Below are 115,964 nucleotides of genomic sequence, written 5' to 3' on the forward strand. Positions count from 1 at the left end.
TTCTTATTTCTTCAGTGAAACTTAATAACAGGCTGTGGGATTAAATCTTAACTTTACATATTTACTGGGAAAAGTAGTATAGCAATTTATGAGTAAAAATGTACTTTGAATAAATTATCATTGCAAATTACAGTTTATGAAAGTTGTGACTATAACCGTAATTACAGCATTGGCTGTGCAGAATTTGAAATCTTGCTTGCTGAATAAGTTTGTTTTCATTCAGATTGCACTCCCAACATTTTCAGAAAAGAGTGAATCAAGCCTCACTTACAAAATTTCCTACAGAGTTTATTAAAAAGCTCACCTTTGTTTGCTAAATTTGCCTAAAACATAAACTTTTCTTGAATTAGTAAGCTGCTATTTTAGTCTGCTATGAGAGTTTCCTGCTCAGGTTTAATAAACCATAGACTCATATGGAGACTCGCAAGAGCTTCCATATTATGCCATCTATATATCCTAAAATTGTTAAAGTTAAAATTGATTGTGCAAGCTATTACGAGAAAAACAGCCATTAGCCAAAAATAGGTATATCTCCGTAAATTGGAGAGACAGGGGGAGAGGTTTAAAGCTCTATCTGGCAAGAGAAGGGTTAAGGACTTTTTTGCTATACCCGTTTCAAATTACAATGAGAAGCCTCTTCTTTCCCAGCAGGGTTGTGCTTACATTAGTCTTTAGATCTCTCTTGAAGAGAGCTGTTATATTTGTGCCTGCTACAGTTGGAAATAACAGTTCAGAAGCTGAAAAGGGTTGAATGGATTTACAGAAGGTTATTTTTTGCAAGTAAATTCACGGCAACACATTAATTTGATTAGTACATGCTTTAGAATTACTTTACACTCAAGAGATTCAAAAGATGTTAAAGTTATCTCCAGGCTGCTGGACAAATATGTGTTATACCACCAAGGTACAGATCAAGACAAATCTGTGACTCAGGATTTTATCTTGGGAAGAGCGCAAGGTGTACGAAGAACTCAGAATAACGAGGGAAGATAACTCTGGGAACTACAATGTGTCAGAAGAACATCTCTTGCTAATACAGCTCCCCACCAAAGACCTGGTTATCTAAGGTTTATATAGGAATGCCTAGGTCAGCTGACAAAATACTGGTCTTCTGCTCCATAAATGCAGAAAAAACGATAACAACAGTGGAAAATTGGAAGTCTGAATTTCAGCTTTCTTAGAAATAACTGCAACCTGACACATTCCATAATATTTAAACAGGGTGGGGGGAGAGGAATCACCAAAGATGTTACGATGTTACGTTTAGAGATGACATTGACATGAAGAATAGGTAAATTTTGTTTTTCAACTACTGGGAAAGCAGACCTCATAGGAACTCAGAACAAGTAGGAGAAAAGTTGTTGTTTTTTTTTTTTTTCCTTGTTCTTTTTCTTTTCAAAGATGAACCTAACTGCGCTCAAAGCTTTCGTGGGCTTGCTCTGGAATTGCTGGGTTCTGGTGGGTCACGCACAGGGAGGTTTAGGAGACAATCATGTCCATTCAAGTTTTATTTACAGGAGGCTGCGGAACCATGAGAGAAGGGAGATTCAGAGAGAGATTCTCTCTATCCTGGGTTTACCTCACAGACCCAGACCATTTTCACCAGGAAAGCAGGCTTCTTCTGCACCCCTCTTCATGCTGGACCTGTATAATGCCATGACAAATGAAGAGGATTCTGAGGAGCTGGAGTATTCACTAAAGGGATCAATGGCAGGGGAGAGCAGAGGGATACGAAAAGGATACCCTGCCTCTCCAAATGGATATTCACGGAGAATACAATTATCTCGCATGACCCCCCTGACCACACAGAATCCTCCCTTAGCCAGCCTGCACGACACCAACTTTCTGAATGATGCTGACATGGTCATGAGCTTTGTCAATTTAGGTACGTGGAAATATTTTTTTGTTTTTGCTCTCTCTGACAAACTGTTAGCCTGCTCTTGTGAAGGGCAGACCTCTCGGCCGAACTGTAACCTGTTCTAAAACAGCAGGATTGAGCCCAGGCTGCTGTGCCACTAGTAAAAGAAAAATAATATGGATAGTAAAGTAGCTACATTGTAGGTGGCCATGGAAAAAGATTTTTCTCACTGTTTATATAAAGTCAGTTTCTATAACTTCCCTCTGCTGGCTTCTGTTTTCTTTCTTTCATTGATGTAATGAAAATTCTAGCCTTAGGCCAACTAACTCCTTTTTTTTAAATCTCTAAAAATCAAACACTTATGCCTATTGCTCAGTTATTTCCCTCAGTGTTTTCCTTAAAGCTTACACATGAACAAACATCAGTTGTTAATATTTTAAAGCCTAGAAAGTTATGAAAAGAGAAAATTTAAACTATTAAAAAATTCTTAAGTTATTTAGTTGGGTTTTTTTTTCTGTTGTTAAGAGTCAGAATTTTATTATCTTTTTAGTTGAATGGCTGGATTTTAAATAATCTGTTGCTGTTCCTTTGTTATTTCTATTTAATAACAACAGGCTGTGTTTTATTATACTGCTATGGTGCTCAGAATCTACAATGGTTCTTATTTTCTCTGTCATAAATAAATTAAATGACAAGTAGAGTATTAAACACCAGAAACATGCAAGCAAAGAATGCTTTTGAAAATTATATAAATTCAGATACAAAACCTGATAAAACTAAATTATATTGGCTTCTGAGTGTAATAAACATGCTTGCCAGTTACATTGTAGGAGAAAAAAGCAGTTACAGATTTCTTTGCTAAAGCGCAACTTAAATCTCATCTAGAAAGCTGCAAATAATTCAAGAAATCCATTTAGTATATATATAAGTATTTGAAATGCTGCAGGACTCATAAATTTGGCTAAAAAAGCCACTTCTCATTGGACCGGAATAGCAAGATATTTAATTGAAAATTTGAAGTCTCACAATAAGCTGGTACAAATTCTGATGAATTCTTGTTTTCCAGGGTAGTACTTTCTGTAAAATTTTTTAACAGCGGCACATGTTCCAAAATACCTTCATTTTATCATACACGTTCTGTATTTTTTATGTCTACCAGGTTTTTAGTAAATACTAATACTTCAAATACTAAAATTCCAGGAAAGTAACACTCTAGAGTTTATTTGCCATAATAATAAAATCACTTTTCATTAATTATTTGGCTGACAAGGAGGTGTTCAAGTCTGAGATCTTTTTCCTTAAGAGTAACAGATGTCCACACCTCTAAATACATTTGCTTGTTGTTTTTGCTCTGGAAATAGCAGGTTTGGAAAGAAATGGAATCTGTTTTTTGAATATGTGTTCCTTATAATTAAAAACCACTTATATATTGCTCATGCATTACTTTTAAATTAATATTGTGTGCCTCGATTTACCCAGAGCATCTGGAGTCAGCTGAATTAAATAGTAAAGTTATACAGAAAAATTGGAAATGCTCTTATCCTTAGCATTAGTTAAGGCACTGATCCTGCAAAAATTTTCCTTGTGTGTCCTGAGAAGTACCCTCTGTAAATATATCAGGGACCATTCCATCAGCATCCCTGAGGACTATTTACATGGGACCTAGCCTTTGATTTCAGAAATGTCTTTGATTACAATAGGACTTCTTGCCGTGAATCAGTGGAAGTCTTTGAAGTTTCAGAGTCAGATATGTCCTGGGCTGATCCTACTGTGCTTTCCCAGACAAAAACCTTCTCTGGAAGAATTCAGGTTTCCACTGAGTGTCTTACCTTGGGTAGGACTTTTCTAATATTTGTCTTATTTTGTTGGGATGGCAGGGCTGTCTTAAGAAAGTAATTCTGAGAAGCTAAAGTTTATCTTGTGTTTCAAAACTGTGAAAACCGGGGCTGAGATACTGCATTTTTCTAGTGATTAATAATAATAGACACCATTAGCTTAAAATACTGTGTAAATATCAGGTTTGATTTAGCATCTGTAAAATTAAAATGTGTCTCGGCTCTAAGTTAGTTTGAATCCTAATTCACTTTAATTACCCTTCCATACAAGTTGGATATTGTGGTGTATCACACATTCCATGGTGTAAAATGCGTGTAAAATATTGATGACCAGTATAGATTAGCTTCAACATTTTTATTAAACAATCCTGTGTTTCAGTATAATTAACATAAAAATTAAATAAATCATGGAAGCAAATAACCATTTTATATGATTTATGCAGTATGAGATTGTGACAGATGAGGGCAAGCTCTTTTAATGGAGAATGGGGAAAAATATGCAGTGATAAGTGAATGCTAATGCTGTACCTTAAAATCAGTAAATGCTGATGCAGCACAGTAATAACTCAAATGGATTTAGAATTGAAGCCCCAGAAAACTTGCATCAAATAAATCTGCTCTGAAAATAGTATTCACCATGTTCATACTTGCACACCATTAATTACATAATGTGTAATTATAAAACTCTATTAATCATCATGAGATTTTAAATTGAAACTTTTGTATATAGTATATATACAAAAATATATAGTTGTACCAGTTATAACAATTTAAGATGTATATATTGAAAAAAGAAATATTTAGCTGAGAGGTTGAATAGAAATTATTAAGCGTAAGAATTGAAAAGACTGAATAAGATTAAAAAGTAAAGGAAAAATCGACAAAAGCAAATAATTTAATATTACAAAATAAAAATTTAAATTCATATGCTAACTTTGATTAAAACCCCAATCTGTTGGAGCTGCAAATACCTCACTTTCAAAAACAAATTTAGAAAATAATTATCAAGGGAACCGCAATCATAATTCTGTCAAGCAACCAGGGAGAAAAATAAGAACGCATTTACTTCTCCTCAAGTTAAAATTGTAAACACCTGCTCTTTCTACTGGAATTTATATCAGAATTTCCATCTCTTTCTTTCTTGAAAGATACAACAAGGCAGAGACTTTGTCTTGTCTTGTGTTTTGTATAAGACTGTGTGTGTTGGCAACTCGCCATAAATATTGATGAGTGTAACAGAGGAGTTAACTGGATTTGGTCCAGCAGTCAAAGAATAAATCCTCCACTAAACACACTGGGGTTTTCAAAGATCTGATTATATCACCTTCAAATTCAGAACTTTGTTTTCCTGATGGGGTGTTTTTTAATCCTATTATAATATTTTATTGTATTATTGCAAAATCCCAACTCTTTAGAGTTCTGGCATCTTCTTTTTTGGTTGGTCTCACAAAATGACATATATAGGATACACCATTCCCCAGAGAGCAGGCAAATAATACTTATGCAGTCCAACTCATTTTTTGCTCACTCAAAATTTAGTTAGGGAAGGACTTTTTAAAGATAAATGTTAGTGTTCCCACTCTTCACCTCTTACAAAAAGAGGGGGATTGAATAAAATAGATCTACAAGGATGAGGCTTGGAAAAACAGCAGCCCTTTTGTAAACTACATTTAAACATTTCAAATACTGATTTTTCCATTACCATAAAAGTGATCATGAAATCCACTATAATGTTCCTTCTCATGCCATTCAAATGGTCTGTATTTTCATTTTTTTTACAACATGCCTGTTAATTTTTCTCCTAACAGATTGTTTCATTTGCTAAGCAAGCCTGTTTACTTTCTTCATATTTTCCTGTTAAGTGATATGAACCTTCCATAAAATGGGAGATATATATCTGCTTTTGTGGTTTTCTGTTATGTTTTCTATTTTAGCATATAAAATTAATTTCAAAAACTTGAATGTGAAGATTGCAATAAAATTTGTGACCCCTGATATACATGTACTAAGAAGGATACAATAATTACTGAGATTTATAAAGTAACCAGTGCATCCCAGAAAGGTGTTTTTTCTTCTTCACAGACAATGTGAATGATTCCACAATCTTAGAATAATTTTGAAACCGCACGTGCTGTGTTCAGTCCTTAAACCAGACGCTGAAATCAATGGAAATTTTGTCTGAGGCACAGAGGACTGTTCATATTTCTCCAGCCTCTCTATCCCAACTTTTAACACTGTTTTACAGATTATATGCTTCTTTAAAACCTGAATCATTAAGTAAATACATAAATTCAAAAGATTTATAGCCCATTGTGTTCACTAGAGAATGCTAACATGGTATAGAGCAAATTTTACAGCTACTTTGAGAAACCTATAGTACATCAATCCACACCAAATACCTGTAAAAATATATTTTTGTTACACACGAAAAAGAAAGGATTCCTTACTGCAATTAGACCCTGAGCATACATAGTAGCTCGTTTCTTAAATTAAACTAATTCAGTTTCTACAACCTTCCACTCACAGCTAACATATCATCAGCGAGGAATATGGAGTGCTAAGCTATAAAATGCCAGAAGCTGAGGAAGGGGTTTGAAGGATACATACAAAAAGGCCTCAGGATCATTAACTTCTCTCCTAAAGCTCAGGAATGAGCACAGTTTCTTTCTTTTCCACAGGATTTCAGATGTTGCTGTCTTAATTTTAACCGTACATGAGTTTCTTTGGCAGTGGTACAGTTTTAGTGTATAAACCCAGGCTTGTAATGAAAATATTGACACAGCCTTAGCTGAAGTGATGGAAAGAGCACTATTATCTTGCCTTGAACAGAGGGATGCTATTGCAGTGATAAAACTTGTTAAATTACAAGTAGACCCCACGCTTTTAATTATGGAATTGGATCAATACTGAGAAAAAATGAGAAGACCTTTGTGAAGCTTTTATTCAATGGCAACCCCAAGTCAATAAGGTGTTTTTTACTCTTCTGTATAACATTTAGAACAAACTGGATCAAGGAGGTCTCACTTAATTTTCAGCCAAAGTAGACATCACTTGGCATCTTGAAATTCTAAGACTTTTTTCCCCTTTATTAAAGTTTTATCACCCAGTGAGTGAACTGAATGAATTTCATGTGACCTAGTACAGTCAGGCATTAGAAATAATGATGAATTATGAAATAATTTTCTATGATCAAATTAAATATTAAGAAATCTCTTTGCAAAATACTTTTTTTGTTTCTAGAATGAAGGGACTTTACTCACAGAATGACATGAGCTAAAAATCCTCATCCAATACCTACAATTCATTTGAGTTTTAACAATTTTTGTGCAATGGCAGAGCAGGTTTTTGGAGATTGCTTTTAATTTTTAGAAAGAAATATTCTCCATAACCCTTTTCTGAATTACACTACATTTGTTGTTTTATATTGAAATACTTTATATTTCCTTTGAAATCTCTCAAGTTACATGAATCTTAACCTCAAAATAGGTTTGTGAGATCCATAAATATCATCTAACAAAATAATGTTTTTATAACTGTCAATTAATTTTTTTGCCAAAGTTAACACTTTAAATCCAAGTAAATTATTGTATCGACCCAGCCAAAAAAATGTCAAGCTCTCCATTAACTGGGGTATAAAACTGTCTGACTCTCCTTGCCGACAGGTTTGAAAGAATTTGCAGATAACTGAAGAGAAACTGATTTAGCAGATGGTTAGACGTGCATGGTGAAAAGCTATATATATGGATGGATATATAAAAATATATATTATTATTAATATTTTTCCCATTGGGAAGAACGGCTGACCCAGTTCCGCTTCTTCTTTAGAAAGTGCTCCTTTCCAGACTAAACACAGACTTTGGGTGGGGTTTTGGGGATTGTATGTATTGTACAGTGCATATTTTCCCAGGAAAACACAATCTGGCAGTGACTCTGGCTAACCATGAAAGAGAAAGAGGCAGGCTTGTGGAGACATCTCTGTGTGGAGAGTATTAGGGCAGGAATCCTGACATGGATTGGATGGAGAGCCTCTTGGATCTCTCCCTAAACTCTGGGTTGTTTTCTAAGATAACTGGACAACTTTGGCATCTATGTCATCTCCCACACTTACTGCTCCTGTTGTTATTTTCTCTGAATGTTAAATTATGCAAAGAATTTTACTGTGGCTACCTGCCTACTTAGTGTCTGAGTTATGGGGGTAATTATGATGGGGCAGTCCCTTTCTCTTTTCTTTTTAGCCATGGCGGTTCCTTTCAGCTTGCTTTCATGGGTCCACAAACTAATAGAATTTGGAAAAAAATGATTGATTGCAGTCTGATCATTCTAGGTGTTGTCTGGTGTTACCACATAACTGAGAATGAACAGTTTATGAAGTGCCAATTGCAGCCTCCAGCTAAAGAAAGGCTCCCCAGGGCTTCAGGAGAGCTCTGGCTGCTACCAGACTTTATAATTATTTCCCACACTTTTCCCTATACTCTCCTCCTTGTCCTTTCCCTTGTCTCTAACCCCTGCTGCCTAGGCAGGGTCGCTGAACTTTAGTTTTATGTCAGTGGCATTTGGCTGTAGAAAGGATTAAAGGCTGAGAAGTGGTGAGTCCAGGCGACAGTGCAGGAGATGGAGAGGGAAGGAATGAGAGCAGGCACGGCAGAAAAGCGGCAAAGCACAGGCTGGGCTTTAGAAGGAGAACATCCCTCTTCCCAGTAGGCAGCAGCCAACATGCAGGGCTGGATACAGACCTGCTGGGCATGGGAATGGTTCACAACAGAGAAACAACCTCTGCAGAAATTGCTGGAAGATTTAGTCCTGCTCCTCTGTGCCTCATGTGGAGCATGATGCAGCAGCACTGAGAGCATTCCCATGCCAGTGGGAGAGTCATGTAGGGAGAAGGTGAATGCAGATGGAGAAAGAGCAAAGAGCATGATAAAGAGAGATAATGTACAAATGAAAGGCAAAATTAGCACAGGTATGGGTTTCTTCTCTGAGTAAGCCTTGAAGGCAAAGGGAACACTTTTCTTCTGAATCCCTTGTGGCAGAGCAGCTACCTCAGCCTCCCCAGGCACTTGGCTTCCCAGGCACAACTTTTCATCCTTGCAAAACAAAATGCAGCTCCCCCCACCCTTCGGTATGTGTGTGCCGGGAGTACACAGACGGGCTACTAATGTTTGCAGCCGTAAATAACTTAGAAGCTGCTTTTAAAAACCGCAGGTTAAAGGATGAGGGCTGCCATGACGCACACAGAGGTTGAGATCAGAGGAGCAGCTAAGAGGGGTCAGGAGAAACAATGAATCCCCTTGTTCTGAGTCATATTTATGAGTGCTCCATTGCACCTAAAGTTCATATTTATTGGCTAGGCCATGGGGTTTCCCTATTTGCTCATCTCTTAAAATAACACCCCTGGTTAAAATTTCCTATAAAACACAGAAATGCTACAGCAGGCAGAACTTGTCAGCCCTGACAACTACATTATTTAAGTTTGTGGGTGGGGTACACCAAGCAAGAGCTGGTTTGTGTTTTGTACTGAATTATGATTTTTTTTTTTTCTATACAAAACATGACTGTAATAAAAGTAGAAAAGGAAAGATTTTGTAGCTGGTCTTTCCACTCAGAAATTTCCCAGTTATTGAAAGATGCTCCAAGTGGTGAATTTTGGTGTTTAGTTCTCAGCTCTTTTTGAGCAATTATTCTGGTGCAATAGTTCAAGAACCTGGCTTTATTAACCACTACTATACCACTTAATACACGTGGTATATGAGACACATGTGGGACCTCACCAAAATGTGGTTCTACTTTTTTCCCACTGTAATTCAAGGCAAACTGAGGCAAAAATTATTAACGAGTCAGAGCCTAGAAAACTAACCAGGACATCTAGTGCTGGTTCATGATATGTATCTATAGCTGATAACCAGTGACTTTGCAGAAGCAAAATTCCATGTAATTCTCTTTTTCAAAGAGAGTCAGGATGAGGAAGAAATTTGTACAACTGAAATTTCTGTAAGGTTTATCTTTATTTGACTTAACAATATTACTTATTCAGACTCCATGAGAACCTTAAGGTCTTTTCCAACTTTGATGATTCTGTAATTATATCCCTTTGCTGACTGGGTCAATTAAATGAAATTGTTGTTGTTTTAATTTGCAGGTATTTGACTGTAGTCAAATTAATGTAGTTGAATTCATATGATCTGGTAAAACTGTACCCCTATTCCAGAGTAATTATTGTAAATTAAGAGCAATTTGTCTAGGCATACCAATTAAAAAAAAAAATGGAGGGGAAATACACATGGAGTATGCCCCTAGAAGATACTGCAAAATAAATTCAAAAATTCATTTTATTGGACTTTTTCAATTGTGAATGGCATAATTTTTGGACTTAGAGGTGTTAAATTCTCTTCTGACAAAAAATAAAATTCTGGAAAAAACCCAATTTCTGTTTTGTTCTAGGCCTTAGTAAAAGAAGGATCTTGACTGAATGAGCAGGGTCTCTGATTTTGGAGCAGTGGGCAGATGGTATCTGATGGTGTCTGGTGCCTAGAGCCATGGGATTCTGGTGGCACAGTTTTCAAAACACTAGCTGAGAAATTGAAAGAGTGGGACAACAGTAGTGAGGATGATATCGCTGTGGGAGTAAGTCCAAACCCGGTGTACAATACAATAACAGCTGTAGTCTTTGGGGTGATTTAGGATGCTGGAGGTCCAGCAGGAACATAGCTCTGGGAAGGTTGTTCCCAAGGTTAGCTCAGCTGGAATATTTGTCAAAAACTACAAGTCATAACGTGCCTGTGATCCCAAAGGTTCATCTGCTGCTCCTGACCTCTTGAGGTTACCTTGCTGCCTCATACATGAAAATTAAATGTATGCAAAGGTTTTGCAGTGAGTCAGTCCCACCCCCAGCTAAGTCAGAGAGTGAAATATCAGAGCAACCTAATAGGAAAATACTGAAGAGCCTCAGATAGAGAATGAAAGCAGTGTGCCTCTGTTTTCCAGTCCATACAATGGGGATGGGCACACACTCCTGCGTTCATTTTCTCTTCTGTGCATTGTCATTCTTTGAAGTTGCAGAGGACTGTTACAGCTTTCTTCTTGTGTTTTACTCTGGCTGTGTGCTCTGCAAAATACTTAGCTTCTAAAAGCCTCACAACACCTTGCATTTCGTCATGGTGATCTCAAATGTTATTTTAGAAAGGGCTAAAAAGGCTCTTCTATAAGGGCAGCAAGTTTGCTGTTCTTAAAACACAGTTTACAAAATAATGAAAATGAGGAAGAGGCACTGGAATTTAAGCACCAAAACTGAGATTTGTGTTCTGGTGTAATGAAGAGAGGAAGTGTGGCTAGCATAGCTCTTGTTCTCAGAATAGGTTTGTGTCTCTCTGAGTCATGTGTGCATGCACAACAGTCTGTGTGCATGGCTTTGTGTGTGTAATATAGAAAGCATGTAAATCTCTTCAGTTTTAGTCACTGGGATTTTTTCCCCCTTAAATCATAATATTCTTTCCCATCAATACTATGTGGCTTTAACAGCCCTGACCTTTCAAGCTGCCTGTTTGGACCAGTGTTTATCAGATGACCATTTGACCTCCTTGTTAATTGTACTTAATTACATCCTGTTGTAACATTTTGAAATAAGGAGGCGAGTTTATGGATCTGCTCCAAAGACCTGAAGACTAAAACGGCAGCAGAATTCAGTGGTATGAGTTGCTGAGTAATCTTGTAGTGAGGCTGATGAGAGCTGTGGCTTGTCCAGTCGATGGCAAAATTAGATCCTTAAACAAGTCCTTTCCTATTCAGGATTGCTGGTACTTCTGTGAATAAAATCACAATTTTTATTTTTTTTTGTTCAGAGAAGGATTTCTCCCCTCTGACTAACAGCTTCTGTGTTTCTCCAAAGAGATCAAGAAAGGAGTGAGATATCAACAGCACTGCAAGGGCTGAAGTTGACATCTGATGATATAAAAGACAGTAGCCTCTGTTTCCATGATATCTCTGATATCTATTTCAAAAGTTTCTTATGCTTCCATAGAATTGCCAGTTCCCACGAGTTTTTTGAGATTTACATAATATTTGCTAGGAGATTTTCTGTGCATTGATGATTTTTGAGCACATCTAATGTTTCATTAAAGATCAGCAATTATCCCCTGCAGCTGCAGAAAAACAAAAATGAAAACAAATCGACATCCAGAAAGAACTGCAGTTCTTGAAAATGGTCAGTCTAAAGGCTCAGAAAGCAACTTCAAGCACTTTTAATTTTACAATGCTTTTCATATAGTTGATGGCTTTTGAAACACATGGCATTGACCATATCACTTCTCACTAACGATAAGATATATATATATATATGTGTGTGTGTGTGTGTGTGTCCTTTTCTGTTGTTGTTCCATAGCTTACTTTCCACAAATTTGTAGTAAACTTGATTTCCTAAAATACATTAGGTAAAAAGGGAATAGAAGCTATAAAATTACCATTACCAGGTGAAAAATCTAGTCCCAAAATTTTAAGGAAAGGCAAATGAATACACCTTCAGTTTTGTTTTATTATAACAGTGATCAGTAGACTTATTGCAGAATGAAGTGCCATAAAAAATTAATTGTTTGTAGTGGTTAATTGCACATCATTATGGCATTATTGCAATAGTTTATCATCCAGCATGAGTCAAATCTAGATAAAAAAGATAAGTTACTTAGGGCTGTGCTGTGAGCTCTTTGGCTGATGCAGTACTGCCCATGGTTGTCACTGTGAACTGAACACTGTTGTGAAAGCTAAAACTCTGTACTGTCTTTCATGTAGCAAAGATTAAACCTATAGTTCAACTAGACACAATTGCTTTTGCAGAGTTAAATGTTTTTTGTGTACTGATTTAAATGACAAGCTTATGTGATTAAAAATAAAACACAGAATTTGCTGGATGTCAAGGTATTCAAAAGATCATAATTTTTAAATGCTCTGGGGGATTAAGCAGTAGAAAATATACCTGAAAACATACAGTTAAATATGATGACATTCAGGAAGGGTTGGTTTGTTTTTCAGAATTTTGAGAGTTAGTATAATGTGACACTATACAGTGTTGTATATCACAGTAATTTAAAATTACATATTATTTCAGAACAAAGTTTTTTCTTTTCTTTAATTATTTGGTTATCTCCTATAATGTATCCTATAGATATAAACTATGGTTCTTCAAGAGGTAATTTTTTTCATCACTTCTTAAAGTATTGAATTAATAATCATGTTTAATGAGGCTGTGTAAATAATGAGATCACATTTACAAGGAAAAACATTTTTAGATATATCAAATTTTAAATTTAAGTAAGTAGATCTTAAATATATTTATAAATATGTTATAAATATATTCATAATTTTACAAAATATGTGTGCATATATATTTTTCTATAGAGATATGTGGTAATGCAAAATCCAGAGGCAGTTGATGCTGTGGAGTAAATTCTAAGACACAGAATATTCTAAGATCACAGAATATTCAGAGCTGAAAGGGACTCACAAGAATCAAGTGCAACTCTTTTGTGAATGGCCCATATGAGGATTGAACCCCCAGCCTTGGTCATATTAGCACCGTGCTCTGGCCAGCTGAGCTAATCTTGAGGTTGATTAGTTCAAGTTCATGCTGCAATTCATTGGGTCAGAATGAAGACACTAATGTCACTAGGATTAACAGCATATTGCCACTGTTTTGCTTGCAAAGCAGTTGTCTTCTGATTCCTCCATATTTGTATGTATTCCTTATAAATGCAAAATACAAAATAATATTGGCATTATTAGTGCTTATTAGCATGGGAGACCTTGTCTAAAAGGTCTCCAAACATGTCTTGCTCATCACTCAGCTGGAATCAGTACAAAGGAGCACTCATGAACTGAAATCTTGGCTCCATGGGCACAAGTGCCAAACAAGTTATGACCTGTTCATGCTGTGTCTACATTACCATCTGCTGCTGTACAGCAATGAAGCTTCCTTTATTAACATATCACTATATCATTAATATTACATCATTATATCAATGAGATTTACCACAACCTCAATTAAATCATGCTGCTTCTCCTTGTCTGCAGGTAGGAAGCATGTTTTCATCAAAATGGGAATGAAAGCATGTCTCCAAAAGACAAGACTGTGATGCTTCCAGATTGACAAATGGAGTTTTTTACTTTTTAAGCCTATACCCAGAGATTAGAGCACTTGTCACTTCCAAACCTAGTGGAAACACAGGTTTAGCACAAGCGTGGGCAAAGGTTGATCAGCTGCTGCAAAATGTGGGTGAAATATTCTTAGTGGTGTGGTACCAACAAGATTGCAGGTCGGGTTCCCACTCCCTGCTCATTCTTACCTTCTGCTCAGAAAGAGACACGAGTTTTGTCTGGGCCACATCAGCTCAGCAGAGTACAAGCTCCAGGAGACCATCTTTGCTGTTCCAGAGAAGTGCTACACCTACAGCATGACTGTAGATGCCTCTACAATTGGCTTAGGTATTGTGTCTGTAAGTAACTGTGTGAGGAATATGAGACATGCAGTCCCAGATGGAATAACACTGAAATGCAGGAATATTACAAGTATGTCCACAGTCCTGGGCAACCAGCTCTAGGTAGCTGTGCCTCAGCCAGGAGCAGCTGACCTCCTCAAGTCCCCTCCACCTGCAGCCTCTCTGTGACTCTGTGACACAGTAGCTACAAAGAAGGGGGCCCTTACTCTTGTCTTATACATTGACATCAATCATTGGGTCTTTTTTGGAGAGGAGTGATGATCTTGCATCAGACAATTTTCGGATGAACAGATGTACTCCAAATGTCATACTTTCTACTTTGGAAATTTGTTTTTTGCCTATGTCATTTTGAGCCTCCTGTGTCTCTCTCCCCAAGTCTATCCAAAAGAACCTACTGTGAGGGATCATGACCTACTGCCATGTTACCTGGAGTTAATCTGAGCTCTTCACACTGTTTGTGAAGGTTATTTTTACTTTCCTTTGGCAGTGCAGGTGTCCTGCTGGATTGCCAATCCAGAGGAATTTTATTCACTGTCAGGGAGTTTCTGTCCAGAAAGAGGGCCAAACTGATCATTAACTTTGGTAAGTTTTAAACTTCTTTCTGGGGGAAAAAAACCCCAAATTTTTTTCCTTCTTTTTGAGGGGGGGAAATTATCTCTCTGAGAATAAATCATGGTCAGGTTAGACTGACAGAGCTACAGAGGAGAGGGTACATTTTGTATCCATATTAAAAAGCTGTAAAAACCACAGTCAGATCCCAAACTGGCTGTTAAAACCTGCCATCTGAAAGTGTCATTTCTCACCACCCCAGGCCAGTCTCCTACCTGCTCTTCCTCCTCATCTTCCTCCCGTTTTCTCCCAGTGTAATGTGTGTGAGGGCCTGCCCCTGCTGTGCTTCTGGCCCTGTTGCTCTGTTTCTCAGCACCACCACTTAGGCTCTCCTGGGTGGCTCCTTGGTGTTGGACAACAGCAAGAGTGTGCAGGACAAACCTGCAAAACAAGGGCCAACAGATTATAAAAGATGAAGCTTAGTCTCCTTACATTTTTAATTTTAAGGTGATGACTCAGTATAATGATTAGCCCAGTATACATTTGTGCAACCAAAGTATAAATCAGAGGATTTCTGATTTTCTTTGAGCCAAGCTGACTCAAAGTGCTTGCTAATAACTAAGTGCACGGCCTGTCAGCAGCTATTTTTTTGCAACTGTATTTAATATCCTGTCTATAATATAGTCTAGTAAAATTTTTTTATTTCTTATATGTAAAGAAGCCTTCTTCTACTTTCTAAATGAGATGTTCTTGAGGGCTTCCTTCCTTATCCTTGTTATAGCTGGACTGTTTTTATGGAATACTTGGTCAGTGTTAATGGGTATGGGTAATATTAAAATACTCAGATGTGAGCACAGAGTAAGCAGAAAATATTGCCTATCCAGTTTTTTCCATTTTACTGTTCAGACACAACTTCCATGGGAGCATTTCCAACAAATTCCACAGCAGAAAAGAGATGGAGTTTATCAGACAACATGCATGAATGGCAAACAGCAGTGTGACTTGCCACCTCTGGCTGGAAGTGAGCAGAGGGTTAACATGAGCAGAAACTAAGGAGATGTGAGAAGATAGAGTGCACTTTAATGTTTTGCTTTTCCTCCCCTGCCAGTTGCCCTATGATGATATATGCCCTTTCACCCTCCTCAGAAGTTATGTTCCATCTGTATACTTTTACAGTGTCAAAACAGTTATAACTTACACCTATTTTCTGACCATTGGATCCCAGAGGTATAACTTTTGTTTCTATTCAGTTGCAGCTGAACCCAAGAGGGATCTTTTTTTCTGTCATTTGTTAACCTTGAGGTTGTGTTGATCTGACATCCTGACTTTCACACACAGTCAGAAACCTGGCAATAATTGTTAGTTTTCTTTGTGATGATCTGTGATTATAGAAAAACAGAATTAAATGTGAGAAAAAATGGAAGTCTATTGACAGATGGTATCAAAATTTATTGGCTTTGCCAAAGGTGAGGCAAAATAGACATCATTGAAAACAGCAGGCGAAATTAGCAATCTGAAGTGGTGGTGGTGTAAGGGTTAGCTAATTTATCTGCGTTAGCTCAGAACTATGTAATAGAGGGATCTTTGTGGAGGTTTTTTTTTTTCCAAGTAAAGATTTATTTATCACAGATGAAACTGAACTCAATCAGAAATCTAGTAGATTTAGATTAACATATGTATTTGCAATTGGAGTGCCTTCATAATATGGTGTGTCCACAGGGTCCTTAGTTATTCAAGATTAAATAGCACATATGTGCAGTTGTATCTTTTGTTGTGCTTTGTGCTACGGCTGAGCAACTGGAGTGAAAGATTTGCATTTGTCAGGCTGAAAGATACAGTGCATGATACTGTCAAAAACAACAGAAAAAGGAGATTTTGAGGAATCACATTGCCTACTATCTTTTATTTAGGATTGTGATAGTACCCAAACTTATGCTCTCAAAGTTCGGTTCACTTCTAAAACTCAATCTGTTTGTCTGGTTACTTCTCCTCTTGTGTTTTCTGGGCTCAAGGCAGCATAAGAAAAGCAGGGTGTTGCTTTCCCACTTACTTTGTATCAACAATTGAAAGCCTTCCAGCATTTAATTATCATTGGACCAGCTGCAGTGCGGCACTTGTTTTGACTTGTTGAGCAAGTGCATTTGACTTGGAAGAAGAGTAAATTGAATGAATAACACATGTTTAGCAATGAAATTTTTAACAAAACATTGGCAATTGAATGAAGACCAGCAATTTGATTAAAACTTCTGCTTCACTCCATAATTTAATGTAAAGTAACAAGAAGGTATCATGGGTAATCTCACAGCGTCCAGATCACCTGGGAGATTCTGTGTGGGAAAGCCAAGCTCAGTTATGCCTCTTTGATTGAGGCATTTCTTTAGGTATCTGCTTATGAAAGTTGCTGGCAGGCACTGTTACATGGTTTCTGAGAACTCTTTCCTTCTCATGGTGAATGCTGGAAGCTTTTAACTATTAACTGAGTTCTAATTCTAAAAATAATTAATGAAAAAAAGGAGAAACTTATCCTTTTACATATTCACTTATATTCTAGCATGAGTGTATACCTTTCATTATTTGCCTGGGAACTGTCTCTCACTTACTAAAGTGAAAACATTGCATGCACATTTTGAGGGGATTAGAAAGGAGAAATCACATAATTTGAAAGTCCACCTTAATAATATTTTAGTCTTTACACTATTCGGAGTTTCTGAAATGTGTTTTTTGTTAATTGGCAAGGATCTATGAGATCTTATTGACTACAAATAAAAAAATGGAGAAATGAACACTTTAATAATAGAACAGCACTCTCAAAAGATGTAATACTAAGTGCTTGATTGAAATACAGTAATACAGTCTAACTTTTTCTTTTTTATAAAGTATGGGATTTTGAAATGCATTTCTTTGAGGATTAAAGAAAGAAAATCAGTAAGTGAAATATTTACTTTGAAAAAAGACAGGCAATTGTTTTTTGTTAGTTTGATTTTTTATTGTGCTTTCACTTTTCCTTCTTGCTTTATAATGCCATTATTGAAGGTTTTTTCATTGACTTTGTTTTGATTTGAATTACTATGAAATTTGTATAGTTCAGTAATTCTGTTCAATTATAGAAGGGATGTTCAACCACTAAAAATTTGGATTCAATAAGTATTTCATTTATTAAAACTGTCACTAACTGCACAGTATTTCATCAAACAATTTTCAAACTGCCTCTAATTTTGGTAAACAAAATAGGAAAATGTTGCTCACTGATGTCAGTAGCTGACCTGAAAACAAAGGATTTAGTGAAATAACTCTAAATTTACAGTGTATCTAGCTGCTGCACCTGACTGATCAAACTTTATTCTTTGTGTTTTGAAAAGAAAGTTTCATGTGAAAGTAATTTACATTATTATTTCAAAACCACATCTGTAAATATATAATTATTTTAAATACAACCAATATAATAATAATAAATGCAGAGAAACTCAAATAAAAAGAACTGAAATAAATCAGTTCTTAAGAAACAGAACTGTTGCAATGAAAAAAAAAAAAATCCTCCAGACTTGCCCTTTCTAATTAAGCAAAATCCCCACTGATAAAGGAAACAGCTTTGCTCCAGTTGGAAGGGAATCTGAATGTAGATTAAGTTTCTGACAATGACTTTCGTGCCTAAGATAGGGTATGTGTGGAATGTAATTTTGGGGACTCCTATTTTCAACCTCTGCCTATATTTTTTATATAGAATCACTTATATTGAGCAAAGCCTTTAAGATCCTTGACTGCAAGTATTAAACTTTCACTGACAAGTCTACCACTTTGAGGGCTTCATTCTGCTCCCTATACCTGTCTTCAGCCTCAGGGAGCTGACACCCAGAGAGCAACTGGCTCAGCTCTATTAAAGGGTGAGACAATGAAGGCATTAGGTACCTCAGCCTTTTCCTCATCCTTTGTCACTGTGTTTTCCCCCACATTCAACAGAACAGAGATTTTTCTTTGCACTCCATTTGTTGCTGATGTATTTACAATAACATTTTCATTGCGTTTTAAGGCAGTACCCAGATTACATGGGGACAGCCTGCTCCTGGTCTTTCAGATCCCTCTCAAGAAGGATGTCCATCCTTCCTGGACTCCTTTGTCCTTCAGGTCTGCCTCCCAAGGGACTCTGCCAACCAGCCTGCTAAACAGGCAAAAGTCTGCCCTCAGGAAGTCCAGGGGAGCAGTTCTGCTGACCACTACCTTACTTCTTCAAGAATTAAAAATTCCATTAAAACTCCATAATTCTGTGTTTGCTGTGCCTAAGAGGCCTCCACCTATCACATCACCCAGCAGTGATTCTCTGATCACTAGCAGCATGTCCATCTTCCCTAGTTGAATCCCTCACCAGCTGTGTGAGGGAGTTCTCTTCCACACATTCCAGACTGTTTTCTCTCTGCTGTGTTGTATTTCCAGCAGACATCTGGTAAGTTGAAGCTCCCCATGAGAACAAGGGCTGGTGACTGGGAGACTTCTCCCAGCTGCTTGCAGAAGATTTCATTTCCCCCTCCATCCTTGCTGGATGGTCTATCACAGACTCCTACCAGGATATCTGCCATTTGCCTTCCCTCTGATTCTTACCTATAAGCACTCAACCCAGCTATCACCATAAGTAAGTTCTAGGCAATCAAAACATTCCCTAATATAGAAGGCTACCTCACTGCCTCTCCTTCCTTGCCTATCCCTTCTCAAGAGTTTACAGCCACCTTTAGCAGCACTTCAGTTGTGCAAGACATCCCACCATGTTTCCGAGATGACAACTACTTCATCCTAAATGGAAGACATGCAGGGGGAAGTTTTGTAGTTAAAACACTCAGCTGAATGATTATGGTGATGTAAATGGTAAATGTCTAATGTCAAATATAAAAAGAAGTCAGGTGTGGAAACAAAAACCCATTTCATTCTCATTTTGGACCTCAACCCCTGCATTTCTTCTGTGGAATGGCCCAGGATGTTCCATTACTGGGTTACTGGCATCCTGGCAGTCAGGATACAGTCACTGAAATCAACTGATAAGGACTGAACTGTCCTTTGAGCAAGGACTATCCACTGGAGCTGCAGTGAACCAAAGGGGAAATGTAAATAAACTCTTTTGTTCTGTTTACTGGCTGGTACAAGGCAGTTGACCCTTAACAAACAGAATTGTCTCTCCACTGACCGTATCAGGCAGCCACCTCCGGTGTCCAAAGCAAGGACAGGTGACTGTGTTTTCAATTTCAACATCTACCTCAAAATAGATTCCCTGAGTTCAGATCAGGAAACTTACCATTGTGAAAAACAGATAAACCTGGTAAAGCAATAGTGCTTAGAGAAGTAGAATCATAGTCTGCTGCTTTTTTGTTTTTAAATCACCACTTTGGGAAGTTATTTTTCTTAATTTTTGGGCTTTAAAAGTCCATCTGATTTAAAATCCTTTCTAGAAGTCTGTAATCCTCATTCAAAGGCCAATGAACAGGATTAAATTCCTGCCACTTACTACAATATTAACTAGATTTTATATTTCTAGAACTTCTAGGGTAAAAAAATGAAAAGTATGCTTTCCCAGATAAAGTGATTTTCTGAAGTTGATATTCATTTTCTACAAGCCAGAAAAGTTACAAAGCTTAAAAATATAAAAAATATGTTTTAGAATCTGTAATCTGGTCTCTCTTCATCTGAGAATGACATTCTGATAAATGTCCTTTACTTCTCTCAGAAGCACTTCATTGAAATATTTGCACCTGGCATAGCTGTTTTATTTTGGGGTTTTTTTGAACCCTCTATGCTTCTCTAGAATCACTTTTCACCTTTCCACACACCCTACAAAACATTTGTTGCCTTAATTTATGAAAGATGAGTCACTCTAAACAGTCTCATCTGTGATACTGGAATTTGAATGAGAGAGAGAAGAGCAAGAGTGGGGTAAGCAGCTATTTGATGTCTGTCTTTTCACAGTAGCACAATAGCTAATTCCTAGGGCCTCTGACCTTTCAGTGTCCTGTAACAGAGTACTTGCATTAATCTGTTGCTTATCTGTCACCTACCACATTTGATATTTCCAGTCTCTGTTTTCAATTATCAGTCATTAGAGGCAGCGCTGAGTAATTTCAGGAGAAAATTCCTGGAACCTTTGACCTGTTTTGGTCAGATAACCACAAGTGTTCACTGTAGATAAACTATCATTTCATTATATTCAAAATGTAAATGAGTGTCGTTTGTAGTGTATCAGCTTACTGTAAACTTTATCACCTTGGAGTGATTAAAACTGACTGGTTTACTTAGTACTTATACAAAGAATTTAGAGTCAAACAGTGAAATTCATTGAGATTAGTGTAAATGGCCCTTTATACTTACACAGGTCCATTTTGCCTTAGAACATAGATTTAGTAGTTAAAAAGTGACATTAGTTTGATTGGTGAGGCTTCACTGTTTGTGAAGTCAGTTGAGATCCTGGGATGTTATGTTGTAAAACCAGTTTATTGTAACATGTCTTTCAGCATATCTTTGGTTTGTTACCCATTTGCCAAAGCAGCTTTCACTTTGTCTATGTGACACAGCCACACACCATCATCTTCAGGAAAAGTGAAGCACATATCAGTGTGGAGCTAATCACTAATGAAAGAGCAGATCTAATAGTCCCTCATACACTATGACCTAAACTCATTGCTAGCAGTTTTTAGATTTTTTTAAGCTCAGTCAACATGATCAGATATTTATAGCTGAATTTCTAAAATACTGATTACTTGTTATACATCTATATAAGTGCTTTCAGTGTTTTTTAGTTGTTATTTTTTCCCCTCATAAAAGAAATAGTTTTGTTAATAAAAATAGTGCATGATATTTTATTTTGGTGTAAAAGAAGACCTCTTTTCCAAAATTCCCTTTTTCCAGTAAATTTGACTTTTTTTCTTCTTAGAGTTGGATTTAGTGTTAATACAGTGTAAATGTTTCATCAGTTTGCCACATGGGTGGAAAATATCATTCTTTCCCATCTTACACACAGGTGTTTGTGATATTCCCCTGAGCCATGACTTGTCTGATGTAACTGTAGTGCTGCATATATTAATTTCAGGTGGTATAAAAATACCATTTTTAAATGTCAATGCTAAGAATCCTGACCAATGAGAGCCAAGGATTTTTTTTTTCTTTTTTGTAATCAGCATTGCCCGTAATAGTCTACTTATTTTTTACTTAGAAAAATTCTATTGCTCCGATGATTAAAAAATACTTACTGATTTTCTGGTCAACTGGTTTTTAGATGCTGTGATTTGTCTCACAGAAATGCATTTTGGCAGATGTACTGAGCAGGGCTGGAATGACATGAGAACATTCTGAAAGGACTGAATACTTAAAAATTTTAACCTATGTTTTTCAGGCTGCCAGTGTTGAAAAGCTCTTGCCTGTGAAATAAAAATATTTGAGAAATGGTGCCTCCCTGCACTTCATGCTATTTCAGCAGGACAAAGGACCTGACAGATGCCCTACTGAGCATTCACAGTCTTGCCTGACAAGGCATTTATTAGATTCAGAAGCGACCAAGATTTTTGTATTATTTTCAGTAATAAAATATTCGTTATAATTAAATAATATTTTACTTTTTTAACTTGGCTGCCATTCTAACCATTGGTCATTGTTGTAACATCACCATCACCTCGTTTTTGCAGTCTGCTATATAATGCAAGATTTTAAGTTTTCTAAATTTGTATGCAATTTTTTTTTTATTTTATTATTTATACATTGGCTGATATAAATTTGCAGTAGACATTAGACATACTGGATTCACTGCAGAGAATGGGATCTCCTTGGACTTGGGGTGTTTTTGCAGTGTTGTTCAGTGCGTGTTTCCTACAGCCCTTCCCTTCTGCAGACTCTAGCTACTCTGAACTCCTGGCCTGCCTGTAAACGCTGTCTCGAACCAGAGAAATTTTGAACTTCTGTTCCTTTCAGGTGGCAGTGCTGCATTTTCCTTGGGTATATACGTGGAAACACAGATAAGTACTATCTGTGTGAGTTGTAACAATTAATTTGAGGCCCACCAGAAAGTGGCTGTCAGTATTCTTTCAGCTTTCAGCAGTTGTGAGTGATACTGAGAGATCCCCACTGAAACAGTTAGGGGTATTGTGGAGGCTTCTGTCCAAACTATATAAACTTATATATAAACTACTGTTTCTAAACTGATGTTACTAATTAGAAACTACTTGGTAGAAACTAGACAAAAACCCAAATAAAAATCAATCAGTCCAGGAGCAGTGGCATTTAAACCTTTTATTCAATATTTACTCATAGTGAGTAGTGCTTAGTTACCCGTGCATGCTGGTAAATACTTGTTGAAAAAAGACTATCCAGAGACAGCAGAAAGGTTTGCACTATACTAAGTCTGTGTTGAATATAGTTCTCATTTGAAGGTTATTGACATATCTGTTCCATGACAGTTTTGAAATGCTCAGTTATAACCTCAGGAACTTGGAGCAGACTCTTTGTACTAGAAAAAACCCTCCCGGCTCAGTGCTTTTGCATATGCTAATCTCTGCCAAACTCCTCTGAAATGAAAGGCTTTACATGGGCATTTAAAAAAAAAAGCAAACAACTCCCAAACCTTAAGTCAGATCTCTGTATATATCTCACGGTTTAGAACTGGGCAGTGGAGCTGCTAAATAGACTGTATCCTGTTTCTCTTCAGTAGCAGCCCATCCATCTTCAGGTACAGAGCAGCCAGTTTACATGCTTCTGCTGCTTTTCGGCTTTACTTTTTCTACACAGCCTTCGATGGCAAACCCATGTAAGCTAAATATGCACTTGAGCCAAGTAAACCTCACAGTTAGCAGACAATTTTCCTTTTGTCAGCCAGGAGAAAGTTCATTTTCACTGAAGATAAAGTGTTCTTATAGCCTATATATTTTATTTTTCGTGGTTCTTAAGGCAATGCAGACTTGCATGTAAAAAAAAAATATAATAAAAGCTAATGAAAGCAAGGAAAGTTTGCATTTTTGAAAAGGTGGCAGGGAAGTACATTGTAAAGAACTAGGTACATGACCACAGGTGACTTAACTAGTAACTACTGCTCTGAAAACAGTGTTAAATACTTTTTGTTCAATAGCTCCCACTTTACTATGTCCATAACTATACCCTTATATAGCAAGCCTGAAATGATTTTTTTACCTTTTAGTACATTTCTATTTTGTAAGACAACATATACATTATAATAATACAGATACGTATGTTTATATATAAAATTATATAATTATATGTATATACATGCAAACGCACACATTATATGTGTAGAAAAAATTGTTTGGGAGCAATGTAAGTATAAGCATGTAAGTATAAATACTGTAATAGTTTACACATTATTTATACATGTAGCATTTAGTAATGCAAATGTGTGCTTTTTCAGAACATACATTGTTCCTCCCTCAGATCTGAGGACTAAAATGCAGTAAAAGAGCTGGGGTTACAGGGGAGAGTGTTTAAGGAAGCTGAGTGCAGCCATAAATGTTTAGTTGGTTATCTAAACCAAATCTCAACTCTGAATTTTAGACTTTGTCCACCATCAGTTAAACAAAGCACGTATGTCACGAGGCAGGTAGAACTTTCCAGAAGAGAGAAATTCTGTCTTCCCACGGAGCACAGCTTATTCATAGGTCAATGATATGTTGTACTCTATGGAAGTGGAAACCGTGGATCATTTTCCTTTCCACATCCTTAAAATCTGAAGTATTAATCCCAAAAGGAGATCATCAGCCAGTACTACGGCCTGTAGTTTCCGTTGTCACATCAAAACATATATTCCATTGCAAAAGTTGCTCCTAACTCAGAATCAGAACTGCAGCAGATAATGGAAATAGACCCAAACCAGTTATAAATTAAAATCCTCTGGTTTGTTCCTCTTAAAATCCTGTAGAAACTTCGATTAAGAAATCATGAGGTTTGCTTTTTTATTTTAAATTGTGGCAATGTCAGAAGCGGTGGGAGCTGCACCTGCCCACCAAGAACAGGTTTGAGGGGATTTCTCAAGCCAGAATTGTACATCTTATGCTGCTGGGGTGCCAGAAGCACTTGGCCCTGACCCACATTTCCTTCTTCTGACTACTGGAAAGATGATGTGCATGCCATTAGAGTACAACTTGTGTTAATTTATATGACTTAGCTGCTTCTTAACTATAACTAAGCTGCTTCTTGTTGCAGTGCACTTTAGTACCACTTTTATTATGTTAAACGGAAATGAGCTGCATTCCTCTCATCAGCCTGGTTATTAGAGGCAATTAGTGTTTTCCAAAGTAATCGATAGTTCTGACATTGCTATGGCTGTGCTTATGGCTACACTGAAGTCCTAAATCCTTTCACAGCTTTTAGTTTGTCCATATTTCTAGTTGCTTTACAACATGCCCCCTTTCAGCTTTTTTTGATATTCTTTCCACTCCAGCTTCTGGAATTTATATAAAAGCCACGGAGTTTTTTTTCTTTTGAACTGAAGATACTGGGCTGGTGGAATTTCCTTTAACTGGAAGTATGTCTGGGCTTGTGGTTTTATTATTTGCACAGTTTTATATTGTCATGTTTGTTAACCCCCAAGCAGAGGGAATGCTCCATTAATCATGGCAAATGGGCATTTGTTTCATGTCTTTAATTTACATTCAATTCTTTTTCTCACAGTTGAACGGGACAAGGACTTCTCCCACCACCGAAGGCACTACAAAGAATTCCGCTTTGACCTGACTCAGATCCCTCACGGAGAGGCAGTGACGGCCGCCGAGTTCCGGATATACAAAGATCGGAGCAACAGCCGGTTTGAGAATGAAACCATTCAGATTAGCATATATCAGATCATCAAGGAGTATCCCAACAGGTATCCCAATCCTGGCATGGACTCATCACCTGTTGAATTACACCCTATTTGCCTGTCTTATGTAGGGAGGCAATAATTGATCGTAAGCATACACCTGACAAGGCATTGTTGCTTGTGCAGTATTACTTCTTAGGCAACAATAGCAAGCACTGAACAAGAATAAAACTTACCTTAAATGTAATTTATTCCAGGTTTATGTCCAGGTGCACCAAATAATCTGTCCATACACAGAGCAGGTGAGGGTTCATGTTCTCAGCGAGCAAATGGTGGAGTCTCGTGCACAAAGTGTCGAGATTTGGGACTTGCACCGTTCGCTGACACTGAGGCACTGCAAGCCAAGATTCACTTAGCTCCTTAGAGGCAGAAAGATTGTCTAATTTTGATTACTTTTGAAGAAACATGGCTTTTTCGTTTGACAATTGTGCAGAAGGCAATTAAAAGATTAACTCTTGCACTAACTTTAAGATGATGTGCATACTTAACATATGCTGCTCACCGTAGCTGAAAACTAAAACAAATCATAGAGTCATCTAGGTTGGAAAATATCTTTGAGATCGAGTCCAACCATAAACCTAACACTGACAAATCCACCAAGGAACCATGTCCCTAAGTGCCGCATATGAATTTGCACAAACAAATCCCTGAATTTGAGTTTGCAGAGCTCCATATATGACATGTTTCCAAGACTCTACAGGACATCAGTATATTAGCAGATTTCACCAGGCAAAGTAGCTAAGTACCTGAAAATTATGATTGAAAACTAATATCAATTCTAAAATGCTTCTGAAAAAGCTACATAGACCCAAAATATAGGGACTGAAATTAAATTAGTTTATGTCTTTTCTCAGAAAAGGGGAGAAGTGCTATTTTAAGATAAACAAAAACTCTCCTTCATCTCAGAGCTGATTTCTATCCTAGGAAGGTTTGGCAGAAGCAAAGAAAATGTCAGCTTAAACTTGCAGAGTATTAGGGAGGAAATTAAAGCCCCATCACAAGTTAGCTTGAAGGCTGGGCCAGAATTCAAATCTCTTTTCTGCCCACAGAACCTTAAGCTTGTATCCTCCAGGTCATATCCCTGAACATCAAGTTGTAAAATATTTATGGGCATAAACAGGGATTCATTTTATACCAATGGAATCAACAGGAGGGAAAGCACTCATCTTTACAGACTACCTTTCGCTTTCTTGGTAAATTTGGGGATGAAGAAAACAGTGTGGTGGTTTTTTTTTTTGTTTTTTTTTTTTGCCTCTATCTTCAGCTTCCCAAAAATTCTTTTGACATTGGTTCTGAAAGGAACTTATTAGAGGAAGAAGTGAAGCAGGGAGGAACAAAACACATCTTTTTAAAGAGCACAGGTCAAGGCTAAGGTGATGAAAGATTTTCACCTGAGAATTCAGATTTTTTTTTAGGAACTAATGGGAAAAATTAGTTGTTCTAATATTTTTGATGTTTTCTTTTTAAGTTTTTGAGTATTTTCACAGTTGGTGGTGTGTATTCTATTTTAGAGAAAGCAAAACTGTTTACCACTCAGATGAAAATCAATTAATATTATCTGACTTGTTCAAATGGCAACTGCTTCTGTGGAGGCATTAAGCAATGTTTTTGATTTCTTTCGATGCATAAACAGAAATTTATAAATGCTTTATATTTACATTTACAATTATAAAAGCCCCATGTCCTCTAATGGAAGCATGATGCTGAAAGGAGGAACAGGCAATGACATGCCATGCATTTGATTTTGCCAGTGTAACTACAGAAGCTTCAGATCTAGACTAAGTGTTTCTCTCCTGTTGATTTTGACAGTTTTGCTCATATGTAGGAATATTATAGGCAACTGCCTCAGTGGAACAGAATAGGAGAAGACCACAAGCTCTTCACTGTTTAAATTAGAAACAAGAAAATTTTTCAACAAGCCCCTTGCTGTCTCCAGGCAGAACAGACCCCAAGACAAGCTCCTAGGAATGTATTTTTTTTCCAACAAAGCCACACCTTCTGCTTTTGGGCCCAGACTTCACTTGTGATTTTCTTGATTTTGTCACCTCAGGTTTATCATACATATGTACATTATGTTTCAGGTACAAAATCTTTAGAAGCTGCAACTACAGAATGGGAGAGGGAGTGAACTTTGAAGATGGGGAGGCACTGGAACATGTTGCCCACATAAGTTGTAAATGCCACATTCCTGGAAGCTTTCAAGGCCTGGCTGAACAGTGCTTTGAGCCACAGGTCCTTGTGTCCCTACCCATGGCATGGAGTTGGGACTTGATGATCTTTGAGGTCCCTTCCAACCCAAACCTCTCTCTGATCCTGTAATTCTGTAATATCCCACAGTCCTTACTAGTGACACTCCACAGCAAAACTGCTCCTCCCCGCTTTGCTTTGAGCAGGACACACGGGTGTCTGACAGGACTGCAATCCCAAACAAAGTCCTGCTGTGCTTTCAGGCAGGGAGTGCCCAGGGTGCAGGGCTTCCAAATTGCATACTAAGGATTGTGCTGTAGTCTCAGCTATTTTTCATTCTTCTGTCTCTATGGCATCATTGCTACTGAAGTGTGTGTGTTTGGAGTTTGCTGAAGTTCCAGTCTTTGGGATTGAAGGTTTTTATTTGGTCTAAGGAAATATACAACATGGCACATCGCAGGCTGACTTCCTATGGAGCCCTACCATCGACTCCTACCTACCCAGATCTTTTCTCAAGACCAAAGTAAATATCATCCAAAATGCCAAATCTTGGTTCATTATTTGGTGGTAGCATGCCACTGATTCAAGTAAACTCTGAGGGCTCTTCCCACATTAGGGAATGCTCAAGTGGCAGTAAGATACAAAAGCATGCTTCCAGAATGAGGCTAGAGGTAAAACAGCATTATTGGGATGGCCTATTACACCGTAATGATTATTTGATCTGATCAAGAACTGTTCTGGGTTTCAAGGAATATATAGATGGTTTGTTCCACCTTTACTTCCTTAAGGGTCCCAGGAGATGTGGAGCTTCTTAGATGTTCTGCCTTCAGCCTCTTTGCTGAAATACTTGACTGTGGTAGCATTTCTCCTTTAGAAAACTGATCACTGGGGACCAAAATGAAATCACTAAACTTAAACAGCCTCTGTAAAGGTAAAACCAATCAGCTGCATTCTGCCTGAATGTATTCACTGTTGCATTTTGGGCTGTTTACGACATAATGCCTTGGGTTTTTATTATGTGTTGTGGGCTATATTTTAAATAGAAATACTTTTTAAAATTCAGCCAAAATTTGCATCTGTTTTTCATTTTAAGTGTGATTGCATAGAATAAAGGAGAATTTTAAAATTAAAAATGTCACAAAATATGATGAAAAGTTTGAATGAATGACATGAGCTAATGGAGGGACCCTGATCCCAGAGCTCCTGCTGCCTTCTCAGGGGTCAGGTTTTTACCTTGCATCTGTATCAATTGTGGAAGAAGTTGTTATTTTCCCTGAATTTTTTCTCTGAGTTTTACAGACTTTGAATTTCTGTAGTAGCATGCTGTTATGCAGGCTAAATTACTAGTATTGGTCCAGATACATTTTCTCCATTCTTCTATGTGCTCTCAAGAATCAGTTCTGGTTTTCTGTATTTAACCCCAACTATTTTCATTGCATTTGCTGAGTTAATGAGTAAGAGCAATCTTTCTCTTTAAAGTTTATTACCTTAGCCAGATCACTGTACTTGCAGGGAGACACGTAATTGAAATATCAATACCAAAGACACTTTAGTTTGAATTTTTGCTGCAGCACAAAGTAATAAAGTCACATTGAGGAAAAATTTGTCCTTCATAGGAATTTCTGGTCTGGACCATTAGTAGCGCCTTATTCTGCTTTAGCATGAGAAACATTGTGATTTTGAGAACATTTAGTATCAGTCTTGGATTTGGAATTGAAAGACTCTGTATGAGATAACAATTATGTATTCTAGGAGGAAAAAAGACAAGTGTGGAATTATATCATTGTGGTATTGTAGTAACTTGTATTCCAAACACTTTTATAGTTTTCTATTAAATCTACTGAGTGATGCAAAAGTATTTCTAAATAAACATCAGAAAGACTATTACAGTTGGAAATTTTCAGGTTTAAAATTCTGATAAAACTGCTTATTAGGGAAAAAAAGTTGGCATTTAAGACTCCAGAGAGTGCTATTTATGAGCTTGTGGTACGTTGCTAATTTGTTCAGTGCTAGAATAGCAGGTCAGGCTCTTTTGAATTGTAAGATTTTCTTCATGTTAACTCCAGAGGGGGAATGTAGGTTTTCTCCTTGTGTGGTCATTAGCACAGCTCTACTAGAATGGAGGTGATAAGAGTCCAGCAAAAGATTATCCTTCAACAGAAGGAAAAAAAAAAGGTGACTTGAAAAAACAGCCCTTTCAATTCCCTGTTTCTTTTAAAATTACCTTCCTTTATAATTTCTGAGCTCTTTAGCCTGATTTTGCAGATATATCTCACATGTAAATAAACATATGCTTGTCATAGTTCACTTGGTCTTATTTTCTTCATTATTTAGCAACCACAGTTTCAAAAGGTACACTTGATGCTTTTTTCAGTATCAGACATTCTAGGTGCATTTACTCTGTTTACATAAGACAGCAACTTTCTAAGGTGTCATTAAGCACTGTAAGAATACAGTGACAAGACACCAGCAATTTTTAATCCACTTTTTCACACAAAGCCTGTTCTTTCTGTCTCATTCCTCTTTAAGCATGTATTAATTCTGTCTGTAAGGCGACAGTACAATTCCCAGATCTATGTGAACCAAGTCTGCTTTTAGCTGACTTGTACAGTAAAAAACTAGAATAAAACATTCTTTCTTGTATCTTACTGTTTTGACTACTATTTATGGCATTAAAAAATAGGTTTCTATAACTATAGATTTAGGTTTAGAAGGTTAAATGGTGGAAACAGTTTTTAATAATGCATGCTGCTTTGTAGAAGCGTGTAAAATGAAACTGATGAGAGTTAAATATCTTGGGTTTAGTCTGGTCATTGTAGTGAATTATTTGTAATACAGATGATGGTCTGGAACCAATTGTGTCACGAGATATGTGGAAACAGAAAAAATAAATGACCCATGCTAAAAATTTAGTAACACAATTATACTAACTCCCCTGAGCAGCCCTTCTGAATTACTGGAAGATTTCATGGGAACAAATTTGAAAACATACCAGGGAACTGAGGGTTAAAATATAGAATTATATTATTGAATAGATATGTAATTTCTGCTTTGATAGAGAGACTTATTTTCTAAACATCTGCAGTAATAGGAAATGGTCTGAACTGCCATCTATTCATGTTTTGTCACAGGATACAGCTGCTGTCATATGTTATTAACAACAGATCTTTTTAGCAATGCTATGCCTCTGAGTTTTAGTTGAAATTGGGAAGTGATTTTGACATTTTTTGTCTTTTATGCTGAAAAGTTTATAAAAATGAATATTACTAAGGCATTCTAATATTGAAAGATGAATTTTTTTATACACAGCCTCAATTATGGTTTTTGTGTAGTTATATCAGGAAGTTGTGTTTTTCAGATTTTCCAGAGCTATCATTTTTACATGCTGAAACTCATTTCAGAAAGGCCTCTTAGGGGAAATACCTGTATGATGCTTACTTACTACCTGTCAGCTACAGCACGTGCTGTACTGTGTTATAATGAGGATATGTCAAAGGATTATTCATTTGGACTCCAAGAAGTTATTCTCAGCAAGAAAATTAGGGACAAAGCTAATTATATTTGAATGCTTTAACTCTCTATTTTCTTTAACTTAGGGATGCTGACTTGTTCCTGTTAGACACAAGAAAGGCTCAAGCTTCTGATGTGGGCTGGTTTGTCTTTGACATTACTGCGACCAGCAATCACTGGGTGATTAATCCACAGAACAACCTGGGCTTGCAGCTCTGCGCTGAAACTGGGGATGGTAAGATCCAAACTACAGATCATAATGCCTTGTGTGCTCTTGTCCAGCCTTGCTAGGACTTTTGTCTGGATGGCTGTTTTTTAGCTTGACTGGGTGACAGTTCACGGAGAGTTTATCAGCAAATGACACCAATCTTATCCTGCTGTTGATGCGGTCTGCAAGTTTTCTATTATTTTCAATTCTGTAGAATATTGCAATTATAAAACTAACTGAATCAGGTAAAACTGCTTTCAGGATAAGAGCTCCTACATGCAAAATTAGGATCCGTTTTAATGTTCTACCACTGATGATTACATTCAGGAAAGTCAGACGGATTTGCAGAATTTCTTGGGCTGAAGAAAGAGAAAGTTATGAAATAAACCTCAGAGCCATTCAGAAGGTATAGCATCTGTTGATACTGATGTTGAAGAAAGATTAGTGATAGGATAATGTGGGAATTGGTTTTCTTTAATTTGAAAAAAAAAAAAGATTTTTTTAATCTTGAAATGGGTTAAAAATTTGAAATCTTGAAAATTTGGGTTAGCTGAAAATTAGAAAAACCACTATCAGAATTGAATTTTTGAGCTGTGGGGGTTTTAGTACAAATTTACTGGGCTACTGCATTATTCATAGTTATGTTCTTCATTAAATTTGAAAATGCATCTCAGTGCAAAACAATATTTTTAGAAGAAATGTTCTTTACTTAGACTTCTTTAGAAACTAATAAAAAGAGACTTATATACTGTTTTTTCTGTGATGGTTCACTTAATCCATACCACTTTACAAGCAAACTCAGATTTAACTCTTTTTGTCAAAAAGCTTTTTATGTCAGAGGTCAAGGGATCTATGATGCCCGTTAATGTAAACCTTAGCTGACATAATGTTAATGAGTAGCAGAAGAAACCCTGGTGTAAGGATTAATATTTTTTTCTTCTTTGTTCTGGCTACATTTTCTCATTGGTTTTGATCTAAATTCTCCCTCAGGCCCAGCTGGGCTGTGAACAAAGCATCTCATACTTTTTCAGCAAGTGCCCTGGCTGCTGGAGAGTTATGCAAAAGCCGTCCTTTAGGCACGACGCGCAAGAAGGGAGCTGGCAGGCTTGCACCAAGCTCATGGCCATTTCATCTGATGTTACCTTTTGGTCAGAGTACAGCCAGTGCACAACGGGGGCACCAGTGCAAAGCAGACCACGCTGCTGCCTTCACCCAGCCTTCAAAGGCACCACTCCTGAGCCTGGGCTGCATGGGGAGCAGATCTCTTAGGCAGCCTGGTTTAATGGGGCCATTTTAAAGCTCTTACAATTCTGGGGAGGTGACACCTCCGTCAGGAATCCAAATTAGGTGGGCTGGCTTCTGGCCAGCTTTCCTGCTCCAGAATAAACTCCATCCTTGACTTTTTTTTTTTTTTTTTTTTTTCCAGGCGATTTGAACACAGAAATTGTTGAAAATTAAATATCCATGAAAGGCATTCATTAAGAAACCCTGCAACCAGCAATTTGTTGGTTCTAGCCTCAAAATTACATCCGTTTGGTAAACTACAGGAAAGTTTGTAAAGGAAACCTTTAGGTTAATACACTGAAGAAATTGTAAAAGAATAGCTCATGTAAATATTTCCCCTGTCCTGCTCCAAAGATCAGAAAGGTGATAGATAATTTTCTATTTTAAATTCCAAAGCCACAAACAGCTTTACCTTTTGCACCTTACTTATTTGACTTATGAAGGAATTTGCCTTTTCCCTCACTTTCTATTCCCTTTTTCACTTTATTTGTACAAGGAGTTCACTTCTAGGAACCAAAGTTTTCAAAACTATAGGATAGGCCTATGCTACACCATTCAGCTTAGCGCAAGCAAAATCATCCTTTCATGCTCTTACAATTTTGCTCTTAAGGCTTTGATTATTTTTATTGGGTTGCTGTTACTTCTGGAAGCTATTAGAAACATCAGCAGTTGAATGACACGTTTGTGTACAGACGGAACATGAATTTTTATACGACTCGGTATGTAGCGGACTCGGTTCGTAACCCAGAGAACTCCACCCACCTTTCCTCCAACCAGGTCTCTGTGAGAGCTCAGGCACTGGCTCAAATCAACTGAAAAACTTTCCCTTGGCTCCAGTGAACCTCAGGCCATGCAGGTCTGAAGCACATTTCTTCGTGCCTCCAGCTGTCAGCCGAGTTTACAGGAGGCATAGTACTTCTGTCCCCATAACTGAAGAGATATTTATGATAAGACCTGATTCATTAACGTTTCAATTGCAACAGATCATTAAACTAAATGGGATTTTGTTAAATAAGAGGATCCTTGATTGAGTTATTCCAGTACTACACTGGGGTCCTGGATAATCGAGTCTGTAGATACATACTGATTTTTAGATTTATTCATACAGCCAATATGGGGCATCAGTAGTTGCTGAGACTCCAGGGTACTATTATATTGTTATCACTACCATTAAAAGTAATCTTTCTTACAGTTATCTATCAGAGATATTTTTGGCAATTACTTGTGTTTAGATATATTTCTTTGCGTCCCTGAAGATGGTGCACAAATAATAATAATATCTACATAAGGAATAAAAAAAATTTTGCAACTAATATAACAGTGTGAAGAAAAAATGTTTGGAAAAATGTCTGGTTGTTGTAATTCATATTTTTCCCCCTTTGAAAATCCTGAAAAAAGTACAAAAAGCCACATGACACTGGAATGTGTTTTATTTTTTCTTTAGGACAGTATTTGGTATCATACGTCTCATTTTAGCATGAAATGTAGACTTTTTCTCTTAATGGGACATTTTATTTTGAACAGTAAGAATAAAGGTTTGCATGACACATATGGAAGCTGTCAACATGTAATGCACTCTTTCCCTGGGGCTGTGGTAAATTAAGGATCAGGTTTTTTTGATTCTCTTTTTTAATGTATCCTCAACATTCTGCAGCATCCCTTTTTGGCTGATTCCCTAATTTTGACACCAAAACTCTCTGTTGTGATTCAGATGAGAGGTGATCTTTTTCACGCTGATGGATGCGCGGGTGTTGGACGAATTGCAGCATAAAATCAATACAGATGCACAAACAATTTGAAAACCTCCATGCAACCTCTTCCTGTATATATACCACATGTCTCCTAAGACTTAAAACTTGTTCTAGTGAATCAGCACCTTTTATTAACATTTAGCATTTTTATAAGTGGATGCTAGCAGTGATCTGAACATCTCTATTGCTGAAGTGGTACAAACAGCTAGAAGAGTAATCTTTTTTCTATTTTTGTCATTGCTGAGGAGAACCTAGAGTTGTTTACAGAGAATAGAAGAGGGACATAACATGCAATCTGATTGGTGGTGATCCCCAGAATAAAATGGATTCCAAATACACAGCTCTCAACACAATATCTTGAGTAGCCCCACTACTCAGTAGTCATATAGTTCTGTGCCTTTTTTAGATTACTGCAGCTCTCACTTATTTTCATCTACCAGCACACCAGAGGGGAAGTGTCTTCTTTGAAAAAACAAAGATTGAGATTTCTGTTACCACATAGTCCTGTGGAAGGTTTCTTTGGGCTTTATTGCTTTTTGAGGTGGCCAGGCAGCAGAAACCCTCAGCTCCCTGACTCTGACTCTTACTTCAAGTATTTTTTTTTCCCCAGAGCAAAAGCAAACTTGAAAACACATAGGTTACTCAATCCAAGTGAAACCTGTGGAAGGCTAATTTCCCCTTGAGCATGAATTTGGGCATCCTCTGATGTGTGTCCCCTGGAAGGGGGTTTGGTTCTTAACCCTACATGCTGCATGAAGGATTGGTGAAGTTTTTCTCCAGAGATGTTGGAGAAGAAACTAAAAAATGCAGTCTCTCTTTTTTACCCTATCTTCCTTTTAGCCTGGATCTTCTAAGGTCCCTTTCTCCAGCTAAGCCTTTAGAAAGGCAGCTCTCAGTGTGGCATGGAGTGGCTGGTTTGCTTTCAAGCCATGACAACCTGTGGCAGCACTCTGGCCTCTTCATATACTTGGCTGTATATTTGATGTAGTTTTGGCCTCATTACTACACTAAATGTTGTGAATTTGTCCTACAGCTGCCCCTAGACCACCTTGGCACCTTGCTTACATGACCATGGTAGCTATCAAGGACTCTGGAGGATGCTGCTGAGTTGTTACTTTTAAACCTCTTGATGGATTTGATATTTATAAGGCAAAGTATGAGGAGCAATGTCACCTTCATTGCCGTCCCTACAGTGGGAAACTTAGGAAATATGTATTTATATTAATATATATATATATGGACTTTGGCAGGCAATAGCTCTGACTAAATTCTGGGCCATCTGGAAGCCATATAGCCATGTTAGCACAGCACTGAACCCGAGCTAATACATCCTGCCCCTCAGCAGGTTTTATTAGCTTGGGCTCAAGCACTGCCTAAGTACAGCTACATTCATTTCTGGTTTAGAGCTGACTTTGGTCAAAATTGCACTGGTTTTGAATTAAACATGCTCAGCAGTACTGTGGTGCGAAACAAGCTGGAGGGTGAGTCTCCCAGTTTCCAAAACAGGATGATCCCATGACAGCTGTCCCCATGAGAAAGGTCCCAGTGCTGCAGTGCTGCCTCGAGGTTCAGCTGACTGTGGTGGAGCTGGCACAGGATGCAAATGCAGCAGGAGCACACTCCCACCCTGAGCAGAGCGGATGACCCAGTTCCAGCAGCCTTTAATTTGCTCAGATAGGTGGAACCACGGTTTCCAGCTGGGTCACAAGCACGGTCCGCGTTGTGTCGGCTTGTAGCAAGCAAGCACACCCTTTGTTAGGAAGGGCACACTCACTTTGAGCAGAAGGGCCAAGGAGGGGAGGGAAACAAGCTCCCACCCCTTATCCTACCACTACTGGTGTGCACTGGTCCTGGCTGTACAGCTGTGCAAATCACCCCACACCCTGCTCCCCAGACAGATGAAGGATACAGCTGCTTCTCAACACCATTAGTTTAGAGATAATGGCATTTGTGTTCCATTCCATTCAGAAGGCTTTTATCCATTTTATTCTTTGGTGGATGACCAATTAATCTAATCTCTCCTTGTTTTATTGTCTTCCTGAACACATTTTTTAATGGTGCAGAAAAGCCCCAGGACTCCCACAAGCCACTCACAGTTTAAGTGCATTAACTTGGAAGGATAAATCAAGTACTTACAGAGCATTTTTGTGTATAATTACAGCTGATTTTTTTTTGTGTAAGCATATATTGTACTGCCACATTATACAGCATATCAGAGTTCCTTATGTGTTCCCAAGTGCTTTCTTCAAAAGCTTTACGAACACCAAAATTAACACAAAAAGATACCCAAAATTCCTTTAAATTAACTGAGTAAAAACAACTAAATGTAAGATTTGAGAAAGAAAAGATGAATCTAGTCTTGACTAAAGCTGTGAAGCCTAGGAAAAGCAGAGCAGAGCATCCAAGACCACCCATTTTTCAGAATTCCTTAAAGCCTCGAGGGAGAAGAAGAGTTAATAAAACACATAAAGCATGTGTCAAAAGCATATTTTATGTTGTTATAGATAAATGTGTCCACCAAAGGAAAAGTTTGAGCAACAGTTTATATAGATAATACAATAGAGACAGTAAAAAATACTTTAGAGTTGGAGTGTTGAGGATGTGTTATATATATACCATCACATTGGTGTTATTAGCATTCCTCATGTATTTTTTAAAAATAAGCTTAAGTAGCCAAACTCCATCTCAATTCTTGTTTCAAGTCCCATTGCTCTCGAGAGTGGTGTTTGGGCATGAAAAACCATGAAAGTTTCTCTCCAATTTTGAAAACTACTGTGTGTCAGCTTTCATAGTCAGAGCCTATGGGCAGTTTTTTGCTCAAATATTAAATGTTATTGGACCCTGGATGCTCAGGATCTTTCTTCAAAAGGCCTTTTCTCATTTCAGATGTCACTCCCCAAAAGAAGGAAATCCTAGGTGTGGCATTGGAACATGAAATTTTTGTCAGCAAATTGCGTTGAAATTAATTCTCAGAATCACTAAATTTTTCATTTCTAAGTACAAATACATAAAATTATTACCAAAATAACTACTGTGACCTAGCAGTAGTGGTTAATCTATAAAATGTGTTTTGTGACTTCTTGAACACTTTTGAAAGTAAATAAGTTCTTGTTTTTCATAACAAAATTAGTGGTTTGGTGCCGGCCGATGACTCAGGACAAAATAATGGATTTTGGAATTGCTCACTGTGCTGTGTTGCCAGTGTAAATCTGGCTAGGATGCATAATGACTGAAAGCTCTTGCAAGATAAGTGTCTGATCAATATTTTACTTAAAATATATACAGTCTGAGGATATAAAGCCAAGGTACAGATCTTACTGTCATTGGCATCCACACTGGCAGTCTCAGAAAAAGTCTGCTTTCTGAATGTTATGAAACACAAGGATGTGTCTCCAGGTCAAGACTGCAAGACAGATTATTATTGAAAGCTTGAAGGGCTCTTGCATTTCCATTTGGAGCAGCTGGAGGGGAAATGAACTTTTAAGATGGAACTTGATCAGTTCACACAAAGAATTGTATAATATGACTGCATGTGACAGAACTGAAGCAGACAAAGTGACACAGCAAATAGCTCTGAGTTATCAACCTGAGTGCAATTCCTGTTTTGTGGCTGAAAAAACCAAAAAACACAAAATCATCGGGATTGTTGACAGGACCTTTTTTGTAAGCTGAACTTCACAGTTATTTTTGCAGCAGCGATTCCTTTATTATTAGGGGAGAGAATGTGAAAAGGCAAATAATATTCATTCAGTTCAGTCAGTCAAACCCAAACTTCCATGCAAGCTTTTATGCAAACTGCTAAGGGCACTTTACTATCAAATAGTATAAAAGCCAAAAAGAAGTTTAAATGCCAAGTCAAACAAATACATCTTGCCAAAGACTCAGAATCCTATGAATAAGGACTAAGCAGTTCAGCGAATTTGAAACATAATGCTTTAAATAAGTCTTAGTCTCCAAATATACCTGCCAGTATGTAGGGGAGATAATTAATAGTCAGAGCAGTATTGAGAAGTGCATGCCAGAATGTGAAGAATACAAGGGCTCTGGACTATCACTACATAGAGTAAATCCATCTCTTGTGTTTTTAGGGTTTTTCCTAGGTGCCGGGGCAATTGCAGTGGCTAAGTTCAGGGGATCAGGCACTAGCAGACTGCTGGTTACTTGCACTTTCTTCTTTTCATCTGAAATCTAAAAAAAATCTTTGAAATCGTCAGAATTAAAGATTTGATGGAAGGGCAGAATGCAGCCCATTTTTTGGAATGCTTGACAACGTTGTTCAGAGATGCTCAAGAGAAGCAGAAAGACAAACCTTGCTGTTTTGGTTTTACGAGTTTCATCTGGCTGAAGCTCTGAGTGTAGTTAAGCAGGTCAGCCTGAGTCATTCAGCCGACTTTAGAAAGTATTGCTTTAATGCCACAGTATGGAACAACTGCATGCCCCAGAGACCTGGATTTCCAGTTGCCATTGAAGCCAAGAATTTTCAAAATGTTTACAAGAAACGATAGATTAAAACCACTTACAAAAATGAATGCTACAAGGGGAAATTCAGGATAGAGCAAATATTTTTTTAAATGTATGTTGAAATTGACACCACAAACAAAAATAAGGACTACCTAATAAGACCATGGCACGCACAATGGAGCTACTGCTGTGGCAGAAAGCTTGATACTTTTCAGAGGCAGAATGCTTTGTAATACCTCCTGTTTAAGAAGGGACAATGCTTTTTATACTGAAGGCAAATATCCCCCATATATACAATTTTTAAATTTTTTTCATCCCTTTTTTAAAATAAAGGATAATATAAAAGTTCTGTAAATGCAAAATTTCTTTTGAAAAGAAGTAACCTAAAATGGAGACAACATATGTAGTTTGAATTTCCAAACCAAACAGTTCAGAGATCCTCCTCAGAAGAAATATAGCATCTCAAGGGCAGTGTATATTTTGATTGCTTCATCTTCTGAAAGTTGCAGTTAAGCTAAAGTATATGATAAACTGAGAGAGAAAAATTTAATAATGTACCCACAGAAGTCAATAAAAGTTTTCCTCTGTGCAAGATCCAGTGCATATGCCATTCATGAATTGAACAAATGAGTTCTAAAATCTTATGCTGCTTAGATCAAGCACATAAAGGAATATAGTCACATAAGCTGTTTCTCAGTGTAAAAAGGCTGTGGGTTACAGGATTAATTTTTTATAGTATATCTCTATACCCTGGATAACCAAGTAAGCCTTAACTTGTGGAATCTTAATAGCCATCTCATTGCTGAAGTCTAAAGGAAACCCAGAGGAAACTTAATAATATTAAAAGTTATTTTAAAGGGAGTTCACATTGGTTTGAAGGATATTTTCCTTCGCACACAATATCCACCATTGTAAATTCAGGGAACCTAAATTTAAATTCAGAAAAGCTTCACACACCTTTACAGTTCTCAATACATAAATTTAATAGTATTCTCAATATGTCCACCAGTAAAGCATTAATATTTTACAGATAAAATTAAAATTCTGAAAGTCATTGGAATGAAAAGTAAAGAAAAATAGTAAAAATATTCCCTCTAGAAATGAAGGGAAATGTGGAACTTTGTGGTGAGAAGCTAGCTTGTCCATGTTGTTATGAATAGAGAATAGCGTGTACAGTTTTTCATATCTGACTTGCAACAGAAGATTGGAACATATAGAAATTAATGTTACTGAATTATTTAATAGTAACTCAAACACATGAAAAGAAGAATTAAAGAAACACAAGACTAAAAAAGCATTTAAAATGAAATCAGAAGCTTCAACAAATATATTTTTCCATTGCAGTCAAAAAAGTAATTATCAAAATTGTTCAGAATATGTTGCCAATTACTCTGCTCCATAACTGCTAACTTTCTCAGTTCTTCTTTTGCCTTTGCTGGGCTCTCTGTCACTGGAAACATCTTAAACCAATTTAAAGTGCTACACCTGAATAAACATGTTGTAAAAGTGTTTATGTATTGAAGTGGGTCAGTTCAAGGTATGGTATTTGGCTGGAACTTCTAATTTCTCTTTTTACTGCAAAAGGGCTGCCAGAAGGAGGAAGTCTGAGCTGAATTAATACATTTGTTACAGTGGAAGTAGAATGGAAACTACTTTAACCACAAATCAAACTGCCTCTTTCATTTACGCCAGTGATAGAGTTTTTTTAAGAAATATAGACTCTGGCGTGCAGCCACTGTGAGTTTGTGTTTGAAAAGGAAACCTATATACTTATTTCTATAATGTTTACTCCTATGCTTGTTTTCAAGTTCTTTTTCGGGGTGGTTGAGTTAACAGCATTATACATTTGTGAGGCAGATGCTCTTTGTTGCCCACGTAACAAACTTTCCAGCGGGTTTAGAAGAACGGCGAGGCGCCCCGGTGCCGCCCGGCGCGCGGTGCCAGTGCGCGTACCCTCCCGTTTAAAGGAGCTCTAAGGAGTTCTGTGTCCCCACCCTGCACAGCTGCACAGCTTCACATGACACTGTCTCATTTTCTGACGGTTGAAGGGCTCTGCATAATACACGTACGCACAAAAGTGTTTATGCTGCCAAAATAAATTCTGTTAAGAGTGAGGGTTTATTTGCTAAAATGTCACTGATGCAGTTTCAGTGACTTGTTTTGCTTTCCTTTCTTTCAGTGAGGTTTAGACCACATAATATAGTGAGGTTACCACACAGTCCTGACTGAACAAATGTTTTAAAGTAATACGCACATCCCCTGGGAACACAACCAGAGTCAATAATACACGTATTTCAAACTCTCTTCTCTTGAACAACTGAATGGCTTCCTACCTTTACTGGTGAATGAACATCAGTTTGAGTAACACTGCACAATATTTATTTTTAAAGCAGAATTATATTTATTATCTACACTTCTATTTGCTACTGGTTTGCTTGGGGGATATAAAATTCCACGTCCCACTGAAATGATGCAAAATTAGAAGACCTCATTACATTATCCTTTCTATAGAAAACAGACTTCAATGGGGCTAATTTATTTTTTGGTTCTATAGATGTATGCCTAAGAATGAATTAAAACACCTCAGTAATGAATAAGATATATCGCACACAGAGACTGCAATTTTATTAAATAAAAATTGTATCTGTAAAGCTGTTGAAACTTTTGAAAATTATTTAGCTTTTTTGTCCTTTTAAGTTCTGTTCAACAAAATGTGGATTGATTCCTAATCATATAAATTCAGGATTGCAGCAAATTCCTGGCTATGATTCAGTCAGCAGTTGAACTCCTGCTATGGCTTTGGGAGGGGCAGAAGTTCACCTTTTAACTTGCAATTTCCATTGCTTTTAGGTCGAAGTATCAATGTTAAATCTGCTGGCCTGATTGGAAGACACGGGCCTCAGTCAAAGCAACCATTCATGGTTGCATTCTTCAAGGCAAGTGAAGTGCTTTTCCGTTCTGTCCGAGCAGCCAACAATAAAAGGAAAAATCAGAACCGCAACAAGTCCAGCAGTCAACAGGAGTCCTCTAGGATGCCAAATGCTGGAGGTAAGATGAAGCTATGATTTGCAGTCTTTTTATAGGAGATATGGGCACCTGCTGAAATGCAATGCAGTCACAACAGCTCAAAAAGATGCTGCTCACTGGCTGAACTGTCAGAAACAGTGTTCCCACTCCTCTTTCATTATGTTGGCCCTGGGTGTGATCTAGCTTCTGTAAGTCAGATCAATTACATGTATCTTGGACCCCAGGAGAGTGAAATGACCAAGCAATTTGAGAAAGTCTGTGTCTGAGCTTGAAACTAGGCCTACACAGTATGCAACTGGATGATATCTTTGCTATACATAAGTAAAAAATAGAGATAAAGAAAAGGATTGCACCCCTACTACGTGTCGAGGAAGCTTCAGCAAAACTGCCTCTCAGCTGAAGAAGGCAAGATGTAACACAAAAATCTCAATACTGGAAATGAGGAAACCTGAAAAATCATAAACTGTTTAGGAGTTCAGACTGGCTGACAAGTAATATAAAATATAAAATATATCCCTCTGTGGAGTGAATTTGGTCCCTTACCTGAAAGGTACTGACAATAATGCATAAGAAAATATTCTAAATTGCTTTAGGTCCTAGAATAAATTTTGCTTCAGTTTTCCTGAAACAATCCTTTCAGCTGAAGGCACAAAGTCACTTTCTCAATACTCTCACTTCTGAATAAACATTTCTATTTTTTGGGAAAAGGGTGTGAAAGAGTTTCTTTCTAGAAACATGGCAGATTTAATAACACCATATCAAAATCTTAATATTAGTGTTTTTCTTAAATCCCATGGAAGTATAAAAGTAAGCAAATCAATATTTTGTGGAAGGAATTTAGCCTTGGGGTGGGGCTCACCTATTTGAGGAGAAGTATTATAAGCAATATACATTACTTATATCTGTCTCAGAACCTTGACAGAGGCAGGCTAAGACTACTCTAATGCAATGAAAAAGCCTTTCTTAGATCATTTGAAGAAGGAAATTTTTACCATAACGACCCAAAAATTACTGCTGAGTTGCTAAAAAAAATCAAAGAAATTATTTAAATGATTTTTCATATTCTCTAGAAAGTCTGCCAATTTTGAGAATCACATTATTTTGGATGAAGGGATAATCACCTAAGTACATGGTACACACAAGATACCTAAATATAAATATCATTTATATTTTCAGATTGAATCGTCTGTATCTAGTGCATGAAAAAGTGAGAATTGAACAGATTTCTTAAGCCTCATTGATTGTAGCAGGAAAGCCAAACACAAGCTCCTTGCTGCTTTAACCTGGGAAAAACACAACCTTATCACATTGCACTGACATAAGAATTACCTCAGCAAGAGCTATCTGTAAATCTCAAAATGCTTTTCAACTTTGTCTGTGCATCCAGTTGTGCTCCAGACCTGTTGTAAAAGAAGAAAAATCAGAACATCTCTAGTGAAATTTCCATTATGAAACAAATGTTCTCCTAATCTTTTTAAGGTCTACATAAGCATAGAGTACATCACTACATATGTTGATCCATGGCAGATCTCTTTCAGAAGGGATTGCAGTTCAAGAAAACCATACTGTTAAAAGAGGATCAGATTAAGAAGCAATTGCACCAAATCAGAGGCATTGGCCATTGCTTGGAGAGGGAGGTAGTAAGATATAGGCAGGCTGGAAAATATGGCAAAGTTGAAGGGTAGATGTGTGACCACACAGCAACATCTGTGGCAAAACTGCTTGAAGGTATAGCAAACCACATTCCATGCTCTTGCCTTGCAGTTTGACTCAACAATCCCCATGTCACAAATAAACAAACTTGTTTGGGTGTCATTAATGATTGCTCACTGGACTTTTCCCACCATGGGTGATCCAGAATTCTTTTAATAACTACTGCAACAATACTCATGAAATACTGTGGATGAGCATGCTGAAGGCTACAACGGCAAAGTATGGATTCTGTCCAGAGTGCACGAAAAAGACATGGAGAAGAGAATATGTTCTTATTTCTCTGATCTCTGACTCTTTTCAGAATATAGTCCCTCTATATGGAGAGCCTGCTATCAGAGAAAAGCTATGCTCTTTTTCTTCTCTTTTCCAGCCCCAGGATCTGGGGGATATACTGAATCTGTTTGGGTTTGTGGAGAAGGCTAATAGTCCAAGTTCTCTACAGCTTCAGTAATGAGCAGAACTTCAAAAGTAAAATTCGTGTTTTCATATTCAAACACAAAAAACCAAAAGAATTTTGCCCCTCATCTTTCTCATGGAAGATAGTCAATAGACTATATTCATTTCTCATTCACTCCTTGATGCAAGACCCTTGACACAGTGACCAGCAAAGATAATTTTGTGATGTAGGTCTTTTGTTTCTAAGCTTCTTCCATTATCTTGTATCTATAGGAAGTAAGACAGACACTGACAGTGAAAAATGCTCACTTACATGGCTAGAGGTAATGTAGCCAGACCCAGATAGGTACATTGGCATTCATATAGGACAGACTTCTAATATTTCTTTCTCTATATATCAGCCTCAACTTTACCACAATCATGTCTTCACTTCCTCCTTGCTTCTTTCTTCTTCATTTTCTCTTCCTTTTTTCCCCCTTTTCTTTTTGCTTTCTCTTTTGTTTTCTCCTCTTTCCCCTTGCTCTAGCCTTTTTTCATCTTTCTTTTGCCTCTTGCATTTTGTATTTTGCCTTCTTATTTTTTCCTTTTTAAGTTCTTGGATTTCAGCAATTAGCTTTATCATGTTCTCAGCATGTCAAAAAGGAAAGCTCCACCGGATAACCCAGCTTTTCCCTTCCAAAGGACAAGAGATTTTTTAAATTATTCTTGAAGTTTCACGAAATCATAGAATGGTTTATGTTGGAAGAGACCTGGTCTAGTGGAAAATGAGGGGAGTCCCTGTCCCTCGTAGGGGAGTTGGAAGCATGTGATCTTTAAGGTCACTTCCAACTAACATTCTGTGATTCTTTCATATATACAATCTCAGTATAAGAGAATAAAATCTTATGTATGGATTATTGTAACACCTGGGAAATTGTTGACAGACTTGGGGTCACCATCCCTGTGTTGCTAAGAACTTCAAAAGGAGATAATGTCAATTACAATTCAGTGTAAAGACAGAATTAAGCTTAGCATTCAGGCTCTACCTGCCTGCTATGCACAGAGGATTAAACTCTTTTTTTATTTACCAAGTTTTATTTTTGTCAAACTATAGATAGAAGAAAAAAAATTAAAATCCTCAAACATACCAAAACCAGGCAGGTTGTTTACAAATTATGTCACATAACTCCCCTAAAAAAAAAAAAAAGCTGGCTAAATTTTAATTTTTTTAGCACTGTCTAAAAAGAGTTATTGTGTAACTAGGCCCTAAAGAATAGCCACATTTAAATACTGAATGGAAACTAAAAAACAAAGCTACATAATTTTTGTTCATATGGAGATAAAACCAAAAAACAATACTTAAGGCAACATTTTGTGTATACTATTGATTGGTGTTGCATGAACTGATTCAAAAGATAGTATTTGTAATAGTATGTATAAGCATGTTTTTATGTCTTTATTTCCCCTGGAAAAAAAACCTCATTAAATTTCTTATACATATATTTTAGTGATCTCCTTCCACAGCTCTTTCTGCTATGTAGGAGTTTAGATTCCACTGAGGAACAATGTTTTCTCAATCACAATAGCCTATGGTTTTGATTCTTGACAGAATAAGCATATGGGCTTTGAAGCTACAGTGTGTGAAATTGAATCCTTAGCACCAGATCTTATTATAAATGTCACATTTGATACTTACATGAAGTATTATATTACACTGAACATTTGTCCTACATGAAAGGTAGAATTCAGGGAAGGATTCAGACTTTCCTGAGTCTCACTTTCTTCATAGGTGAATGGGTTAGATGGCTTACAGTCTGTACATGCTGGCTATTTTATCAGGTGTTCTGGTGTGACCACACATCATTTGAACCATATTCAAATGGCTCAGAGTATCACAACAATGATGACATCTGTGCAATGACTTACATATGTATTATTCAGATTTTCGCCTTTAACTGTGGGATGTTCTGCTACATCGTGGCCCTAAAACTTCTGAACATTTTCATGAATACGAAAGTGTCACTGCAGAGGAAGCTGGCAAAACCACAATCTTCAGCTTTCCTTTGTTTGCCTGTCTGTGTGCTATTAAAAACCATATTATGGATTTCCTGACCTTCTCATGTGCATATTTTCCACATTTTTCAGTCACAGTTTTTTTTTGCAAAGTGACTTGCATTCTATATGTATGAGTTTTAGATTCTCTCTAATAGCTGGGACAGAAAAGCTCAATATTCACCTCCTATGAGCACCGATGTTAGTGAAAATGAATATATAGGTCTGTGTGAAGAGTGATCAGTGAACACAGCTCCATTTTTTTAAGTTCCTTTATCTTCAACTACCTTCACTGTACTTCTAGAGTGTGTGCAAAACCCCTTAGATTATTACATACAACTCAGCACAAGGTATAGCTCAGGGATTTTGGTTGTATTAAAGGCATATGGATTTTTGGAAAATTGTGATATCTGCCTTGCTTCCAGTTGCTACTCCAAAAAGACATAGATATCCCATGGGATGTGGGTGTATGTTTTGACTCTGCATGCCCTGGGACAACTGAAAGTATCTGAGATGGCAGCGCATAACCAGCTGTGTGTGGAGATCCTTTAATGACTGTCATTGAAGGGCTAGGAAAATAGCATAGGAAAGAACACAGTGTTTATCTTTAAAAACCATGAGGATTTGAGGTGTTATAGCTTACAAAGCCTAGCTTAACAACCCTGATGCTTATTTAGTATTGCAAATGGACATATATGTGACTTGTGGACAGCTTTTGACACCGTTATGGGAGTCATATTGGGCCCATGTGTATTCAATAGAAAGTAGGTACACAGCCTGTTTAAAAAATAAAGAAAAAGCCTATTCAAAGAGCATGTTACCGGTAAGAGAAAAACTTGTCTGTGTATTTTGAATGGTGTCTTGTTGAGTCTCTTCTGGATCTGGTTCAATCCAACCTTTTATTGGTAATTTGGATGATGGAGCACTCATCCCAGATCTCATATCCTCTGTGAACTTCCAGGAAACACTTTCTGTTCTACTGTCCAACCTACTAAAAAGGATGCTGATACTAGTACTGATCCTTTAGGGACCTCCCTAGTAACCACCTGCCAGGTGACTCTGTACCACTGATACCAACTGTTTGGGCCCAGCAGCCTAGACAAGTTTCCATCCATTGTATTCTTAACTATCAAAGTACTCTAACCTATCAAAGTTATTGATTGCTTTGACCAATTTGACTGAAGGAATATTATGGGAGACCATATCCAAAACCTTCCTGAAAGTAAAGGGATCAACACCCAGAGCTCTTCAAAAGCCCACAAAGCTAGTCAGATCATCACAGAAAACAGTCAGGTTGGTTAGTCACAGTTTGAACTAGTGAATTCATGCTTGCTCTTCCCAAAACACCTTCTTTGTTCTTTGTGTGCCTGGACAGTTTCCATGAGAATTTATTCCAAAGACTTCCCAGAAACTGAGGTTAAGCTGATTGGCCTTGCTGGGTGTGACGTTTTCCATTTTGAATCATTGGAAATGTCTTTTGGTGTATGAATGCTCAAAAATGGCAGGAAGTGACTTTGCAGTGTTGGTCAGCTCATTCCCCACCCTGAAATTCATCCTTTCTGCTCATATGGACTCATGTAACTTCAAGCTGCTTGACTGACTCCTAACTCTTTATCTTTTACTGTGGGTAGAGCCTCAGCTACTAGGGTCAGGGACTTGGGAGTCCTGAGGGTAAATCTTGCCAGTAAAAAACATGACAAAGAAGTCACTGGCTACATTAACCTGTTCTGAGTCCTTGCCACTAGGTCCTTTGCTCTACTGAACAACAAAGCTATATTTTTCTTATGTTTTCCCAGGCAACATTTTTATATTATTTCTGTGTGGATCATCCCAATTACACATTACTTTTGTTTCCTATTTGAATTTGAATTCAGTCAAGAATCTCCTAGACAACCACGGTGGATTTGTGCCATATTTTCTTGACTTGCAACAGGTTGCAATGCTGTTGTTGATGTTATCCCTCAGAACCTTAACTCTACCATGGTTGCTGCAGCCCCATCATGCTGCAGTTGTCATCAACCTCCTCATCCCCAGTCTGTTCTTTGTTAATCAATTTGTATAACTACAACAGTCTTCTGAGGCTGACAAGGCAGGAATATATTAAAAAAAAAAAAGTTTGGAAGCTGATTACTTGGCAGTGTGGTTTTACTGCAAAACTCCTATTCTGTGCAATACTATTAGAAAACAAACTTGAAATAACTAGTTTACTTTATTTTATACTGTGTTTGGTTGTGGCCATCACATCTTTGGAAACACACAGATAGCTGGAATGAACTTAGAGAAGCTACCCATGGTAGCAGAGGTCAGGATAGCTGACAAGAAAAACTCCTCTAGGTTTTTTTTTTGCAGACAAACTCCTCTAGGCTATCTGTTTGGAAGAGTTTACAGCAAGGATGGTGAAGAAGTACACAGATTAGTCCAGAGACTGTGAAAGTTCCTTTCATTTTATGTGAAAAAGGAGTTTCTCTCTGAATCTTAATTATCTTGAAATTTTCAGAGACTTCCTATTTCTGTCTCAAGTTTTATAATGTCAAAAGTCTTATAATGTTAAAAAAAATCTAAAAATTCTTTTTCTGAAATGGAAAGATTTGTTTTATTTTTCCATATCTTCATTTTCAGTGTTTTGTGAACTTTTATTTGTTTGCTTTTTCTTCTTGTTTTTGTTGTGAATTTTTTTTTTTTTGGTGAATTTTTGGTTATTTTGCTTCAAAAAAGTCACCTTAAACATTCTTGAATTGGAAACAGAGGAGACAGCCAGCACTCCCTGCTCTGTCACATGCCTCACTTATGGCATCTCATGAATAGCTGTACAAACCAGCTTTGGGGGCTAATGTGATGAAGGTGTGACCCTGATCCCTTCCTTTCCTGCTACTTAGCAGTGGTAGGTAACAACTACTAGAATTTCTCCAGGAGTAAGGTTGCCATGGAAAAGGATATATGGAAGGTTCTGGGTGTCCTTCTATCCTGACACATATCTGAGAGAGAACTTTCAGTCCTTTAAAATGCACCTGTTAGTCTACTTGTTTGCATCAGTATTAGCAACTAAAGATCACCAAGTGGTGAATATTTCCAGAATATATGGTAAAAATTAAGAAGTATCATATGTGCCACTATGTGTTTAATGAAGACACTGCTCAAAATTTCCTTGTTTCAGGATATTTTTATTGCTGTTAATTCATCTTTTGAACTGGGCTATTTTCTTTACTTGGCAATTAAAACCATGCCAACCTACAGATGATTTCTCTGATATTTTGGATCAGGCTCTCACATGTCATCTTTGATTACCTGTGTGGATATTATCAGAGATACTCAGTTGGCCAGCAAATAGACATCTTGTATACCTGTTTCCCCTACTACTGCATGCATTCTTTTGCCAGTGTACAGAAATTGTATCAGTCTGACTGTGCTATTTCCAGGTTTACATTGCCTTTACAACTAACCCAAGGAATATCAATGACAGTATGGTTTTCCTTTCCTTTTTACAGCTTGGTAACGATCTCAAAAATAGCTAAAGCTTGTCAGTTCTAGCAATGCTTCGAAATAATTTATTAATGTTATTTACTTCCTGTAGATTATAACACAAGTGAGCAAAAGCAAGCATGCAAGAAACATGAACTTTATGTGAGTTTCCGAGACTTAGGATGGCAGGTAAGATTATTATTGCTCTTTCCTAACAGTTCAAACTGGGATTATCTATATTAAAGTCCCCCATTATTTACACTATGTTTTCTTTATGGAAATTGGTATTAAAATGATGAGAGTCAGATTCTTTAAATGCATTTTATAACAAATCCTTGTCAGAATTGCTATCACTATAACTTTACCATTTTTAGCTCTTCTCTCAAAGATATCGCATACATTAGCAATTTTATGATATGGATTCATTCACATAAAGATAAATTTAAACTTCTGCTCAAGAGTTGAGTGAATCTGCACTAAATGAAACCAAAATCCCCACATCAAGTAACCTTTCAAGGTTTTAAATTTTCACTAGTTCAGATTTAAATCCCCCTTGTTCAGTGCTGTCTGCTGCAGGTCATAGAGATTTCACTGGGGTAGGGTCCTTAGGGAAATAAATCTTGGATTTATTTCCCTAAGGAAAATAGGTTCAGTGATCTTTATGATACCATAGCTAATTTTATATAATTTCTGAGGAAAACTCATCCTGCCATACAGTAACAAAAAAATAATATACTTACAGTAAAAGGTCATGAAGTCAGAGGCAGGGCATCATGGGAAAAGAAAATAGAGATCAATCTAGGGTTTTTTTCCAGAAAGCAAGGAACTCTCTATAAAGAAAGAACAAGAAGGCCTTCAGCAACCTCTAACTATTGCATATATAGGTAAGAACTCAGGGATGGTTGCGTGTGCACTTCGCATTTCTCTGAATTATTTTAAAACCACTCTCCAGAAGCAGAACAAGTCTATGAGGATCAAAAGTATGCTATCTCTTTAGTGACAGCTCAACCTTTATGTATCTAGCTGAGACTCTCATGGCCTCATTATCCTTTCTGATATTTTGTAGTATATTTATCCCCACAGCAGCCTGAAGAAGCAAGCAGAGGTTGTTTTCCCAAGTCTGCAAAGCATAATTACCCTGTCCAGGGCTGCAGAGCAGGCTTGTGGTATTGAACTCAGGCCACTGAACAAGAGAGCCATTGTCTCTTGATTACAGGGTTTTTTAGTTGGTTTTTTTTTTGGTTTTTTTTTTTTTTTTTTTTTTTCAGATTTCAACCCTTTTTTTTTTTTTTAAATTTTTTAGTTTGTTTTGTTTTGTTTTGTTTTAAACAGTAAATTCTGGTGTGCTCCAAGATGTGCTAGGCTCTCAGATCAGTGGCCATTGTGGCCTCAGTAGTTAAAGAAAAAAGAATGTAAGAATTAAAAGTTTCAGCTGGAAAGCCAGAGCTAAGCTGTACAATATTTAATCAGTGAAACACAGGGTGAAATAAGATACAAAAAAAAAAAGATACAAATCCCAAGTAGCTACTTGATCCTCTCTGCCCTTCCTGCAGCACCTCCATTACCTGGCAGAGGAGGAATTCAGCAAACTAAACACACAGCTTTCATTTACATTTTAAAATATTTTCCCTCTTGTGGTCTTTTGCCCATGCTGTGTTGCTTGAAATACTGAAAATGTATGATTCATTGACAAGCCAACAGGTAATCCCTAGCAACTCTCAGTCTCATGCAATAATACAGTTAACAGTATTGACTATGCTGAAGGAAGAGAATGCATTTTAATTACTTTTGTTGCACCAAGAAGGGCTCAAGACTTTTAGTCTGAAAGGAAAAGTATTCTGCAAATATATTTTAATTTTCATTCGCCCTTATAGCCTCATTAGTTGGTATTCAGTACAGATTTTTAGGTTTCATTAATATTCATCTCAATTTTGCATGAACAAAGCAAGTACTTTTTTTTTTGAAAAACCCCATTTATTTCACATGTGAAGCTCATTTTGCCATTGAGCAAGTCTTAGCTTGATATAGTTATAAATTCCCTGAGTGAGAAAATATAATGAGTGGATTTATTTGTTGTTGTTTTAGGATTGGATTATCGCACCGGAGGGCTACGCTGCGTTTTACTGTGATGGAGAGTGTTCTTTTCCCCTCAATGCCCACATGAACGCAACAAACCATGCCATTGTTCAGACTCTGGTATGCCTCTGACTGTGTTATAGTTGCCTATGCTGCAGTTTGTGTCTTTGCTCAGAATCTGACTCTTCTGTTTACCACCACTGAATTTTTATTATTTCTCGGTAAATCATAACTCATGTCAAAACCTGCTTTAGTGATTTTGTTGGAGAGAGGATGAACTGCTTGGAGTGGCCTGTGTGGTAGGTTTCACTTCCATTTCAAATGCAATAGCACATGAGAAGACTGTGTTATATTACTGGAGAATTGTGTAGACAGGAACCAAAGGGGCCCCCTGGTTTGACTTCCAAGAGTTTTTGCAGCTTATTGAAGCTCAGTGTTAACATCTACATGTTATACCTTCCAGAAATGATGACACTTGGCCACTCTGTGGACCTCTGTTGTCAACTGTTGGCACAGATTCTTACACTGTAATTTAATGTGAAGCTTTGCAAACAGATGCATTTACATGTACGAAATTGTGTTCAGTCATGCCTGGCTTACAAATGCAATTTAAAAATAAGTGTGTTTGGATCTGTTGCTCTGCCTGGTACATGTAAAAGGGGATTTGCAGCCAGCTTTCTGCCTCTGCTAATTCTTATGTTAGTCCTGTGCCTCAGCTGGAGCAGCCAAAAAGATGATCTTAGTTGAGGCAGCTGGCTAGGCCTCCTCTACCCCAGCAGTGCTCAGCTACAGGAATCATGACCTTTAGACTATGACTAAATGCAATGCTGTGAGCCCAAAGTCTGGTCAGTGTGGTCAAAAACTGATTTTTCACCTGTGCCAGCTGAAGAAGTGGCTCTGAAAAGCACTGGTATTAGCAGATTAAGAAGGAGAGGAATGAGAGATAATACACAAGGAGGGAGTCACAGCACGAAATGAGAACAGAAAAGGGTTGTCATCCCCAGTTAGTTTCTGGAACGTTCAAGACACTCAAGTGAGATTAGAGAAACATGGATTTAAGGTTCCATTTGATTTCAACTAATAATGGTAAGGTATTCTGACTATCGGATTATGCTGATGACTCTGTCCAAAGATAATGATCTTTTTTTTTGTATTTTCACATCAAAATCTGGGCCTGAAAAACCTTTCCCCCTTGAGAAATGAGTGGAGTACCTGGCATACTGGCCCAAACACCCCCCTCAAATTTAAACCCCACACCAAAAAAAAAAAAACCAAAAAACAAAAAACAAACAAACAAAAAAAAAAAACCCAAACCAAAATCAAGCAAGCAAACACACAGAAATAAAATGTTATTTATTTCTGATAGAAAACAAATTCTGTTTGTGAAAATTGCCAAGTATTTCTACATGAGAGGGACATTTTAAAAAACTCAGCATATGCTGAGAAATTTTCCCTTCCATTCAATTTTTCATTTACTCACCTTCTCCAAGTCCAGTCACCAATGCAGCATTATTCCTTTATACTAGAATTCCAGTCAGCAAGATTTACAAAAAGAAGGGAAAATGTCAGAGGCTGAAAATAAGTAGAAACATGTTAAGGAGTTCAGGTGAAAGGGAACAGAAAATGCCAGTTGGCAAGGAATACAACAATGTTCTTAGAAGACAATGAAGAACAGCATATCTGCAGTCCTGAGCAGAAAAGAAATAGGTCAGCAAAGCAATAGTTTAGTATTACACAAGCATTGTCCAGAAAAGTTGCCAATATCACTGAGATCCTCAGGTTAGAGTTCCCTCCTGCAATTATGGACTGTTAAATAAGAGTTGGCTCAGTGCTACTTTCTCTTGTGTGTTTTTCCTTTCCAAAAATGGTTATTTTCCCATTGTTAGGAAATGTGTGTAGTTTGTCCTATTTTTTAAATTTGATACTCAGTTTTTGTTCTTTTTATGGCCATTTTGGAATTGCATGTCTCCCTTTGCATGTACTGTACATGCATTCAGTGCAGCCAAAAAATCATGAGGCCAATTAAGTTTTAGCTGTACATAAATTAGATGAGATAACAGTAGTTTAATGCTTTCTGGTTTAGATTATACAAAATTCAGATTCACACAAGGTGTGCATATGGGGATGGCTTGGGAAGCAATTATTCATATGCTCCACCCTAATCCAAATGCAGTCACCTCCTGGCCATAATGATTACACCATTCTGAAAAAGCCTGCTCTTTGGTTTGGGAAGTGATTGTTCCTTGGTACCCCTCCAAACTTAACTGATTCTTTTTTATTTTCTTTTGTAACAAGAATAGGAGAAATATGGGCCCGTACCTCACTCTCTCCCTCTCTTGTTTCTCTGCAATTGAACTCAGGCAAACAGACAATACAGATGCATATAAATAAAAGACAGGGTGCATTTAATAAGCTCTATAAACTTTCTTCTCGTCTCCTGCATCACCCCCAGAACAGGCACAGGGGTAGCATTGACTTCCTGGTTATGCAAGGCAGTGGATTATCAGGTTGGCTTGCACTGAATTTGGGGTAAACACTTGAAAAGGCTGTGAACATCACTTCCAAGGGGCTATTGTGGGGCCACGGATCTTCCATCAGAGGTGGCAGGGGCTGGTGGGACCATGATTTATGGCTGGACAAACATCTGCCCAGGTCAGGCACAATCATTTTTTTCTCCAGTGCTTTGCTATTCATTTGTTAAATAGTTTTTAATTGTGTGTCTAAACTGTTACAAAACAGCTACTTTAGGATTTATTATTGCTCATTTCAAAAGACCTTCTCATGGTAACTGTTATGTAAAAATCGTTTCCTGATAGACTGTTCTCTGTTGTCTGGCAAAGGCTCTGGGTTTATATCACTGCAAGACAGATGGCTCAAACAGATTTACAAAGACGTAACATACAAACAAAATCTATTACTGCTGAAGTTTTCATCTATGCCTTAATAATCTGTTGCCCTCTCTGTTACAACTCCCTCTTCTCTGGCTCCCCAGGTTCCAAGTCTTCAGCGTGTGTAGAATATTACATCCAAACTTCTTTCAAGTAGAAAGAACTTGAATTTCCCCCATTTTATTTCCACAAGATCTTGTTTGTTCTGGGACACTTTTCAAAACTCTTTTCTTTCGCTTTAATCTTTCATTGATATATTTCAGCCTGGTGAACATAAAGATTTTTCTGCCTCAGCCCCTGCCCCAAATATTCTGTCCAGCTGGCACCCACCTTATGAACTGATTTTTATTTCAGTGGAAGTAGAATTGGATCCATAGATACCTAGATAAGACCTTAAAATGCACTCCTAGTGTCTGAGACCCCACATCTTACCATTTTATAGGCTGAAAATAGTTTCATTATGAGGCTTTGCCTACACAACCTTTGCTTTCTGCAATAGCTTTTCCTCCAACACAGGACAGCCTTTTAGCACATGCTGGGGTTCTGGTGAGACCTGGGGCTTGAGCCTTTGCTTCATGTTATGCCTTGCCCTCAGCAAAGATGGTATGGACAATATGTTTAAATGTTTTCTTGAGCAGCTGCCTAACTCCAATTCTCTAAATTTCATCTGAAAACCAACTTTCTGTCTTGGCCGCTTCTCATTTATCTCTCCATCTGCTTTTATTGTATAACCCTGCCCGTGCAACTGAAATCAGAAAAATGTGCTGGAGGTAAGCTGTACTTTAAAGTTGCTAACCGAGGAAAATTTGTGACCACAGCCCTTGCTGAATTGCAGACATGTTTTGCACTGACATTGTCCTTGCACCTCTCTGTTTGATATATGAGCTGTGTATTTATCTGTCTTTCAGGTTCACTTGATGTTCCCCGATCATGTACCAAAGCCATGCTGTGCACCAACAAAACTGAACGCAATCTCCGTGCTCTACTTTGATGACAGTTCCAATGTTATTTTAAAAAAATACAGGAATATGGTGGTGCGCTCATGTGGCTGCCACTAAAATAAAAAAAAATAATCTAAAGCAGAGGGTTTTATTCAAAATTGTAATAAAGTCAAGATATGAGAATTGCTGATGAAAAGGCAGGCCTAAATTTATTCCATTTCATGTTGTCTCTCATTTAATTGTACAGTATAATGTACATAGTAGCTTTTATTTATTTAAAAGTATATAGTTTCTTTTGTATGAGCAAAATTTCAGAACCATTTATTTAATGGGTCACCTCACCATGCAGCAGAAGTTCACAAATTAATTTTTCAATTGACCATACTGAAATTTGCTTTATCCCATTTCAATATTATAAAGTAAAGCCTTTTTATACAGAATTTTTTTTAAAATAGAAACTCCAGAAGTTCTGTAACTGCTTTGTATTGTTAGAGGAACTAAAATGCATTTGGTCATATTTTGCCAGTGAAAACTGTGGCAAGGTATTTATTTAGCAAAAGGCACAGGAAGAAAAAAACTAAACAAAACTGCTCAGCTAAACATATTTTTTCTTTTAGAACTTCTGCTCCATTAGAAAAAGTGAAATGTTGAACAGTGCTTAAGTAAATAAATAGCAGATAAAAAATAGAAGTGAAAAAAATTGCACATAATTGTTATAACTATTTTCTTTAACAAGATGAGTGTAACTGGAGGAGTAAGTTACTTTTTGGCTTGTGACCTGCAGAGTTTGCAAAAGGCTCCAGGCTTCAGAAATTCTGTGTAGACAGACTCTTGCCTCTACCTATGATTTTCCAAGTTAACACTAAAAATTGAACTACAACATTCTTACCTCAAATCATATCAGTCTATTATCTATGACACTGCTCTGGCAGGTATTTTTATATTAGTGTAAAACAAGCCAAAATCAAATCTTAAAAAACCACACAAGCCTTCCCATTGCATACACAAGCTACTATATGCACAAAGTATACAGAATACAGGGTATGGAAGGGCTTTGCTTTATTTAGCTCCCACTTCTGGATGTGTTTTAGGAGTGTGCAAGGGAAGGCACAGGGGGTGCAGCAGTTGTCACTTGTTTAATCAAAAATCTTATCCCTGGTGGTGGCTGTTTTCAGGTAAAGATAAAAAACACCTTTCACAAGATGATGCTGGGTAACATTCAGCCTACTTGCAGTCCCATCTGCTTTTCTATTGTGGGAATTGATTTAAATAATGGGACTCAATATGGGATACTTTTTTCTTTTATTTAGCACTTGCAGCTTCAATAGTTCTTAAATCCATATCAACAACTTTTTATTCCCACTAAATTTTGGCCTCAAGTTAAATCCTTTGGCTTTGAATTACACAACCAATTACAAATTACCATTCCCATCACCACTACACACAGTTTTATTTTGAATTAATTACACTTATTGTCTTGGGGCACCCCTTTGTTTTAGTGCTACAAAAATGGGAAAATGGAAATGTTTTTCTCTCTACTACATGGCTAATTATCACATACACTTTTATCATTAACTGCCTTCATTATAAATGCTTCCTTTAAACCATTCTCAAAGAGTTATTTAAAAAATGGATAGGATTGATAAGTTTCTTCTTAGACAGTCTAATCATGTAAACTCTGACTTCTCTGGTTATTTAAAACATATCTCAGAAAACTCAGATGATTACAGACTGATAAAATCAGCATGTGTGTGACTGTGTGTATGCATGTGAATAGGCAGCTGTTGTTTTTGCAGAAATTAATTTATTTTATCTTGCTATTGGAGTAATACATAAATCCTTTCTATGCATACACTCAATTAAAAAAAATTAGTTCTGATTTCAGCCTTGGGAACTCTTTCCCCTTAATAGAACAGTTCCATTTTACACTCCTGTCTGTATTTTATACTGTCATTACCTACATATCTAGATTTAGTTGCAGTTCATGCACAAGAATGTATAGGAAAAAAGGTCTGCATCTGAATTACCATTTTAGAAAAATTAAACTCCTCTGTTGTATTCAAAAAATTACTGGTTTTTTGTATAAATTGGGTAGGTGGATATGCTTTTTTGAACTCATTTTATTCTAAATGGAATTTGATGGACACTAAATTTTGGGTACATTAAGTAATATATTTTTAAATAATGGTGTACCATTTTGAGACTAAGAAGCTGAAGATTATTGTTATATTATTCTTTAAAATATGGCGTTGGAATATATTTCTATATTTTGAGACATAATAAACTTGTAATAATGTTTTCCTCTGCTGTGGCTTTGCTTCTTAGACACAGGACAAAATGATACTGACTTGATGTATCCTTTTAAAAGGAAGAGCAGGAGGTCATCAATGGTTATGGACAGATTTTCTTACAGCCATCTTTAGTACAGACATTTTGCAAAATTACTTTTATTTTGCTGGTTCTTAGACAGCCGATGGTGAACCATCTACACTTCTAATAAAAATCAGACCTTCAAATCATACCTCCAAGTGCTAGTACTCTACTCAAAACACACTAGAAAGGAAAAAAATTGTTTATAAAATTCCAAATAAATCCACAACTGGACATTCCTCTGTTTGCAATAAAGGATAGTGGCACCAAACTTTCTATGTGCTCTGGAGAAGTAAATGTAGGCATGTCTTCATATAAACCTGCTCAGATAATCTCTTCTTCAGTAGTACCAACTCATGCAAGACCTTTTGTTCTTTTCCTTCGTCCTATCAAATACCTGTTATTTTATATATATTTATGCATAATATATACACACATATTTAATGCAACGTGTACATAATTATATGAAAAATTACCCTTATCTGTAGCTATATCCACTTCTCTAGTTATGAAGACTCTTCCATTATCATTTAGGACACAAGAATTTTCTCTTTTTCAAGTTGTTTAAGGTTTCAGCATCCTTTACAACTGGAACCTCAAGGGCTGAAGACCCAAAAAAACCAGAATTAATGTTGCAAAGCTGTCTGGTAGCTGACAACATAGCAATACATTGGACCAGTGCAAAACCCAGCTGGAGAGGTCTCGGGGAGTTGTTGGCGTGGATGTCTTCAAGCAAAACAATGATCATGCTTCTTTCCACTGTGCATCTCTATGAAATGCTGACGTGTCCTCAACAGTGCCATGACTCTTCCTTCTGCAGTGGGCTGTCCAGGTAAATATGCAGTTGTGTGAGTGACTAGATAGGGAGTGCAAATGAAGCCACTCGAGGAGCTTGGCTATCTTCAGGAATAAGCAACCAGGCCTTGCTTGCTGCACAAGAGAGAGCAGCTGATTGTTTTGCATACTGGGATGTACAAAACTGTGAAACAATACTTAGTCTTTACATTATGATGTGAGTCAATTGTCAGACCACTTGGGGCCTCATTTTGGTAAATGGTAGATGCATGAGTGGTGTGAGTTACACCTATGCTGTAGACTCTCTTAGGAACAAAGAAAAGTTGCTTTTTGGATTGCAATTCACCTATTTCTCTCCAAAGACTACAGCGTAGATTTAGGACAGTGACTCTGCTTAGACCTTGTTTGAGCAACTGTAGCCAGTGACAATCCCTGACACCTTAAAAATAATATTACATTGTTGAAAAAGCTTTACTCAGACGTTTATTTTGTATGTGAAGCTTTGAGAAACCTCCTGTTATTATGATGGGATGTTACTTTTGTTTTGGAATATAATTTTGTCTACCATTTACTGGGGAAAGGTTTTCACTGTGTACTACTTCTGTTTTGGTTGGTTGTTGTTTTCTGAGCTTTTTTTTCAATTCCCCTTTTGGAAAAGATTCTTGATAAATTGAATTTACTCAAAGATTGTTAAAAAATGGCTTAGGCTTGTACTCATAAGACTCTGAATTGTTTCAGCAATAACCAAAACATTCTAATTATAGGACCTTAAAATTACATTATTTGCAGTCTCTACAGCTTTTTTGCTCACACATTCAGCTGTGTAGAGGGAGAATCTGACATGTGGTGCCTGAATGACAAACCAGCCACATGTGAATTATACAGCATTATCTTTTACTATCTCATCTGAAGTCACAGAACTTGCAAAATATGATTTACAATGTGTTACTGAATTCTTACTCACAGGGCTTGAGCAAGATCTTGATTAAAAACAAAAGAAAATGAAACTAAAAAATGCAACAAAAAACAGTGAGAGGAGGTTTCTTGTCATCTTAATTCAAATAAATCAGCACCAAACGTGGTATACGAGGGGTCGTGAATCTCATATGAATTAAAAGGGCCTTTTGTACTCTGTTTTCCACATTTACAACACATGACACAGACACTTCTCCCAACTGCTCTATTTCCAGCTAAATGCTTTCTGTTCTCTTCCTGTACGATTTTGCTTCCAATAAGCACCACTGATTATTCTTATTAATATGAATGAATATTCTCATTGCTTTAGCAGATGTTAATGCTTTACAATAGAAGTGTGTGTTATTAGTGTTGCTAAACTTTACGTGTACAGGAAAGTGGTGAGGCTTCACAAAGAGAAGAGGAGATGAGAGGCAGGATAGGGAAGACAACCAGGCCTCCAGGGTCCCAGTGCTCTAAACCCTGTTGCACACTCTTGGCAAGGGATGCATACACTTGGCACTTCTGTCCAGGCAACTCATAACTTTAAGGAAAGATAGGCAGTCTTGGAGGTTACCTGGACTTATACTTTGCCTTTATAAAATATTTTTCTATTTTCATGGTTATTTGTGTGCAGAATGCAGAATTCCACCACACCTTTTCAATGTGGGAGTGGTGGAATTTAAAAGCTACTTCTAGGGAATCAACAGCTATCTTGGAGCAGATCTTGGAGCACCTTTTCAGCAGGGTCGTAAATCTGTACTGGTGGAGTTGAAGGCAGTGTTACATCCCTCCCTTTTCTTACATTTTCCTCCTCCTCAGTGGGAAGTTCAGCAATGCTTTAAGACTGGGACTGTGTTCATATCTATATAGCAGGGGTTCTCAGGCCAGATGTTGGCTGGAGATGTGAGAGCAACATATTTTCTAGGGAACAGCTCTCAGAGAATAATATTGCAGCAGAGATATGGGAGCTGATCTTCTCTGTAAAACTTGTCCTGGTCTCTTTTGGGTTTCCAGCTGACTTATGAGCAGAAACACTTGTGAAAATGAGAAAGGTCTTTGACTAAATTGTAAGTAGAAAACTTTGTGGGGGATCTTTCTGGCATCTCTGGCCCCATAAATTCTTTGACAGAGAAGTCCAGGCTTGAACCTGGAGCTATTCGACTGCAGAGAGACCAGAATGCAGACAAGACATGGTAGAGAAACACAGTGCATATATCAAACTCCCTAAACTGATCTAATTGGAAAATAAAGCTTTTCATGCCTGGTTATTTTCTTGGTTGCTGAGCTGTTCTGCCACAAGAACATGTGTTCCCTTTTATTTGGGCAAATTTTACATCCACCACTTGGGATTCCTTTCCAAAATTAGTGTTTCTCCCTTAACCTCTGCAATGGCTCTTTTCAGCCTTCTCTGCATGTTATCTGTTTTATTATTCAAGACTAACAGCTCCCACCGGGAGTGCTCTTTCCTAGACTGTGCTGCAGGGACAGAACAAAGACAAGACCTGCCAAGTCAGTTACTTGTTTAACCGGGATGTGAAACTTTGAGAAACCTTTTTGCTTATTTTTTCTTTCATTTTTGCATGCATTTGGATTTCTCTTGGTTTGCTATCTTGGTATGCATTCTTGTGGATAAAAATACATATGTAAGTGCATAGAGTTCCATGAAACCTGTCTATGAAAAGGATCTGTACATTTAGCAAGAAACAAAATTCCCTAATTGGTTTCATCTTTGAAAATTGAATTAGTATAGCTGATTCTATTCCCCATAAAGAGTTTTGAGGAAACTACTGAGCCTGAAAACATTTCATGTTTTGAAATCTACTAATTTAGTGAAAATTTAAGAGTTTCTAATTAGCAGGACCTATACTGCGTACCTCAGGACATATATCCAAGGACCAGATCAATATCCCTGGATGTATTGGTGTACATACAAAATCTATCAAAATTAATAGTGCCCTTGAAATACTTTTAAACATATTTCTGATTCTTTCTGTTTACCCATATTGGACAGTGAAGTAATGAGAGTGGTATTCATGTCAGAATACAATTAACTCCTTAATTCTCAGATGTCTTCTCCTTATAAATAAGGCCTGATGCTTTTACTCTTTTCTCTCACTCATCTACAACAAAATATGGCTGAAGATAACTTAAAATTATGGAAAATTAATTTCATGCTTCAAAATTGAACTGAATGTGGAAGCTCCCAAACTTAAATTAGGAGTTTTAAAAGCAATCATGAAAGGAGTTTTTAATAATTTTTTTTAAAAGATCCTTGCAGATCTGCAGAGCTCACAGCAGCGCTGTGTAAGTGGCCCTTGGGGCAGAGGAGCCAGGACTGTGTTGACACCTGGCAGAAGCCCCATCAGCCTGGCAGGGCTGTGGCTGCAGGGCACTGATGAGCTCAGTGAGGAGCCAGCAGCCCACCTTTGTGGAAAGGAGCCTGGAAGCTGCAGGGCTCCCTTCTCCAACACAGTGCAGACACAGGGGCTGTCCGGCAGGGAAACAGGAGAAGTGTCTTGTAGAAAGGTGCACAGTAGAGCCCACTGAAAATGTTTGCATTTAATCAAAAAAGTGCTTAAAGACATGGCTCTATTTCAAAAAAGCCAGAAACCTATTCACTGTGAAATTCCCACTCCAGCTAAAATTTCTCCTGACATTTCTGAGTGAAGCTTCACTGACATTTTCACAGAGGTTTGCTCATTTTTGGCAGGAAAGAATTTGACCCCTCTCCTCAATCATGTTACACCCCATTTCCACTGACTGTCTCTTTTCCCATTCTCTTGGTTTTTCCCATGATGTAAATACACACTGCAGCAGAAGCAGCAGAGTTCCTCTGGATTTACTGTAGAATAGCTAGGTAACTAATAATAAAACTAAGAATAGCTAATTGCAAAATATTTCCTTCAATGTTTTCCTCCCATTCCTCTGAATCTTTTCCCTTAGCTGACCTTTGCTGCTGAAAAAAGCTGTAAGAAATGAGCCAAATAATAATTGTTAAGGCAGAAATCATGTGAATTGTACATATTTAAATTGTTTTAATTAGGTAACTAAATTAGGTAACTAACGTGATATACAGGTGTTATATCGTTCTCCTTACAGTCATTAGTTACAGGGCACTGCCCTGACTCTAAGCACTAAGTAAGGACTATCAGCCTTCCAGGAGAGCAGTCTGCTTGAATTTTCAAGCAATGCCAGGCTGTCAGGCTGTTTCATTTCACAGATGTGATTTTTGATATTTTTTTAACAGATTGCTCCTCTAGAAGTTTACTCAATACAGTAACCTTCTTCAGAAGGGCTCTGGAGTGCAGCCAGGAATGGTAACCTCTCCCATCAATGTATTTGGATCATGATGAGAACATTTGTACCCACTTTGGTTTTCTTCATGTACGTGTACTTTCATTGTATTCTAGATATGAAGAACAGTACTATGGCTTTTCTAGCAAGGAAGAGATCTCTGTCAGACAGTAAAATACATCTGTGATCATTTCTACTTAGTGGTTCTGCCTTTATAATCTAGTTTTCATGGTTGCCCAAAGACTACAGAATCCATATCACTCATCATATCAATTATAACAATTAGCTTTCCTGTGGACTGCTCTAATTTCATTAATTTTTAATCACTTATTTGTTGTAGGTAGTTACTATGCTCATTTACTTGCAACCAAATGTTTTAGTAATTGTATATTTGTTTCCTCATTTTCCCAACGCCAGCTTTTTCTCCTTCACGGTCACAATGCAATCTTTTCACATTGCAGAAGATTAAGTATTCTGTTTATGAAGAGTTGTGCAACCTCCAATTTTCCCCTTATAAAGACAAAAGGAAGTGCTTTCAAAGCCATTTCTATATGACACAAAACAGTAGTTCTATGTAGATATTTGAGTTAATAATGTTTTAGAGGCTATGAAATTATATTACTGCCTATTTCCAGGTTTTTGCAGAATCAGCACCAACTCAGTCAAAACCCATATATTGACATGGAAACACACTATGTGGGGTAGAAATTAATAAAAATGTAATTTTTTGTCATTTGAGGGTTGAAAAAATCTATTTTTTATCATGTGAGAGCTGACATTATTGAAATGAGAGTGCAAAATTTTGTGAATGGCAATTTAAAATGTTTTCCTATGCATTTCCCCCTCAACACAAGCAAGCCAAGGTGTAGAATTAAAGGGTGTCCTAGTGAGTACATTTCTGTGAAGAGTATTCAGTGAGATGCAGAACATCAGCTCACATTGAAATCAGCTTTTAATTTACACTTAGGGTTTGCTTTCTCTTGCATTTTCCCACGGAGACTCAGCTGCCTTAAAAGTTCTGTCATAATAGCACCATCTTCTGACTAACATCCTGTCAGGAGCACTTCTGAGTACTTTTGTCTTTGGTTCATTGCAGCTGCAAGGGCCCTGCTTCTGTGAAAAGGTGGCTGCTCCCCTGCTTAGTGCAGTGCTCCAGGGATGCAGTGAAGTGGTTAACCATACAGTGCAATCATCTGTGCAGAGCTGGGAATTCCTTAAGTTTGGCAGCCCAGTGTTGAAATGTACACACATTTCCAATGAAAATGTTGAGAGAATGAAATTAAAACAGAAAGTGTTCTGCTGACATTTTTGATGCTGACTCAGTTTTGTATAAGTACGAACCACTGACAGCACTTGCATTCCCAGTCTCTTCCAAGGTCAAGACTGTATGGTAGATATTTTGAAGAGTCTACTACAGCATAAATAAAGCCCAGCTAGTAAAGTTTTAACCTTATTTAACCTGTGCTTATGAGCAAAGATGTAGATCTTCGAATTGCTAGAAATTGTTGGATAGATTTTGCAAGAGGAAATTGTACCATTTTCATATCAGACACACTAACTCTTGGCTATGTTCTAATACATGTGGGTCTTTTATTCCATTTCTATCTAGACAGTAGAGAAACGACAGGACTGACTGTCAGCTGACTACCAAAGCAATTTAGTCAATTAATTTTGGAAAGTCTAGACACTAATATTTGAAGTCACTTATCCAGTTCATTTCATATAAATTATTAAAACTTCAGATACAGTTTAAAGGGCAAAAAAACAGAGTTAGAGGTTTCCTTGGTGCAAGAGCTTGAGACGGGATTCAAAGTTCTGGGTTGGTTCCTTGCTTCTATCATTGATTCACAATGAAACTTTGGAAAACAAGTATCCCATATCTGCATGAATTGGTCATGCATTGGTAAAGGACACGGGAAAGTAATTAGGCTTTGTGAGATCTTTTGACATTCAGATCCATTAAGCAGAGCAAAAATAGTGCTGTTTGTGGCATTAGATGCTGTTGTTGGTTTGTTTCTGAATTCTTATCTGCCATACCCTTCTTTTTGTGATAAACCAAAATTTTCACAGATTTGTTAGCCTCTGTCAGTTCTCATTTGTAATACAAAAATAACCAAAAGGAAAATTAAGAGGATAAAAACCTTAATATTAATGAGGGGATCAGATAACAGATAGTCCTGTTTGTGCATATTTGTTATTTGCATATACAAATGCAAGTGTGTAAACACATGCCATCTGATATATTTCTTAATTAAAAGAATATTCCTTCCTTAGAAAATTTTACCTTTTTTCTAATTTTCTCACTTCAAGGTACTAAATTTTTTTTAATACGAAAGAACTCCTTCAAGCATAAACAAAGAAGATTATTTGCTCAAGTTTTTATTTTTTTTTTGTTTAGTCCCTTGAACTGACTTTCTCCAGTCTACAAAATGCTACTGTTCATGATCTCAGAATTTTCTAGATATTGTGAAAAAGTCTGAAAAACATAATGTGCAGAGCTGATGACTCACTGAATCTGAGAGCAATTTTCTCTAGTTAGTGACTTAGTGGGATGATTCACTGCACTGTAGCAGTCTTTGCAGAATTTTACATGTTAATGCAAGGGCAGAGAGAACAGAAATAAATGCCTAAATAGACATGGTAGTTGTGTTGATCTTTATTCCCCTCATGACATAAAAGTGAATAAACCTAACAGAAGTATCTGTCATTGGTTATAGTAATATTCTTTACTGTATAGCTCCATAGGGATATTCAGTGTCACCAAAAACTGAGTAGTCTGGGGCTTATGCACACTCAGGGCATCTACAATTGTTCACTTCAGAAGCCTTTCTCCAAAGTCACCGTGAACTCGTTGGATCAGAATACTCCTTGCTGCCATTTCTCCACTTATTTTCAGAACAAAAAGAAAGGTAGATGTAACTGTAGACCTCATCTAAAAGGTCAAGAGAAAGAGAACTATCTGAAAATAGCTTGGAGCAAGACGACAGACTCTGCATTCAATTAAAATATTCGTGAGATGATACCCCCAGATGGATTTAGTTCTTACGTTGGTTTCTAGCTATACATATTTTTTTCATCTTCTGCACAACAAAAAGTAGGGTCAGAGCCCCTCAAGGGAACAAAAGCCCTTAGTCAAGAATATAGATGCCCCAAAATTCATAATTATCTTAATTTTCTTCTTTCCTGGCTCTAACCCTCTTTACACTGGTGAACTGTTCTGCATATTGAATCCGCATTCAATACATTAGTGACTCTATCATACACATCTTTTATATCTAAGCACTTTTCCCCTTCACACACTATCACTGAAAAATGGTTTTAGATGTCTATTTGTTAACATATGTTCTCAACATTTGTATATCTCTGTGTCTTTCCATGTGATATTTGTTTTTCCTGTGCTTTATTTGCATGTATAAATAAAGAAAATGTCTGTTGTTGGGATACAGATTGGTCTTTGGGAAGGATGTTAGCCTTTTTCACTCCGTCTGTTTCAATAAAGCAAAGAATTGCTGAGCAAACAAACTGGTTTATGGACTCAGTATAGTGCTGGAAAGACCAGAACACAATGTGATGGTACCAAGCTCTACATTTTGCCTTCATCTTTCTGAATTCCCTGGAAGATAGGTAAAAATCACATGGAAAAAGCCATGTCTCTCTGGGCGATGGGTCTGTGCTTGGCTGATTTGTGGCTTCTCCGGACAGCTGCAGTATGCAGCATAGTGTTCAAGAGTAGAACAAGACTTCTCCCTGAAGAACTGCACATGCAACACATGCTTTAGGGCTCCCCTGTCCTCCTCTGTTCAAGTTTTGCTGTTATTTTGGGATTGCTGAGCACTGGTGTTTGTCTACCTGTATCAGCTCAAATAGAGACTGTTAAAAGGCATCATTGTCTTTGCATGAAAACAGAATTGCTTGGGCTTGTACTTTGGCACTACTGTATATTGCTTTGCTTATTAATTTTCGGGATGCCATGCATAAGACTAGAAGCTTTGGTCCTCGAGCTAGGTCTAAAATTTGTGCATTTTGGAGCAGTGTTTTTATGTTTGGCTGTTATCACCTAGAGTTTTGACACTGTCATCTTATTGCAGCAGAGAAAAATGAAGCTTTCTCACATCATCCAGCGCTGTGTGCACAGAAAGAAAACCTGGTTTCAACAGCAAGCATTTATCTCAATGATAATTTTTGCATCTTTCCAAACAATGGAAAGATGCAAAAAACCCCAGATTTTAATCCCATGGATTGTGCTCGCAATGGAAGAGTCTTACTTGATTATTTCTTATTATACTCTTCTTGTTTTATGAAAAGCTACGCATGTTGTAAGTTAACAATTTTAATAGGTGATTATTAATATAGGTTTTATAATTATAAAATAGGTAATAGGAAATCTGATCAGAATACCAGTAAAAAATTTTCTTCCTCTTGGTTCCCATGAAATTTTCTGTTTTAATTCTGTTGAAGTAGAGTTTGAGAATTTAGTCTTCCTCTTCTTTGTACCTGATATTTAAATTTTTTTTCTCATTTCTCAGTGATCACAGGACATTCACAGGAAGATATTAATCATAAAATACAATGCATGAAAATGCATAAAGATGTGATCCTCTATTGTCCTTTTGCCTAACAGATTTTTTGCTACTGCTGCTAAAATTGCATTTTAAACTTCTTCACAAAGGTCTGAAGAATAATTAAAAGTATAAGAATGGCAGGCTGTTGGCTTTGCTGCATGGTCTTTAGGGCCTCACTCAGAAAGTGAGAGATATCTAATTAAGGTTTGGATAAAAGTGCCATATGGAGAGTAAGACATTATGGATTGGGGTTTTATGTCTTTCTTAAGAACTGGGAAACAAGATTGTCTGAGGCTAAGTTAACAAAGCAAGCACTGTAAATTATGTAGTCAAAACTTATTCATAGAAATGTGTTTTTCAGCCACTTATTCTAGCACTATAGTAATAATAGTTATCAGAAAACAGAATTCATGACACCCAATTACAACATATCTTTCAAAAAGGCTCTAGCTAAGTACTAGATAACATGGTGCTTAGTAATATATGGCACTTGGAATCAGGAGTTTGTTGTATAACATAGAAATTACTACAGCCTTTACAATTAGCCTGGAATGGTTTGGAAATAGAACCAATAGATTAAGGATTTCCATAACATTTTCAAAAGTACCTTTAAGATAATGAGTTAGAAACCTCAGATTGATATAGTAAACCAAATGTTATTTAAATTCTGCAAAAACTATCATCCAAACATTAATTCAGATAAACATTAATATAGGCATCACTGGATCCTTAAATTGCCTGAAGTCTAATTTCTTCTGGTAAAGTTCCATAAAATGCTTAAATACCTCCTCTTGAGAGTTTCTTCAGTACTGGCTACACTTGCTTAGTAGCTGATGCCCTAATGTTTGGAGCAGGCATTCCCTGCCTGTTTCCTTGCTGACTCAGTGGGCTGGTGTGCAATCATAACCTGCCTTAGCTTTTCCAAGACCCACCCTTTGCCAGGGTCCTGACCTCTCCCTTTCTCTGTTTGGCCTTCTCTGTGCTGAATCATTTCAGCATGCAAGTCCGACAGAAAACGCTGGATGTGAAAACAGGTGCTTTTACCCTCAGTATGCTGACCAGGATCAACACACCACCAGCCAAATGCTCAGGTGAGTGTAGGAGAAAGGGTGGGAGCAAAGGGTGGGCAAACTATGTGTCTGAGCCTTTCTGCTGTAGAAACCCACCATCGGCAAATGCTGGATTACACCACATGGAAAAAGCAGGAATAAAGGTGTTTTCTTCACCCCAGTGGTTGTGAAGGTGGTTCCCAGTCACTTAAACCATGGAAGATTTGCGCATTCATTTTCCCATCTGCTCTATTTGCCATGAGCAGTTTAAGTTGGGCTCTCATTTGGAGGCTAAATCCCCTGACCGTACCACATGGGCTACTGTGCATCCCACATTTTCTCTGTGCTAGAAGGTGACTCAAGAACTGAAGCAGACACTGCCAGACCCTCCTGGAACCCCACTGAGCATCCAGTCTTGCTTAATCCACCCGCTGGGAATCCAGGCAGCCAGTGTCATCTTCCACCCCTGGACTGTCCCTGCAGCTCCTCCATGCCTCTCTGCCTTCCCAGGTATGTGCCACACAACGTGCCATTCTCAGCCATATGTGCCTTAACTACATATTACAAGTTGATTTTCTCTTCTGAAGGATATTTTGGGATGAATGGTTCTTGTATTGTCTGACAGAATTGTTCTTTCAGTAGCATACTTAAATCTTCATGTAGGAGAGAAAATATGTTTATGATTATGAGGATCATTACCTTCATGGCTGAAGAACTCACATGGGATATGTGGGCTGTAATCTCCTCAAGCTGCTCTGAACCCCACATTACCACATCTTGCTCACTAGCATTCAGCTTTTTGGGCAAAAGGGAGCACTGGCACTGGCATAACTACATTTTACCACCAATAGCAGACCTTTTTTTTGCCCAAGACTGAAAAATATTAGTTCACAAAGGAGTTCATGGCATGAATTCCAGTTACACAGGGCCTTCTTTTCTGGCAGATCTTCAAAAATTACTTTAGCAGTATCTGCTCCTTAGCTTAGTCAGTTCTCCTATCAGTTCCTGTTCAGAGACAGCAGCTTCAGTCTTGCTGATTACTCTTGGGGATAGTGAGATATGCAAACCCTTGGGGTTATGGTGCTTAGCTTTTTCATGACTATACCCTATATACAGACCAGGGTCCCAGCTGGAAAGGGAGCTTACACCTTTAAGTCCCTCAGAAACTTTTGAAAGTATCATTGCCTGTCATATTAGCTGAAAAATGTTTTATGCAGAATGTGATACTCCCTGCTTGCTTCAGGGTATGTAATCTGGACTCTGAACCCTGTGGTCACTGTGAAGCCTCCCATTCACAGACAAGTTAAAGAGATGTAGACCAAGAAAGCTTATTGCATTTCTCTGGCAAATGTAATGTGAGACCCTTACATAGTAGCTGATCTAATTTTCATCAGACTCAGCTCACTATTTTAGGAGATTTCACTACAGAAAGTAAAGGAATTGCTTCCATTACTGTATTTCAGCAACCAGCTTAAAAGTATGGGAGCTTTTTCTTCTTGTCCTGCATTGTTAGCTTTAGTTCTGTTCTATGAATCCCAGATAAAATTGTGTTTTCCTTGGGACTGTTTGAGAATTGTCTATAACTAAAAATTTTTAAGAACAAGACCAAGATCTGAAAATGCTCACAGTAATTTTGTCCATTTGCCTCGTCTATACACGTGAAATATGTCTCATGAAGCAGAATGGCAATTTTAGTCACTGTAACTCTCTCTGCTCCAGCTTAACAGGGATGGGGCATGGGATCATCTTATTTCTGTGTTCTTCTGCTGTCCATCTCTGTGTCCAGGTTTTTCTCTGGACACAGTTTTGGCTCATGCTCGCTGTCTCACAGGCTCAGTTCAGGGATGGTATGTGCTAGGGGACTGCTGCCAACAGGCAGGAAGGGTGAGGCTGTCCTGCACAGGAGACAAGTACACAGTGGACAGCCCTGTGGACATCACCCTGCCAAACCATTTGTCCTTGGAGCCACACGGTGATCCCTCAGTGATTTTACTCATTAATATGGATCTACCGAGGGCAACAGACTCAGAATTAAAAAGAACATTCAGCAAGGATAAGACCTTTGTTTCAGCCAGAGAAGATGGATCTGTCCAGACTCCTCAAATAGCAGAGTATAGAAAAAGCAGCCAATTGAACATGATAATTTGCTAAGAGGACATTTCATTTTTCTCCCTCCAGATTGTATTCCCACTTGATTTCACCCTGATATGTTAAGAGAGCTGGGAGAGGTGACACTGTCAGGTGGAAAAGGTTATGATGAACAAAGGAGCAGCAATCCAGGACTGTCCTGCAGAGACCAGGGAAGACTCAAGACAAAGTAAATAGTTATAAAGAACAGAAAAAAATATTCTGTAAAATTGGGCAATTCTTCCCTCATTTAGACATAATTGATAGTTTCTGATTGAATACTGCTGATTTCTGAACTAAAAGAAAAAAAAATTAATTATCCAGACTGCTTAGCTTCATGTTTCTTTTCATTTTGATTTGCACATGTTATATTGGATCAAATTCATATGACATTTGATCTCAGAACATGGTTTAAAGTTTTGTTTAATATCAGTTGGCTCATTAAACTGGCTTAAAGGTTTTTATATTCCTTTTAGGATATACAGCTATGTTTGTTAATCTTTAATAAATTATATATCAGTAGCCATATTGTAATATTCATATTTATTACAATATTGAATTTCACAAGTTGCTGTTTAAAATATTTCATTTATATGTTGCATTTTTGTTCTCCTTTAAAGTTTTCCTTTTTATTGTACCATCAAAAATTATTTGAAATAAATAATTTCCCTAAATGATATTGCTTATTTAATTTTCTTTTTCCTAATGTAGCAAAAATGATGCAATCTTTTATATTATTAAGGAACAAAAAACCCAGAATACCTAAAAGAGAAATGAAGTGTTGTATTGCACTAAATAGAAGGGAAAACCAGAATCAAACATTACCATATATGCTTCAAAGAAAAGTCTTCTTTAACTGAAGAAACAAAAGATTTAAGGAGTTCTTTGTCTTCATCAGAAAATACCAGTTTATTGGGGGGGGGGGGGGGGGGGTGGAAAAAAAGAGAGCTCCAAAACTTCTCTGAACAGAACAGTTTGGAGTATTTGTGCATGCTAAAGGAAGACTTGAAACATTTTTTCATTAGTTTGGCGCTGAATTTAAAATTTGATAATATATTCCTTGAATCAACTTTTGCTGAAGATGGCAAAAATGTAACTTTAGGAGTGCATTTTCTTCCAATCCAAACTTAAGTTTGCACAGCTGGGAGACTTCTATTTTTTCCTGCAGCCTTTTCTCCCCCTCCCCCATTCTGATTTGTTATTGTTTGAAATTCTGAGAATGTTTTACACACATTTTCAGTGTACGACATTTGGATCCTGATAAACGAATGACAAGTATGATATAAAGCCTTGTGGAAGACCCTGCAGGGTCTGCCTAGAGAGAAGAACACATCTGTCTCCAGCTGTGCACTTATTTGGGAGTGAAATTACTTGTCCTGGGTTGGGCAAAGATAGTAATTATTTTTTTCTGTTGATGTGAAGATCAAAGGTTATTCTCAGGAAGTAGGGACAAGGACTGTGGTATTTAGCAGGAGAGATTTATCCGGGACATAATTTAGTGCATGTTTTGCACGTTAACCTGGTGTTAATGCATGTAGATGGCAGAGAAATTGTAAACAGGCTGATGTAAGATAAGTTATAATTGCTGAAAAATAAATTAATCTTCTGGTCATGAATCTTCCACAGTTAGCAGAACCTGGAGCAGCTGCTGCATTCCACAATGACACTTTGGAAAGAAGCTGCTTGATCTGAGGATTTCTTCCTACAATGCAAATAACTTCTTTCTCCTATCACTGTGTAGCTTTCTGTTTATTTATGTATTTATTTATTTATGTATTTTAATAATGTAAACCTGGTTTTAGGAGCAGTATCCAGTTTTAGATTGATATAACTCACAAATTTCTTCCAATAAGAGAGAAACCCTTGGTTTTGTGATTTGCAGTGTGCAAACTGAGAATACCCTCCCCCTCCTTCAAAACCACAGAGGTAGGAGCTTATAAATATGACTTTTCATAACTGGGTGTAGTATGACCTCATGGTCAGAGATGAGATATAATATTTATTTCTCCACAATTTCCTGATGCTGTTTCCATGAAATAGCTTTCTCATGTTTCTCATTTCTAAATTTGACTTATATATGCAAATACATTAACTCTTTTATAAGTTTCTCAGTATAAAAAAATTATACAAATTGTGTGAGAAAAGTGGGAAAAAAAAGCTACACAATGATGATTGAAATCCCTCACAGCAGACTAAGATTTAATTATTATTTATGCACTATTATGACACAAAACATTTTTCACTAGTACTGACATAGGCAGACAGCTTTTTTGTTTAAAAAAGCATGACTCTCACTATCCATAGAACCGCCATGGTTCTCTTCACTAAGTCAGATGCTGCTGAAAGTTGTACTGTTTTAAATAAGGAAAATGCCATGAGCTAAAATGGGATATACTGATATAAATCCAGAATAAATTATCTGAAATTTATGCTTAAGCATAAAATGTTTATGGCCAATTCCCATGACAAAAATAGTCTGCCTAGAAGAGGTTTGGCAAAAAATCAGAGACAGCAAACCAGTTTCATAATTGTAGCTCATTCACAAATATTAATGGAACATGTTTTGCCATGTATGTTAAAATTCAGTCATTTATCTCATGAATAATTGCTAGGCTATGGAGAAACAATGAAGAGAATGAAGTTGTAGATTTTCTAGTCTTTCTCTGTCTTTGTTTTCATTTTAATATACTCATGAAAGCTCATCCAAGGGACCAAAGCAAATGACTTCTCAGATGCTTTGCTGTGATCCAGTCATCAGATGTCTGAGGGAAACAGGTAGTGGTGGATTGCACAGGGAACACCTAAGCAGGCTTTGACAGGATAGAGAAGTTTTCACTGTAAACAGATTTGGTTTTCTAATTTTGTGCATATAATCTGCTATTACAGCAAGTGCAGCCAAAATCCAGAAATTCTCTGGCTAATTCTGGCTGCAAGTCAAACCTCACTGTTTCCCCACTGTACTGCCCTCCCACAGAATGATATCTTACTGGGTTCCATTAAAATAGCAAATGAACTTTGAATTAACTGAGGGAAAATCAGCTCTAACCAATGAAAGACAGGCTACCAAGTCTTCCTAGGGGTTACTCTTCATTTAACATAAAAAGGCCAAATATAACATATCTTTTAGCATCTCAAGAATGTGGATAAATGTTGCATTTATGTGCATTTAAACCTTTAAGATGGGGTGGGTTGATGGGTCTGCAACAGAAAGTCAGCAACACCATGTCTTGGAAGAGGAGACTCTATCACTGGGTTCTTTTCAAATACACCAAGCAGAAACCAGCAGGTGCAGTGAGGCTCAAGGTGAGGAGACTAGCAGTCACTACAGGGCTGAGATAATTTAAAGCTGTCATGATACAGACTTCAGCTCCTGAAACTGTAGCTTCCTTACCGACCTTGGCGATGAAGAGCTTCCATGTTGAAAGATTTCAATGGTGCCAGCGCTCCACAGTGTCAAGTTGCTGGGAAAGGAGCACGGTGAAATCAATAGCAGAGTTTGTGGGCTTGCAAAGACCATTGCTGTAGCAAGGCTAGGTCATATCAGGTGCAGTAGCTCTATGGTATCTCTGGGAGAGAAACAGCCATGTGTGCTTTCTGCCTTTGCTGACAGCAGTTGTGGTATGAAGCCAAAAGTACTATAAATGTAATAAAATTTGGGAAAAGGTTATCCATACTCCCACTGATTAGTAGGTAGAGAAAAAGTTTTGTCTACAAAACTACCAACAATTAATTTAAAAAAAATAAAATTAATGTCTTGTATTATCTGTAACTTCCTGGTTTTTTTAATGTATTTCTTTTCCATTTTCAGAATGTTCTAATGCATGTCTTTTTAATGTTTTTGTTCAATTTTGCACTTATTACTCAGTTAACATTGTTTTTAAAATTTTCCTGAGTAAGACTGAAGAAAAGTTGTTTTGTATCACTGTCTATTCCTTGGAAGAAAAACAAAAAGAGACTCCAGGCTTGTCTCCTTCAAATGTTCCATAATGACAAAAGGGCTTCAAAATATTTTGGAAAAAATTTGCTCACATAATGGACACTTTATACACAAAAGCATGTGGAATAAAATATGCATAATTAACCTCTCAAGTACGGGGTGAACGTACGGGGTGAACATTTGCCATGTATGTTGTGGTTTCCAGGATTAATTATTCTCTGTGATTTTACCTGTGTTTTATATCTTGTGGTAGAAACTCATAAAAGTTAATATAGCACTGTTAGTCACTTAATAATGACCAATAACATTAGTTGGCCTGAGATGGGGAGAGCAATCAAATCAGGTCATGCTACTGACTAAGCCAGATTTCACAACAACTTTCAACAAATATATAGCATGTGAATAAACTCCTTAGAGGACAATTTAATTGTAAAAAAAAAAAAAATAAAACAGACAGTGTCATTATAAGCATCCAAATTTTGCCTTGCAAACCTCATAACTTCCTAGTATCACAAAAACATAGTTGTTTCATAATGTCACTGAGGAAAGTGTGGTAAACACATACTTTTATAAAATGAAAAAGCAACCAAAGCATCAGCACATTCAGTGCAACAAAAATTTTTGAAAAAATAAAAGCAAAAGAAAAAACACCATTTCCTTCAAGCCATGAAGACTACATTTTTTTTTATTTCCAAGACAATTGCTGACAATCTGCTAATGAGGCCTCTTATTATGCAGGAATGTTTACAGTCATTAGTCTTCAGGCAAAGTTCATCAAAAGAATACAGGCAATTACTTTAAAAATACCTATGACACTTAAAAAAATACCTCAATGACACTTAAGTCATCCACTTCCAAACTGCAAACTAGTTTTACAGGTTATAACAGAACTTGACTGCGCACACAAAGCCATGGTGCATGTTGTAGATCAGCCCTCCAAACCCACGGATCTTCTTCCAACTTGAAAAATCCCATTTATCACCACATTCCTCTCCGTGTGAATCACAGCAAGTCACAGCTGCTAGGTCTGGGTGGATCACCTTGTTCAGCAGAAAGATCAACTGACTGAAATAAAGAAGGAAAAACAGAGTGATTTCCTGCCAGCAACTGGAAAGAAAAGTGACATATGGAAATGTTTCTTCATACCATTAATGGTTAGCTGGTGCAACTCATTGCTGCAAGAGTTCATTGGGACTGGATCTGAGGGAGGCTGGACGTCTACCAGTGTATTTCTAATCCTCAAGAATTAGACTAGTAAAGCCCAAATATCCAGATGAGAATGCTAGGAGACATAAAACATCACACATTTCAGGAAATAAGGTGGGATCCAGCTGTTGTCCAGTTGTTAGACAGCAAGCTGTCCATGAGCCAGAGTGTGCCCTTGTTGCTACAAGAGCCAACAAGCTCTACTGGGAAGAGCATTGCCAGCAGGTCGAGGGAGCTGATCCTGCCCATCTGCTCAGCCCTGGTGAGGTCACATCTGGAGTGCTGTGTCCAGTTCTGGGCTCCTCAGTACCAGACACGGAGCTCCTGGACTGCATCCTGTGGGGGCTACAAAGATGATTAAGAGACTGGACCATTTCTTATGAAGAAAGCCTGAAGGATCTGGGACTGTTCGCCTCAAGAAGAGACATTTGAAGTGGAACCTCATAAATGTCTATGAGTATTTAAAGGGAGGGTATAAAGAGGATGTTTCCAGGCTCGTCTTAGTGAGGGAACAGGCAGAAACTGATGCACGCTAAATTCCACCTGAATCTGAGGACATCACCACAAATGATCACATCTGGGAATGGACTGACCAGAGATGTTGCGGAGCCTCCCTCATTGGAGATACTAAAGAACCGTCTGGATGCAATTCCCTGTAATATGCTCTAGGATGGCCCTTCTTGAGTAGGGAAGTTGGACTCATTGTGGTTCCCCTCTAACCTCACCCATTTTGGATTCTGTGACTTGCAAGAACATCTTCTGACACTGCATATTTATTTCACCAGTATTTGTAAGTGGATTAGAAACAGTGGTTGGACCAAGCATGTCAGGTGACAGTGTGATAATTTGACAGCTGCTTACAATACAATTTGGGCCTTACCAAACACTTCTGCAGCCATTTGTATCAAAAGTGAGTTGGTATTGTCACAGAATCTCTCAAGTTAGAAGGGACCTGTAAGGATCAACAAGTCCATCTCCTGACTCCTTGCAGAACTACCTAAACTATATGAGTATGAACCTCATCCAGATGCTCCTTGAAGATGCTTGGTGCTGTGACCACTTCCCATCAAGTACATATGCTACCATTTTGAGTCCTAACACAAGTTTTAATGCTATGGTGTTTAACTAGCAAACCATCTTCGTTTTTAGCTTCTGTAAACAATCTATATTCTTCTCCTTATTGTCACAATACCTTTGATCCTGATGATAATCTCACTTGTCTGCTCTGCATACCTGAAATAAGACCATCAAATGTTAAAAATGGTGGAAATCGTGTGGTGAACTTATATTCCCTTAATATTGTAGTAAGTAGATCCAGAAAAGTTCGGGGGATAAAAATCTCTTTGTTTAAAATGCAATGCAATGACAATTCATACAGAGGTATTGATCTGTGTGAGAGCAGAGTCTCTCAAGAGAAATCTTTATAGTCACACTGTACTATTCTTGCTGCTTTCTGAAATCTACTGTTCCTTTTGTTGTTACTACTTTATTGGATCTGTACCTGTTTGGTGTTTAAAGTAGATTAAACAAATTTCTATCACATTTTCCCTGTAAACACATGATATGTATTACTGAACTCTTATAATTAAGCAACAGCCAAACCATTTGTAGAAGTGAAATTTGACATCTGAAAAAAGCTTTAGTGTCAATATACCGTTCAGTCTTTGTGGCTACAATATTCACTACACTCAAATATAGCATGGAGTCTTCTCCTGTCTTGGTCTTGTAGTATTGTTGGGAACTCTTTATAATGTTGGGAATAGGCAAAAGAAGCAAGCTCTGCTCCAGATCAGAGCACTACTTGCACCCTTGGGCAGAGCATGGTTTGTACAGAAGCACAGAAGTTAGAGGTCCTATATTGCATTTTTTTTTTAACTTCTCCCTCCCCACATACAAGGGTCCTTAAACTTCGCATTTTTTAAATGATCCAAATGAGATGTGTCACAGAGGTTTAAGATAATTTTCCAAAGATTTAAGAAAATATAAGTATTTTCAATCTTCCTCCAGTATAGCATTTAAATCTTTGTTACAATACCTGAGCACATATAATGGGAGGAAACTTATACATTATTGAAAACCCAGGAATCAGCACTAGAAAAGTTTTTAGGCAGCATTATATCAGTAGACCTCCGCACAAGTTTATTGCTATAAATTCAGTCCCATTGCAGGGGGTTGTCTGGTGGTGCAGCATTTCCTGTTACAGGAGCATGGTAGCAGTAGGAAGTCATATTTAACCCAGGTCACAGTCTCTGACCATAAGACCCTCAGCTGTGCTAATAAATATATTTGAGTAGCTCTCAATATTTATTTTAAATTTAATAATTTACTTTTTACACATCTTTATTTTCTGTCCATTTTGTACTTTTATATTTTCTTGTAGTTGAGAAAAGAGAAAGCAAGAGTTTTTATGATCTGTTTTTCACATGTTATCTCAGTGATTGTTTGGCAAATATTTCTTGGCTAGAAGGAGAGTAGGAGAATATGCAGACAGGGTGTACCATAAAATTTTATGGAAAAATATTTATTGTGAAATCTGTGCATTTGGGTCAATCTTCAGCCTGTGCTGTGTAGTGTAGGGGCATTGTCTGGCAAAGCAAGAAACTTTCTTTGGACTAGCACTTCCACTGAACATTAGAAATCCCCTATTTCCCACTACCAGGGAAATGGATTTCCTTGTCTCAGTCTGAGAGCAGAGTACAAACTACACCACACACTCTGGACTGGACAGCACAGTTTGGCTAAAACCACAGAAGAAGAAAAGACTGACTGATGTGTTAAATTAGAAAGGGAAATTAGAAAGGAAAAAAATTCTTTGGAAATATTCCAAGAAATCATGAAGCACTGTAAAACCCCTAACATTTGTCTACATTATATGGTTTGTATTGCATTTTTATAATGTGACTCTTGTGCTGCAAAAAAAATGCTTATACAAAATGTTTGAAAAGTATTCCTGTATAGTTAATGAATACTCTAAAAAAATTATTTGGAGGATGAGTCATGTGTATAATTCAGAGTGTAAATACACATTCACTTTGGTGTAGCAGAAGAAATAAAACTTTTCAGGATTAAAATACAGTTTCTCAAGTTTCAATTTTAGAATGAGTTTCCATATATTATATGGATTCAGATTAATCTTAATTTTAAATTGGTTAGAGAGCCCTTCAATATTAATCAACAGATTTTTCCAAATAACATATTTTTTCTACCTTCCTTTCTTGAGTCCTTGAATTTAATAATGTTGGGATTTCCTGCTCCAAAGAGGGATCTGCTAAATAAATTTAAATGAAATAAAACATTAAAAAAAAGTATGAAATGTGTGAAAAATACAGTCTGATAAGATCAAGAGTCTGACTTGAGTACAATCCCCAAAACATGACAATTTGAAATGAAATCTGAATTGATGTGTTCTTGAATTGCTATTCTGAAACATTTACTTCTTTCTTTAAAAAAATGTTTTCCTAAGTCCATAACCTGAACATGAAGTTCATGTAGGAAAATATTCTAGAATAAGGCTATTATTATACAAGCCCCATAACTCCCACGGAATTTCCCTTATGAAAGGGAACTCCAGGCTGGCCAGTTGGCTTTGCAGTCATCGTTGCTGGTAGACGCATTCAGTGGGGTTATTATTGTGGGTAATGCCCCATATGCTTCCTGCATTAAGAAGGTGAGGGGAGATGAACACCTGCCATGACATAAGTCATAATGAAATTCACTTCACAAAGTAGAAAAGTCCTAAAAAATGAGTGGAAAATCTCTATTTATGAATTTGAAAGTGGAGTTGTAGAGGGGGCTTCCAGCCAAAACCCGATCAGGTTTTGAAATGGATGACGGGGATAGCCTGCATCTTGCATTTGGAAGATTGTGGAAGAGGTTAGAAAAGAAAACGAGAGAAGCTGTCAGATTTTTAAAACAGAATTGTGAATTCTGGTTTTAGATGGCAGCACTGACATGTCTCACCACTTCCTTGGTGTTAAGCACCAGGCAAACAGAAATGTTCAACAGTATAAGTACGTTCCCACATGCCACACCACTGATGTTTTGTAGACATGGCAGAATGAACCAACAATAATATAACTGTACTTAGGAGCAGGTTTTATGGTGTCAAGTACAGCATACGTCTAAGACGCAACTGTAAAAGAAAAAAAAGAGAAAGCACATAACTCATTTCTATGATGAACATGTAAGACAATGCTATGGCAGTAGCTGAGAGGCACGGCAGGAAGGGCAGAGGAATCACTTTTCTCTAAGCAGGCAGATGAAGAGCTTGGACAAATATCTGGTCTGACCCATCTGTGGCTTTTCAGATTTTCAAAAACCAGCAAATAAAAAGGACATGCGAATTGAATCCTCTACTGTTTTAATTTTAGTTGGTTCATCCAGCATTTCAAACAGCCATATGAATGATGCTTTTTTTGAAAACCAGACAATACTTTTACCTCTTAACCTTTTCCAGATTTGATTTCACAGAGTGAAATTAATCCAATGTGAAAGCCTGAGGTGCCTAGAATGGAAATGCTGACAAACTTTCAGCTATAGAAGTGTTAGCAACCCACCTCAGATGTATTGTCATTAATTAAGCAGATGAAACAGAAAACAGAGAAAAATTAGCTGAAGTTCACTTGTTGCTTGTTGCAAATTTGTAAAAGGGGTCTCTACCATAGAGATACGTAAAATAATGCTCCTGTTAAAAGTTATGTGGAAAATAAAGGTTCTCAGCAAGCTAATTTTACTCTGTTAACAAAGCATGGTTTCAAGCTATTCTTGTTAACCATCCACCCACTTTCTTTTCCTTCACCACCTCAGATTTGCAGATAGGAGGTACAATTACAGTTCTTTGTTTCATCCTGAGATCTCTTTACAAAATAAAGTCTGCTTTTATCCTGTTGAAACCTATGTGCTTTCCTTCATTGTGTAAAGCTAAAGGAGCTGATGTCTAACTTTAAAGTAATCCTTTGTGTTGCATTTTTTTCCCCCTCCCTGCCTCTTTGTTGTATGTATAGCCTAACTGTGTGCCTCCAATTGAACTTTTCCCCTGCACAATCACACACTTAAAGCAGGAAAAAGGAGGCTGGGGTGAAATCCTGGCCCCGCTATACTTCATGGGCTTTACTGGGGTTAGGTTTCCACTCTAGTGGCCACTGCTCTTTGAATTGCTCCTTTTAGTCCTGCCTGAGATGTGTTTTACCCCTCCTGGAATGGAACCGTTCTGGTGGACATTTCTGGTGCAGATGGTCTGCTGGAAGGAATGGAAAGCCAGAAATTTGGGGATTTAACTGGCTTTGACATCATAGTGGGATCATGATCCAAGAATTTAAGGACCTCACTCTTAACAAATGTGCGATTTCCGTAATGACCCCAAAAGAATGATGGTAAAGAAACTATATATTTGTAATTATATTTGCATTTTTATTCCTCTAACCGCCTGGTTTTCATCTGTCAGGGCATGTCAGGAAGACTGACTTTTCCAGTGTACCTAATGGGGTGTTCTGGGCATTTGTAACAGAAGAGGATGCTGAAAAAAATAAGAAAGGGGTGTAGAAATAAAGTTAGCAAAAAACCACCACCACCATTAATAATAATACTCATCATCATCATCATCATCATCATCATCATCATCATCATCATCATCAAGATAAGGTTGACAACAGTGGTAGGAATCTTGTCCACTTGCCTCTGCAGAAGGAAGGTGTTTGTCTGCAAGTGGGGCTACCGGGACACAAAATTTGGAATGCTAATGCTGGGCTGTTTCTCATGGCACACTTTGCTTTTTCTTTTAGGTCTGTGCCACAGCTGCTCTCCAAAGGAGCCATAGGAGATGGGATTAATGGCAGGCTTGTCAAAAGAGTGTGTGCCTGAAGACTACACCCTTCCCCCTTCCTCTGCAAGAAGCTTCAGACTGTGCTGATTTCCAGGCCATCTCCTTCATTTCCATTACATATTTATATTAATACCAGTAAACACACACTGAGCCCTCAAGGCAACACATGCTTTGTGTTTAATCGAATCCACAGGGATGTAGAGTTTGAAGCAGATATGTTTGATCAAATAGAATGGGCAGTTTCACATTTCTGTATCTTTACCTTCATTCCTCAGAGAGACCCGAGATGCACACCATCACAGTCCTTGGAGAAACTTCTTCTTCCTTACACAGTACCAGTTTTCTTCTGAAAATGAGGCCCCACCTTTCTGAAATCAGTGCTGTATTAGAGATGTTTAAAAGATACAAGTCTTCATACTGCCTTCAAAGAGATATTCAGGATGCTCTGAACTCATTCACAGAAAACTTGCTTCACTGTCCACAGATACAGCCATAATCTTCCTACCATCTATGCTCATCCTCAGCTGAAAAGGATCCCTGGTTCCACTATGTTCCACTATAGTATCTTTTGATACTTTGAACTTTCCCCAATATTATTTTTCCTATCCTGTTCTCCTGACATTCTAGGTAGCAGATTTTTAATTTTCAACTTCATCCATGAGATGGATACTAAAAAAACATCATAGACATCTCTGGTGTTTGCATTTTGCATAGGATGTTGAGAAACTGGAGAGTCTGCAGCATGATTTGAGAGCTGGAGAAAATGTCTAAACCCCCTCAATCTGCTTAGGTTATCAAAAAGAAGACAAATTTGATTTACTCGTTGTGTTTAAGTACATCTGCTGAAACGTTTTGACCTTGTAAACTCATGCAGAACAGGAGTTTCATGAGGCCTGAAACAACAAGCAAATGTCAATGAATTCAGAGCATAGAGACAAAAGCAGAAAATCTTTTTGTTTTGGGACTTTTAAAGATAAAGCTTATTTCTGCATTTGAAAAGATTTTAATTTAAAGATTTAACTAAGTGAAAAGAGTTAAATAAAAGGCTCTAGCTAATCATTTTATATTGACCCAAACCTTTTGTTTGTTAAAGCAAACACTGGGCTGTCTCATTATGATGATAATAGCTGCTCTAGTGGTACAGCCACCACTGAGTTAATTATTCTAGTGCTGAAGAGAAATCCCCTGGAGTGGGTTTTGTACTTTGAAGCTGATGTAATTAAAAAAATACAACAAAGATTCTGGAACTATCTGAGGATTCTTGAGTACGCAAATAACCACCATCTTCTAGCAATCAGAAAATTAGAGCATGGCCTATCAACATTTTATTCCAATAGTTTTTCTCACATATACTGAAAAGGAGAGGGAAAACCTATTAATATTATTACTGTTATTGTTTTTTGGTCTTAGTAATCATTTAAATCTTTCCCATGAGAACTTTCTGATGTAACTAGCAACCTTCAGATGGAGTTTTCTTACACCATCTAATATATTTTATTTGAAGATGATCAGCTTCATGAAAAGTATTTGCTAAAATAATCATTTTGAAGATTGCCACACATTAACCAAAATATTTTAGATCACTTAAACTGTCACATGCAGGGCTGTAGGGAATTCAAGAAAAATAGACATCGGGGCTAGACTGGTGAAGCAATCAGGGAAATGGGCCCCTTAGGGAGACAACCCAAACTTTTTTTTTCTGAAGAGGAATCTCAAGCTTGTGGTCTCGGTGAGAGAAAGAAAAATGTGAAGTGAAAGAATACATTTTCAGAATTCTTATGAAGGAAAGTCTTGATGTGTTTATGCAGCCTTTGTACCTGCACTCAATATTTTGGAGTAATACACCCTCACTCTACAGAATACGAAGTTTAGAGACAATAAGATTAACAGTCTCTAGCAACAGTACTTACATCTGCTCCATAGGCCAGCCAGCAACTCTGGACTCCTCCAAGCTGCTCTGAAAAAGAAAGCATTTGAATAATTGGACAAAGGTGCTTGGTGGAGCTCTAAAATAATCACTACCATCCCTCATCTTTCCCAGCCCTAAATATACATTTGAACTCTATCTTTTAATCCTGTTTTTGGCAGAACATCTTTAATCTCTTTCCCTCCATTCTTAGAAAAATTCATCCGCATGTGAGTTTAAGTAGAAGTTACTATTTATAGCAGTTTAAAGTGGTTTATATTGTCTAAATTTTTATTGTACTGTCATGATAAATTTGCAGGCTTTTTTCCCAGTGTTTTGCTGTGAATAGAGGCTCAGATGTGTACTCTGCTTACATTGTCTAACTACTGAAGCTGAATAATTTTATTTCTTCCCAAAACAATTACCTTTACCCCTTCATTTACTTTTCTAAAATACAATTTGAGGTGATTTATTAAAAAGTTGCAAATTTGACTTGCATTTTTTAAATTGTTGCTGCCAAGTGAAAAATAAATACAAAATCTGGTAATGAGAAATTTCCAAATGCTTTCAATCCTATGGTTTTGGTCACAGCAAGTTTAAGGCACCATTCTTAACTCTTTTGCCACTGTCAGTGCACCCATAGGTAAGCTGCAACATGTTAGCTTGGATGTTTGATTAAAAGATGTCCTACTCAAGCCCTCCATCTTCTTATCTTTTGAAGTGTTTCAAGCCTCTTCCAGTTGAATGCAGTGTGATGGCTCTCACTGCCACTCTTTGTGAACTCCTGTTTAAACCCTAAAACATCTCAGAAACAATTCATTAATGTTGCTTCAATTAGTGAGAGAGGAAATAAGAATTGCATTGTATGTTCTGGTTCTGTGGTCATATAGAAAAAGCAATTATTTGCACAGCCTGCTACTCACACCCTAAGTATTTGGGTGATGATTTCCTGGATACATTATGTTGAGCTAATACAGAAATTTAATGCTGTGTTTTGGGTAGGGAAAGGTCTAAAAACTGGCTGGATTAGTCACTGGTCTAAGGACTACTTACTTCTTAGTGACCATTACCATAGGATAACTCAGGGTCTTAATGTCTGTTTTATTTTGTTTAAATGTCATGGTTGTTGTGATAGGATGAATTATCAGATGTAGGAAAAGCCAGATGGGTTTAATCAATCATTAGCCCCCTCAGCATTTGCTGGGAGCTGTGGCAGGAGTGGGGAGAAGGTTCTGAAACCTCTGTAAGATGGACTCAACTCACATACACAGCAAGAATTTTTCAGGAGTCTCTGAAATATAAAGGAAGGTCTTTCCAATGTGAGATTAACAGACTGAAGGGCTCATTAAAAAATCCTATTCAGATCAAGTCTTGCTGTGCCCAGTTCTATGCCTCACACTTCAGAAAAAAGATGTATTTCAAATAAGGAAGGAAAGCAGAGCGAATTATCTAAGGTCTTGAAGGTGTTATTTATCGTGCTAAACTTCAAGAAGTGTGCCTGGTGAGAGGATCTGAAATAGAGGGAGAAAAAAGTTTGATTTCTTGGTCAGTTAAGGACTGGTCAAGAAGTATTAGGCAAAAACCACAGTACGGAAGGTACAAGTTCTCAACAGGAGAACTTTCAGTGATTAAGAAGTAAGGAACATCATATTCCTGGGAAAAGTGTACCTCCAAGCAAGCTAGGGTTGAGTCTCCAGCACCATCCTGTCTTCTACCGCCAGGGAAATTCAACTTTTGATCATCCTCTTCAAGATGAATGCTGTAAACCTTAGACCAGTGGTTTCCAGTTTGGAAGATAAGGCATGATCACAACGAATACAAATGAGCAATCAAGTCTAAACTAATGAGCTTTGTTTCTGCAGGACAGTGTCAACACTGGTCTTGTGACTGTTCTGCAGGAGGCAGGAGGCTGAGGAGCCAGCCCCAGAAATGCAGAGGACAGGGCTGATTGATGTTCCTGACTCAGTAATATGAATTCTGGTTCTAGTTATGTTATTCACACAACTATTTGTTGCTTGGTTTTCAGTCCCTGATCTAGTGTATAAAACAGCAATGCTTCAACAGAAGATACCACTGGCATCCACAAGGTTTCTAATTTTCTAGCCCTTCTTTAAAGTTAAGGGTTAAAATCCTCCAACGCAGAAAATTCATTGACTACTGCCCAGATCAGTGCTTTAACCCCTGAACTATGGGATAAAAAAAGAGAAAGGTTCTTCACACCAGATATTTTGTGAAAAATTTGGCTTGAAGAAAACCAAATGAAGCTCTTGTATATATTCAGCAGGATTTATGGATAGTTTTAGGTGACTGAAATGGAATTTTTCAAGGAAAAAAACCCACACCCCTCTTACCACTAAGATGTTCTTCTAGCACTTTTAATTATTTTAAAGTGTTAACACATTTATTCATACAAAGTTATACTTCATGTTTGGACATTATCTCTTTGAATATACTGTCTTCACTATTTTCTGGAAAAATATGACCTGAAAACAGCTGTTACTCTTACAAGAACAATGTCCTGAGTATTGTTTAGATGTTTACTGCTGTTTTAAATGTCTTCAGGAGACCAGGGAACATTACTTGTCCATAGTTTATTTTAAAAAGGGACAAAAATGTTAACTGTGTCATGATCCTAGAAGATAAAAAAAAAGAAAAAAAAAAAGATAAAAAAAAGGAAAAAAAAATACATGCTGTTTTATAATTAGAGTACAATGTGTGCAAATACTTCTTTTTGACTCTGCCCTCTGATATTAAAATGCAGTACCAATAGCAACAGACTTAACTGTTTATAACATGACAATCTTTTCCATTTTTTGCCCATTTATCAAAGTAACAGAGTATTAGAACAGTCTCTCACACTATTTATAAGAAGAATTATAAAATTATATCTCAATACTATTTGTTTCTTAGCTATTTCAGAGCAACTGTGATAGAGTAGAAGTTAAGTACTAGTAAATGGATTATTGGTTCCAACATTTAGAACCTACATATTTCTCAGACAGCCCAAACAAGTACTTAGCTACTTCTTAATCCCACACAGTCCAAAGCAGAGAGCAATTTTTTTCTGAGCCATGAATCTGACTATTGCTCAAAATTGATCTTTTCTTTTTTCTTTCCCTTCTCATAGCTATCAGTGACAGCATTGAAAACCATCATGGAGAGAAAGGTGAGCCCACCACTGCAAAAAGAGAACTGAAATAAGCAATATAAGTGCAAGCCAGGAAAAAATAGTATGCAAAATAGAAAAAGAATATTTTTGGTATTTTCTCTTTCTATGTTAGTATGTTTTTACTATTACTTCTCATTTCAAGAAAGAAGTTTTCCCATTATAAGCTACTTTTTTAAATTAAAAGAAAACAAAACTGGCACTAGTAAAGAGCTCTATGTGCAGTTTTTAATGGGGGAAAAAAAGTGGTAAGAATCTCAAGAGCAGATGAAGGGCTGTCGAATCCTATAGCTGTGACAATTCTTGTGGGAAAGTCTGGAACAGCAGGGAGGAAAGTGTGATCCAAGAAACCTGAAAAATAGTCCAAGTACTTTCATAAAGTCCTTCTTTTAATAATGTGGGTTTAATTGTCATAATATATTACCATTTGGTTTGTTTCTTAGGGACCTGTGTTTATTAGAGAGCATTCCCTGAAGTTGTCAGTCTACAACAGTTCCCTTAAACTCCTTCAACATGCAGCTTTAGTGGTTTTCCTCTGTTTTGAGAGGGTACATTAATAACCACATACTAGTCTAGGCATTAAATAGGCCACCCACCCTTCAAGAAGTACAGTTCACATTTCTATCCACTCTTAATGGCAGCTAGCCTAATGGGAATGATGTCAAGGGGTGCAGTGAAATACCCTGTGTGCCTCTTTACATCTGTCTTTGTGAGGACCTTGTCCTGTTTGACAGCTATTTGCTCAGTCAGGGAATGCTGCAGAAGGGTTGATTTAGTGCTGAGGAGAAAGGAATGGTGTCACCCTCATTATTGGCAAAACGGATGTCCAGCTTGTCTTTGGTCATGTCTGCACACATATGACCTGGAAGGCATTCTACGTACTCATAGCTCTCAAGTTCGTCACTAAAGCACGCTGCACAACCACAGCCTACGAGCAACATCTGCAGAGGTGGGAGCCTCATTTTCTGCCTGACTCCGGATTGTTTATTCTTGCTCTTGTAACTCTGTTCCCATCTGCCTCTGGCCAGCTCTGCTGAGCCTACCTAGGAGCAGATGGAGCGGACACATGGGCACAAATGAGGTTTTTGAGGAAGTGCATGTGTGTGCATTTGTGTATGTAGAATTTTTTAGTACCAGCAGGGCTGGCAGCTCTGTTTATTTGAAGTCGCCTGGCACTTTCCACTACAAAATCTAATTTCCAGTTGCCGAAATTGAACTATTTTATCAGACATATTTCAAGCCAACAGTCAACCTTGGATTCAGAAGTCTGTAAGGGGCATGTGTGTATTTATTTGAAGTTATCAGGTAAGCCCCTTCAGTAGTTTCCTGAAAGTTAAGGACACCAATACTTTGCTTTACAAGCAGTACTTTTGCCACATTAAAGAAGCCAGTACTTCGGTGAGAGCCGATGCCTTCACAGGAGCAGGAGTGTCTGCCAGCTCAGTTGCTGGCATATTGGCAGCTACTAATCTAGGTAAATACTCTTTCACTGATAATGTGTCCAAATCTGGCTGAGATTTAAGTGAACACATCAGAAATTGCAATCTGCCCTGCAACTGCATCTTTGTTTGCTGTTGCTACAGCCACCTGAAGGAACATCAACTGGTTGTAAGCTGCACTCTAGTGTCCCTTAATTGACAGGGCTCCAGATTCTACTGCTGCCAGAGCTCAAGTGGCTGACACCCATCCTACGAGTCCTTAGGACATGCCTCACAAAGCATCATGCATTTGATAGCTCCACATTATGCTTGTGACCAATATTCAGTGATCTAAAAGGGCCAGGAACCACCCTCTAGCTCTGACACCTGATGACTTGGCTGCATCCATACTATATAACACTCAATTCAGTGACCCCAAATATGTGCAATACATATATGCACCTAAAAATGTTTATTTGTGACATGCTGAAATTACTGCACTGATCTGTTTCTCTCTGACGTACTGAATTCACTACTCTTCCAAATCTGCCTGTGCATAGTAGCCATTCCTTTGATGTTTCTCAGCATTCAGTAGCCCAATTAGCTACTTCCCTGACCAGAAAAGCACACAATGGGGTATGGAAATCCCTCCAGGACAAAGATTCTTCGTGGAAGAAAAAAGTAAGGGTATTTATAGCAAAACTCATTCAGTAATCATATTTTCGGACTGATTGGTGAAGAGGCCAAAATCGAGGTGGCTCAGAAGGACCAGAAGGGGTCCATCACAGCAGGCAGTCCTTACTCACCAAAGGCAACTCTTCTCCATCCAGAGCCCAACACTTGTCCCCGCTATCACGCCGCTATCAGCAAATGCTAACAATGTGACCTATCCCTTCCAGTGATAATCAACAAAGAGGAAGACCCATCCAAGTGTGATATCAAGTTACTTCATTTGTTCAAGTGGAAGAAACTTTGTCTGCTTTAGTGGGAGATCAAAGGGCTGTTATATCAGGTTTCTCTTTTATCTTATTTATTTATTTAGTTATTTATTAAATTTCCTTTAAAATGAAAAAGCCAGACATTCTTCATACATAATAGTAGTCGATAGTTTATTCAGATACTCATAATTTTGGAATTTCCAGACCAAACGGCATTTCCACCCTTTTACTGCATATTTTGAATACATCATTTTATTTATGGTTTAATAAAATGTAAATTTAGAAAATACTGTTTAGTTTGCATTGGTATAAAACACAATCACATTTTTTTTCACGAGTCTTAATCACATTGTGCATTTTTCTCTGTTTCCTAACATGTAACCTTTTATTACTGTGTCTGCTTTACAAAATTTTCTTGAACCATTGTTTTTTTAAATTAACTATTAGCCGTCTAATATAAATTTCCAATCAACTGCTGGAAAAACATCCTGCTTAATTGCTCCTTCTTATTAGAATTGCCTTCCATGGATAATGAACCTAATCACTCAGATATTGGAAATACCAGATAAAAAAGCCAATCAATCATTTCTAATAATTTTTAGTGTTGTGAAAGGAAGAAAAGGACTCCTAAAACAGCACATGATGTTTTCAAGTGGAGCAGCTTTTAAAAAGCTTTTATCAACAGCAGCTGTCACAGATGGGTTATGTTAGTCAATAAGACTCCAAAACAGGAAAAAAAGCACCCATGCTTATATAAATGAGAAGAATATCAGCTTGATTATAGTACTCTTTCAGTAAGAGAATATACAATGCTGGGCTCGTCTGTGTTTGCTTAAACATGAGTAAAAAAGTGTAGACCATAAAAATACACTTCAGAGCCTCTTTTCCCATCTAAAAAACTCCCATTAATTCATATGCTCAGTGATTAAACAGAACACCATATATCATTCTGCATATTTTGAGCACTTCATAGAAGCCTGGATGAGAGAAGTGTTAAGAAGATCTTGAAGCCAAACACTGAATTGTTCAGTCAAAGCATAACAATTTATTGCCAAACTTGTTTCTGAACACTACAGATATTTTTATCTCAATGTATTGCAAATTGATGTAGTTACTAATTTTCATTTGAATCTTTACAGAACCTTAATTAAAAAAACCTGTTATCCATAAAATTAGCATAGACAGTCACAAGCCAACAGATATTAATAATCTGAAAATTAATATAACTTTGTTTGACACGAGCTCACATTTTCTGATTTGAGTCATGTCAATAGAATTAAGTGGAGTGTACTCAATGATTCTTGCAATCTGTTAAAACACGGCTCTTCATGAAGTGAAAATGATGATGGTTATAGTTATCAAGTTAATTGAAGAAATAATTAGCATCAGAACACTGATTTAAAAAATATTTCTCTGGCCAAGTCTATCAGCATAATCTAATGACAAATTATCTGTTTTAGTCTCTGCTATCAGGATTATTCTTTTATTCTTTCTATGCATGTAAAGCATATAGATAAAAAATACAAGCATGTTCTTGTTCTTATGCACACAGCACTAGTACAATCACAGAGTTGTTTGGGTTGGAGAGAAGCTTAAAATTAATCTAGTTCTACACTCCCTGCCATGGGCAGGGATGTCTTCTGGGTTGCTCAAATTCTCATCCAACCTGGTCTTGAACACTTCCAGGGATGGGACATCCACAACTTCTCTAGACAGTATATTCCAGTGTCTCTCTACCCTTATTTGAGTAACATACTTTCTTTAGGTTCCCCACTTTGTGTCCTTGGCAGTCCAGTGGTGCACCTTCAGCAAAACAGTCACTAAAGGGTTTAATTTTCTGAAGAAGATAAGGTTCCAAATCACTTCAAGTTAAGGTGGGACCTTGGGTGCATACTATAGGCATCAGAATATAGGCTGAACGGTGGTAGTACTACTGTCATCTCTTGTCTGAAGAACAGGACAACCATTTCCATTAAAAAAAAAAAATAATAATGCTTTAGAATAACAGTTTCAACATCTGAATCCATATTAAAGAGCAGGTGAAGTATGGATGAGCACTCTCCTTTGACTGTCCCTCATACTCATGTAGGCTAATGTTATCCACACCTTCCCAAGGAATCTGTCTTTCTCAATTTATTCTATAGGGAATGCAGAATCTTGACTCAGTGTCATGAATTTCATTTCTGGAGAACAACTCATCTCTGTATTCACTTGTACTTCCTTCCAAACTTCTTTTTGCCCCCTTATAGCTGATATTTTGGTATCCTGAATACATTAGAAAGGTTTCTTTATCTACCTGCCTGACATAACCATTGGCTTGCAAGGAGTTGTTGAAGGAAAAGGACAAAAGTTGTTCACTGTAATATACAGAAGAGAACATTCTACATTTCAACTACATTAAAAAAAAATCCCTAACTCTGAACTACAATCCTTCAGAGGTTTCCCTAATATGTGTCTTTTGGCTCTTTAAGGACTGCAAACTTTGTAAGTTTTCCTGTTGATGACATCCTCCTTTATTCAAATAGTCTGAACAATATAATTATTTCAGAAGAGTTAAAATCAGTCTGCAATTAATTTGAGTTTGCTGCCTGCATTTCAGATCAGCCACGTTCTGTGTTTCTGAGTGTATCTGTTATTTCTAACTCCATTCATCTAGCAAATACCAACTCCCCCTAAAATCCTTGCCCTGTATTATTGAAAACCATAGACTAAGGAATCTGTAGGAGATCTATTCTGAGCTTGTCTGTAAGTTCATTTTGGATATCTGCTAAATATACAGACTTTTCTAAACTCTTTTAAAGATAAGACATGGGCAATTCTATGTGGGAACTATCATATAACACATTGTAAAACTTTTAAAAGTTTAAAATGTTTCACTGTATCAAGATGCCAGAAAGATAAGAAAGGAATGTGTTCGTTTGCTCTTAATAAAGACAAAAGGACGGGTCAGAAAGTTATGAATAGTAAAGCTGCTAAAGATTAAGAGGTGCAAAATTATAAATAAAATGATAATACTATTTAACAGGAATTAAATTCTCAGTCAGATTTTGTATATTTTGTTCTTTATGTGCACAGCAGCAATACATTTAATATTAACAGTAATGTTATTTTGATAAAAAACTATTTTGCAGAACTATAATGTAAGAATAAAGATAATGAAAAAGGTAATTAAAAACAGAACTGTCCTATATGGGTCATAAATCCAATGTCTAAATAAAACAAAAAAATGTAGTTCAAACTGATGGTAAAATTGAAATTGCTTGAATATGAAGTCTTCAAGTAGTCAATAAACCAGTAAAACTGAACTCACTGCAGCTAAAAGGGGGAGAGACTATCAATGAATTCTGCTTAGGAGTGAATGATGTAAATGGCAAAAAATGTTACTTACTACAAACAGAAATGTTACTTATTTTTCTTATTCCGTGCTAATCAAACACAGTAAAAATTTGAGATTGCTACTTCTCAAAATGTATTCAGAATGAGATACTGAGGCAATCCATCCTTCTGTCTAGCAATTTCTTTCACCTTCTTTCTTGTTTGTACTGCAGAAGGACCTTAGCATAGCTCTTACAGAGTACTAGCCCTGACTATCGTATTCTTTTTCTAATTTAATTCCACTACATTTCCAATCATATAGCTGTAGTGGAAAAGCATGTATAGAGACAGCAAAGATACCAACCTTTTTGTTCATGCTTCTATCAAGTAATTGCCATTGTTTGGTAAACCAGAGGAAGAAATTCAGGCTGTATGTAATGTTTTCACTCGATTTCCTCTTCAAAGTCATTAACTTAGCAGAGTTGTAGTCATTCTGCCAAAACACTGGGTATCTTTGGCATTCCCAGATAATGAGACATAGAATATATTCCTGTAGGTATAATTGAATTCTGAATTCTTACTGTAGTATAAAATACACTTGGGCAGCATTTTCATTGCAGCACTTAATCCAGCTGAATTCTGCATGAATGCCTCAGAATTCCTCTGAAGAGTATCATATTTGCAAAATAGATTTGGCAGATGTACAACAGCTCACAAAGTATTTAACAGAGATAACACTCCAAAACATAATTACTTCCAAAATACAATGAAGAAAAAAAGAGGCCTCAGTATAATGAATCTGAAAGCCTACATATTTTATTGAAGTACCTAAGAGAGACCAAACTTTCTAAGAAAAGTGCTGAACCTTCTTAAAAGGGAAGGTGGAATATCTGCACTCTAAAGAGGGCTTCCAAACTACCAATTTTTAAAGTGACTTTAGGATTTTAAAGACATACATTGGTAGGAGAAGTATTTTAGTTGGGTTTTAAAATTAACTCCTAAGGCTTGTGAAAATTATTCTAATGATTTGTTTTCAAAACCACTACAGTTCATTACAAGAGATAACAAACATTCTGAATAAGTTTAGCTGCCAAACTGGTTTATAAACTAAGGCAAATCTGGAGCCCTTTTTTTCCCTGCTATCTTTCTGAGATTTCAAAATTTTGTAAAGCTATACTTAAAGCAGTACTTAAAGAGACACTTACTTCCTTTTGATTACTTCAGATGGTGTTTCTGTCTTTGCTGAAGGGATTGCAAACTATAGAAAGCATATTTAGGTAAAAAAAAAATTTGTTAATTACTGTGATAAGATCTTTCATTAAGTATATATTTAAATTACCTTATGTCCAAAAAATAAATATTTAATAGTATATGAAACAGATGTTTTCAAAATGGGAAAATGTAGTTATTTTATGAAATTATCAAAATTAATTATAATGTCCTTTTTCTGTTTATATTTTAATTCAATGGTAGGTGTCTGAACTACATAACCACATATAAATGCTCCTTAACTATGTGGTTGGTAAATCTGTTTTCTCTTGTTGCCTAATATCAGCTGCCAGGTGATCAGAATGGAGTAATTTGCATTATTGTTATATATTTCTTCTTCAAGAGCCATTAGCTGAAGAGGCTGACCTCTATTCAGTGTGATGTCTTCTGCCCTGAAGTTTTTCAGAAATGTCAAGGCAATTTCTCTGCTCCTCCCCTCTCTTCAGTGCAGGCAGCCACCCTCAACATAACCCAGCACAATGCAACCCAACCCTGCCCAACCCAACTCAGCTTCATAGTCCATAAAAGAGAAAGAAAATCTCATTCCCCCCACACCTATCTCTGGGGCAGGTGGAGTCAATGGAAGTTTTGCCACTGACCTCAGTAAGAGCAGTAAGCACTCTCCAATCCTCTTTTATTCCAGCAGGCCAATAAACTTATTTACACAGTGACAGCGACAGCGACATATTTTGACCACATATTTTTGCTTACAATTAAACTAAATTAACACTGGGAAATGTTATATAGTCATAAATTCTGAAAGCATTTAATGGGTCTTTTAGGTATATAATCTTCTGCAAAACAAGAGATTATGCAGCTGAAACCTGATGTTCACTACGAAAGTGCTATTCAGGTACCATTTTCTTGTATGTAGTATGGTTGTTAGTAGACATATGGACTTTTATATCAGAATAATTAATGAAAACTAGACATTGTTTATTTGTAATATGTGCTATTGAGCATCTGAATTAATGAAATGGAATTTATGGATGGATAGCATGCCCAAGGAAGTAGAAAAAAATTACTGCTTATAATTCAACCTCTGACATAAAGAGCGGCTGAGACAGAATTTTGATCTGTTGCTGGTTTTGTTGTCTCTTCCTGAGAAAATGTTGTTTCAGTACTAACTTCAGCTTTAGAGAAGGGAGAGCAAATATCCATGTTATAAGTACAATTAGAAAGGAGAGCAATACAGGCAAAGCTTCTTTCCAGACATCAGTCTACCTCAGTGCAGATGGGAAAGGGCTAGGGGTAGGGTTAGGGTTAAAAAGGGCATCATAGACTGAGATTCCAGTTGGATGCAGCCTTTTCTGACTGGAGAAAGAGAAAAAGGTAACTGTGATGTAGTTCTGGGGTGACCACATCTGCCCATTAGGGGCTGGACATCCATCTCTCTTTACACAGAGTTACCCAGCAGCCATCATTCACATAAAAACTCCCAGTCCATTACCAACAGTTGACCTTGCGACCTTACATTAAATGCTTCACATCCCATTACTTTCCTCCCAAGTCATCTATTTTCCTAATTTTTTACAATAATGCACTTCAGCTTTGTCACACATTTCTGGCTCCAGTTCTGGAAAATGTTTCTGTTCAAGAAAACACTCCACTGTGTGCTTTATTATGCTTATCTCCTGAAATCAAAATGAAGCATGCTGTTACCATTTGCTCTCCATAGAGATAGAAGCAAAACACACTTACAAGGTTCTCTGTCCTGAGCTCTGAATGGTGGCAGTTATTTTTTCCAGTCTGTTTCAAACAGAAGAACTAATGTAATCATAAATGCATTGAAATGAAATCCTAATAAAGGGTCTTCAGAAGAATATTCATGTTTCCACTTAAAAAAAAAAGGTTTATTATACTTGTAAAAGATATTTGAAGCATTCTAGCTTTTTAAAGCATTGCAGTACACTTATGCAATAGCTTGCTACCCATTACTGAATAGATTTAATTATACTTGCTCTGTAGTAGAATTACAGTTACAGATGGTTTTTTGCTACTGATTGGAACGTCAGTAATAATTTAATTAGATATTATGACAGTTTCCATGGCTTATATGTTAACACAGTTAAATTCTCTCTGTAAACTAATTTTGAGAACAAATGTTTCTGTTCAAAATCTTTTACAGTGGAAATGTTTCAAAGGTAGAAAAAGTTAATTAGAAGGCTTTTTTCCCTCTTCTAAATCCTCTGAAGGAGCAGGAACATTTTCCACGGAAATATGGTCAGTCACTGAAATGTCAGAGACTCTAACTGAGCAGTATATGGAAAGTATATGAAATTTAAACGACCCCACAACCTAAGTTAAATGGTACTATTTATTTATATAGCTAGAGTGACCCTCAGTGTGCAGAAGATATGCTTTTTACTGTGTGGTTTTCATGGATGCGAGAACATTGAATGGCTGTATTATATTTAATTAAAAGCAATAGTGGGCCTACCCAGATGTTAAAAGGGCTTGATCTGAACAGTGTGTTGACATCAGATGAATAGGAGAGGCCACCTGCTAGCTCCACTTTTGGCTTTGTGGATGATTTGCATTCCTGTGGCCTGTTGCTCTGCATGATTGCTCTCAGCACTTCACAGCCCCATGAACTGTTTAATATCATGGATACCTTCCAGCCATGCAGGCTATCTCCTTTTGTAACATCACTGCAAAAGAAAGAGTGACCACTTGCATGATTCTGATGGGTAGAGCATGATGTTTTCACTTAGCATATACCACATCAAAGAGGAGGAAATGCTTTTCTATAAACCAGATTAAGATAAAAATTAATCCATTCTTGCCTAAGAGACCATTTTTTTCTTCTTTCTGAAAGATGCTCATCATTTGAACCTGAGTACAGTACAGTTCACACTGTATTCTTGTTTTTTTCCCTTGAGCACAGAGTGTTTCTTGTTAAAATATGTAAGTTAAATAATTCACTAAATATGTGTATTGAACACTGAGAAACGTATTCATGAACACAAAGGCAACTATTAGACTTCATGTGCTTTATCACTATTAGACTGCCAGTGCGTTCCTAGTTGCTGTTACCTATCAGAAAAACTACAAATATTCTAAAGGGAGAGGCAAGAAAAATGTAATTAAAAAGAGAAAGAAATCATTATACCATTTTTCAGCAGGTAATACTAAAAGACAAAAGAAAAATTTCAGATCTGTATTTCTGTGAACTGTCCTTTCTTGAGATTACACGTGCTGCATGGATCTCAGTCCAAGTTTCTTGTAAGTTCCCAACTTGAAGGTTATTGTACCATCATTCAAGGAGTGGAAGGATGCCATTATCTAAAAATAGCCACAGTTATTTTCCAGGTTCCCTTGTATTTCCAATCTATATTTATTTCAGTAGTGATTAGCTGACTTCATTGCAGCAAGCACTCAGTGACATTTTCTTACAGTTTTATACTTCAGTACTAAATAATAAGAATATGCTTGCTTTTGTTTTTGTGTTTGATGTGTCTTTTTCCTAGGCAGTATAATGATTTAAGGTACAAGACAGAATAATCAAAATGTTAATTCACAACAGATTTATATACAAAATGTGATGATTCACTTCTAATTAGAAGTTAAAATATTTTGAAGATTTTAAACATTTTAAATCAACTTATTTCTATAACCTTCCTGACAAATTATTCAGTTACTTAAGAACTGGGCTAAGGGAGAATAAAGAGGAATTTATATACCCAAATGCCTCTTTACCTCCTTAACTCTAAAGCACAGATTTTCTGACTCCTTACTGAATTAACTGCAGTATATAAAATTCCTATGGATTTAAACTAATTATTTCAAAGTTGTTCTAGTATCACAAATTGTATTTCTCAGCATATCCACAGACAACTCAGTCCTAAGGCGGAGAGAGAGCAGAAATTTAATTCTGAATTCCACAGTAAACAATGCACTTATCACTGTTGAGAAATGTGGTTTCAGTTCCATCCTTTGGCTGAAAGGGTCTGAATCTAACAGTGTTTCTAAACTGCCAGGCTTCAGAGGTTTCAGGGAATAGAAGCTGTCAGTTTCTCCTGCTTAATTAATGTTTTCCACTGCCAGATTAAATGTTTTCTAGTCAGTGGCTGTGATTAAATAAGTCAGTAACTCCACAGCCTGCTGATTCATATTACCCCTGGAAAAATTACAATGATGGCTAGGGAACTTCTGCAGTTAAATGCAAGTGCTCAGCTCTGCTCAGGCAGGATGTGAATTGCTACCACTGGACTACAGACTAAATAGAAGGTATTTGATTGTTCTGGTTTCCTTAAAGGAAAAAAAGAAAACTGCTCTCAGTTTTCAAACTGAAACATCACAAGAGGGAAGTATCTCTCTCATCTGTAATTAAGCACCCCAAACTTTTAAAGGGATGAAGCCAAAGATAATCTCCTATTTATAACATTTTAATTTGAGGTGCTCGGGGATGTCCAAGACATCTGTGACACGTTTGACAGATGCCACAGAGCCTGCAGGAGACAAGTCCTCTAGATGGGCATCCAGGGGACTACGGCATCTCAAATTTTGTAAGCACGCATGTTAAATTTAGGCAACTGAATCTCAGTAAGGGCATTTAAGCTGGTGTGATAGCAGTTATCTAATCAGCACAGTCTAGAGAGTGATCTCTTTGTCCCTGGAGCTGGGAATGGCTTTTCCATCTCTAAGGACTGCGTTTGCTAGGTTTTTCCTGGCTGCCACTGGAGCTCATGTGCTTAACACAAGGAGAGAAATTTGCATGTAGTATATTTTTCTCATATATTATTTTGCATATAAATTCAGGTGTCTTAATCATGCACTGAATCTTATAATTAGTTGTCATATTTTCCACTACTTTCACTGTGATCAGTAAAACTATTAAGATTTAGAGAACATATTGCTACAAAAGAAAATGTTGAAAATCACCAACTCTGCGCTGGCCATGGAAGCCAGGTATCGTACATGTGGATTTTCACAAAAATTGCAATTATTTATGCATGTCTTCTCCACAGCATCAGGAAAGTGCAAAGAGAAGAGAACACATTGATATTATTCTCCCAGTGAGCTGTCTAGCAGTGCTGGGTTTGACCAACAGCTAATATAGCTCATGTCCACCACTGCTGGAAGGGCCCTCCAGCCTAAAAAAGCGGAAGGACTTGAGATTGGCAGCAAATTAAAGTTTAATATGTACTGCAATTTGTATCTTTTAGAATCCTACATCACTTCCCCATCATAACTGTGTGTTAACTGCCATTACATCCAAGTATATGAAGTAATAAATAGGTCCCAAATGCCAAGTAAATGCTAAAAAAAATCTGAGGCGTTTCTTCTCCATGTGGGAACCATCTCAAGTGAACTGTACTTCTGTAAAAGGAAAGTTATTACTGCTGTTCTACAAGTGCTTTCCTTCATTAGAAAGCTGCCATAGAAAATGACAAAGAGTTTACTCTTTTGTTGAGTGCTCTGTAAATGCTGTATGCCTTCTCCAGATACTGCTGTGCAGATGGAAATATTTGAGGTGAGGATGAATGCCTTACTGAATTGTGACCTGCTATAATACAAGTTTTCTTCTCAGCCTAATTCTCTCTGGTTTGCACAACTCAGGTGCTGCAAAACAGCTGCTGGATTAGCTGATCTATGCAGGTTTGAATTCTTTTGTGTGCCTAAATCCACATATCATGGGGATAGAAGTAGAATGAAAAACTATGTACCAACTGACTTCCAGACATAAAAAAAGAAGCAGGCTTGCCCTGAAGAGGTGATAGTCCACGGCATTTCTGCACTCCACTGATTCCTGTATCTTTGGCTCTATGCACAGACTTGTGTAATTTTGAAACAGAGCTAACTTCTGCAACAGTCAAAATAGTTTCTGCTGAACCTCAAGAATAGTGAAAGTGACATAAACCCATCTTTCCCACCCATACATGACAGAGGCTTGTGCTTAATCAGCACTTAGTAAGGAATTTAAGTAGAAAAGAATAAGATTATATAAATTTCACTTTTAAAACAAACTAGATTATCATCCCTTTGACCATATCACAGAGACAGCTTAATGATAATATCTCCAAATATATCCAAACATGATAAGGAATTGATAATGGATGTTTTTGTTGTTATAGCAAATGGAGTGGTAAGGCATGATGATAACTGCTGCTATGCATTGCTATTGTATATATAATGATGGGGTTGCTGGGCACCACACTCTATAGGGCTTATCTTTGTCTATTTTTAAGCAAAGTGTTAATTGAGTGCAAATGTGTCTGATCCTCTGATGTAGAGAACTGTTCTTTGTTGACAGTCCTTAGTCTCTTGATTGTTCTTTTGGTATTGGCCAGCTGTGGTCTTGAGTGATGAAATACCTTAAAATATGAACTGTGCTTTCTTCAAAGTATGTATTTTGCCTCCAATAAGGTGAAGCAATCAAACTCTTACATGTAGCTTACAGGAAGAGAACAACTTTGCTATAATAAGTACTGGGGGCCTCAGTTCAAGGAAGGAGAGGATGCTGAGGAATGTTAAAAGCAGACACTGTTATCACTCCCTTTGAGTACTGACTTTACCTTCACCTATAGTTGCTTCAGCTCTTCCCCCTCTAACCTTGAAGAAAGCCTTTCACAAATATAGTGACATAATTTATGGAAGGTGTAGCATTGGGGAAGCACAGAAAAAAGAATATCTCCATCTTTTCTTCACAGTATTTTTTGCAGAAAATGTGTAGGCATCCTTCTGGATTCCACGTAGGTTTTAAAAGCTCTGCCTTCTGATAAAAAGGACAAAAAAGATCTCCCCCTGCTAACTTAGTAGGGGATCAAACCCAGTTTCACTGGTGTTCTGACATGAGATACATATCATGAATGGATTCTTTTTCAGAAAGACACTATTAGTATCATTCCACAATTCAAAATCTTAAAATTTCAGGACCTTCGTGCTTACAAAACAAAGAACTGTCCCCAACCTTGACAACACCCCCTTACTCTCTAAATCCACACCTAGGTGAAAACTGAAAGCCCACTGGTAGAGAAGACATCTCTCCCTCTCTCCCAGTTACAACTTGTTACTTGTATTTTCTCTTTTGCATATTCCCTGAAGGACCTCATAACAGTTCTTCTTTGTCCTTGAAAAATTAACGTAATGATCATATTTGTGGCTCATGTCCCTTCCAGTGGAATTCTCGCTTCCTAGCTCTTCTGAAACGCTAATCATCTATTTCCCACTCTCTGACATTCTCTCCGACCTTCATTTCATGTCAGTGGGAGCAATTGAACCCTTCTGTGATTCTCCTGAGAAGCATTTGGTTCCCTTGTTCTCTGACTTGTATTTCTTACCTGTTGAAGGTAAGAAAGTTTTTCTCTTTTGACTTAATCATTTTACCAGCTATCCTTTCTGCAGTCTTTCTTCAATAGAAAGAATTGAAGGCCTCCTGGTCCCACACCTTGCTTATAAGTGCTTTGCAGAGATTCACAAGTGTGGGCAGAGTGAATTTGAATTTGTGTTTCACATCTCAACAGCTGGAAACAGACAGTTATAGGAAGAATTTGGTGCAGTTCTTAACAATCTGAGCTGTGAGAAACAGTTGTTTTAAAAAATAAGTAAATTATGAATCAAATTTTTTGAATCAAAAAGCCACCAGATAATTGCCTTTTTATTTGCAGTGATCATAGGAATTGGTAAACTTTAAGTTGTAAAAATCTTTCACATGCACACAAAGTTTATATACATCTATGAGACTCCATCTTGCACCTGGTAAGATCAACAATAAAGCTAGGAGAGAGTAGTATTTGATACTTTTCCTGGATTTTCTGTAAATCTTTAGTTGTGTTGTAAGTTCAAGACATAACTTAGGTAGTTCCCTTGAGATCATGGTAACTGATTTGCTTCTGCTGTTGCTGGTGAAACTCAGTAGGAAATACAATAATTCCACAGCCTGGGGAGGCTATACAGAAATTTCTTACAACTGGAGTCTGGAAAAGGGCAAAGAAGGAAGGAAGGAAAAAGAGAAGGGCTTAGAAATGGAGTATGCTAGTCCTTTTCCTTCCAGTATGAGTTCTGGAAAAATGACTGCTTTCAACCTACAGAAAAGAACCTGGACTACAAAAATGAGGGTGGTTTTCCATCCTTCAGCCTCCTGTAATATTTCTGTGAAACCAACACAGGAGAACATCCACTGAAAAAAAGGAACTAGTATGGAGTTTGAAAGAAATGGATTTAAAATTCTGTTATCAAAAAGAAGTGATATTCCTGAACCACTTTATTTTGCTTAATTAGCCAGTAGAAACGTGTAACCTTTGAGGATTTGCTTTTTTTTCCAACCTCTCTGGTACTTATATGCACATTAACAGGTATCCTGAATCTGGAATATCTCTTCTTGAAGCATGACTGTAGTTATCTACAGCCCTGAAGCACTGCACTCTTCACAGTTAAGAAGGCAGAGCAAAGGTCAATGGAAGCTCAGCTCATGACTTTTTACAGTCCAGCTTTCTCTTCAGCACACAGTTTGAGGAAGTCCAAGCTGTGGTGTTTCAGTCTCATGAATGTCTTTTGGCTTTCATGTCAGTTTGTATTTAAGGGTGGATAACTGTTTTAAAGGGCACTTGAATTCAGTGTCCTTTGTAGCACACGGATCGGCATCTGTTTAAGAGGTGTTCCATGTGCTTTTGGCAGATGATATTTCCAGCCATTCTAAAATGCTTAAAGAGGCCAGTTTTCTGAACTGCCTGCTGCTATGCTGTAATTAAAATTTGGGTTTTTGGAGTTATGGATAAATTCAGTATTTTAGTATTGTACTTTGTTGTGAAAATAGCAATAAAAATAAAATACCTCTTCAAAATATAAATAGAGGAAAAATATAAAAATATATATTTAATAGTTTTATAGTTAACTTCTATAATTTGGAAAATTAAGGTTTTTGGGTGTTTTGACACTGCTGGCACCCAACAAAATCAGTTCTCACTGTGGCAATATGGAAGTTTTCAGGCCCAAAATATATAATTGCAAAAGAACAAATCATTAATTCTGGCTGAACAAAAGCACTGGGGATGATTCTCAGAATGAGAAGAACAAAACTTATTGAGATTATATAACAGATTTTGACACTCCCCAATGCCATATGGGAGACATTAAATCAAAAGGACTGATCAAACAGAAAAGCTGTTTGACCTTGCTTTATTATGCAAAATACACAGCAGAATAAGTAAGATGGGGCAATATATATGGATGCCCTTTCTTTCCTTTCTCTTTTGTTCATTAGAAAATAAAAATAGAAGTTGTCGTGACAGAGCATGAGACACAAATGTCGTGTAAACTACAGTGCTTAAAAATATCAGGCATCCATGCTTACGAACCTGAGTCACTGCCAAACTAATTGTGAAGAAGCCATAAGGGAAGCTGGTCCTTGCAAGTGTTTATAAAGGATGGTTCACTGGTTATGTCTGGTGCTGCTTCCACAGGTAAACAAGTATCCTATATGTAATTTAGATATAGTAAATGTAGATACATCAATATGTGAAAGTTGGTAGAAATATATGTGAAAGTTGGTAGAAATATATGTGAATGATGTGCAAGCTCATGTCTCAATATCAACATCATCTTCCAAGTGTGTGTGTGGTGTGTGTGTATGTGCATGCACTTACATGTGCAAATTTTCTCCCCAGAAAACACATGATTGGAACTCCTAATCTAGTACATCTTCACACATATTGAGAAGGAACTATTCCTTTAAACTTAACATACATTATTGATATGCATTATGTATCACCTTCTAACTGACATGCTTATAAAATCCAGTTGGGATCAATAGGTATCTTTCCTATGTATAAATTGCTACATTTATTTCGATTTCCAAATTTTACATTAAACACAGTAGCTAATGCTTTCTAGTGAAACAGCCTTGTTATATAGAACAAAATAATAATGAATCTGCTCAGACACTGGAGGTGTTGAGGGACTTATGGACCTTAATAGCTTTCATATAGAGTTGGTATATAGGATATATGCACTGTCATTTTGGTTAATGAAACCTGATGGCATATTGAAATGTCTTTCTTTCTGCCTTGCAGAGCTCCTCATTATAAAATATTATGTGTCTTAAGTTAAGAGTGCTCAGCACCTCCCAAAGAGAGTCCTTAAGCAGCACAGTCACAAAGTTGCATTTCATTATGTTCATATTCAACATACACTTTTCAGACTAGGTATCAATTTTATACTGTTCACATGTTTTGGTGGCTTGCTGTTTTCAGGTTTGTTGCCTTTGCTTTACAGTAAGAGGCCGGTTTACAATGTGGCACAACCAGCTGCACCTTGGTAAAAACAAATATATTGCAGAAATGCTAAACAACCATCCCTAGTACTGCTTTCCTGTTTCACTTTGCTTCTGATTGGCTACACCAGGATTATCACAGACCTGAGCCTGTCAATTTTGCTGAGCTGTCAAATTTGGATGGCAAGTCTCTGAAGCATTCATCTGACATGAGGGAGGTTTCATCCATTCAGAGGCTTGCCCCTAAACAAAATGGGTCAAATTGAAAGTTGTAATTTAGAGCATAACTCATACATCGAACAACACAACTGCAGTCTGCCTGTCATTTTTCATGAAAAAAAAATGCATAACTGGTATTTTGCTGAAAAATACTTACATAGACTTTAAATATGAAAGAGAATTGTTGTTTTATTAGAAGACTGGTGCTTCATTTGAGCAAATATACTTTATAACTAAGATTAATGTCTACAGAATTCCAGAATGATTTGAAATAAATTCCATTTGGAGAGTAAGGCCCATCTCAGACTGGTTTACACACTCTGTGACTTGCAGATCAGGGTCTAAAAAGTTTACATCTCAGTGGGATATGTCCTTTATCTACCTTCACAGCAGGTGAGTCTGTCAAAGGTGAAGAATGATACCAAGAAGATTTCCAGTCCACTTTATCTTTCAGTCTTGTTTTGCTTTACTAAAATTTTAAACAGTTCATCAGGTTAGTCACCAAGCTTTATTCTCTATTATTACACTAATTTTAAAATTATGCTCTTTTGACTGCAGGAATAATGAGAAAAAGTCACTGGGGATCAGCTGTGGATATATTGCCACTCCTTTGCTCATGCTCTCGTGGGGCAGATTAGTCATGTGTGGGTTTAAAACATCCCTACAGGCAATGTCTTATTGCTTAAGGTTCAGAAATATGAATAATAATAAAACTAGACCATAAGCTATTTAGCTTGCTAGAAATTAAATTTAACAGCTTCAGCTCATGAATCCAGCTGTAAAAGTACATACAAAGCATTAAATTAACAGCAACACATGGAAATCTATAGGATCATATTCCAGAGGAACCAAGTTTTGTGTTTGTTTTACCCGTTAATCTGGTAAGACTAGACAAAACAGTTTTCCTTTTTTTTATAACATTAAACTTCTTATTCCATTAACAAAATCCTTCTGTGAAGCAACTTGCTGCTGCAAAACAATATTTTCCAACCTAATTGGTTCTGTGATTCTATGAATACTTGTTGGGGCAGTGGAAGAGTAGAGCAAAAGTGAACATGTGGCAACTTGTCTTCCTCCAGACCCTAGATGCAACATCTGTACAAAGGCCAACTACCTTGTCATTACAGAGGATTTCAGGACTTCCTATTTTGCAAGGGGGAGAAAAGTGCTTTTTCGCCTTTTTTTGCTCCTTTTCTCCTTTGCCTAGGGGCAAATCCTGCTTCTGAGGCCAAGATAAATCCTTCTCCATTGCACTTGTATTTTGGCAGCACAGGGCAGGATGACAGACTTTGAGGGTATGTCTCTGTAAAGAGCAGTGTACCAGTGGCTAAGAATGGGAACCAGCCCAATGACCAGCTGCTAGTGAGCTCTCTTCCTTCTGCAGAGTACTGAGTGACACCAAGAAGAGGATGATCTGCTTGCTTATCCCCCATTCCCCTCAAAAGATGAATCACTATCAAAGTCTTGATTCATATATCATATAAAGTCAGGTGTCCCCTGTTGCCTGGATATTCTTTACTGCTAGGCAGCATTTTCAGGAGCAAGTTGACTTTATCACAGCCACAGATTCATCAACTTTATTGACTTCTGATATCATCCCTCACTGTGTTGCTAGGTGAAATCACAACTGAGCAAGTGTTGTCCATGTTATCATGCTTATTGCCTATTCAGGTATTGTATATAATCTTATGCTTTGTAGTGCTACAGAGGAAGGGCTTACTTATGGCATCATAAAAGGGAGGAATCAAGTCTTTAAAATTATGACCTGATTGGTATACATATTAAAAACATGACATTGCATATTGGTGTACATGACGTGTTTTGTTTACATCAGCTGTATGAATTAAGATACCTTTTCTGTCCATATTAAGATACAATTAACACCAGCTGTAAGGCCTAGCTAGGAAGCAACCTGTCTCAGGATCTGGAATCCATTGGTTATCAGGCAGTAATTTAAATATGCTTCTAAGTAGAAGTCTCTAATTCCACCTAGTGTCAACTGGGTAAATAATTATTATATTTATAAACTTTTTTTTGTAGCTATCTTTTCATGCAGGTAAACAGTAGTCCTTCTTAGAATTCTGCTGAGCACTTAGCCTCCAAGATATCTTAAGCAAAGAAAATAATCCCTACAAGTTAAGAATTGCCTAAATATGTACTGTAATAAGAACACTGTAATGAGCTTGAAGTGCTCTGCCTGACATGTGATAGATCTTGTTTTGAAGTTTTAAGGCAAAATGTGGCACATTCAATTTTAACCGTGGTTAAAAAGTCATAATTTTCTCATTTTTCATGATGATGTATTAGGAATCAAAGAAATCGTTGTTTTCTTAATGGTATGGAAATAAAATATGCAGCTTGTTTTTAAAAACTGAATCACTGTTTAAGATATTATTCCTAGGAATTACATTTTCAGTATTTCCTCCCCTTTTTCTCTCAGACTAGCAACACAAACTATTTAAGCAAGGCATATTATATTTTATTCACAAAGATTTTTTTCAAACACCTTTTTTTCCAAGTCTCCATGTTTTGTTGGAGTATGTAGAATAATAGGCCACTTATGCCCAGTTAATCCTGAATGTGCATCTCATTGATTGTGGACTTCATTCACTTTCACTTTGATTCACAGTTTGGAAAGCCCAAATCACTGGTGTTGTTCATAAAGACCTTTAAGGCTTACTGATAATAAACATTTTATATTTCTTTAATTCTTTAATGATTTATTTCATTCCATGTCTGTATATAGTACCAGCTGCACAATAATTCATGGCTGTACAATTCAGATAAACCAAATTTTGATTATAATTACAACAATTACAGCCCTAAACAGGTGATTTATATTTCTACAGAATGATCCTAAATCTGTCTGGACAGACTACAGGACTAATGAGAATAATGGTGGTGAATTATTAATCAGGCAGTGCTCATTAATTTAGATGATTGCTGCACATTTTTCCAGCAGAAAGGACATTTCAGCTATATTTGCTTTTTCCATACAATTGTTTTCTGGGTGAAGCCTTCATCAAATTTATCCCTTGAAGTAGAAATTTATGCCTGGTTAGAATTTTACCTCCACCTTCAGAGATCCCCACGTACTCCTCTGCTGCTAAAGCTGGCTTTGACCTCTCTTCCCTCTAAGAATGGCTGAATGAACTCCCTTTGTACCATATCACTATTCAAATGCCATAGCAATGATTTGTTCAGATATCTAACTATGGCAAACAAAAATTTTCCTTGGTTTTCTTAAAATGTTTTTAACAATGCATGCACTTCTTCATAATTACAATGTTAACTCCTTGTCACAGATAAACAGAGAACAGCAAGAGATCCTGTACGCTGTCTACCATATTTTCCTAGCTTTTTCTGTCTAAAATTAACAGGGCTGGCTATATTTTATATTCTTTTGTCAATAATAGGCTTTTAAAAATTGATCTTTTTTCTGATTACCTTTTTCTAACCACATTTCTATTCTCTTTTGATAAACTGGGATAGGAAACATGTTTTATTTGATGTCTGGATACAGTCAATCTCAAGGCAAATCATGCAAGTGTGGTTATATTTTCATATGTTCACCATTAGCACCTTATACACGTTACCTGAATGATCTCTTGCTGGAAATCATTGTTTTAGTAGAAATAAAATAGTCTACAGGTACAACCAAATTCCTTTAGAACTCGCATTTTCTGAATTAGCATCCTATGAACTTTCTATCCATACTATAAAAAACATACGCATCAAAAGTGTAACCTCTGAAGCAGAGAATCCTGTCCGTGATGATAGCCAGCACCAGATGTTTTACATAAAGGTGCCAAATCCCCCTACAGTAGGCAGATGTTGGATTATTTCTCTATTAAGGAGGTCTCATCCTAAACCCTGATACTTAAAATATTGTCTGAAGCCCAAAAGCATGAAGTTTTATTTTTATTCCAGAACTCCTCTTTAGTGTCTCACTAAGTTTTACTCTTTGAGAGTGTTTGTTGTGGAGCAGTGGCAGGAATTGAGTTATGTGGGTTCCAGATGTAGGTTCAGTATTGTTTCCCATGCTGGAGTAACATGCAAGAGAAAAATCTGCTCAGAGCAACTGGAATATTAAACTGCTTAGCTGTTAGTCTCTGGCAAACATAAAAGAGTAAAACACAGCTAGAAAATCACATTTCTCAACATTTTAGAAATTAAAGTGATATTCACTGAGACAACTGGGGACATGTTCCTGACTCCAGGCTATACCGCTGCTAAACTCCAAATTCTTGCTACAAGACATGGAGATCTCTGTCCTTTTAGAAACAGTTGTACATACTTTTGCAACAGAAGAGTTTTGGCAATTTAAATAGAGTGGTCACTACATCAGGTCCAGATGTAACATGGGTAAACACCACTGTGTTTACAATGGGAACACAAGGTCACTGTCTCATGAACATATGTGGCGACAACACTATGGGAAGGAGCAGGAAATGGATGCTAATGAGGCTGAAGAGCCAAAGTCTCTCTGGTGCCAATTGTGAAAGAAAGTTAAAGCTCCCCTTCCTGGCTGTCAAGCACTGGAGCAGTCCTACTGCCTCTGTCGCTGCAATGCTGTCTCTCCTGCCTGAGCTGGGTCTTCTGGCACCCATCATGACCTGTTTCCCTTTGCTCATGCTTCTCAAAAGATGCACTAAAAGAGAATTATAAAAACTCATACTACCTCCAATCTCTGTTAGTGCTCTCCTTGAGTTCAGAATAACAAATCTGATTTATAAAAATTGAGGCATTGTGTCAAATGACGTTCCTTGACATGGTGCAAAACACCTCAAAAAATTTAACTGAAGTTCTGCATGAGCAGAAAAGAAACAAAAAGTTTTACCAGAAAAAAAACAAAAAAAACCCACCAACCCAAAAAACCACAAACCAAAACCCAAACAAAACCCCCCCAAAACACAATAGTTTTAAGTCCAAAAGTCTATTTACCTGTTGACCTTCTGGAAAACTATAGATCTTAAAGAATCCCACTGCACTAGGATTTGCAATACATAAAGGTCAAAGAAAAGTCAGAAAATGTTACTATATATGTTACTATAGAACGAATGAAATACTTTATGCATTGTTTTTTATTTCTTATCACTCAAATTCCTGGTTATACAGTATCAACCTTTGGTTTGGCATTTTAGGATTCTCTTCCTAAATGGGAAGTGTAGGTCCAATGCTCTGAAGGCTTCTCAAACTCAGCCAGGAACTTCGTAACTATTCCTCTGTGCTTGAGGCTACTGGCCAAAATTCAGTGGCTACCTGTTCAATATGTGCACATGCTGTGCTGCCTAGAAAACACCAAAGTTTCCTTCATCACACTGGAAAAACAAGTCTGCACCTAAACTGGAGCAAATGCTTCCCTGAGGGTGATGTGGACACCTAGATCCCTCCATTTACTCCAGAAAAGAATGTAGCTCAGGCAGCTTAAATCTCTCTAAAAGATTATAAATTTGCCAATGCCTAATTTAAGTGCCTAAAGTAGGAGGTTTGACTAACACTGTCCATGTCTATTGTTTTCCTCTGCAGTCTCATGCAGATTGGATCTGTTTGTTGTGAGTTAACCTTGGTACACAGTTCACCCCCACACTCACTGACTTCCCCACAGTGGGATGGGGGAGAGAAACAAAAGCACAGAGGTGAGAAAACTTGTGAGTTGAGATAAAGACAGTTTAATAGGTAAAACCAGGCTGCATGCAAGCAAGGCAAAATAAGGAATCAACTCAGCACTTCCCATTGGAAGGCAGGTGTTCTGCCATTTGCAGCAAAGCAAGGCTCCATCACATACAGCTGTTACTTGGGAAGACAAATGCTGTAAACCTGAATCTCACCCTGTTTCCTCCTTCCTCAGCTTTTAATAGTATGTTGATCATTTTGCAGTTGGCTGTCCCAGCTGTGTCCCAACTTCTTGCCCTCCCCCAGCCAAACACTGAGAGAAACAGAGAAGGATTTGACAATGATCAGGAATAAAATAATAAAACATGAGTGTCTTACCAACACTGTTTACATCACAATTCCAAAACACAGCACCATACAGGTTGTGATGAAAACAATTAACTCTATCCCAGACAAAACAAGCACCCTGTTGTACTAGGACCACACTAACACTTCTAAAAGTCATTATTTGCAATCAGAAAGATGAGAAAATTATGAATTTTCCTAAAAAAATTCTAGTTCTTGTGCTGTCAAGTAATTGTGATGCTTAGAGACATGTTTTGGTGATAGACTTGGCAGTGTTGGGTTAATGGCTGAACTTAATGATTCTAAAATTCTTTCCAAACCTAAGCAATTTTATGATTCTCTGATAATTCTATGAACTGACACACAGACCTTAAAACTCCCAGATGTAGTATGTGAAACAAATCTCTTCTCATCCTGGTATACAAACATCTGCTTTGGAGGTGAACTGTATTTTAAATTGGGGAAAGAAATAATTAAGGCTAGCATGGAATGCTTGATACTGCAAATGGCATTCTTGTTATGAAAAAGAAAACTGTTCTGTTTCACAGAATATTTCTTAAGCAACACTGTGAGTCCTAAATGAAACAGAAGTAAGATGTATTCTGCTTCACAATATGACATTAGCATTTTAATTTAAAGGTATCATAGGTTTTTTTCTGCCCAGATGAAGTTTACAGATACATTTTTGTTAGAAATGCTGTGGATTCAAGAATGCGTTTCTTGTTGCAAATGCAACATGAAGTAGTACACATCAATTTTTATGTGCATTAGTGATGAAGACAGCAAAACAAGATGCAAAAAACATGACTTTTTCCAAGTTTTTTCACTTTATAGTGCTGTTGCTACCATTCCGCTAAAAAGGAAATCTCTGAATGTCAATACCATTCCAGTAATTCCTATTTCAGCCCTTCCTCTAGAGTTGCAGCATTCATTTGCCTGGTTCAGTCTTTACTATTGAAGCCAAAAAATACAATACTTATGCATTCTACTAAAGAGGATTTTAGATCATAGGACTCAGCTGAAAAATTCAATCTGACTCTGAAGTTAAATACAAACAGAAATGGAGAAAAAAAATGATGCACACATCTACTTGATGATCTCAGATGACTTTGCATTATGTTTTTATCCTACACTACACACTATTCTAATTTATTTTTCACTATTCAGTGGTATTTTGTCCAAAAGTTTTTGTTGTGTTGATAATTTAAAAACTGCTTTCAGTTACTGTGGATGTATTTTAATTGCATTGTTTAGGCAAAATTATATGAAGTAAGTTGAAAAACACAAAACTGCCATATTAAACATGAGCAAACTACCTTGGCAAGCATATCCTTTATGTGCAAACACAAACTTTTCTTTGTCTCTTAAGTAATAACTCGGCCTTTTTTACTGTTTAGTTGCCAAATTAAGCAAGTTTATACTGCACCAGGAAACTTCTCCATTGTTTGTTTTTTGGGTATTTTTTTGTTTTATTTTTTTTTTGGGGGGGGGGGTGTGTTTTTTTTTGTTTGTTTGTTTGGTTTTTTTTTTTTTTTGTTTGGTTTTTTTTTTTTTTTGTTTTTTTGGTTTTTTTTTTTGGTTTTTTGTTTTTTGTCCTGAGCTGAGTAATGTTGGTGAAAGAAGAAATAGAAAAATTCTAGTGTCAGATTCGTCACTATACTATAATTTAAGCTGTTGCTATTGCTCTGGAATAATTTAATGACGAGACATAGCAATTTGGGACATACTGCAAGTAGTTTTAAAAATTCAGTTATATGGCAAATGCCTCAAAAGACCCTCAAACACTTATTCCTGGTATGCCCACAAAATATGTTTTGCATGTTAACTTAGAAGAATAAAATTTAAAAAATAACATTTAAATTTATTTTTTAGGGTTCGTAGCATTCACATTCTTTTGTGCTTTATTGGATAATGCCTAATTAATTTTCAATTGCTGGACAAGTTTGAAATAGAGAAATTGCATATGGTTTGTAGAAGATGGTTCATTTGAAACTACAATATAAATCTAAAACTAATCAGAAGAATTGCTCCCTAAGAGAACAGAAAAGGCTCAGGTCTTTAACTCTTTTTTAATGCTTGGAAAGCACCACTCCCAGAATGCACAGCAGGTACAATTTTCAGGTGGTTATTTTGTCCTGTTTTGACTGAAGTCTGATAAGAGCTCTCTATTTGAGAAGAATGGATATAACATAAAATTGTTCCCAGCATTTATTTATCCAATAAACATTTTCTAAGAGTAACTTATAGTTTATCCTACATGATGCAAAAGGGTCACTTTTTCTGGAAAACAAGAAAACCAGATTCACTGACAATCAATACTATTTTGTTGTTTCTTAAAAACATAGAGAGGAAGGAAATCAGAGGTTACTGCACATTGCACCTTATAATCCCTATAAGAAATCACATCAGCATTTATTGGCAGAGAAGACTAGGTGGAGATGGAGATACATTGATGTGAAAAAAAGAGATGGAAACAAAGTCTGTATAACAGGAGGCAAAACACTTGCTCTGAAAAGGAAATATATTCTTAAATATTACAGTAGCACCTTGAAAATCCATTCAGAAATTGGCTCATAGTTTCTCCTGATACTGTCAAGTGCTAGGTCAGGTCACTGAGACAAAGAAATCACAGTCTAAATGATGGAGTCAGACATGGAACACATTTGGTTCAGCAGCATTTCTGTCAGTTATGAAAATATCTCAAATGGAAAATGTTATCCATAAATAAGCACTTTCTGCTACAATTCTCTGCTGTCCTTGATATGCCTCATAACAATTTTAGGTAGCTATGCAGGGCTGGAACTTTGGAGACCACCCAAAGACCCAAGGGCTGCCAAGTACCACTCCTGCCAGTGTAAAATTCAGCACCCTTTACAGAAGTAAAATAACACAGCTTATGACTCGTCCCCTTTTTAATGACTCTGTGTATGGATGTATAATTACAAAACCAGGTCTGAACTCACAGTATTTCCTTTTTTGTCTTTTTGATGCTGCATAGTAGCACGAGAATAAAGTTAAAATGTGTCCCTTTTTGTGACTGCTTGTTTTACATTGTGATCTAGTTGTCATAAACCCTGCCATCTGACCAAATTAGTGAAAAAATAGAAAATAACAGGCTCCAACATCTGGCAAGACATTAATTTGGACTTTCTTCTTGATTGTGTCTGTTTCAAATGCCAGGTGTCTATCACCTGGGATATAGTTTTATCTTGGCAAAGTAAATCTATTACTAACTCTCTGAAGAATGCTGTCTCTGAATGATGCTGCAGCTAATGGAATACTGATTTACTGCCACAACTGTAAAGGATATTTTTTAACATTGTGTTACACTTCCCATCAATTTACATCAACCAGACCTACCATATGTGAGAAGTTATCTACATTTTTCTCCAATAAAACTGAAATGATGAAAGCTTTGTTTTCCCTGAGGTATGATCCAGTATTGGTAGCCCCATTGTTTTCTTTTTTAGCCCTCATCTTTGTCAGGGCTGGAGCATATTATTCCTGCAATGCTTGCCAGAATTCTATGGCTTACTTGTTGTTTGAGACTCACCATATGTGTCTTTGATCTCTGCCTAGTAGGCACTTTGGCTGCTTGCCAGTTTGGCACTTATGATTATCATCAGTATGAATAGCTCCCTTGCTTCTGATTCTGTCCTTCTTGCTGTCATCAAATCACTCTTTAAACAACTTTCTTATTTTCTTTTAGATGCTTATAAACGATCAACCTATTTTTACCATGCCTTTCTTGGCCAAGGTTTTGTGTCACACTGCAGGAAATCCAACAGCTTTATGTTTCCACTCCTAATGATCTGACTGCCAACTACCTGTGTCACTGCATGGCAACAATAAGGAGTACAAAAACATCTCCTGTGATAGTGTTTGGAGTTACTCTGCATACTACACAAATATGCCTGTTTTCCCCATCTGGATGGCTTGATGGCATGACTTCTATGAGAGATTATTTATTTTAGTCAAAAGCATTCCTTTTAATAAACGTTTTAAAACCTTTGACCAGAACACAGCGTGAGCCAATGACAATGATAAATTCAGAGGAGTATCAGAATGATAAACAGTTTTAAGAGACAGATGGGAAGCCAAAAGCCAGTTGTGCACAATTTCTACTCACTATCCTGATACAGCACTAAACACATCTGAGCCCTTCCATGTGTTCTAGTAAACTGAAATTGTTCCAAAATGCCATTGTTGAACAAAAGATACGCAGAATCAAAATAAGGAACAGCACAGGGCACATAAAAGTCCAGACCACGAGAGGCCCACATGCTGTCACAGAAAGGTCTGCCAGAAGCGCCCATTATTCTTTACCTGACCTTGCAAATCCTTTGGTCAGTAAATATACGGATACTATCACAGGACAAGGATATCTGCCTTCATGTTAACTCATAAAGTGGGGTGGAATAGTTTTGTAGCCTCTGCAAGCAAAGAAGAGTATCAAGATGACTGTGTGTGCCTAAAACACAATCCTCTTGGAGCTTCTTTCACTCTGTGCTGTCCCATGTGACTCATGTTAAGCAATAACAATCTATTTTTGCTCTGGAGGTTTTAACACACAGGCCCCTTTTCAATAGAAAGATTATCACACCCCTCTCCCAAGAAACATGCATATTTCAGATGAACGTTTTATTTATATGTCTATTGTTTTTGAAACAACTCCTTGCATTTAGAAGGACCAGTTGACAAATTCAGTGCAAAATTGGCAAGGGTGAAAACCAAATTCTGATTGCAGGGAGAATAAGAGGTAGAACAGAAAAGAAACAATGAGAAATCGTTGCATTAGAACTCAGTTTGGGATTACTTTAGAATGCATCTGTTATATTTTCCTTCTCTGCCTAACAACACGGGAATTCAGATGAATATGTTCTTTTTAGAATATGTGGTGGCACTCTGAGTCTTGAAGCAGGTTTGTGATAGTAAACATCCACACTGGATGTAGGCTGGAAGAGGCTACCGAGGTTTTAAGACCTACAAAAACAACATAGTAACAGACATAAAAACAACACCATTAGAAGGGATTTAATGTGGAGAAAATAGCAGTTTGATATATAAGCTACCTGCAGAGAATTGCAATGCAGCTAATTTCAAAGGTATTTATAAGAAAGATGATTAAAGGCCGTGTGAAATTTGACTTTGGAACTGGAGTAACTTGAGAGCAGGTGAGGTACACTTTATTCACAGACATACTCCTAACTTTCTTGTGATTGCAGTCATCCTTTTTCCAGCTGGCTATGAAATGTACAGAAAATTGAAAATGAAATTATTAATCTTAATAAAGTGACTTTCCCTTCACAAATACCTACCACATCATTGATAAACTTTCTCTTACTGTGAGACAAAAAAGGAAGGCATGATATTTTTGCCAGCTTCTCTATATTTCATCCCTAACTATACAGGTACCAAGACCTAGAGCCAGCATTTAAGAAAACCTTAGTGGAATTTTGAACTGTGAAAATAAAAGAATGTTGAATTCACAAATATTTTACTGGGAAAAGGCAGAAAAGATACTAACTGCATCAGATAGAAGTCAGTAAAAAAACTTCCTGGGCACTTTTCAGTGACCAGATTTGAAATTGCAGAGATGACCACCAGTAATAGTTTTAAATTTTTATACTGGATTTTAAATATCTTATTTCTGAAAAGCCATTATTATCCTTGAAAAAAACAAAAGCTTCCCAGCCAATCAATCAGCATCCAGTTTTGGTTTGGCTATGGAAATACAATTTTTAGATGCACAGAACAATAAGGATGAAATGCAAAACTGCACAAGAAAAATGGGGCTTTGAGAGCATCATATCTATCAGTGAACAACTGAAACAGAGACTTGGTGGTAAACCTGATAATCTTTTGCAGCAAATGATTGACGGAAAGGTTAATAAATTTAACAAAATATCCCTGATACCCCAGAAATCGAATGATCCAGAAACAAATTTTGCTTGA

The 115,964-nt window shown here is 37.1% G+C and overlaps 1 protein-coding gene and 1 long non-coding RNA gene across 3 annotated transcripts; both read left to right on the top strand.

The window, feature by feature from the left end:
• Window positions 1–663: 663 nt before the first annotated feature.
• On the top strand, window positions 664–57,014 carry BMP5 (bone morphogenetic protein 5). Of its 2 annotated transcripts, XM_041410629.1 has the most exons (8): window positions 694–1,291; window positions 1,518–1,885; window positions 25,368–25,560; window positions 31,338–31,486; window positions 41,806–42,003; window positions 49,694–49,770; window positions 51,667–51,777; window positions 55,454–57,014. In XM_041410629.1, the coding sequence occupies exons 1-8, from the start codon at window positions 1,281–1,283 to the stop codon at window positions 55,601–55,603; spliced, it is 1,257 nt and encodes a 418-aa protein (XP_041266563.1). In that variant the 5' UTR covers window positions 694–1,280; the 3' UTR covers window positions 55,604–57,014. The 2 variants fall into 2 exon arrangements, with proteins under 2 accessions (XP_041266562.1, XP_041266563.1); XM_041410628.1 differs by having other exon boundaries at window positions 664–1,885.
• An 11,462-nt stretch (window positions 57,015–68,476) lies between these two features.
• LOC121339148 lies at window positions 68,477–71,092 on the top strand. Its single transcript, XR_005953140.1, has 3 exons — window positions 68,477–68,555; window positions 68,864–69,023; window positions 70,692–71,092. It is a non-coding gene; the product is annotated as an uncharacterized LOC121339148 (long non-coding RNA).
• The last annotated feature ends 44,872 nt before the right edge of the window (window positions 71,093–115,964 follow it).

This window comes from Onychostruthus taczanowskii, unplaced genomic scaffold (assembly GCF_017590055.1).
Source record: "Onychostruthus taczanowskii isolate IOZ18803 unplaced genomic scaffold, ASM1759005v1 scaffold33, whole genome shotgun sequence".
Lineage (NCBI taxonomy): Eukaryota > Metazoa > Chordata > Aves > Passeriformes > Passeridae > Onychostruthus > Onychostruthus taczanowskii.

Excerpts from the sequence above, each read along its gene's own strand:
- BMP5 (XM_041410628.1), top strand. The coding sequence starts at position 1,402 with ATGAACCTAACTGCGCTCAAAGCTTTCGTGGGCTTGCTCTGGAATTGC. Across the intron at positions 1,886-25,367 it reads CATGAGCTTTGTCAATTTAG|TTGAACGGGACAAGGACTTC; the intron begins GTACGTGGAAAT and ends TTTTTCTCACAG. Across the intron at positions 31,487-41,805 it reads CTGCGCTGAAACTGGGGATG|GTCGAAGTATCAATGTTAAA; the intron begins GTAAGATCCAAA and ends CATTGCTTTTAG.